The 121,896-nt window shown below is 43.1% G+C and overlaps 5 protein-coding genes across 9 annotated transcripts; 4 read left to right on the top strand and 1 right to left on the bottom strand.

The window, feature by feature from the left end:
* Positions 1–281: 281 nt before the first annotated feature.
* On the bottom strand, positions 282–11,295 carry CWC15 (CWC15 spliceosome associated protein homolog). Of its 5 annotated transcripts, none has more exons than XM_030332618.1 (7): positions 11,232–11,295; positions 9,817–9,955; positions 9,223–9,335; positions 8,269–8,357; positions 6,787–6,900; positions 2,360–2,478; positions 282–1,161 (listed from the first exon to the last, which is right to left on the bottom strand). In XM_030332618.1, the coding sequence occupies exons 2-7, from the start codon at positions 9,945–9,947 to the stop codon at positions 1,032–1,034; spliced, it is 696 nt and encodes a 231-aa protein (XP_030188478.1). In that variant the 5' UTR covers positions 9,948–9,955; positions 11,232–11,295; the 3' UTR covers positions 282–1,031. The 5 variants fall into 5 exon arrangements, with proteins under 5 accessions (XP_030188478.1, XP_030188476.1, XP_030188477.1 ...); XM_030332616.1 differs by having other exon boundaries at positions 11,171–11,249; XM_030332617.1 differs by having other exon boundaries at positions 11,156–11,236.
* Positions 11,296–11,379: 84 nt separating this feature from the next.
* Positions 11,380–45,913, top strand: KDM4D (lysine demethylase 4D). Its single transcript, XM_030333313.1, has 3 exons — positions 11,380–11,749; positions 13,370–13,463; positions 43,478–45,913. The coding sequence occupies exon 3, from the start codon at positions 43,822–43,824 to the stop codon at positions 45,397–45,399; it is 1,578 nt and encodes a 525-aa protein (XP_030189173.1). The 5' UTR covers positions 11,380–11,749; positions 13,370–13,463; positions 43,478–43,821; the 3' UTR covers positions 45,400–45,913.
* An 8,440-nt stretch (positions 45,914–54,353) lies between these two features.
* On the top strand, positions 54,354–61,507 carry LOC115526221 (lysine-specific demethylase 4D-like). Its single transcript, XM_030333696.1, is given in 5 exon segments — positions 54,354–54,507; positions 59,541–60,473; positions 60,476–60,934; positions 60,937–61,301; positions 61,397–61,507. Coding segments are annotated over 5 exon segments (2,022 nt in total).
* Positions 61,508–61,607: 100 nt separating this feature from the next.
* Positions 61,608–70,244, top strand: LOC115526220 (lysine-specific demethylase 4D-like). The gene is made up of 2 exons (XM_030333695.1): positions 61,608–61,670; positions 69,501–70,244. The coding sequence occupies exons 1-2, from the start codon at positions 61,608–61,610 to the stop codon at positions 70,242–70,244; spliced, it is 807 nt and encodes a 268-aa protein (XP_030189555.1).
* Positions 70,245–89,336: 19,092 nt separating this feature from the next.
* On the top strand, positions 89,337–116,830 carry ENDOD1 (endonuclease domain containing 1). Its single transcript, XM_030331457.1, is given in 3 exon segments — positions 89,337–89,628; positions 89,630–89,654; positions 112,511–116,830. Coding segments are annotated over 3 exon segments (1,524 nt in total). The 5' UTR covers positions 89,337–89,352; the 3' UTR covers positions 113,734–116,830.
* The last annotated feature ends 5,066 nt before the right edge of the window (positions 116,831–121,896 follow it).

The raw sequence follows: 121,896 nt of genomic DNA, 5'->3' as shown, positions 1-121,896 counted from the left end.
TCTCAAAGGGTTGGAATAAACAGTCAGTGATAAAAGCATGTTATTTTTGCTTTCTAAGTTTTATCTTTAACCTTATCAAGCTATCAGTTACAACTGAGGAATCTTAGGACGGAGTCTCTGTAAATGGCTCCATTTCTGATCCCAATTTTTCCACCAAAGTGACACCCTTAAATCAGAGCCCAGGCTTAGGGAAACTTAACTTCCCAGCTGTGTAGAGAGGTTCCCACTTCCCACGTGCATATCCTCAAAGGTAACAAACAAACAAAATCCTATTTCCAAAGGTTTTATTTCATGTACTGTTTGCTGTTTAGAACTTTCCTACGCTCTGCATCCTAAAGTCGATCAGTGTGCAAACTCTATCTCATTCAAAAGAGACATGGCCGTTGAGTATCCAGGAAAACACAGGTGAGTGCCACATGCTTACTGGGCATGCTTAAGGAGCTGTTTTGGGCCAAGAGAAAAAGAAAGGAGTGCTTGCAGAAGCGAAAGATACCCCATGCACCCTCAGACACACACTCAGGGAGCTTAGAGGTTGAGGACACTCTTCTATACCAACATGTGGGCCAAAACAGAATTCTTTTCATCTTCCATCACGCTTTTAAAAAAGCAGAGAAGACATTACACATTAACTGACCTTAAATCAATGTCAAAGAAATGAGGAGAAAAAATTAATGCACAAAGAAATACAATTCACAAAACAAAATATGCAATGTTTTAAAAGCTGCATACATTTCAACAAAAAAGTTGGGGACACAGATTTGGTTATATAGATTTTTCAAAATATTTATTATAAGAAGGCTCCCTTTCCCATATTAAAAGGAAAACATATGACTGGAAATATTCCAAGAATGGAAACTAGGTTAAACCAATTCCCAAGTCCTTATCAAATAATGGATCCATAAAGGAGAGTATATTTTGGAACTTAAAATTAGGGAAGCCTATGCATAATGTAGATGGGGAAAGAGAAAACAGAACAAAGTCAGAATGATCGTTTACATTTTACAGTCTTTAATTAAGCACATAAAACTGTACTATTTAATATATTTCTCCATGAACTTTTTGTGAAATTCAGATCGCAGTGTATCATTTACAAATCTTTTGTCTTTCTTCTGATCATCTACACCTTTTGCACAGTTCTTGAAAACAACATCATCATCCCACCTAAAGGAAAAAAGCAAACAGAACACTTACATGTCTGTATCAGGAGACATGAAAAAAGTGAGTTGCAAAGCTTAGTCATTACCCAGAAATATGCTCAACATATACATCATCTGATACAGCAATTACACCCAAAAGAATGAAGTAATTCTTAATAGGTTGTAATTTTGCTTTATTACAGCAGGAAAGGCAATTCCTATTTAGAACATATATTCTTATGACTTCTCCTGTATGAGGAACTCTGAGTTAAAAAGCAGAAATACACCGGCTTAATTGCATAAATATTTAATGTTTTCAGGTCTGAAACAAAGAGGCAGCCCTGGTATTACCCTGTTACTGTAGATGGTTCTAGATGATAATAACTGGTCAATTTACTATAGTTCGGATTACCAGATTTTATGCTCTTTGATCAGTTACCACTTAGTAATCATCCACTATAGTATATGGCAACAAAAGAAGAAACTACTGGGGTATAACCAGTAAGGCTCATGTGCTGGCCCATGTCCACCTGTCACTGCTAGAGTAAAGAATATTCTGGGTGACCCTCAGAAGAGGGACAGAGCATGAGGAAGTGTGCACATGGATTCCTCCTGTAGCTTTCCCCCTTATGACCTGGCTGTGGCTCTGTTAGTACGAGGACAACTATATGCCGAGTCCTCTGTGTCCTTCTGGCGAGCCTCTGAATGTGAAGGGTGAGCTTGGGACTCTTCCCACACAGATGTAAAATGTAGCCTCTGTAGGACCAACGGCTCAATGCACTGCTCCATCCCTAGCGCTTGGAACAGTATCTGGGGGCGCCCGGGTGGCTCAGTCGGTTAAGCAGCCGACTTCAGCTCAGGTCGTGATCTCACGGCTCGTGAGTTCAAGTCCTGCAGCGGGCTCGGTGCTGACACCTCAGAGCCTGGAGCCTGCTTCGAATTCTGTGTCTCCCTTTCTCTCTGCCCCTCCCCAGCTTGCACTCTGTCTCTCTCTCAAAAATAAACAAACACTAAAAAAATTAAAAAACAACAGTATTTGGTACACAGCTAGTTATCAGAAATATCTACTGAAAGTAAGTAAATGTTCATTCCTTCTTCTATCATTCTAATATCTGACGGAGAAGATGACCAGTGAAAAAGGGGTTTTTAGAGCCTTCACACAATAGAGCTTGGTATAAAACTCCCAATCTGCAATATATATCCAACTCATTAGTGTAAAGTACCTTCTTTTAACTTTGAAGTTGGCCTGAGGCTGGGATGGGCCAGTGAGATTAAGGAGAGGGTTTCCACTCAATATGTTTTCCATACGTATTCTTTCTTCTTCAGCTTTTTGTTCTTGTTCCTGTCAATGACAGAGGAGGGCTCATTTATTTACATTAATTCTGGGATCAATCTTCTTGCATAACTCCTATTTTAAAAGACTGTTAGGATTTTTATGAGGGAGCTGGAGTAAGAATCAAGGTAGCCTTTTTTTTCTTTTAAAAAAAAGATATAAGATATACCAGAAAAGTCTCACTTAATCCAAACAATTTGGCTTTTTTACTATAAATATTTCATGCTTGTCATCATACATTCATTAGTCCGACTCTGAAATTCTAGAATGCATATTTAAACCTATTTTCTTTCTTGAAGTACATACAAAATTCATCGCTCATTCTAAGATAATACATCAATAAATATATTCTAATAATTTCAGAATATATTAAACATCAAAAAGATACATTTAGCAAAACTATTACCTTTATTTTTAAAGATGGGCTATATATAACCACAATTAAAAAATAATTTTATTTTGAACTATTAACAATGTAAACTTGCAGCTCCAGGATTAGTGACAAGTTATTATTAACCAAGAAGTAGCTCCTAAAATAAAACAAACTATCATGTAAATTCTTATATTCAGTTAACATGCATTTCTACTAATTCACCACAGGTTTTTCCATTTTGTTCTTATCATTTATTGTTACTAATTCTCCATTTTTACACCTCTCATTCTTCATCAGCTACAAGCTTGTCCTTCTTCACTTTTAATTTAGCATTAACCTCTTTAAACCCAAATCACCCTGTTTCATTCTTAAAAATATAAAATGCCTAGAATTCTTAGCCATAGTAACTGCTGATCTATCTGTTCAGGCTATTTTAAACCAAAGATAAATCCTACTTTATTGGATTTTAGGGATGACAAAAATTGATCAAGGAAAAAGAGACTTTCAATTTAAAATGAACCTAATAGTGTTTTATATCACTTTAAAAAATAACCTAATTTTTCATACAGGCTAATGATTATTTCATTTTAATATCCAAGTGTGAACAACAGATTTCATTTTTAAGAGGCCAAATAACTGGGAAGTGACAAGATGCAACTTTCAGGGAAATAAACAGGGGAATTACTTTAGGTCACTTTCAGACCTTAAGCAAACAAAATTAAGAGCATCCATCATAGATTAAGAGCAGACAGCTTTCTAAAAACTATGTATTTTTAACAAATTATATTGATGCTGAAAGTGAAAAGATATTTCTCTGAGATGCTATAAAAAAAAGAGCTCAAATACACAATGTATCCAACTTATAATAATAATGTATGTGATATGATAAAGTTCTGGACATTTTATATCTGCATTATTTTTTCTTTCACAGTCCTGGCTGATTGCCAAACACAGCACTGGAACAAAGGTGCCCACCCTTTCCATACTCAAGTACCAGGCACATTATGGCTCCCAAACATAGGCTAATAATGGGTAACAGCCTGCATATCAAATCCAAACTGCTCCGTTTTTATAAATAAAATGTTACTGGAACATGGATAGTCAACCTCATTCATTTTGGTATTGTTTGCAGTGGCTTCTGTGCTACAGAGAGCACTAGAGACTGCATGGTCTGCAAGCCTGAAATGTCCTGAAATATTTACCATCGGGCCCTTTACAGAAAGCTTCCTAACCCCTGACATAGGGTGACTGGTTTGAAAATGTTATTTTGGGACACCTCAAAAACCAGCCACTAGAAAACCAGACAGGCAAACAGGAAAAAAAAGAAATAACTGTCATTCAATCCCAAGAAACATCAATACATTTTTGTACAAAGACAGTAGATGAGCCCCACAAAATTCCAAGATCTTTGTCTAAAATGTTTATTCTTGGTGTGCCTGGGTGGCTCAGTTGGTTAAGCGTCCGACTTCAGCTCAGGTCATGATCTCACAGCTCGTGAGTTCGAGCCCTGTGTGGGGCTCTGTGCTGACAGCTCGGAGCCTGGAGCCTGCTATGGATTCTGGGTCTCCCTCCCTCTCTGCCCCCCCACCCCAGCTCGCATTCTGTTTCTGTCTCTCTCTCAAAAATAAACAAACGTTAAAAAAATAAATGAAATGAAATACATTTATCTTTCCTAACGGTCAACCAAATGCATTTGAATTCTATGTCTCTTTACGTATCTAGAGCTGTTAGGCAAGCTGAAAGATTCTGGAATAGAACAACTGCCCTCTAGTGGTGTGCAAGTGATATCAGGAAAGTTCTTATAATTCTTTGATTTTTAAAAATTAGATACAATTATAGGCTATTATGGGAATTATGCCAAACTTTGATGAGAACTATCCTTAAAATATTCTTCTTCCGGGGCGCCTGGGTGGCTCAGTCAGTTAAGCATCCGACTTCGGCTCAGGTCATGATCTCACGGTCCGTGGGTTCGAGCCCTGCATCGGGCTCTGTGCTGACCACTCAGAGCCTGGAGCCTGTTTCAGATTCTGTGTCTCCCTCTTTCTCTGACCCTCCCCTATTCATGCTCTCTCTCTGTCTCAAAAATAAATAAATGTTAAAAAAAAAATTAAAAAAAAAATATTCTTCTTCCAATTTGAAATCCAGCAATGTTCTACTTCCCTAGACTCCTCACATGAACCCATGTTAGTCTTTTTCCCCCCTTTAAACAGAACAAATTCTTGGTTCAAGCTTGGTTCAAGCTTGCACAGAGAGAGGCTCATTAAAAAAAGCTGAGTTGTTTTGTTTGAAAGTGGAAGCAGATATCTTCATCTGAATGTCTCGTAATGAATCAAATTCAACCTGTTCCAGAGTTCGTCATCTCTTTTCTCTCCGTCTAAACACGCTCATCCTTCTGCCATCCCCTGTATTAGTGACTGGCAGCAACATCTCCCCAGAAACTGGGGGGTCATCGTGGCTGCCACATCTAATCAGCCACTTTATCTGGTCAATTTTTCTTCCTCGACAGCTCTATCAGCATCTACTTGCGTCTCTCAATTCCAATTCCTATTATGCAAAATTATCATAATTGCATGTGAGGATTACTGGAACAGCCTCCGCAATCAGTTCTCTCAATACAACCTCCATACCTCTGCCAACGTAATCTTTCCAAACTGCGTATCCAATAATTTTATTATTCATGTTTCCCGGTATTACTGAAATATTTCATAATAAAATAAACAAAAAAATAAAATGCATATCCAACCTTATCAATCTCCTGCTGAAATCAACTAGCTCCTCATGGCCTTCAAAACCCGAGTCCAAACTCCTTTAGCGCTGGCTTGTGAACCACTAAAGCTGTGACCTGTTCGAGCTCACCTGTTTCTTATTTTTACTACTATGGCCAATTCACCCAAAGTTTACAAGTATGTACTATGGGGGCGCCTGGGTGGCTCAGTCGGTTAAGCAACGGACTTCAGCTCAGGTCATGATCTCACGGTTCGTAGGTTCGAGCCCCACATCGGGCTCTGTGCTAACAGCTCGGAGCCTGGAGCCTGCTTTGGATTCTGTGTCTCCCTCTCTCTCTGCCCCTCCCCCACTTGTGCGCGTGCGCTCTCTCTCTCTCTCTCAAAAATAAATGTAAAAAAAAAATTAAAACAAAAAGTATGTACTATGGATCCTATGTAATCCTTGTGACTCTCACTGAGACAGACATTCTTTTCTTTCACTGTATAAATGGAGAGAATATGGGGACCCAGAAGTTAGGTAAACTGCCCTAAGTTATATAAAACCTATTGACAGACTATATCAACATAGGCCTGGAAAGAAGGCTGCAAAGAGGAGACAAAGATAGCCTCATTATATCCATGGGTTCTCGGTAGGCCATGATTATATATCGTATTCAACTTTGATTCCTCTGACACTTACCGGACAATGACTCAATGTCTGCTGAACATATGAACAAGTATGTGAACAAAGAGCAAACTGGTAGTATTATTAGGCATGTCTGAGCTATTTGGAAAGAATTTTTTTTTTTTAATTTTTTTTTTTTTTTTAATTTTTTTTTTCAACGTTTATTTATTTTTGGGACAGAGAGAGACAGAGCATGAATGGGGGAGGGGCAGAGAGAGAAGGAGACACAGAATCGGAAACAGGCTCCAGGCTCTGAGCCATCAGCCCAGAGCCCGACGCGGGGCTCGAACTCCCGGACCGCGAGATCGTGACCTGGCTGAAGTCGGATGCTTAACCGACTGCGCCACCCAGGCGCCCCGGAAAGAATTTTTAACACAACCAAGGAAGTTAGGATGGCACAAAAATAATAGGACTTACAGACCTACAAGCGCTGTAATACCTAGACATGGCATGGATGATTTCTAATACAAGATGATATTACTTACATCAAAAAATATTTCTAGTTTAGCACAGAAGATGGAGAAAGATGTAAATATTTAGTACTTCCATTTTACCTTCCTGGCCTGCTCTTCAGCTCTTTCTTTTTTAATTTTTTCTAGCTCTGCAAGAAGAGCTGCAGTATCATCATCATCACTCTCCTCTTCAAAATCTTCATCTTCATCTTCCTCCTGAAAAAGAATGACAACGGCCCAGGAGATTGGAAAGAAAATGCACATTATTCATTTATTTTTCCATAAAAATCACATTTATCAAATCTCTGGGGCAGTGGTCAGTTTCCCGTTGGGGAAGATAAATGTACTTAAATATAATTAAAATCAACAAGCAACCAAAAAATAAAATAAAACCCCACAAACAAGCTTACAGAATACTTACTAAAATGTCCCTCATATGTTTGAGATTATAACTTCAAATAGGGTAACAAAATATCTTCCAAATTTACAGGGTCAAATTTACACATGAAAAGTTCTAAAATCAGAGAAGAAATACTACACTGATACACGCAGTACATATGTACACAGTGTATCACCCTGAGAGTCAAATAATTTTACTAGCTCAAAACAACTTTTAAGCTAGGAAGTAAGGATAATCAAAAGTACAAAAAGGGGCGCTACATTCTCAGAATAATTTCAAACAAATAGTTATTAAATCCAATTTAAAATTGGGTTCCCTTTATTTAATTACTGAGTTCACTACTGAATTCAGTCTGTCAGGTCTGGAATTAATTGTTGACATATACATTTAGTTTGATGCTCCCCACGAAAGGCCACTCATGTTTTCCCACTGTATGCAGAAAATTGCGAGTTAATTACAGACTATAGGGCCCCACTGAATTTTAATGTTAACTAAAGCACTAATTCTAAAAACCTTCCACTTAGATCGCTTCCCTTCCTAAGCAGAGGAAGCCACTAAGTTGAAGTGCACATCTAGAGAGGGCACCTTTGGTATCTAATGTGGAAAGGCCCCTGGGTTCAACTCTTGGGGGTGCTGACAGACACCCTAGGATGAGGAATGCCCTCTGGGGGTACAGAAAACATGGTCAACCTCCAGGATTTAGTACAGAGAATTCTTTTTTAGGGAAGCTTATTCTTTAATAGATCACTTCCTTATGTGGTTCTCTGGAGATCAAACTTGCCCTTGAAGTTTGATTACTCTTGTGATTAATACTTTTTGTTTAAGAATCAACCATGGGGCGCCTGGGTGGATTAATCGGTTAAGTGTCCAACTCCTGATTTTGGCTCAGGTCATGATCTCACGGTTCGTGAGACCAAGCCCCGTGTCCAGCTCTGCGCGGAGCCTGCTTGGGATCCTCCCTCTCTCTTTCTGCCTCTCCCCTGCTCACGCTCTCACTCTCTCAAAATAAATAAATACACTTAAAAATCAACCATAAAGCTTAACACTGATGTCAGGGCTACATGTGAATAACAGGAAGTAAATAAATACAGGTCACTTCTCAAAGTCAAAGAACAAAAAAAGCATTTCAGAAAACACAATAAAAAAATGATCACGTGGAGATCAATGGAGGAAATAAAACATACATCTGTTAGAGGATCATCTGCATCAAGGTTGGCAGCAGGAATCTGGTCTAACCGAGGTTTCTTTGACACTGATGAGGAGGTTGTATGTTCTGGGGGAAAACAAACATCATTTAGCTTACTAAAATAAACACTGCATTTCTTGTAACATTTTAGGGACATGTGGGCACAAACAGCTTACAGGAACCACAGTGCCTGGAATGTGCCCTTGGTTAAGTATTTGTTGAATGAATTAATGAAAGTATTGATTTGAATAGGAGAACTATATAGCCTCTCTTGGGAAATTGAGGAAATAGTTTACATATACTGAAAATATAAAAAAGCTACTGTAACTGATGCCTGTAAATGCCTGCCAAAAACTAGCGTCAAAACTCAGAGACCCTCATAGACAGAAGCTTATGGGGCTCAAGGAGTGTGGCTATTCTCAACAGTAAAAACCTTTATGTGAGGGGCGCCTGGGTGGCTCAGTCGGTTAAGCGTCCGACTTCCGCTCAGGTCACGATCTCGCAATTTCTGAGTTCGAGCCCTGCATCGGGCTCTGTGCTGACAGCTCGTAGCCTGGAGCCTGCTTCGGATTCTGTGTCTCCCTCTCTCCCTGGCCCTTCCCCTCTCGAGCTCTGTCTCTCTCTCAAAAAATAAATAAACATTAAAAAAAAAAGATTAAAAAAAAAACCAAAACACCTTTATGTGAACTGAAACAACAGCTACTAGATATCCCCAGGTCATCCTGTTCCTTCTACCACAGAAGCACAGATGGAATTAGAACCCAACCTCATCAGCGCTAATCTAATCGCTTAAGAAAGTGTTACTGATGTCTTAAAGCAAACAATATTTTAAACTGTTCACACCAATATTTTAAAGGCAAACAAAATACTGATCAGTTCCAATTAGAATATGAAAGAAAAACCGTTATTGACCTAATTTCAGGAGACAAATGTCTGGGGGTAGTGTTAGTACCTCGTGTTGGACGATCTCTATTTTTTTCTCTGGCGGCAGCTCGCTCTCTCTCCTCTAGCTCTCTCCTGAAGTCACGGTTGCGAACCTCTTCAGGGGCATCCTGAGTGGTTTGTCTAAAGGAGAAACAAATGAGGGCAAAAATGTTACTTAGGCAACATGGATACAAGTTACATCCTTGTGATGTTTCCAATATTTCAAAAAGCACAAAGTGAGTCACACATATTTTCCCATAAGGCTGCAGATGAATTAAAATGTCTTTACTTTTTGTTAGCCATGTCATCTCAGGGCTCATTACCGTGACACTTTTAATCTCATAATGATTAGTGTAGACCGTGCACAGGCCCTCTGAGGTAACTATTACTGTGCCACCTACATATGGAAATTCCCAGTTAACAGCAATTTCTGCATCAGTAATATACAGTAGTGCATTATAATCAGAGCATAATGTTAATGTCAAATACTCCATTGCATTCTACGCCTATGAAAATAGATGACTTAAGCGATCAATCCTCAAACATGGTACAGTCTCATGACCATGCCATTTAACATTTTTAGTCTTGTTTTCTGAACAAGAAAATGAAAAGTCTTCGTTACCTATATTTTATCTTTGTATGAGAAGGTAGGTCTCTACTTGAATACTGCTTTGAGAGCTGGCTCAAATCACCTTCTCCTTTTCCTCTCCCCCCTCTCGCAGGTTCAAAAGTTGGCCTAGCTGCTGTTGTCATCTTTTATGCTTTAAAGAAAAATAGTATCCAGTTAATTTCAATATGATAAACTCTCATTGCGTAAAGTATTCATAAATATCCACCCTTGTGAAATAATTTCCAAAACTCATTCTCCAAAATTTACCTAAAGAATCTCAAACAAAAGTTTTGAAGAAAACAAATTAGCTCAGGGTGTATAAGGAATACGGCTTCTTAGGCAGCTCTTAGTGCAAAAAAAATCTCTCATGAAGATCTGAGTTTGTGTTCCTGTTCTCCTGTCTCTGTGACCTTGGGCAAGTCACCGGGCTTAAGTTTCTGTGAAATGGGCTAGATATCCCTCAAAGTATTATTATATGAGAATTGAAATGTCAAAGTCTTGTAAAATTTAGCACTGCCACGATTAAGTTTTAAAAATTCTCAACTCAACATTACTCCACCAGACACCCTAACTAAACCTCGTACAACAGAAAATAGACTAGTGACGACAAGAACAAAAATTACTTTAAAATCACTGACAAAGTTAGTGAGTGTTCTGGAGAAACGTGTGCTAAAATTTAATGACGGTTACGTGGGCAAAATTCTCTGACAACCTTTTGTTGATCCAATTTTCTCCTACAGCCACCGTTATAAGTCAGATCTTTTGTAGGTTACAAAGCTCAAGACAGGACACTCCCCCCCCGCCAAAGGATTCTGATAAGCAAAACTCCGGGACCCATTCCTTGCGTTACTTTTGGTTTTGAGCTGCCAAGAGTGGTGCCTGGCAGATGTGGCTCCTAAAGCCCCGTTAAGGGTCCGAAAAGCATGAGTGTGGGGACGCTGGGGGAACCGGTATACTGTTCCAGATTTTCAAAAAGGGAAAAGGGGTGTATGCAAAGGGAGAAACTGGGTTGTCTGCCACTGGGGGCGCCGCCGCCTCCCACACACCCCCGGATCATCGTCGCTCCCACCTCCCGGGGGCTCGCCTTCAGGCTGTTACCAGAAACTCGCTGACTCTTCACCCAAGGCCCGACTCGCAGGGGGTTGGGGGGTTGGAGGGGCGTGGACCCTATTTAATGCCGTCTGCAAAGCTGCCTTCACGCTGCGCGCTCCGCGGCCGGCCTGGGATTCCCCGGGCTCTACAACCGCCCGCTGCTCCGCGGCCTCCTCCGCCCGCGCCCGGTTCTCTACTGCCGACTCCGGCCGCAACCACCCTTTCCCGCCCCTCTCGGACAACAGAGACGACCTGCTACCCTCCTGCCGCTCACGTCGGCCGGGGTCTAATGCTGCAGCCTCCGGAAATCATACAGACACCATTTCGACTCGTACCTCCCAGGAGCCTCTGCGCCCAAAGCCAGGGCCCAAGACCCGGAAGCAAACCCTAAGCTCTTTAGTCGCAGTTTAGAGGCGGAGGCGGAGACCAATCCGCAGCAGGCAAGGTGGAAGTCGGCGTGACGACAGAAAGGGGCGGGGCCGAAACGGCCCAGGGGGCGGGCGTTTGAAATCAGTGCTTTAGGGTAGACCCTAAACATCATTTTATACCTTCGAGAACCAATTACTTAATGTCTCTTCCGTCTTTCCCTTCCCCGACCCCCTCCCAGACTCCTTCATTCCGGTGCTGCGTGGACGGAAAGCCCCGGGTAGCCGACACCACGTCCCCGGCTAGCGAGAGAGAGCGTAGAGAAGGATTACACCAAACTGTTTAAATCCAACGGCTCCAGCTTCCTCTCTCCTGAGCTAGCCCCAACAAGCCTAGAGAGTTGGGCTACGGAAAAACTAGTGTTTTCATTTAATTGGACATGAAGAAAGAACAAATATGTACGGGGGCAACCACGATCTTTATAAAGGTACCATTCCTGCAAAAATATTAGTCTTCAAAAGCAAAGGTTGTATTCGTATTGTTTGTTAAAATTTCTATTTTTTAGAAAAGTCTAAGTTCTAGTGGGAGGGGAGATGTCACTATTCGAGATTCATTTATGAACCCTATTACGAGCGTTTAGAACGGTGGGCCCAAACGCCAGAAGCACGAGATGCAGTTATAAGATGGCTACTCAAGCGTTAGGTGAACTTTTAATGAGACAACGAACGAGGCGGGGGGGTGGGGGGGGGGACCTCACCAGTCGTCTTTCCTCCCTTTCCCAAGAAGCACTCTGGGAGCAGGGCTCTCGTTTGCTTAGCCCATATTGGTATCTCCTCACATAGTTTTTGGCCACAGTAGATACTCAATATTTATTAAACAAATGAAAATTCAGCTCCTCCAACTTGGTTTCAAATGTAAAGAGCTCATTAAATTGAACATTAAAAAGCTTTATTTTCGGAACTCTTTCTTTGAAACTTGTAAATGAAAAAAAGTAAAAAAAAAAAAAAGCCCCTTATAAAGTTCGAGATGAAGATCTTAGTTCTTAATGGAGGTGTCTCTCCCCTAGTTTTGCACATCTCCGTAAAGGACGCTACCATGTATGAGTTATTAAACCCAAATCTTGAGGATCCTAATTGAATTCCTTTTTCTAAACCCTTCACATTTAGTTTATTTGCAAGACTTGCCAATTTTACTTCCAAAATGATACCCCACATTTCAGTCCACTGCCACTACCCTAAGTCTAAGACACTGTTTTTCACCGGCATTTGTAATTGCTCCCTAATGCGTCTTCTTGCTTCCACTTTTGTCCAACGTACAGTTAATTTTGCATATAGCGGTGAGAGTGACCTTTGAAAATTACAAAGCAGGTAGTGTTACTCTCCTGCAGAAAAAGCCACTGCACTTAGAGTAAAAGTCAAATTCCTTAATGTGACCTGAGACCTTGTGGAGTCTGGTTCCTGCCTAGCTCCTTGACTTCACTTATAATCAGACACTTCTTACATACTAAACGTTAGCCACAGCCAACAGGGCGTTTCTGTTTCACAAACGAGGATAAGGTTCCTTTGTACTAGGTTTTCTCTGTTGCCTGTGCCCCAAGACGACTGTTAACATCCTTCAAGTCTCTGCTCAGATGTTACTGTGTCAGTGAGGCTTTTCCCTGACATCTTCTTTGTCACCCCCAAGCCCCAAACATGCAAATACCGTCACACCGCCCTACTTTATTTTTTTTGTAGTACCAAATGCTGCCAAATTTATTCTGCCATTGTTTTTTCCGCCTTGTTTTTTGTCTGAGAGGCAGTATAGCAGAGTCGTTAAGAGATAAGGGATCTATAGCCTATCTTGGTGCTAAATTCCAAGCCTGCCTTTGACTAGCTGTTTAGCCTTGCCCTAAAAGGAAAGTTATTTTCCCTTTTTGTGCCCTCAGTTTCCATTATATAAAATGGGGATAATTCTAGTCTTGACCTCCTATTGTTATGATAAGGATTAAATGAAGTAATACTTGTAAAGTGCTTAAAACAGTCTCAGCAAACAGTACTTGCTAAATTAATGTTAGCTATTATTATTATTAATATTATTTTTATTATTATTGTCTATCTTCCTATATTAGAACGTAAGTTCCAGGAAAGCAGGAACCTTGTCTCTCTTGTTCACTGGTGTATCCTCTGCATGTAGAACAGTGCCTGGCACATAATAGGTGCTGAGTAAGTATTTGTTGAATGAATGAATGATTGATGCACTATGAAGTGGAGGAAAGAAGTAACAATGACAGGGTGGTGACACAATTATAGATAATACCCCTGGTTTCTATATCCCAGCTGCCCTTATCAGCCCTGAGTCAGTCACCCTGATTCATTTTGCTCTTAGCCCACCACCATGGGCTAATCTTTGGATCACCATGATTAGATAACCACCCCTGTAATTCCATTAACACCCACATACAATATCATCAGTCCCTGAAGTTAAAAGCTTTGACTTAAATGGTCTGAAAGTAGTAATTAGAAAACACTAAAAAAGTGTTTGCTTAAGTGATTTTAAAGTACTGATAAATGAAACCAAAAGCTTTTGACTTAAGTGGTTTGAAAGTATTAGGAAAAAAAAACCTAAAAGCAAGTTTACTAAAAACTTAAAATATACCTTATCAGTTACCTTTGCTGGCAAAAGTCATGTATAACCTCCCAGGAGTTCTCATTTTAAGCCCATTGCCACAGAAATCCAGTTGTGCCTCGAATTCTGCCTGCCAAACCTCTTATGCTCTTCTAATTGCTTATTTTTCCACTCTGCAATGATATGATTTCCCACAGTCCCCTCTTTCTTCAAATCTACACACCCTTTCCACCCTCTTTTCCCTTCTCATCCTCTTTCCCAGGAATGGATGATCTTCTGACTTCTTGCGAAAACAAAAGCTCTTAAACAAGGATTTCTCATGTGCCCTCCAGCAGATCTACCAAACTGCCCATGACTGTGCCCATTACCCTCAGCTCTCTATGGGTTAGTAGACATGAGATGACCTAAGCCCCCTTCCTTTGTGGTCTGCATCCTAATCCCTCCAACCTTCTTTGTAACTGACATCCTGCTGTATTTCTTATCTCTCATAATCTATGAATCAATCCATTCCTTGTAGATCATTCTTATCAGGTTTTGGATATATGTAGTAGATCTTAACCTTTAACAGTGCTCCTTCATTTTAATATGACAAAGGCAGTATTTTAATTCAATGTGTAAGGGATATTTTACATAATAACTATGACTGTAAAACCGACTCTTGTGGCAGGATGTAATGTGGAGTTCTAGCTTCAGAATTTACACAAATACTATGTCCTATTGAATTGAATAGCCAAAAGGAAAAAAGAAACCATAAATATCTAAGAAGAAACCTTAAGAGACTATTTGCACAACCTAGGGTTTGCAAAGACCTTTTGAGCAAGGCAGAACACCTAAGAGCTGTGCAAAGAGTAAATGTAAAACTTTATCTATATAAAAATTTTATTTTATTAAAGAAGGTGCTTAAAACAAAGTCAAAGATAAATGCTAGATTAACAGGTGAATTTTGTAATACCTATAACATAAAAGGTTACTACTACTATACATAACAAAATACAAACAACCCAATTAAAAAAATGGGCAAAGAATATAAACAGGCCATTCAGAGATAGCAATTCCAAAGAAACAATAAACATAAAAGACACACAACCTCCCTATTAGGAAGATGAAAGTAAACTAATAATTACCACATTATAGTATCAGATTGGCAATAATTTTGACAAATTAACGAGACAATTGGATGGGATTGGGAGAAAAGGGGATCCAGCTAGACAATAGGCATTGGCTCCTGATTTCTCTCACAGTAAAAATAAAAGGTGCTCACAGTGACCTACAAGACTCTCCCCTACATAATTGATTTCCTCTCTTGCTCATGTCTCTCTAGGCTACATCCCTTCCTGGTGTTATGTGATCACATCTCCTGCCTTAGGGCCCTTGCAGTAGCTGTTTCCTTGGCCAAGAACACTCTCACTTGTCTTATTCAGGTGTAGGTTTAAATGAGGTCACCCAAACATGACAGTCCTATTGAAAGTTGCAACCCTCCTCCCCGTTGGTCCCCCAGCATTCTGTTCTCCTTATCTCCCTTATCCTGCTGTCCTTTTCTTTTTTACATAGCATATGTCCTCTTACATGATCCTATATAATTTAGTTATGTTTATTATTTCTTTCTCTACTTATTCCATGCAGTATATAAATTCTACAAGGGCAGAATCTTTGTTCATCCCAATGATGTAAGCCAAGCACCTAGAACAGTGCCTGGCACCAAGAGATGCCCACAATTTTTTTACAAATGAATTAATGAATGAATGGATGGATGGATGAATGAATGAGTGATTGAGTGAGTGAGTTCACAGGGAAAGAAATCACATTTTGGTATAAAAAGCTATTGCCTTAATCTCTTTTATATTTTAAAGGAGAGAAAAGTAATTTTAACGTTCTGCTAGTCTGGAAATAGATTTGAAATGAAGATACACCAAGACCCAGAAAGATTTCTTTTCAGGAAAGAATCACTAAATGAAAAATCCTGTGACTCTCAGGCTCTATAGGCACCATCAAAATTCTAATTCAGTCAGCCCCACCCCCATCCAGTCACAGCTCTAATTTAATCCAACCTTCTTTCAATTCCTCCAATTCTAGTAAACCCTCTCATTTTTACAAAGTTACAAAATGTGAAAATTTTGCTTGAAAATGTTTCTTTGAAGCTTTGAATAAGAAAATGAAGAAAAACCCCCAGTGGTCGCAAGTCAGAAATCACGTTAAAACAAACAAACAAACATAAACAATGGCATCTGTTTAAACTGTTTAACTTGAAAATGCCCAATTTTCTAAGATAAAAAAAACAAACTGGTCCTTTGTTTTGACAAGACTAGATGCCCTGAAGCCCAGAGAGATGATTTTCTGGAGACAACTTCAGAATGAAATTTGTGATGGTTCAGGCTAGATTACTGGATAATAGTGTAATTTTAACACCTTTTACTTAATATGAGCACATGGCTACCTCATCAGCTGGCCAGCCCATAATTACCAAGACAATTAAAAACAAACATATTAAAAAAAAAACAGTTAAAACTAAACAACTGATGTGGGGAAAATAAAGAGACAGACATACTGGGCAAATTCTAAGCAATGCCAACAAAAGAACTGTAGCAACATTATCAAAAGTATTTTGGGGGCACTTGGGTGGCTCAGCTGGTTAGGCATCTGACTCTTGATTTTGGCTGAAATCATGATCTTGCAGTTCACGAGATCAAGCTGTGCATCAGGCTCAGTGCTGACAGCTGGAGACTACTTGGGATTCTCTCTCTCTCCCTCTCTCTCTACCCCTCCCTCACGTGTGTTCTCTCTCTCTCTCCTTCCCTCCCTCCTCAAAAAATAAATATTTAATAAAAAAAGTATTCTTTAAATAGAATAGCATTAAGAAGGACATGAATAGGGCCATCGTATCATATCATAAAGAAAAATACTCCAGGAAAATATTCCAATCATGAACATGCAACTAACTACGTAGTCGGGAAAAATATAAAGCAAAAATAAAGAATTAAAAGGAAAAACTGACATCCATAATTACAATGAGAATTTTTTTTAACGTAAGTTTTCGCAGATTAATAGATCAAGCAGACAAATTAACAACATTGAAGCATTGAGTACATAGATACATATGCTCATTGCATTTATATATGCATGTGTATTTATATATTATGTTTATATGTGTATAAAATCCTTGAAAACAAGAGAATACACATCATTTTTAATAAACACTGAACATTTACAAATTTTAATCAAATATAAAGCCCTCAAATTTCAATAAATGCTTATGTATTTCTAAATGATAATATTTTAGTCTTGCCAATTTTTGAGCTTTATATAATGTTAAAAATGTTATATAAATGAATCATGTGTTCATTGTGTTTTGCTTTTTTCCTTCGACTTAATGTATATTTTGTGTAGTTGTAGTATACTATGTGGAATTCCATCGTGTAAAAATACGCAATATGTGTTATTTATTCTAATAACTATGCTTTCTGATGTGGGTGTTACAAATAATGCCACTTATGAACACTCTTATAAATGTGCAAAGGTGTATGTGTGTACATTTTATTTATATATATCCTGTCAGCAGGGTGAGGGTTCTAGTTCCATACTTTCACCACACTTGATATTGTCCAACTTTTCAATTTTAACTCACCTGATAGATGATAGTAGCATCTTATTGAGGTCTGAATTTGCATTCTCTTGATTACTAAACAACATACGTATGTTTAATGTACATTTGGACTTCTTTTGTGAGGAATTGAGGTCTTTTTTTCTATTGATTCCTCTGAGTTTTTAGTACTTAGGTACCAGCTCTGTTGCTTATTTGTGCTACATGTGTATTTTCCATTTCTTGACTCCTCCTTTTGGTATATTTTGATATACAAAAAGTCTTAGTATTTGGGTAGTTCAGCTGATCAGTCTTTTCCTTTCTGCTTTGTGCATGGTATTTATTGATTGAGAAATTCTTCCCTACTTGAAGTTATAAGAAATTCCTGGATATTATCCAAAAGTTTTATAGTTACAGCTTTCACAGTTCCGCTAGGAATTCATTTTTGTGCATGCTGTGATAGAGAGGTCTTGAAATCTGGTAAAGCAAGCCATCTTATCTTGACCCTCTTTTATGAGTGCTGTACTATTCTTGGCCCTTTGTGCTTCAATATAAAATGTGAAATGTTATATTCTACAAAAATACTTTTGGGATTTTGATTAGAATAACATTGAATCTATAGATCAATATAAGAAGAATTGACAATTCTACACTATTGAATCTTTAAATCTATGAACAGTTATGTCTTTCCATTTATTTAGGTCTACTTCAATTGCCTCTAAGTAAATTTATATTATTTTCTTTTTAGAAAACTTGCAAGATTTTGTTATCTTTGGCCTTATGTGCTACTTAATTTTTAATACTATTGTAAATGGCATCTTTCTTAAATTTTGATTTCCTAATTGTTGCTGATATATATAAATTCTTTTATATATTGCTATTTTAAATTCAGAGACCTTGCTAAACCTTCTTATTAATTAAAGTAGCTTATTTATAAATCTTTTGGATTTTTCATATGTGCAGTGATATCTGTGAATAATGACGGCTTTGTTTCTTCCTTTCCAATCTTTCCCCTCTCCTCTCTCTTTTTCCTTGCTACCTTATGTTGGATAGGACACCCTGGGCAGTGTTTAATAAAGAAATCACAGGCATCCTTATCTTTTTCCTGATCAGGAATGGAAAGCATTCAACTTTTACTAGTAAAGTGAAGGTTTTAGGTAGATGCACTTTACTCAATAAAATTTCCTTAAAATTTTTAGTTTGCTAAATGGGTGGTGAATTTTATCAAACACTTCTACATCTAGTGGGGTTCTCTTTTAGTTTGTTAGTGCGTTCCTGTATGTATTTATTTAACTATCAACCTTTCATTCTTAGAATAAACCCACCTTGATCCTGATGAATATATTGCAGGAATCAATTTACTCAAATTCTATTTAGGACTTTTGCATCTATGTTCATAAGCGAGATTAGCTTGTTATGTTCCTTTCTCATAGTGTCCTCATTAGAGATTTGTGTAATAAAATGTGTTGGAAAATATTCTTTTTTCTGTTCTCTGAAAATTTGTCTAAGGTTGACAGTGTTTCTTCTTTGAATGTTTGGTAAAATTTGATGGTTAGACCATCTGGACTTAGAATTTTATTTGTGAAGAGAGTTTTGAACTACTGTTTCGGTTTTCTTGATGTTTATAGATATACTCAGTGCTCTATTTCTTCATGTGTCAATTTTGCTATTATGTTTTTCTAAGAATTTGTTTCATCTGAATTTTAAAATATATTGGCTCAAAGTTATTTATTCTGTCTTTCTTTACTTATTTTTTAAATGTCTGCAGCAGTTACAGTGATGATCTTTTAATCTTTCCTGATATTGGTCACTTGTGCCTTCTATTTTGGGTCTTTGCTGTTTTCATCAGAGGCTTTCGATTTTATTTGACTTTTCAAAAAAACAACCTTTGATTTTGTTCATCCTCTCTATTTTATATTGGTTTTCTATTTCATCCATTTCTGGTTGTATTTTTATTATTTTCTTTTTTCTACTTTCCTTGCTTTTTTCCTAAATTTCTGAAATGGATGCTTAGCTCGTTTAATTTTTCAGACTTCTTTCTTTTCCTTTCTTAGATATTTATTTAAATATATAAATCTTCTTTTTAATACCTTTTACTACATCCCACAAGATTTGAAATGTAGAATACCCCCTCTAATTTAAAGTATTTCCTAATTTCCATTTTTATTTCTTTCTGATTAAAAGTTTGTTTAGAAATTTATTTTTAATTTTATAAAATTTGGGATTTTCTAGGTGTCTTTTCAATATTGATTTCTAACTTTGTTGTTTATAATTATGGCCTGCCTGCTTTTAGCCCTTTAACATTTGTTAAAACTTGTTTTCTGGCCACAGGTTTATGGTCAATTTTGTAAGGTTTCCATAGGACTTGAAAAAAAATTCTATTCTGTATTTTTGGGAGTACAAAGTTCAGTATATGACCATTAGGTCAATTTTTAGATTTCATTGCTCAAGTATTCTATATTTCTTTACAAATACTTGATCAATTAGTAGAGTCCTGGTCCTGTTTTTCTTGATTCCCTGTCACTCTCAAAAGTGTGTCAGATTGGTGTTAAATGATATGATGTAACTTAAAGTTTAGAACCACTCTTACTAAATTCTGAAATGAATGTAGAATTTCTACTAATCAGTCAACATTCAGTGTTTTACTGGAGATCATATCTAATTATATAAGACTTCCATTCCTGCCCAGCTTCCAAAAAAAAAAAAAAAGAAAAGAAAAGAAAAGAAAAAAAAAAAGAAGCAATGACTACTGGAAAAGAAGAGATATGAGTTTTGTATTTTTTTCAGAAAATATCTATATGGAAAAGTCTAGAATCAATGGTCAGGCTGGTTTAACTAATAGGAAAAAGAGGTGTAAAGTTTGAAAAGAGATGTAGATCAATAAATAATGAAAATTAATAGAAAAATGTCTATCATAATACACTCAAAAAATTAAGAAGTTCCTAAGAATATATCTAAGGCAACAGATACATTATCTTTATGGATAAAATTTTGAAGCTTTATTGAAATACATATAAGATCTGAATAAATGGAGGAATACCAGTTAGTGAATGGGAATGCCCAGTATGGGAGGTATGTCCACCTCAAGTTTTTCTTTAACTCATGCAATTTCAGTTGAAATCAATAATATTTTTGTGGAACTTGAAAAATTTATCCTAAAATTAATACTGAAGTTTAACTCTACTAATCTACCCAAATTAATTCTGAAAAAGATGAATAAGCACATAGGGACTTGACTTACCAATTACCAATACTAAGCATAAAGCTATTATAATTAAATAGTATAGATTCAGCACAGAAATGGACAAATCAATGGACTTGAATGTAGAGTTTAGAAAGAGATCCATGTTTATATTGGAACTTGGCATGTGAGAGTGGAAGATTCCAACTCAGTGGTAAAATGGGGATAGACAGATTTCTACAAACAACAACATCAACAACAACCAAAACGACAATATAGATCCCTACTTCCCAACAGCATTCTAAATGGATGAAACAAAGAAAACAAAAGAAAATAAAATCTTTGTGACTGAAAGGAACAGTATGTTACTTAAACAGGACATAAGGGAACAGATCATAATGGAAAAGATAAGTTTGATTACATTTAATTTTCAAAATACCTAAAAAAGACACCATGAACAGATTTAAATGGAGGTGATGGGGTGAAGTGAGCTATTTACAACACTGTGACAGACATAGAATTAGCATCATAAACATTTAAAGAACTCTTACAAATCAGTAGAAAAAGAAAAACTAATTGAAAAAGCAAAGGACATAACTGGTAATTCATAAATTGAAACCCACATAAAGGCAATAATCAATGAAAAAACCTGCACCTCATCAGGAAACAAGCCACACAATCATATAAAAGGAAATAAATAATATTGCCAATCAAATAGTTAACTAAAAATTTGACATTCTCAAGTGCATCTAGAGGTATGGAGAAAGAAACTTCTATTCAGTGCATGTGTTAATTAGGAAAATCACTAGGTAAAGCAACTTGACCTTGCGTAATAAAATGCAAAATACAGTTTCTGTATCACCTAAAAATATCTACCCTAGGTAAATTCTCACATATAATTACCAGAACACACATAAAAGTTTTTAGTGTAGCATCGTTCATAAGAAACAAAACAAAACGAAAAACACTTAAGTAATCTAAATACCCACTAATAGAGAAATGCATTGAATAAAGTATATTCTTATGAGACTATATATGTATATTTTTGTGTATTATGGGTTGAGACAGTGTTGAATTCAAAAACTGAAAAAAATTAGCATATTATGAAATCATTCATATAAAATAAAAGTAGTAGATACACAAAACAATAGTCCATATTTTTAGTGGATACACAACACATAACACACATACAAATGAAAAGACATCCACCAATCAAAAAATGCACCAAATTCATAATAATTGTTTATGAGGCTGGGAAAGAAAAGGAGATTAGGATTTGCAGTTTACATCTAAAAGGGACTTCCACTTCATCTGAAATATTTATTTCTTCTATTTAAAAGTACCTGAAACAGGAACAAGATCCTTCAGGATGTCTGTTCTCACTACTTCTACTCAATATTACACCGAAGATTCTAATCAGGGTAGTTAGGCAAGGGAAAAAAAAAAAAAAAAGAACAGCATCCAAATTGGAAAGGAGGGACTAAAACTGTCTTTATTGACCGACAGAGGGCATGATTTTATGTAGAGAAAATCTTAAGGAACCACTAAAGGACTACTAGAACTAGGTAAGTTTGGCAAGATTTCAGAATATAAGACCAGTATACAAAAATCAGTTGATTTCTGTACATTAGCAATGAGCAATGTGAATTAAAAATGAAGTTAAGAAATCAATTCCATTCTCAATAGCATCAAAAAGAATAAACTGTTTAAGAATACACTTAACAAAAGAATTGGAAACTACAAAATGTTGTTAAAGAAGAGCTAAATAAATGCAAAAGCATTCCATATTCATGGATCAGAAGACTTAATTTTGTTAAGATGGCCATACACCCCAAATTGATCTATGGATTCAGTGCAATTCTATTTAATTACTTCTGGCTTACCCCTCCCCCCCCCCCCCCCCCCCCCCCAGAAAATAAAACTTTATGCTGAAGTTGATATATAAACACAAAGGACCTGGAATACCAAAACAATCTTAAAGAACAAAAAATTTGGAGGACTCACACTTCCTGATTTTAAAACTTACAGCAAAGCTGTAATAATTAAGACACTGGTATCAGGATAGCTATATAATTAACTGGAATATAATTGAGAGCCTGAAATAAACCCTTAGCCAGTTGATTTCAACAAAAGTTTCAAGAAAATTCAACAGTTAAAGAATAGTTTTTTTTTTTTTTTTTTTTTAACATATGTTGCTGGAACAGTGGATATCCACAAACAAAAGAATGAATTTGGATCCCTACCTCACACCATATACAAAAATTAAGTCAAAATTGACCATGGACCTAAATGTAAGCAAATACTGTAAATGTCTTAGAAGAAAACAGGAATATATCTGCATGACCTTGGACTAGGCAATAATTTCTTAACTACAACAGCAAAAGCACAAGCAATAAAAGAATTGATCAGTTGCACTTAATTAAAATTCAAAATTTGTACACTTCCAAAAACATAAGAAAGTGAAATGGTAATGCACAGACTGGCAGAAAATATTTGCAAATGATATACTCAACAAGGGACTTATCACCAGGACATATAAAGACCTCTTGCAACTCCATAATGAGAAGACAAAAGACTCAAAAAATGAGTAAAGAATTTGAATAGAAATTTCTTCAGAAAAGATATGGGCAATGAGATAGGAAAAAAAAATGCTCAACATCAAATTAGTCATTAAGGAAAGACAAACCAAAACTGCAAGATAATTCACACCAACTAGTAGAAATACTATTTTAAAAAAAGGCAATAATAAGTATTGGTGAGAATGTTGAAACATAAGGATGCTCCTATATTGCTGTTGGAAATTTAAAATTTTGCAGGCACTTCAGAAAATCAGTGTAGCAGTTTCTCTGAACATTAAACATAAGAGTTACCATATGATCCAGCAATTCCACTCCTAGGTATCTACACAAAAATAAAAACACGTCCCCACAGAGACTTGTACATGAATGTTCATAATAGCCAAAGGATGAAGACAACCTAAATGTTATCAATGGATGAATGGACAACTAAAATGTGGTATATTCATAACAATGGAATATTATTTGACCATAAAAGGAAGCAAAATATTGATACTACAACAGGGACGAACCCCAAAAACATGCTGAGTGAAACAAGCCAGACACACAAAAAACTCATTATATGATCCTATTTATATGAAATTTCCAGACTAGGCAATAGATTAGTGGTTTCTTGGAGCTGAGGGTGGAAATGGGTTGTGACTGAAAATGGGCATGAAGTTTCTTTTTGGAGTGATGGAAATGTTCTAAAACTAGATTATGGTGATGGTTGCACAGCTTTGTAAATATACCAAAAATTATTGAATTGTACATTTAAAATGGGTGAAATTTTTGTTATGTAAATTATATCTCAATAAAGCTGTTTTTTTAAAAAAAACACTTGAAGCAAATATGAAAAAATGCTAAGAATGTCAAGTCTGGCTGTTTGGAATGCAGGTTTTTGTTATATATGCAATTTTCTCTATTATTTAATGTTTCTAAAAAACAGAAAATTAAGACACCATAAATTCCTGAGCCCCAATTTCAAATGAAATAGATACACAAATCTAAAGCCTTTTCTTTTTTTTTTCAATGTTTACTTATTATTTTTGAGAGAGAGAAAGAGACAGAGCATGAGCGGGGGAGGGACAGAGAGAGAGGGAGACACACAGAATTGGAAGCAGGCTCCAGGCTCGGAGCTGTCAGCATACAGTCTGACATGGGGCTCGAACCCATGAACTGTGAGATCATGACCTGAGCCAAAGTCAGACACTTAACCAATTGAACCACCCAGGCACCCCTAAAGTCTTTTCATTATACTCTCACCCGCAGGTACTGACAGTTGCCCCCAACCCCAAAGGAAATGACTGGATACTTGTCAGAGCACTCTCAATGAAACTTACCAGTCATACATAGCAAACAAAACTCTTCAGTGCCTGGCTCTTAAACATAAGCCAAGAATAATAGATATATGAGGAAAGCACTTAACATGAAGGACAGAAACCAAAGCGTCCTGGAAGAGTGAATTCAGGGGAAACAGACACAATGTAGAAAGCAAATGGAACCTTTAAAAAATCCCCAGAATTAATACTTCTAGAGAGAGAAAAAAATCTGAAGCCATGGAAAATATCAGAAATCCATAATGAAAGGAATATTCAGAAAGCAAAAAAGAATTTATGGAAATTAAAAATAATTGCTAAAAGATTTGGAAAATAAAGTGTAACAAAAGAACAAAAAGATGGAAAATAGGAGAGCAAAGATAAGAAAATTAGAGGGTAAGTCCAAGAGGTTTCATAACCAACTAATTGTATTTCTAGAAAGAACTGAAAATATAGCGGGAAGGAATATATTAAAGAAATGATATCAGCCTCACAGCAACGAAGAACATGAGTTTCTATATCAGAAGGTCTAGCTCAATAGTTGACAAAAAAGACTTACGGATCATGTCCTAATGAAATCTGTGAAACTCAGGACCAAAGGAATATCCTAAAAGTGTCAAGAGAGTAAAAACAGGATGCACAAAAAGGATCACAAAACACATTGGTTTTGGATTTCTGGAAGCTAGAATTCAATGGAACAATGCCTTCACGGTCCTGAAAGAAAAACGTAAAGGTAGAACAAAGACATTTTCAAACATGCAAACTTTGGTAGTTAATATACTTATGACCAACTTTGAATTTCCTTTTTAATATTTAGGAAAATTCCCATATTAGGTCTCCTGCCTTGCCAAGGTTGAAGCCAGAATTCAATCATCCAGCATCTGTTTTAGCAAAGACATAGACATATGACTTAGGCTCTTCCCATCAGACACTTGATTGGAACACCTCAGTTTGAAGAAATGTGAGGAAGTTGGTTTTGTACAGGATTTGTTCCTGGAGGAGGTGGTGAAGGACAGTGAGCTTTCAGAGGCAGCAGTGGCATAGACACTAGGTGGTAATGTCTGTTGCCCATGGTCTTTAGTACCTTGGACAAAAGAAGGTATAGGAATACTTTAATATAGATTGTTCGATAATTTGGGTGTTGTTCCTAGATGCACAGTCTAAAAACCTATTCTCTGGTCCTTCCAAAGATTCTGTAAACTACTTAATAATCTATAATGTAACCTCCAAGTATGTGCCTGGTGGACATGCTCCATCAACACAAGGGAGTAAACCAGGAAAGAAGACTGAGGTGGGAGGAATCAGGGATCTAACATAATAGAGAAAGGGAATCTCTAGGATTATGATAAGTAGAAACTCTAGCCTGCAGGCTATGCAGCACCCTAAAGACTAACCAGTCCAGATTCAAGAAAGCATATGGAGGGCTCCAGGAAAGATATTTCTGAAGAGAGAAATCTGATTTGGTACCTGATGTGTTTTATGTATCTACAAGATATTTACACTACTGGAAATGAATTTGGGAATGAATTAGTATGTATAAAACCAAGCAAATGAAACAATGAGACAATTATTAACTACCTGATAAATAAAATTTTGTATGTGGAAATGCAGTCATAGTGTACTACGTGACTCAGCTGTAACGAGTTTTGCATGGTAAAAATATAGACTTGGTTTAACCAAAAAATTTGATACAGCTATAGGAGAGGATGGAGTAGGGGAAGTCTGTGTTGGGATGAAGCATAAGAGAACTAAATCTGTATCTTTTATAGTATGACTGTCCACAATATCTAAAACTGAAAAGTCTAGAAATGTTGGAAAAAGAGAACACAAGAAACAGCTAAAATACCTAAGAGTGATTACTTTTGAGGAGTGGAAATGAGGGACAGGAAGTGTATTAGTTATTGGCCAGGGTTTTTTAGCTGCATATTATAGAATTTACTCTAGAATTCACTGTACTCTAAGGCAAAGGAGTTTTGTGTTTTGTTTCTTTGTTTGTTTGTTTTTAGCATTAAGTAGTTTAGAATCTCTGGAAAAGTCCAAGAACCAGACTTACATGCTACTCAAGAACTGTATTGACAATTCAAAGAAGCACATGTTAGAAGTTGCCTCAATTCAATAGAGTGGCTGTGTCTTGGAGATAATGGAGTTCAAAAAAGACTTCTGGCTCTTGCCTCTCTCTGCTGCTAGATACCACCGTGACTGCCACAGTATCCATGTAACAGAGGAAAGTAAATAGAGAAAACTCTAATGAGGTTAATATTCCCGTGCTCAGTTTATTATATGTCACAACAAAATCATAATGTGACATTTGAATTCCTGATTTAAAGGCCAAGTCCTCCCTGCAAAACAAAGTAAAACCAAATAAAGGCCAAGTCCCAATCTTTGTTACGATTTAATCTATGCTGTTCATGCCCGACACTAACCACCAAACTCTTGGATGTTCCTAAAAAAGAAACTGACACCAAACATTGGCATTTGAGGCACAAAGTGTACAAGAAAAAAATCACTTTTTTATCTTCTCTTTTCCATGCAGCTAATAGAGTATGTTGAAATTTGTGGGGCAGAAACATGCAGATATCTTGGGGAGAGAAGCAAGCACATCTCATGGAAGGGATTTATAGCTTTAGACAAGTACCCATTAGAGGTGAAAGCTAACTGTCAAGTAAAACATTCTGGATAGCTCCCACTTCAACAGTTTCTGCTAAGTACCAAATACGTGGCCCAGACAAATAGTTGGCAGGGAGGCCTAGGGTTGGTGGGGAAGAGTCTCGAGGAGGTTTGTCTGGAAGGTAGGGGTTATAACCTAGAGAAGTGAGAGAGGAAGATTATAGAGTCAGGGACAATGACAAAGAATTTGGAGCCCAAGGTTTGGGTTAGGTACTATTGAGAGAGATATTTGAGGAAACAAGATATAAAGATGGTGGTTTAAGTACAATCGCTTACTTTGTTTCCTCCAAAACTCCACTCAAGTAACAATAATAGGATTTTTGGCTTACAAAAAAACAGGTAGACAAGTAGAAACTGATTTACCAAACCCTGTAAAGTTGAGTCCTAAATTGGCAATGAGGAAAGCCAAGAAGCAATGCAATTGTCTCTACAGAACCCAAAGACTTAGGCTTTCATGGCACTAGATACCTCTGAACGTGGCAGTTAAAAGGAGGCTAAGGAGGATTTCTTGAAAATCTAAGAAGCAGTCAGAGCCTAAGATCCCCTCCCTTCCTAAACTTCTCTGTTGCCCTGATGGAAGACTAAATCTAAGAATCAGTTAGAGCCTCAGATCCCCTCCCTTTCTAAACTCCTCTTTTGCCCTGATGGAAGACTAAGCTTCATTTTCTAGAGTAGGTGAAAAAGATGGCCTCTGGACTGGGAATTTCCAGCACCTCTTGAGAGAGTGGCTGTCATAGGGAAAACAAACTGGCTTAGTGAACTTTACAAGTTGGATATTAGAAATTTCAGGGCCCCTTTTCCATATATTAGGGAAGTCAGGCCTGTCCCCTCCAGGAGGAAGACTAGAAGATCCGTCACTATTGAATATGACCAGCCCCAGAGATACATCAGAGGCTCACCCAAGAAACAGCCCAGACAGATCATCATTTAGGGAAACATAATCACCATACACCCTGAGCTTCTAAACAGTTTTTTTATGTTATAGTCCTATATGAACCAACTACTAAGGATCACCAGACATTTGAGGAAAGCCTTAAAGCTGAAAGATAGAAACTGAAACAAAAAAATTAATAAAAGGAAATTTCAAAGAAACAGACCATACAGGTGGGAAAGAACCTTCAAAAGCCATTGACATGTTAATATTTTCAGAGAGATAGAAGAAATGTACCCATGAAACAAGAACAGGACAATAAGACACGGGGTGGGGGACAAGGAAGCTACATACACACAAAAAAGCTAAGGGATCAAAAATGCCTTGGAAATTAAAATTTTGAGAAAGATGGGAAAGACAACTGAAGGAGTTTGGGAAGGTAAAGATGAGGACGTTTTTCTAGAAGAGCATAGTGATAAAAGGATAGAAAACTGGGAGAAGAAAAGTTACAAAAGTTAAAGGTCCAATCCATGAGGCCTGATATCCAAATAACAGGAGTTAATAAACAGAGGAAAAAAGTAGAGGAAGTCATCAAAGAAGTAAAAAGTTTTTCCTTAAACTAAAGAACCTGAATTTTGAGACTGAAAAAAAAATTTAAGAACACTGGGATAAAGAAAATCTATAAACTTGAGAGGAAGAGAGAAAACACACAACAAACAGGACATATTTAAAGGACCAGGCATTAGATTTACATCTTCCTTATTCCTCACATCATCTCCACAAAACAATAAAACAAGTTAACTTAAAAAAAAAAATAGAATTAAAGGTACAATTAACATATAAAAGGGAAAAAAGTAAGATACTACTTAACCTGCCTCTGAAGGGGAAGTAAACTTTTTAAACAGATGTGAAAGACATTATAAGGCAAAAGACTCACCTTAAAACACTGAAATATATGTCAACATTTTAGATTAAATAAAATTAAGGAACTATAAAGAAGTGGGAAACTGGGAAAAACCTATGAACATATCTAATAAAGGGCTTAATATGTAAAATTTTCATATGGCAATATGTAAAATGTTCATATAAGTAGATGAGAAAAAGCACTAGGACCCTAAAATGGTCCTAGGAAAATGGGCAAAGGTTATGAACCAATACATATGATGAAATGCAAATAGCTCATATTCATGAAAGGAAAAAAAAAAAAAAGCCTTAGTGGTACTCCAAGAAATGTAAATTAAAACTTTTTGCTTACCAAACAAGTAGTTTGTTTTTCCTTTCCCCTCACCCCCCAAAGTAAAGTTACTTAATGGTGAGGATGTGAAACATTCTTTCTGAAGAGTTTTGGAAATAACAGGTTAAGGACCTTAAGATATTTAAATCCTACAGTGCAATCATTCCATTGCCACATATCTAAGGAACTTTGTTAATTTCACCAGTATTTTGCTGTGCATACTGTTCAAGGTACTGAAATTAGGATACATATTTATAAGTAATAACTGTCCAATAGTACAAAGTTCAGTCACTTGTATCATAAACAGAATTTATTCAACCATCAAATCCATGGTTATAAATTATTTTCAATGAGTGGTCAGTAGAATTTGTAATTCAGGAGGGAATCTTTTATTAAACACAGAATTTAGATACTTCCAGCAGAAACAGTGGCTAATGTCTGAGGCGGACAGTGACTAGGGTAACTGTATTATCATTTGTAGAAATAAAGACATCTAAAGGAGGAAATTAATTTTAGGAGAAAGATGATCAATTTGTACTAAAAAAGTTGATTTTCGGGGGCTCAGTGGGCTGTCCAAGATGAAGAAAAAGGTTAGGAGCAAGTCGGTATGATAGAAAATTATGACAATAAATAATATCTTTGAAGAGTGAGAGTGCAGTGCTAAAGAAAGCCATGAACATAAATGGGGAATTTAAAGAAAGAAAGAAATACACTTAAGAGAGTGGAGCTTTGAGGTTAGTTTGCTTGCGTGTGGTAGGAAGAGGAAGTGGAAACAGGGAGATAAAGAAGAAGAACCAGAGTTAAGAGGAATTAGCAGTGCCTAGAGGTCAGAGTTTTAGGACGAAGAAGGGGGTGCTCTGTGAATCAGTGATGTGGAGAGATAAAGTATAACCCCTGGAATAGCATTTGGGAGGAAGCAATTCGATGATTTACGGAGATCAATTCCAGTGGAGAAGTGGGGGCAGAACCAGAAGATGAGAGAGATGAGGAAGTGGGTTTGTGAACAAAGACTGTTTCTGTTTGTGCTTTTGACATGTTAGGTACTGAAAGGAAAGTGAGAGAAAGGACAATAACTTAAATTAAGAGACAGGTGACTGAGATTTAACAAAGGCAAAGGTGATAGTGATTATGTAATTGGCCATCCTGGAACAGTGGGAGGTATTGATTGAAGGGGTTTAAAGGGAGAGATTAGCCAGAGAGGAGTATGTCCTCTTGAGAAAGAAGAGCAGGAATAAAGCATGTGACCAAGAGGAGAGAGGCTGCAGGTTTATAACAAATAGCCTCACTTAATTATTTCTTGAATAAATTTTTGGAGTGCACAATATAGAAATTACAAGATCCCTTGGAAACTATAATAAAGAACAGGACACAGACCATGCTTTCAAAATACTTTTATATGGAAGACAAGTACAAAAATAGCTCTGGAGATTGAGACCACAAGTTCTTGGGTTAAATACGAATTTTTCTCCTCCATAAATTGGGGACAATGATGGCACCAACTTCATACATGGGCCAGTTGTGAGGTTTGAATGAGACTCTATTTAGGAAGTGTTTAATAAAAGGCCTGGCAAAATGAGATACTAAATAAAGGTAACTCTTGCTGTTCATAGTATATCAAGTATGAAGGATAAGTGCTAAGAGAGAACTATAGGAGATGAGAGAAGAGATGGTGTTTTTTTTGGGGGGTGGGCATAAAGGAAGAAAAGGGGCCAAGTTCATGTACTTGAGAAGGGGTGGAATTTAAGGACTGAGCAGGAAGGAAGGGAAATTTGGGTGAGATAATGTGGGTAGAGGCAGACAGTTTGAAATTTCATGGCATAAAGTAAAAAGGATTTCAAGACATCAATAAAATGGACACGGTTAAAAAATACCTAAGTTAAAAAAAAAGTCCATTTCAAGCATCCCCGTTCTCTTTCCAGCTTACATTTCCTAGTGTTCTAACAAGATTGTTTGGCCCACTGGAGAAACTGAGTCCACAAGTCAAATACTATTTCATTCTCCATCACCACCCTCATGTTCTCATTTATTTTTTTAGCCAGGATAGATTTAATGGCCCATGATTATCATCACTCCTTCTACCTAATCTAATCCATCAGTGCTCCTCTGCATGAGACATACTTGCCTGGAAAAACCTAACCCTGATGGAACCTTACTATTTGCTTTCTTCCCATCTTTTGAATGCCCCTTGTTCATGGGGAAATTTTTTGTCCCGCTGGCTAGTCCTTGGGGGGGGGGGGCTGCCACCAGTTTTTCAAGGCCTGGGGATAAATACTTCAAAGTTACACAGTATGAGTTAAGGAAACACATCAAGTCCAAGGTGCACACAGTCCCCCTTTTTCTTTAGCATTTCCACAGAGAGGCATCTCATGTTCAGGAGGCAGGCTGGATATGACTTTCGTTTTGTTCTTGTGGAGGGGCTCCTTCCCCTGTTCTTCCTTCTTATAGGGCTCCAATGGCAGCAACTTTATCAGGAACAGTACATACAGACTGCTGGGGGAATCCGTCTAGATGTCATACTAGCTATTTGGGGCCTGCCCTTTAGGAGGCAGCTGGGGACCTTGGGTCCATTTAGATGGTACAGTCCTCTAGCCACGGGAAGCAAGCCATTATTCCCGTGGGAAGCTGTACATAACCACTTCCCATCAGCTAGGGGAAGGAGTTTGGACTAGCCTATTGTTGAGGCATTCTAGGGTAAACATCTGGGGTCATTTTTGGACACTGCTTCATAACCATCTATCCCCAAGACTCTTGAGTGCTCTCAGTTATATCTGGAATAAGAAGAGAGAGATGTTATTTGACATCCACCCAGAATTTAGAGTCTAAATTAATTGTATTTGTCATGTTCCCTCAAGGACGAGCCAGATTATTATCTGGTCCCTTCATCCACATTTGTTAGCAATAAGTTCTGTAAAGACCGAGAGGTTATTTTACCAGCTATAACCTTCCTTTCGTCCTTGGACACTAAAGTTGGAAAAGGAGGAGTGTACTGATCCTCCATATCCCACCTCTGCAGATTCTTTAGTGCCTTAGGGTCCATCTAAAGCAGAGGTGCCAAGAACTACCACCGCTTACTCAAAGTGCCTCTGCCATTGGCATTTGAATCTGCAGCATATGTTTGTTTGGGTACTTTTACAGAAGCCACCAGGTCACAGAAAGCAAACCCTTCCTTGGCTATTTTTGCTTCAGATCCCAGACCCAAAGGAAAAAGAGTTTATGTTTAATAAAGAAGCCAAACTATGGTGACCTTGTTGGGGAATGGGATGGCATTGGATTGGGCATGCGTCCTAGCTTCCTCTTGTCTGGATGGACCTTGAATAAGGTGGAAGAACCGAGGGTGCCAAGACTCTTGGGAACCACAGGAGATGTGAGGAGTTTCTATTATTTTGAGGTGATCTTGTGTAGTCTTATTGGGGAGACTGTAGGGTGAGATAAAATGCCTCAATCTCTAACCATAATATGGTTGACTCTTCCCCAGGAGCTCCTCCTCACCACATTTCTTTGGCAAGGTTTTCTTTTCTTCCCTATAGTTTTTGGGCAGACCCAAATGCTAATATGTTTTGTTCCCTAACAACTGTGCTATCTTTCCTATACTGTTTTCTTCCCGTCCTGTCAGTATTCCCAGGGAAATCTTTCTGTTCCTAGGAGGGTTCTACAATTTATATAACCTCCAGACCCCACAAAATGTGCTTGTGCTCTTGGTTTCTGGCAAACTTCCAGGCAATTTGTCCAGAAAAAGTCAGAAATTTCCAATAATTTTCTAAGGTGACTCCAAGTGGAATCAGAATCTCCAGGAGGTCCGCTCTGATTTCAAACACGAACTTAAGATAGTAGTAAGCTAGGGGCACCTGGGTGGCTCAGTTGGTTAAGCGCCTGACTCGATTTCAGCTTAGGTCATGATCTGACACTCGTGAAGTTGAGCCCCGAATGGGGCTCCACACTAAGTGTGGATCTTGCCTGGGATTCTCTCTCTCCCTCTCTCTCTGCCCCTCCCCAACTCATGCGCCAATGCTTGTGCTCACATTTTCTCTCTCTCTCTCTCTCTCTCTCAATAGAAATAAATAAATAAACAGTAAAAAAAAAAAAAAAAAAGATAGGAGTAGGCTTACCTGTCCCCCCCCATAGGTACATCTAGGTAATTTATCTGGAAAGCCCAGCATTAACTGCTCTATATCATCTTCCAGCCATTCCTCCTTACTCAGTCCTTGGCAGTTTCTCCAGTCACAGTAGCTCTGGCTGTGGAGAAAGCTGTTTGAGCTTACAAATTGTTTTTATTTTTATTTTTAAACACAATTTCAGATTTGTTGAGGGTTGGCCATCATTTCCCGTCTTTATTTTCTTGTAAGAAGTCTCCAAGAAAAAAAATTCAGGCAAAACACGCATGCTTTACAGCTGGTAACATTGAAAATGAGGGTGTTTACTAAAACAAAGAACATTGTGAGTTCGGTTGGAAGAGGTGGTTGGATAGCTAATTGGATTCAGTGGTGATTGGACTAGGGATGATGGACTTGGGGTGGGGCCAATGTGATTAGAATTTTGAAAAGACATATAAGTTCATGTTTAGTTGGGAGTTGTTTTCTTGAGAGACTAAGTGTTTTCTTGAGAGAAAACCATCTGTAATTTTATCCAAAACAAGGCAATCGGAGAAGGTGATATTTGAACTGAAACTCAAGGGAGGTAAGAGAATTGCTTGTCTGCAAAGACCATCAGGTAGGCGTACTCCAGGCTTTTCTGAGACACAGCCCGGGATGTGGTTGGAAGTGAGAGAGCAAGAGGTAGGTAGAGTAGAAAGCAGTGATACTGAGCATCAAAAGGTAGTGGGGTACCAGATCATGTAGGGACTCTTAGGACATTTGAAGGATTCTAAGTGAATGGAGTAGGCATGCCCAAATTTGAAGACAGGGAAGATAAAATAGAATATTTGGAGAGCAGGTAAACAGAAATTAGGAGAGTATAAAAGGATTAGCAATCAGTATTAAGGGACCTCTTGAGATAATGTCGATGAAGTAGTTAGCATCTTTTTCTCCTTAAGAATGTTTCTTTTATTTCACTGCTAAGAATGATACTTGCTGTTCATTTTTTACATTGAAACCCTTCATCTTACTATAGAAATATTTTTTAATGGTTTACAAGTAAAGAATTTAAAAATCATGAATAAGTGTTGAATTTCATCAAATAGTTTTTCGGTACCTACAAGATGATGATAGTTTTCATTTTCTTTGTTAGTATTCTGAATTACTTCATTAGATTTTCAGATACTGAATCATTCTTATATCCCTGGAATACATTCTATTTGGTCATGAGATATTATTCTTTTAATATGTTTCTTTATTTGGTTGGATAACATTCTGTTTAAGCTTTCATCTATGTTTATAACTTAAAGATGGCCTATAGCATAATTTTCTGTTTTAATTTTCTGTTGTTTTCTTATTTTGCTATCAGACATTGTAGCCTCATCTGAGTGGCTTTCTAACTTTTTCTCTGAAAGAATTTGCATTAATAAGAGCTTTTTTTTTTTTAATTTTTTTTTTCAACGTTTTTATTTATTTTTGGGACAGAGAGAGACAGAGCATGAACGGGGGAGGGGCAGAGAGAGAGGGAGACACAGAATCGGAAACAGGCTCCAGGCTCCGAGCCATCAGCCCAGAGCCTGACGCTGGGCTCGAACTCACGGACCGCGAGATCGTGACCTGGCTGAAGTCGGACGCTTTAACCGACTGCGCCACCCAGGCGCCCCAAGAGCTAACTTTCTTAAAAATTTGCTAGATTCACCTATAATATGATGTATCTCTTGGGCTTTTAGGGGTCATACTTGGAACCAGATTCTTATGCTTCTGTGTTCATGCTTCCTAGTTTTTCTTGGGTCCATTTTGGATATTTTTTCTCTGTAGAAAGTTGATCTCTTTTGAAAATTTTGCTAGCAAGATGCTGATAACGATTCTCTTAAATTTTTTCTACTGTATTATTAGATTTGTGGTCTGTTAATTCCTATTACTGCTTGTTGTCTTCTCTCTTTTCTTATGATCAGTTATACTCACGGTTTGTTAATCTCTTCAAAGAACATTTTTGGTCTTCATACCGGTTGTGTATGTATTATCTTAAATTAATTTCATCTGTATTCCTTGTCATTTCTTTTTTTTTTTTTTTTTAATTTTTTTTCCAACGTTTATTTATTTTTTTTGGGACAGAGAGAGACAGAGCATGAACGGGGGAGGGGCAGAGAGAGAGGGAGACACAGAATCGGAAACAGGCTCCAGGCTCCGAGCCATCAGCCCAGAGCCTGACGCGGGGCTCGAACTCACAGACCGCAAGATCGTGACCTGGCTGAAGTCGGACGCTTAACCGACTGCTCCACCCAGGCGCCCCCCCCTTGTCATTTCTTTAATCCTCTTCCTTTTGTCTCTCTTTTCTAGCCCCTTTAATTAATTCAGTGTTTAGTTCATTTATTTCTGTTAATGTAATGAAATATGTCTCGTAGTCTTTAATGCTAGCATAATGTCTAAACTCTATCTTTATTTTACTTTTATTTTTTCATTGAGGTATAATTAACATACAATGTTATATTAGATTCAGGTATACAATATAATTTGGCAATTCTATATATTACCCAGTGCTCATCATGATAATGTGTAGAAATTGTTGAATCACTATATCGTACATGTGAAACTAATACAACACTGTATGTTAACTATACTGGAATTAAAATAAATTTTAAAAATTAAAAAAAAATTTAAAGAGTGCTTTGTTTCTTTTGTTTGTTCATTTGTTTTGTTTCTTAAATTTCACATTTGAGTGAAATCATATGACGTTTGTCTTTCTCTGTCTGACTCATTTCACTTTATATCCTCTAGGTCCATCCACATTGTTACAGATGGCAAGATCTCATTCTTTTTATGGCTAAGTAATATTCTATTTCTTCTTTATCCATTTCATTTATTGATGGACACTTGGGTTACTTCCATATCTTAGATATTATAAATAATACTTCAATAAACATTGGGGTGCATATGTCTTTGCAAGTAAGTTTTTTCATATTCTTTGGGTAAGTACCCAGCAGTGGAATGACTGGATAATATGGTAGTTCTATTTTTAATCTTAGAGGAATCTTCACACTGTTTCCTACAGTGGTTGCACCAATTTGCATGCTTACCAACAATGCGCAAAGGGTTCCTTTTTCTCCACATCCTTGCCCACGCTTTTTGATTGTAGCCATTCTGACATAAGTAAAGAGTTATCTCATTGTTGTTTTGATTTTCATTTCCCTGATGATTAGTGATATTGAGAATATTTTCATGTCTGTTGGACATCTGTATGTTGTCTTTGGAAAAATGTCTGTTCAGGTCTTTGTCCATTTTTTAATCAGATTGTTTTTTTTCAGTTTTTGTTTTTGTTTTAGGTGTTGGGTTCTATAAGTTCTCTATGTATTTTGGATATTAACCCCTTATTGCGTGTATCATTTACAAATATTTTCTCCCATTTATAGGTTGCCTTTTTATTTTGTCAGTGGTTTCCTTGACTGTGTAAAAGCTTTTTATTTTGATGTAGTCCCAATAGTTTATTTTTGCTTTTGTGTCCCTTGCCTGTGGAGACAGATATAGAAAAATGTTTATATGACTGATGTCAAAGAAACTACTGTCTATGCTTTCTTCTAAGAATTTATGGTTTCAGGTCTCCCTATTTAGGTCCTTAATTCATTCTGAGTTTATTTTGTGTATGGTATAAAAGAGTAGTTCAGTTTCATTCTTTTTTTTTTATAGCTATCCAGTTTTCCCAACACCTTTTGTTGAAGAGACTTTTTCCCATTGCATATTCTTGCCTATTTTGTTATAGATTAATTGACCATAGAAACATGGGTTTATTTATGGGATCTCTTTTCTGTTCCATTGATCTATGTGTCTACTTTTGTGCTCATAACATGCTATTTTGATTACTATAGCTTTGTAGTATATCTTGAAATCTGGGATTGTGATACCTCCAGCTTTGTTTTTCTTTCTCAAGATGGCTTTAGATATTCAGCCTCTTGTGGTTCCATACAAATTTGAGGATTATTTGTTTTAGTTCTGTGAAGAATGTTGTTGGTATTTTGATGGGGATTGTATTAAATCTGTAGATTGCTTTGGGTGATGTGCACATTTTAACAACATTGGTTCTTTCAATCCATGAGCATGGAATATCCTTTCATTTGTGACTTCAATTTGTTTTTTTATTTTAAATTTATTTATTTATTTTTGAGAGAGAAAGAGAGAGAGAGTGAGCATGATCAGGGGAGGGGCAGAGAGAGGGGGAGAGAGAGAATCCCAAGCGGGTATCGTGCTGCCAGCATGGATCCCAGTGTAAGACTCAGTCCCACAAACCGTTAGATCACAACTTGAGCCGAAATTGAGAGTTGCACGCTTAACTGACTGAGCTACCCAGATGCCCCAGCTCTTCTTTAAATGCTTGGTAGAAAATGAACAAATCAGGAGACTATAGATGCTGGAGAGGATGTGGAGAAACAGGAACCCTCTTGCACTGTTGGTGGGAATGCAAACTGGTGCAGCTACTCTGGAAAACAGTGGGGGTTCCTTAAAAAAATTAAAAATAGACTTACCCTATGATCCAGCAGTAGCACTGCTAGGAATTTACCCAAAGGATACAGGAGTACTGATGCATAGGGGCACTTGTACCCCAATGTTTATAGCAGCACTCTCAACAATAGCCAAATTTTGGAAAAAAAACCTAAATGTCCATCAACTGATGAATGGATAAAGAAATTGTGGCTTATATACACAATGGAGTACTACGTGACACTGAGAAAGAATGAAATAGGGCCCTTTGTAGCAACGTGGATGGAACTGGAGAGTGTGATGCTAAGTGAAATAAGCCATACAGAGAAAGACAGATACCATATGGTTTCACTCTTATGTGGATCCTGAGAAACTTAACAGAAACCCATGGGGGAGGGGAAGGAAAAAAAAATGAGGTTAGAGTGGGAGAAAGCAAAAGCATAAGAGACTGTTAAAAACTGAGAACAAAATGAGGGTTGATGGGGGGGGTGGGAGGGAGGGAAGAGTAGATGATGGGCATTGAAGAGGGCATCTTTTGGGATGAGCACTGGGTGTTGTATGGAAACCAATTTGACAATAAATTTCATATATTAAAAAAATAAAATAAATGCTTGGTAGAATCTACCTATAAAGCCATCTGGTTCTGGACTTGTGTCTTTTGGAAGTTTTTTGATTACTGATTTAATTTCATTGCTATTAATTGGTGTGTTCCAATTTTCTATTTCTTTCTGATTCAGTTTTGGAAGATTATATATTTCTAAGAATTTATCCATTTTCTTCTAGGTTGTCCAGTTTGTTGGCATATAGTTTTTCATACTATTGTCTTGTAATACTTTTCACTTCTGGGGTGTCAGTTGTTATTTCACCTCCTTTATTTCTGATTTTAATTATTGGAGTCCTCTCTCTTTTTTTCTTGATGAGTCTGGCTAAAGGTTTATCAATTTTGTTTATCTTATCCTGGTTTCATTGTGCTATTCAGTTTATTTTTTTAGTCTCTGTTTCATTTATTTCTGCTCTAATCTTTACTATTTCCTTTTTTCCATTGGCTTTGGGCTTTGTTTGTTTTTCTTTTTCTAGCTTTTTTAGGTCTAAGGTTAGGTTGTTTGTTTGAGATTTTTCTTGTTTCTTTAGGTAGGCCTGTATTGCTATAAACTTCCCTCTTAGGACAGCTTTTGCTGAATCCTAAAAATTTTGGGCCATTGTGTTTTCATTATTTGTCTCCATGTAGTTTTTCATTTTTTATTTTTTACTTTTTAATGTTTATTTTTGAGAGAAAGAGAGAGTGAGAGAGCAAGTGAGGGGCAGAGAGAGACAGAGACAGAATACAAAGCAGGCTCCAGGCTCTGAGCTGTCAGTACAGAGCCTGATGCGAGGCTTGAACTCACAAACTGTGAGATCATGACCTGAGCTGAACTCAGACACTTAACCAACTGAGCCACTCAGGATCCCCTGTCTCCATGTATTTTTTGATATCCTCTTTGATTTCTTGGTTGACCTATTTATTGTTTAATAGTATGTTATTTAACCTTCATGTATTTTAATTCTTTCCAGATTTTCTTGATTTCTAGTTTCATACTGTTGTGGTCAGAAAAGATGTATGATATGATTACAACTTTTTTAAATTTATCAAGACTTGTTTTGTGGCCTAATGTGATCTCTTCTGGAGAATTTCCATATGCACTTGAAAAGAATGTGTATTCCACTGTTTCAGGATAGAATGCTCTGAATATATCTGTTAGATGTATCTGGTCCAATGTGTCATTCAAAGCCACTCTTTCCTTGTTGATTTTCTGTCTGGATGATCCATCCATTGATATAAGTGGGCATTAAAGTCCCCTATTATTATTGTATTAGTGTCAATTTCTTCCTTCATGTCAATCAATAGTTGTTTTATGTACTTAGTTGCTCCCATATTGGGTGTATATTACAGTCGTTATAGCTTCTTGTTGGATTGTTCCTTTTGTCATTATGTAGTATCCTTCTTTGTCTCTTATTATAGACTTTGTTGTTTTTTTTTTTTAATTTTTTTTTCAACGTTTATTTATTTTTGGGACAGAGAGAGACAGAGCATGAACGGGGGAGGGGCAGAGAGAGAGGGAGACACAGAATCGGAAACAGGCTCCAGGCTCTGAGCCATCAGCCCAGAGCCTGACGCGGGGCTCGAACTCACAGACCGCGAGATCGTGACGGGGCTGAAGTCGGACGCTTAACTGACTGCGCCACCCGGGCGCCCCTAGACTTTGTTTTAAAGTATATTTTGTCCAATGTAAATATTGCTACCACAGCTTTCTTTCCACTTCCATTTGCATGGTAAATGTTTTTCCATCCCTTCAGTTTCAATCTGCATGTGTCTAGATCTGAAGTGAGTCTCTTGTAACAGCATATAGATGGGTCTTGCTTTTTTATCCATTTAGTCACCCTATGTTTTTTAATTAGAGCATTCAGTTCATTTACATTTAAAGTAATTATGATAGTTATGTACTTATTGCCATTTTGCTACTTATTTTACGTTTGTTTTTGTAGTTCTTCTCTGTTCCTTCTTTCCTTGTTCTGTTCCCTTGTGGTTTGATGGCTTGATGTGATTGGTTTCCTTTCTCTTTATTTTTTATGTATCTATTACAGGTTTTGATTTTTGGTTACCATTAGGTTCAGATGTAACATCTTATGCATATAGCAGTCTATATCAGGTCATTTATGTTTGAACTCATTATAAAATTTTTGTTCCCCCACCCCGTGTTTTATGTATAAGATGTCATACTTTATATCCTTTTATTTTGTGAATCCCTTGACTGATTTGTATAGATTTTGTTGATTTTACTGCTTTTGTGGTTTAGCCTCCACTATGGTTTTATAAATGATTAATCTACTACTTTATTATATGTTTGCATTTGCCTATGAAAATTTTTCCTTTCATAATTTTCTTATTCCTGATTATGGCATTTTCTTTCCACTCAAAGAATTCCCTTTAATGTTTCTCATAAGGCTGCTTTAGTGGTGATGAGCCCTCTAACTTTTGTTTGTCTGGGAAACTCTTTGTCTCTCCTTTTATTCTGAATGATAATAAAGCTGAGTAGAGTATTCTTAGTTGCAGGTTTCTTTCTTTCAGTACTTTGAATATATCTTGCCACTGTCTTCTGGCCTGCAAAGTTTCTGCTGAAAAATTAGCTGATAGCCTTATGGGGTTTTCCTTGTAGGTAACTCTTTACTCTGGCTGCTTTTAAAATTCTCTCTTTATGACTACATTTTGCCATTTTAATTATTATGTGTCTTGGTGTGGACCTCTTTGGGTTAATTTTGTTGGGGACTCTCCGTGCTTCCTGGATCTACGTGTCTGTTCCCTTCCCCAGATTAGGGATGTTTTCACTTATTCAAATTAATTTTCTGCCCCATTCTCTCTCTCTCTTTTTATGAGATCCCCATAATGCAAATGTTATTACCTTTGAGGATGTCACCAAGTTTCCTTAACTGATTCTCATGTTTTATTATGCTTGTTTTCTTTTTTCTATTCAACTTGATTGCTTACCATTACCCTGTCTTCCAAGTGCTAGTCTGTTCTTCTACCTCCTCTAATCTGCTATCGATTTCTTCCAGTGTATTTTTTATTTCAGTTATTGAGTTCTTTATCTCAGATTGGTTCTTTTTTATATTTTCTCTCTTTGTTTAAGGTTTTACTGAGTCCATAAGTATGTTTATGACCATTACTTTGAATTTTTATCAGGCATATTGCTTATCTCAGTTTTATTTAGTTCTCTTGCTATGGTTTTGTCCTGTTCTTTTTTTGAACATATTCCTCTGTCTTCTTATTTTGTCAAGCTCTCAGTGTCTGTTTCTATGTATTAGGAAAGTCAGCTATGTCTCCTGATCTTGGAAAGTTGAGGCTCTATGAAGAAGAGGTCCTTAGGTGCCTTACAGCACAATGCTCCCTGTTCACCAGAACCAAGCACTTCAGAGATGTATACTATGTGGGCTGCATGCACCCCCCATTATGGCTGAGCTGCACTTAAAGTCTATTTTTTGATAAACATGGAAATTTGTGAAAATCATCATAGCTTGATGAATTATCACAATTAGCTCTTCTGATGGCTGTGTAACCAGCCCTAGGTTAAGAATATTTCTTCAGAGGTTTCCTTATGCCCCACTCACAATCTCTCTCTTTCTCAAAGGTAACTACTACTCTGACATCTAATATAGCCAACTTTGCCTCATTTTTATCTTTTCTTTAAGTTTTTTTATTTGTTTTGAGAAAGAAAGAGAGAGAGCAATTGGGGGAGGGCCAGAGAGAGAGGGAGAAAGAGAATCGCAAGCAGGCTCCACACTGACAGCACAGAGTCTGATTGGGGCTCAAACTCATGAACTGTGAGATCATGACCTGAGCTGAAACCAAGAGTTGGATGGTTAACCGACTGAGCCACCCAGGTGCCCCTCATTTTTATCTTTATAAAAATGGAATCATGGATTATGTTGCTCAGTATGATGTTTATAAAATTATTTTTTATGTTTCTATGTGGTTTTGTTTATCATCATTCTATATTATATTCGACTGTATGAATATACCATAATGTTCATCCATTCACAGTTGATGGGTATTTAGGTTGTTTCCAGTATTTGGCTACTAGAAGTAATTTTGTTATGAACATTCTCAGAGGTACCTTTTAGTGCAGAGTCATGCATGTTACCTAGGCATGTTTCCACATGTATGCACATGTATGTGTTCAATTTTACACATGCATATGCTCAGTTTTATTAGTACATACTATCCAAATAGTTTTCCAAGGTGAGTGTAATGATTTCCATTATCTTTATTAGAGTATGACAATTCCCATTGTTCCACATCCACACCACCTCTTGTTTTATCATCTTATAAAATTTTAGCCTTTTATGTGGTATATATATATAATGGAATACTACTCAGCAACGAAAAAGAATGAAATCTTGCCATTTGCAACAACATGAAAGGAACTGGATTGTATTCTGCTAAGTGAAATAAGTCAGTCAGAGAAAGACAGATACCATATGTTTTCACTCCTATGTGGAAGTTGAGAAACTTAACAGAAGACTGGGGGAAGGGAAAGAAAAAAGATATATAGTTATAAAGAGGGAAGAAAACCGTAAGAGACTTTTAAATACAGAAAACAAACAGGGTGAAAAGGGTGGGGGTGGGGGTATGGGAAAAATGGGTGATGGGCATTGAGGAGAGCACTCATTGGGATGAGTACTGGGTGTTTTATGTAAGTGATAAATCGTGGGAATCTACTCCCAAGAGCACACCGTATGCACTGTATGTCAGCTAACTTGACAATAAGTTATATAAAAAAATAAAAATAAATAAATAAAAATAAAATAAAATTTTAGCCCTTTGGGTGCCTGGGTGGCTCAGTTGGTTAAGCATCTGACTCTTGATTTCAGCTCAGGTCATGATCTCACAGTTCGTGGGATCAAGCCCTGTGTCTGGCTCTGCTCAGACAGAGTGGAGCCTGCTTGGGATTCTGTCTCTCCCTCTCTCTTTGCCCCTCCCACTCCCCCCATCAAAATAAATAAATAAACTTAAAAAAAATTTTAGCCATTCTTTGAGCGTTCAATAATGTTCCATGGTGGTATTTTATCTGTAACTCTCTAATACTTTTCCTACATTAACTTTCAAAATTTTTGTATTTTTTCTTTTAGGCTTTGTCTAAACACTGCCCTGAAGACACTACCTTTAGGATACCCACCCAAGACTGAGTGATTCAACAAACCTCAAGAGGACAGAACCAGGTGCCAACAGAGGAGCATCACAGAATTGCAGGCACAGCCACCCTCATTTCTGGGCAAATATTCTACCACGAGTGCTGTTCGCTGATGAATCAGCAAGCCTAACAAACATTATCCTTTAATTTGCATAGTAATAATAGTCCACTGGTGTTTCCAGCTGACACAGACACTCAAATTCATTTTTGAAAAAGTAGCATTTTCCAGCATCCTCGAATATCCAGAAGATATCTAAAAAGTTTGGGCTTTGGTGCTTATTAATGAAAACCATGAAGTCTAAGGCCACCTTTGCTCAGAACCCAAATTGTACCATAATGATATTTCATCCAACCAAAGAAGAATTTAATGACTTTGATAAATACATTGCATACATGGAATCCGAAGGCGCACACCGCGCAGGCCTGGCCAAGGTGATTCCCCCCAAGGAATGGAAAGCCAGGCAGACCTATGATGATATCAGTGACATCTTAATAGCAACTCCCCTCCAGCAGGTGGTCTCTGGGCGGGCAGGTGTGTTTACTCAATACCATAAAAAGAAGAAAGCCATGACAGTGGCGGAGTATCGCCAACTGGCAAACAGCAGAAAGTATCGGACTCCGCCACACTCGGATTTTGAGGATTTGGAGCGAAAGTATTGGAAAACCCGCCTGTACGATTCTCCGATTTATGGCGCTGACATCAGCGGCTCCTTGTTTGCGGAAAACACTCAACAGTGGAACCTTGGCCACCTGGGAACCATCCAGGACCTGCTGGAGCAGGAGTGCGGCGTGGTCATCGAGGGCGTCAACACGCCCTACCTGTACTTTGGCATGTGGAAGACCACCTTCGCCTGGCACACGGAGGACATGGACCTTTACAGCATCAACTACCTGCACTTCGGGGAGCCCAAAACCTGGTACGCGGTGCCCCCGGAGCACGGCCGGCGCCTGGAGCGCCTGGCCACCGAGCTGTTCCCGGGCAGTGCCCGCGCCTGTGACGCCTTCCTGCGGCACAAGGTGGCTCTCATCTCGCCCACGGTCCTCAAGGACAACGGGATCCCCTTCAATCGGATCACTCAGGAGGCTGGCGAGTTCATGGTGACGTTTCCCTATGGCTACCACTCTGGCTTCAACCACGGCTTCAACTGCGCAGAAGCCATCAACTTCGCCACCCCGCGATGGATCGATTATGGCAAAGTGGCGTCTCAGTGCAGCTGCGGGGAGGCCAGGGTCACCTTCTCCATGGACGCCTTCGTGCGCATCCTGCAGCCTGAGCGCTATGAGCTGTGGAAGCGCGGGCAGGACCGGGCTGTTGTGGACCACACGGAGCCCACCTCGCCAGACAAGGGGGAGCTCAGCGCCTGGAGGGAGGCCCAAGCTTCCCGGAGAGCCCAGCTGGGCCTGAGGCACCTCCCACCACGCCGGGCCACGCGCACCCCTCGGCCTGTGGCCGCTAGTGGTGGGACTGGCCGTCGCACCCCAATGCGCCTGGCCTCCCCACGCTCCTTGCCGGCCCAGAGTTCTTCCTCTGATGCCCAGTCTGGGCTTGTCCCCGCCTGCACTTCCCAGGAGCCTGGCCCCACCCGACCACCGACCCCGATTCCCTCTGCCCGAGATGTTCATCCCTCAATGGGCAGATGTGGTCCTGGTCGTCGTCCTCGGGAACAAGGGGCCCGGGGGCCCAGCATCCAGGCCCGGGCCAAGAGGCGTCTCTCGGTGGGAACAACGCACTCAGCCCAGTACCCTGAGGCTCTGCCCGGTCCTGTGGATGAACCCTCAGTGGACAACCCTGTACCACTGAGCCCTGGGCTCCAGCAACCTGCGGAGGCTTCTGGGTACAGTTGTGCCCTTTTCCCCTAAGCCCAGGGGATAATGTTGTAACCTACTGCTCTTGTGTGTGGAGGCTCCTTGAGACCCACCACATTTACATCAGAGCTTTGGGCCAGCCTGCAAGTTACTGGTCTTCAGAGGCCAGTGATGTTGCCACTGATGCGTTGAGTCCATGTTCTTTATCATGTTCGCCATAGTTTGTTCTTCCTGCCAGACTCTGGAGTGTCTTTGGACACTGCTAATTCCTGTGTTGCCAACTGAGGTTTCATCCACTAGACACTCTTGTGTCTCTGTAAGCTAGGTCCTGCTGAGGTCATGAGAGCATAATCTTCCCCAGACTCCTCTGGGCCGATGCTTCTGGGTTTTGATTCTCCTCCAATCTCCCTGCCTTTTCTCCAACCCTACCCCTTCCCCCCCTTTCTTGCAAAACAAGGCCGTTTTGACCAAATGGGTCAGTAGAGACTCAGAACATAACTTATGATCTTTCTGAGTCTTGGATGTATTCAAAATGTGTTATGGCCAGTATTTGTTCACAAATGTATTAAAGGTAACCACAATGTTAAAATCTAAAATTTGTTTCTAATAAATATTGTGCATTCAAATAATTGAGGGGTTGAGGTTATTCTTTTCTGCACTTTTCTTGATAATTATATCACAACATTTCAAGCAAGGCTGATTTTTGTTGGCTGGCTGCATTGTGTGATGTTGATGAGGAAGCAATTTGGCAGATGGTTATTGGGTATGAGCTGACCGGGTGGGTGAGGGGATTCGGCTTGCAGCCCTATCTTAAGGGTGACTTGGTGGAAGTCACCTGGTACTTTTCTGGGCAGTAGGACCACAGCTGCTGGGAGGTGAGCATGCAGGGGACCAAAGTGCCCCATCCCAAGACCTTCTCCCCAAGTCTGCACTGCGTTTTCAATACTTTGCATGGCCCATTCATTGACTCATCCCAGGAGACATATGCACAAAGAAATGGACAAGAGAATTCTACTTGTTAACATGTGCTGTGAAGACAGGAAAGGGGTGGGATGCTGGAACACACTGGGCAGGGCTGGCCTAGGTTGGAGGAATCACGGAGAGTTTCATTGAGCAGAAGACCTCTGCCAAGACCCAACTAACAAAAAGGAAGCTGCATCCAGAGCTGATTTCCACTTAGAGGAAACAGTAAGTGGAATAGACCCGACATGGAACTTCTGTTTTCTCAGGAATGGAGAGGAAGCTCATTTGTGTCTGGGCATACAGAGGAAGAAAGAGAGAGGCAAGGTGTAGGATATGAGGCCCTTGTAGCTCATGTAAAGTATCAGGGTTTTTTCACCTTGACAGGAGAAGGCATTGGAAGTTTGACACAGCCCTTGACATGCTGGGATTTATGGATTTAAGCAGCGAACTGAGTTGTGGTGTGACAATGTGGGGGCAGGAGTAGTTAGAAAGTCCAAACAATAGTGGTGAGCGTCAATGGTTATTTCGATGTCAGAATTGAAAATACACACAAGTGGAAAAACTCAGAATCAGTCTTGGAAATTGCAAGTGAGGGTTGGGTACAGAAGGAAATATTTCAGAGAAGCAAAGCGCCTCTCCCTTCCCTCCAGCTCTCCCCTAAGAACATCACGAAAGCTCTGGCATTGGAAGCCCCACATACCCCCAAAGGCAAGAGTAATGAAGACATAGTGTTGGGTGGGAATTCTGATGCAGGAACGTGTGTCTCATTCTACACCGTGCAGCTGGGCACCTTGGTCTTTCCTAACGTGACAGGAAATGGAAGTAGACTCTGGAATGCTGGGCTTGGGAAGCTGAGCTCAGGGACACCTGGTACAGCGGGTGACGGGGGGGGGGGGGGGGGGGGGGGTGGAAGCCCCAGATGGAAGCGGACTGGAAGCATCTGGAAGAGAGCAGCCCTAGAGAGCAACTGGACCCACAGCGTATCTTACATAAGCAACGAAGACACTTCGGTGTAACGCGTTACTGAGAGCTTGAGGGGTTTTTTTTTGGTCCTTCAATTGAGATCAGTTGTGGATACAGCAGTGTAGGGGAATGCAAGAATTCTGAAAATTTCAAGGGCAATCCCTGGCTCATGTTTCTATTTTAAATGTTAGGAATTGAGATTCTCATTATGTTTCAGGAATCTTACAAACTCTTCTCTGGCAGAGAGATGTCCCGGGCAGCTTAGCATAAGCTCAAAAAAGGGTTGGGTCTTAAAGGGGAAGAAACAAAGCTGATTTCCAGAAAATATCGTTCCCATTGGCATTCCTCTGTTTTCAGCCAGTTATTTTCACATATTTGTTTTAATTTTCCTTGCTCAATAAGGACAAGAAATATTAAGAATGTTGTTCAGCGTACTCAATAAACTTTTCTAAGCTTTTTAATGTTTGTTTGAGAGAGAGAGCAAGAGAAGAGAAGGGGCAGAGAGTGAGAGAGAGAATCTCAAGCAGGGTCAAAGCTGTCGGTGCAGAGTGGACACGGGACTCGATCTTATGAACCATGAGATCATGACCTGAGCCAAAATAAACAGACTGATGCTCAACTGACCGAACCACCCAAGTGCCCCTAAACTAGTCTTCTTGAAAGGACTGGGAGCCGAGGGTGGTATTGAAGGGGCTTCTGCAAGCAGTTTTATTCACAATCCTATTTCATTTCATGGCGACACCCTCAGTGTAGACACTCAGTGTTGACTACTCTTCTCAGTAAAAGACACCCATCTCCAGCTGTCTCTCATGTCCACTAAGGTTTTCCTATGCTCAATCTTGGTAAAGCAAGGGGCATTTATCATAATTATATAAATTGCCACTTTTGTTCTCACTGCCATGATCTCTTCTAGACATTTCTTAACCTCTGAGAGAGAACAATGGTGAATTCAGTGTATATTCAAGTTTATAGACAAAAGTATATGCAGCCACGGGTAATATGGTGTGCGTGGTCTTATCAACTTATCCCATTACGTTTTTATTTTTTATTTTTTTTAACGTTTATTCATTTTTGAGAGACAGAGGCAGAGCACGAGCGGGTGAGGGGCAGAGAGAGAGGGAGACATGGAATCCTAAGCAGGCTCCAGGCTCTGAGCTGTCAGCACAGAGCCTGATGTGGGACTCGAACCCACAGACTGCGAGATCATGACCTGAGCTGAAGTCAGATGTTTAACCCACTGAGCCACCCAGGCACCCCCCGTTAGGTTTTAAAAATTCAATATTACATTTACAAGCTCTGAAGACATTGCTTTATATAGGTCTTAGTCCAACAAATTAAATGAGATCTGTTGTCAATTTTTATCTTATTCACTCCCCTTCTGATGGACAACAGGATTATTTCCAAATCTTTGTGAATTCAAACAACGCTTTCCTGAACAGCTTTGTATAAAGAAATAGAAATACTATGTTGTATTTAATGATCATTTTCAACTTTCCTAGAACAGTCAGATTGGCTTCCAATTTATATCTCCACTAGCAGTGAGGGAGTTCTAGCTTCTCTATATCTTGGCCCATTCTTAAAAATCACATGCATTTATGCCTCCTAATATAAATGAGCAAAAACTAGAATCTCATTGTGTTTGCCTGATTGCTAGGAACTCTGCACATGTTTTCATACTAGCCATTTGGATATAATTTGTTAATATTGCCTAATCTGAGGTTTTGCCCTCTTTTGGGGGCTAGGGGATTGTTTTGTTTTGTTTTTTTGTAGTTTTTTGTTTGTTTGTTTTTTGCCTTTGTGGAGGTTTTGTGATATTCAGGATACTAATTCATTGTGGGGTTGGTGGTTTGTTTGTTTTTTTGTTTTTGTTTTTGTTTTTTTGTTTGGCATGATGACAATCTCCTAGAATGTAATTTTTAATTGTTTTTATATCATTGAATAAGGGTTCTAAAGGTAAACTGAACCAATAGAATATATAGAGATATATATAAGAGGAGCTCTTATTATAGGAATTGGTTCACATGGTTGCAGAGGCCAAGAAATCCAGTGATTTTCTAGATTAATGTTCTGCAAGCCTGACCACCAGAAATATGGTGATGTAACTCAGCATGAGTCCAATGGCCTGAGAATCTGGGAGCCAATGGTAGAAGTCTGAGTCTGGGTCCCATCACACTTAAAAGTAAAAAAAAAAAAACAGTAAGGGCCCCTGGGTGGCTCATTTGGTTAAGCATCTAACTGTTGACTTCTGCTCAGGTCGTTATCTCGCTGTGCTGAGAAGGAGCCCCGTGTCTGGCTCTTCGCCGACAGCACGGAGCCTGCTGGGAATTCTCTCTTTCTCTCTCTCTCTCTCTCTGTTCCCTTCTGTTCATGCTCCACTCTTATCTCAAAACAAATTAAAAATGTTAAAAAATTAAAAAAAAAATTTACCAGCAAAAGATGGGTTTATTCTGGAAAAGGAGAATCACAGGGTGAGACAAAAAAGCTGGGGCAAAACTGTACGCGAGTCCGGGGAACAAAGGACAGATATGCTTGTTTAAGGAGACCAGGGGTAAGTTGGGAAGGCTCTTTTAAATTAAATGTCCACTGCAGTGAAGTGGGAGTTTCAAATGTGCTGGTTTTTTCATTGGCTGAGCTGTTGCCCGAGATGAGGAAAGCACCTCTTCCTCCAGCTATTATCCAGTAGTAGCCACCTGCAAGATCAAGTCCACGTAAGGTTGAGTCTGTCTCTTCCTGTTGGGTCCGAAATTGACATGAGAGCCACCCCGCCAAAAGCTCCCGGCTCCACTTTGGTGAGGTTCTCCACCCCCAATTTTCACAGGCCAAACACCTGGGAACCAGAGGCCCTACGTCTGATGCCCCAGGGCAGGCAAAGACGCTGTGTCAGCTCAAACCGAGAGCTGCATTGGCCTTTCTTCTTCTTTCATTCTGTTCCAGCACTTGATGACTTTGATCAGCTCCCTGTATGGCTGAAAGTGATCTTTACGCGTTTACTGATGCAAATGCTAATCTCCGTCCCGAGACGCCCACGCAGACAAACCCAGGAATAATTTCTTTAGCAGCTACTGTGGGCAGCTCTGAGCCCAATCAAGTCCATGCATAAACTACCATCAGAGTCATTACTTGGAATGAGTTAGTATATCAGACATTGCCACCGTGGTGCTTTTGGTTCTTTAAGGGCCTTTTTTTCCACCCTGAGGTTCAAAAAGACAAATTCTTCAGTATGTTTTCTGTTAGTCGTCAAGCTCTGTTTTGAAGTCTTCAGCCTGCAATCCCCTCAAATTTATGTAAGGGGTGTGAGGTAGAGCTCACTATTTTTTTTTTTCTCTCAAAATAGTCCATTCTCCCCCACCCCCAGTTTGGTGTTCCGTCCCCATTATATAGAGATTCCCAGTTACACAGTATGCGTGTCTGGCCTCATCTATCTCGTCTACAGATGTGTTTGTTCATTGCAACTCAACTATCACAGCCTCATAGTGGAGAAGTCAGCCTTCTTTGTCCTCCTTTCAAGGAATAATCTCGGAGATTCTTTGAATATCTGACTCCACCATTTGCTAGATCTGTAACCTTAAGAAGTTTGCCTAATGTCTCCTTGACTCAGTTTCCTCACCCGGCCAACATGAGGATAAGGAGGAGGACTTCCCTGGAAGGGTCGTTATGAAAATTAAACCAATAATTCTAGTAGCGCCTGGGTGGCTCAGTCAGTTAAGCTTCTGACTGACTTATGTCATGATCTCATGGTTTGTGGGTTTGAGCCCCGTGTCAGGCTCTGTGCTGACAGCTCAGAGCCTGGAACCTGCTTCAGATTCTGTGTCTCCTCCTCCCCTACTCGTGCTCTGTCTCTCTCTGTATTTCAAAATAAATAAATGTTAAAAAAATGAATTATTCTATGCAGACTATTTGAACATGTCTGGCATTGGTAATCTCCCTATGCGTTAGCTAGCTACTTTTTAATAATATATGCCCTATTAGTTGTAAAGAGGGACTGCTATTCATCAAAAGGTATGAAAGAGAGAGTGAAAAGGCAAATCAGGGAGAAGAAACAGATATCGTATTACTCATATCCAATGCAGAGAGAATACCCAGAATATATAAAGAACTACTTCAAAGAAAGACTGACAACCAGCAGAAAATGGAGAAAATGCTTGATTAGGCACTTAGCCAAAGAGCATATCCAATTGGACAATATACTAAAGAAAAAATTTCTCACCCTCTTTAGTGATCCCCTGGGAAACACAAATCATAATGGGATACTCCTGCACGGCCATCTGATTAGCTAAAATAAGAAGGCTGATAAATCATCGAAGGTTTGCAAAGTGAGGAACCACAAGCATCCTCATATGCAGCTAGTGAGTGTGTAAATTGGTAAAACTCTCCAAAAACAGTTTGGCAGGACAAGGTTTGAATTCACGTTCTGTGACCAAGAAAGTGATTTTTAGGTATGAATGCACGTGTGTGCTCCAATGAACGTGTGTGAGAATTTTCGGAGCAACACTGTAAGAGGCCAAGGGTGGAGGCGACCCAGAGGCCCCTTGACAGTGTAAACATTTATATGGCTGAATCCATGACTGCCCTGAAACAGAACAGAGTCCAGCGATGGGCGACAACGTCAAAATGATCAAAAAAATACACAGAAGGGTACATTAAGGCACACAAAGTAGGATTGTATTGATATGAATAAGGTTAAATAAAGTTTTCAAAAATGGGCACAATTTTAATTTTATGTTGTTTACCAAAATTACTACGCCCAGTGTCAGGATAGGATTAGTGTCAAAGGCAGTTGGGGCAGTAATACCAGAGGGGACGGACAAGTCACGTTCCTGGGTGTCTGGTGAGGTTTTATTTTCTTGACCTGGGTGGTGCTTGCTCTATAATTATTTGTTAACAGAACATATAAGCTTTATACATTTCTGTAAGCACATAGTTCATGGTTTTAAAACATTAAAAGGAAACCCCCCCTGCTTTCTGTTCTAAAACTATTAAGACCTATAGTGATTCATGAAATCATTTGATTTGTGTTGTGTTTTGTAGACTGTTTGAAAAATCTAGATTATATTTCTAATATTTTTCATTTGAATATCACTTATTGGTGTCTTCTCTTGTTTATGTTATTTTATTATATTTAGTAATACTTTACTTTTTTAGAACAGTTTTAGATTTCTGAAAAATCGAGCAGGTAGTTCAAAGAGTTCCCATTCCTCCCCAACCCCTCCCACTCCCATTTCCCCCTAGTATTAATGGCTTCATTTCAATGATACATAGTTCAATGAATGAATGAATCCAATGTTATTTACTAGAACTTCCTTGTTTTTCACAAAAATGCTTATATAGAAACTTGACAATTTTGGGGTAGGTAGCAGTCAGGTTGCCCTTCTGTTTGGAATTCGTCTTTATTTATGATTACCCTTGGAGGAAGATTACAGAGTTACAGTGCCATTTTTGTCACACCATATCAAGGGCAGATACTATCAACATAAGTTATGACTCACGGTGTTGACTTGGCTGAAACCATGTTCATTTCACGATCTCCATTGTAAAATGACTACCCCCACCCACTTGCCACTCTGTACTCCTGAAGGCAGTCAGTATTCACAGCCTGCATTCAGGCAGCAGACTGTTATCCTCACCTCCTTTAGAGTGGAGTATATGCAATGTATCTGGAATCTTCTGCAGGACAGATTTATTGGTCCTTCTCAATTTGTTAATCATTTATACCAGTGTGGACTCATAGATATTCATCTTATACTTTGAGTTGTCATTCAATAGCACTTTCATTATTTTGTTGGCCAGATTGTTTGAGTTCTGGCCATTAGGAGCTCTTTCCTGTCGTTCCTGTGCCCCTTTGCGGTGACTCTCAATGTCTTTATTGGTTTAATGGGTCCTTAATTTCAAGATTTGAAGAAGCCCAGGCTCAGGTCATCCGTTTCCTGTCCCAGTCCTAGTAACTTCTTTCCTTCATCAGATTTGCCACTTTTTTTTTTTTTAATTTTTCCCTAAAAGTATCTGTTTTCTGGGACACCTGGGTGGCTCAGTGAGCTGTGTCCTACCCTTGATTTTGGCTCAGGTCGTGATCTCATTGTTCCCGAAATCCAGCCCCTTTTGAGGCTCTGTGCTGACAACATGAGCCTGCTTGGAATTCTCTCTCTGCCCCTCTCCACTCACACTTCCTTTCTCTTCTCTTTCTCAAAATAAATAAATAAACATCTTAAAAGTATCAATTTCTGTTTTATTAATCATCTCTGTTTTTGCAGGTGTTCGTTTTCCTCTTCGTTTATTTATCATGGTATCATTATTCTGATTTTTTTTCCTTTCTCTTGCATATACCGTTTTGTTTTTCACTGAGTTCAACATACAAATCAATAGCATTTTATATGGATATTATTGTAGGCGTTATGTGGCTTCTAATTTTCAAATAATATAGTTGTGTTCAGTTTTTTATTGCTGACTTTCAATTTCTTTCACTGTGGTCAAGATTATGCTCAATATGTTGGTTCCATGGAAATGTTATTGCTATTTATTTTGTGGTCTTATATCAGTAATATTTTAAAGTTTCACTATTTTTGAGGCAAAGAGAGAGAGGCAGAGAGGAGAGAGGGAGAGCGGAGAGAATCCCAAACAGGCTCCTTCCTGTCAGCACAAAGCCCACCAGTGGGGCTCACATTCACAAAACCGTCAGATCATGACCTGAGCCAAAATCAAGAGTGGGTGCTTAACTGACTAAGCCGTCCAGGTACCCCTTATATCAGTAAATTTTTATAAGTATTTTATATGTATTCAAAAGCATTTTCCATTGTTATTCTTTGTGTGTGTGCTTTACTTCCCAGTGCTGTGTGGTTAGGCACATAAAGTACATCACTGTTACATTTTCTAGTGAGTGTTTCTCTTTGATACTCTAAACTTTCTTGTATCCTATAAATATATTTGATGTTATTACAGGTATCTTTTGTTTAATGTTTGCATTTTTGACTTTCTCCATTTTCAGCCTCTTAGTTTGCTTGTTTAAAGATTGGTTTAAAAAAAAAACAAACAAGAGATTACACAAAGTGGGATGATTACTTAAGACCCCAGCCCCAGGATTCCGTTAGATGGGCACTGATACAATTAAAAATCAGCTACTGGCCGGGTATAAAGCCAGAGCATCAGGACGTGAGCTGCATTTGGACGTGAGCTGCGAAGAGTACGAGGTCTCTCCAGGCCCTGGAGTACCTTCAGCTGGAATCAGGATTTTGTTGGTGGAAGGTAGGTCGCTTTATTTGTGCTATTTGCTCTTGTGAGCAAGAGTTATTTTCCTGTCACAAGTTTAAGTTGCTGACTGTAGTTTTATATATATTACATTTGAGAAATACACATTGGGACCTCATTTCCTTGGGTTAAAAGAAGGCAGTAAAAACAGTTTTATTTTAGGGGTTCTTGGGTAGCTTAGTGGGTTAAGCGTCTGACTCTTGGTTTCAGCTCAAGTCACAACCTCAAGGTTCATGAGATTCAGACCTGCGTCGGGCTCTGCACTGATGGCTTGGGATTCTCTTTCTTTCTCTTTCTCTCAAAATGAATAAATAAACTTAAAAAAAAACAGTTTTACTTTTAAACTGTGTTTTCAGACTTGTGGAGTTAATATTCTTCTTAATAACTTCTTGGTAAAAATCATAGATTTTCAGGAAAAAAGCCCTGCATTCAGCAGGCTGTATCCGGTAGAATTAAGACGGCTTCTAGAACTGGCTACTGGTTTCTAGAATTGGGACTATTACCCTTGCATTAACCAGTTGCAGAATGCTATAGATATTTCTCTATGCTAACCTGTGTCTGGAAACTTTGTTGAACCCATCAGTTTTAATAATTCGTCTTTTTTTTTTTTTTTTAATTTTTTTTTCAATGTTTATTCATTTTTTTTGGGACAGAGAGAGACAGAGCATGAACGGGGGAGGGGCAGAGAGAGAGGGAGACACAGAATCGGAAACAGGCTCCAGGCTGCGAGCCCATCAGCCCAGAGCCTGACGCGGGGCTCGAACTCACGGACCGCGAGATGACCTGGCTGAAGTCGGATGCTTAACCGACTGCGCCACCCAGGCGCCCCAATAATTCGTCTTTTAATGCAAACATGATTAGGTTTAATTAGATTGCTTCAAGTGTTTAACCATTAAGTTGAAACATCCGGTGTAAAATTAACATGAGCATTTATGTTCTGTATTTGTGTGTTACATAAATCTTTGCTTCTATCATGGCACTTCTTTCCCTTTTTAAAAAAATATGCATTGGGCGCCTGTGTGGCTCAGTCCGGTTGGGCGGCCGACTTCGGCTCATGGTCATGATCTCGCGGTCCGTGAGTTGGAGTCCCGCATCGGCTCTGCGCTGACCCCTCAGAGCCTGGAGCCTGTTTTCAGATTCTGTGTCTCCCTCTCTCTCTGCCCCCTCCCCGTTCATGCTCTGTCTCTCTCTGTCTCAAAATAAATAAACGTTTAAAAAAAAAATAAAAAATATGCATTAAAATAATAAAATAGGTGTTGAGTTATTCAATATTTTCTGCATGCCATCAGATGATAATGTTCCATTTGATTTGTGAAGGTTTCAGTAATACTGGTAGAGTTTTAAACCATCCTTGCACACTTTATCATGATGTGGGTGTTTTTTTTTTTTTTTTAATGCCGTTTCTGGTAAAAATGGGATAAATTTTATTGGAGACTTTTGCAACTTTTACCCTCAATAATGTTGGCCCTAAAGAGCGCTTATCCGTTGTCAGTCCCTCTAGGTTTGGCTCCCAGGTTATGCTGGTAGCCTCACAAACAAACTGAAATATCATAGTCTAGAAAATTTGTATGAGCAAGAGTTAGAATCCACTTGTAAAATGGTGTATGTATAGGTTTTTATGGGTCATACTTAAACACCTTGTTTTATTTTTATTAAGTTATTAGTATATATAAGTATTCTAGTTTTTTCTTTGCACCCATCTAGGATATTTGCACTTTTGAGAAAATTGTCCATTTTTAGTTTTCAAAGTTAGTAGCGCCAAGTTATTTATAAAATTCAATTATAATTTAAAAAATTCTCTACTAGATGTTCTGCTGTACGTCCTCTTATCAAAATGTGGGCTATTTGTATTTTTCATGCTTATGTCTTTTCACTTCTAATTGTCTTTATTAGAATCAGGTTTTGGTTTTGGTGATCATTTCTACTTAAGTTTATTTGTTTATTTTGAGAGACAGAGAGACAGAGAGAATCCCAGGTAGGCTCCAAGCTGTCGGTGTGGAGCCCGATGCGGAGCTTGGTCTCATGAATCACGGAATCATAACCTGAACAGTAACAGCGTAGGATACCTACCCCACCAAGCCCTTGGTGATCATTTCTATTGGGTAAAATGTTTCATTCGAAATTGTTTGAGCTCATATCTTTGTTTTCCTTTCCTTAGTTTACCTTTGAGGTTAATTCACCCAGGGCTTCACTCATTTATTTACAAACTTGCTCCATTATTCTTGGTTCAGTTAGATGTTTCTCTTTTTTCTGTCTCATGCTTTGCCCTCAATTCCTTTTTTTTTTTTTTAATCTTAACTTTACTGAGGTATAATTGACATTAAGAGTTGTGAAATACTGGGGCGCCTGGGTGGCGCAGTCGGTTAAGCGTCTGACTTCAGCCAGGTCACGATCTCGCGGTCCGGGAGTTCAAGCCCCACGTCAGGCTCTGGGCTGATGGCTCAGAGCCTGGAGCCTGTTTCCCATTCTGTGTCTCCCTCTCTCTCTGCCCCTCCCCCGTTCATGCTCTGTTTCTCTCTGTCCCAAAAATAAATAAACGTTGAAAAAAAAAAAAAAAAGAGTTGTGAAATACTGAAAGTGAACATTGTGGTGATTTGATGTATGTACACACATTGTAAGAGGATTCGCCCGTCGAGATGATTAATACAACAATCAGCTCACATATTTACTTTTTTTAAATGTATTTTTTGGTGAGAACGTTTAAGTTCTATTCTCATAAAATTTCAATTCTACAGCACAGTTTTATGAACTAGAGTCACCATGGTTTACATTGGATCCTCAGAACTTAGTCGTCTTATACCTGAAATTTTGTAGCTTTTACCAGCCTCCCCCTATTTTCTCACCCCCAGCCCCCAGGAACTGCTATTACATTCTGTTTCTGTAAGTTTCACTCTTTTTTTTTTTTATTTTTAATTTGTTGATTCCACACATAAGTGATACCATGCAGTATTTGTCTTTCTCTATCTGGTTTATTTCACTTAGCATAATGCCTTGAGGTCTACGTTGTCCCCTAAGCCAGATTTGCATCTTTCTCAGGACTGAATGGTATACCCTTGTGTGTGTGTGTGTGTGTGTGGTGTGTGTGTGTATCACATCACATCTTCTTTTTTTTAATAGGGAGGTTGAGAGTTATTTTTTATTAAAGATTAATGAACATATAGTATTATATTATACTGGTTTCAGATATACATTACAATGACTCAACAATCCTTTTTCAAAATAAGTTTATTGTCAAATCGGCTTACATACAACACTCAGTCCTCATCCCAACAAGTGCCCTCCTCAATGCCAATCACCACTTGCCCCTCTCCCCCACACCCCATCAACCCTCAGTTTGTTCTCTGTATTTAAGAGTCTCTGATGGTTTGCCTCCTTCCCTCTCTGTAACTTCTTTTCCCCCTACCCTTCCCCCATACGTTATGTTTCTCAAGATCCACATATGAGTGAAAACATATAATATCTGTGTTTCTCTGACTGACTTATTTCATTTAGCATAATACCCTCCAGTTCCATTCACATTGCTGCAAATGGCATGATTTTATTCTTTCTCATTGCCAAGTAGTATTCCATTGTGTATATAAACCACAATTTATTTATCCATTCATCAGTTGATGGACATTTAGGCTCCTTCCATATTTTGCATATCATTGAAAGTGCTGCTATAACGTTGGGGTACAAGTGCCCCTCTGCATCAGCACTCCTGTATCCCTTGGGTAAATTCCTAGCAGTGCTATTCCTGGGTCATAGGATAGTTCTATTTTTAATTTTTTGAGGAACCTCCACACTGTTTTCCAGAGTAGCTGCACCAGTTCGCTTTCCCACCAAGAGTGCAAGAGGGTTCCTGTTTCTCCACATCCTCGTCAGCATCTAGAGTCTCCTGATTTGCTTGTTTTAGCCAATGACTCAACAATTCTATGCATTACTTAGTGCTCATCATGGTAAGTGTGCTCTTTAATCCCCATCACCTATTTCACCCTTCTCTCTACTCACCTCCCTTCTGGAGACCACCAGTTTGTTCTCTGTATTTAGGAGTCTGGTTTTTTGTATATCTCTTTTTCCTTTGCTTGTTTATGTGTTTTGGTTCTTAAATTCCACATGTGAGTGACATCATATGGTATCTGTCTTTGACTTATTTCATTTTACCACAGTTCACTCACTAGGTCCATACACATGGTTGGAAATGGCAGGATCTCATTCTTTCTTACGGCTGAGTAATATTCCATTGTATATATACCACTTCTTCCTTATCCATTCATTAATGGATATGCACTGGGGTGCGTCCATATCTTGCTATTGTGAATAACGCTGCAGGAAGCATGGGGTACAGGCATATCTTTGATACTGTTTTCAGTTTCCTTCAGGTATATACCAAGAAGTGGATTGCTAGATATCATATGGTAGCTCTATTGAATTTTTTGAGGATCCTCCATACTATTTTCCATAGTGGCTACATCCGTTTACATTCCTACCAACAGTGCAGTTTTTGCACTGAAATTCCAATTTGAAGTTAACGTCGCTAGACCGATTTTGTTTATTTTGATGCTACGTTAGTGTTTCTTTTGTCATTCCTTTATTTTCATATATTTTGTGCTCTTTCCTTTAGATTTAGCCTTCAAACTTTCTCGAAGAGGCTCTCTGCTCCAGTGAGGTGAGGCGCCACGCATGCACTGAGGCAGGCGCATCAGGAGAAGCCTCAGAGACGCGCGGCTCCAACTGAGGAAGCCTCAGAACCGCAGGCTGAGCCAGGACTTGGTGCAGAGGGCGTGCGCCACTGGGAAACACTCTATTTCCTTCCAGCGCGAGATGCTGCCCCGAGTGGCATCCCCCACCCCGTGAACAGGCAGCCTGGAAGAGATATCACTTCATTTGTTTAAAATTTCAAGTCCCAACTACTGCCTCACTCACATGACACAGCTTTTTTTTTTTTTTTTTTTTTTTTTTTTAATAAAGAAAGACTAGAGAAGGTATTATTACCCCCCCCCCCCCGCTTCCTCGGGTATCTAAAACATACCTGAGACCCCAGGAGTCAGTTACTTATTACATTGCAGCCATGAAGCAGCCTAAGAACCCAAGTTATACAATCATGACCTTTCACCCAACCACGGAAGAATTTAAAGATTTCCCCAGATATATTGCGTACATGGAATCCAAAGGGGCACACCGCGCAGGCCTGGCCAAGGTGATTCCCCCCAAGGAATGGAAAGCCAGGCAGACCTATGATATCAGTGACATCTTAATAGCAACTCCCCTCCAGCAGGTGGTCTCTGGGCGGGCAGGTGTGTTTACTCAATACCATAAAAAGAAGAAAGCCATGACAGTGGCGGAGTATCGCCAACTGGCAAACAGCGGAAAGTATCGGACTCCGCCACACTCGGATTTTGAGGATTTGGAGCGAAAGTATTGGAAAACCCGCCTGTACGATTCTCCGATTTATGGCGCTGACATCAGCAGCTCCTTGTTTGCGGAAAGCACTCAACAGTGGAACCTTGGCCACCTGGGAACCATCCAGGACCTGCTGGAGCAGGAGTGCGGCGTGGTCATCAAGGGCGTCAACACGCCCTACCTGTACTTTGGCATGTGGAAGACCACCTTCGCCTGGCACACGGAGGACATGGACCTTTACAGCATCAACTACCTGCACTTCGGGGAGCCCAAAACCTGGTACGCGGTGCCCCCGGAGCACGGCCGGCGCCTGGAGCGCCTGGCCACCGAGCTGTTCCCGGGCAGTGCCCGTGCCTGTGACGCCTTCCTGCGGCACAAGGTGGCTCTCATCTCGCCCACGGTCCTCAAGGACAACGGGATCCCCTTCAATCGGATCACTCAGGAGGCTGGCGAGTTCATGGTGACGTTTCCCTATGGCTACCACTCTGGCTTCAACCACGGCTTCAACTGCGCAGAAGCCATCAACTTCGCCACCCCGCGATGGATCGATTATGGCAAAGTGGCGTCTCAGTGCAGCTGCGGGAGGCCAGGGTCACCTTCTCCATGGACGCCTTCGTGCGCATCCTGCAGCCTGAGCGCTATGAGCTGTGGAAGCGCGGGCAGGACTGGGCTGTTGTGGACCACACGGAGCCCACCTCGCCAGACAAGGGGGAGCTCAGCGCCTGGAGGGAGGCCCAAGCTCCCCAGAGACCCCAGCTGGGCCTGAGGCACCTCCCACCCCGCCGGGCCACGCGCACCCCTCGGCCTGTGGCCGCTAGTGGTGGGACTGGCCGTCGCACCCCAATGCGCCTGGCCTCCCCACGCTCCTTGCCGGCCCAGAGTTCTTCCTCTGATGCCCAGTCTGGGCTTGTCCCCGCCTGCACTTCCCAGGAGCCTGGCCCCACCCGACCACCGACCCCGATTCCCTCTGCCCGAGATGTTCATCCCTCAATGGGCAGATGTGGTCCTGGTCGTCGTCCTCGGGAACAAGGGGCCCGGGGCCCAGCATCCAGGCCCGGGCCAAGAGGCGTCTCTCGGTGGGAACAATGCACACAGCCCAGTACCCTGAGGCTCTGCCCCTCCCTATGAATGGACTCTTCATGGTCAATCCTGAACCACTGAGCCCCAGACACCAGTTTTATGCTGAAGCTTCTGGGTGCTGTTGTGCCCCTGATCTTCAACCCTTAGGGCCTCCATTGGATCCTGAGAATGCGATGCACCCTGGCCCTTGCCTGCTATCCCTGGACAACATCACAATCAACTTCTCTGACAATTTCCCACTGACTTGCCCCAATGTCACTGGGACTCAGAGAAGATTCCCCAAGAACTCTGATGGGGATTGCAAGGCCCCTGTGGACCTCCCTGAGGTTGTAATGATGGACCACACTTATGCCTCTATGAATCTGACCCCAGCTCCAGTTGCCAGACCTTCCTGCACCCCTGACTGTGATCCTCTGGGTTCAAGTCTGAGGCAGTTGCCCTCTTTGAGCCCTGGGATGTGTTCACCACCCATGGAAGATCTCCAGCCTTTGAGCTCATGACTATTGAAGATTTTGCCCAGTATGGCTGTATCTGACCCTCAACCCCAGGAACCACAGAAGCTCTCAGGCCCACAACAATTCTGTGCTGGGCCTGTCCCAGAGGTGCTTTATTTTCTAGAAAATGTATCCCCAAAGATGCCAGATACTGTCTCCTGCTATGACAACCAGGACGCCCAGGGGCTCCCAACAGCTGTTGTAGTACGTTGTAGTACTTCTCAGGGAATCTCAGCTCACTGAGCATGGAAGGTCTTTGGTCTGTGCGTTGGCCGAGATGTCATGGTGCTGCTTGTTTGTGATATCGCCCTAAGGATATTTCGCCCACAGTAATTTGGGGCAACATTGGGTGATGCTGAGAATCGGACCCCTTTCATCCCCATATTGTATCTGGGCCTCTGAATCATGATGCTGGCTTCCACTGGACATGCTTCATGCCACTGCTCATGTTGAAACTAGACCTAATTGAGTCTGTCAGCCAATTCTGCCTCAGGGATCTTTGTAACTTTATTTTCTTAAAGTTGCATCTGCAAAGCAAGGAAAGTCTAAAATCCTTAACATATATTTTCAGTATCAAGATTATTATGAGATACCTTCTTAAAAACAAGACAACAGGTCCTAAATGGAGTGTCTTATGCTAAACGCCATGTCACTAACAGAGACTTCATTTGTGTTTAAATGGAGAAATGGAGGCTTAATCCAGTTAATCGGGAATCGTCTGATCAGTATCAGTTAGGTTCTGCTGATAGACTCCTTCCATCCTCTAAAGGAATGTAATCCCCATAATCAACTCAATTTTTTTTGCCTAGTATAATTTCCTTCTTCCTCTTCCTTTCTGCCTATAAAAGTCTTTCATTTTGTTTTTTTAATTTTTTTTTCTACGTTTATTTATTTTTGGGACAGAGAGAGACAGAGCATGAACGGGGGAGGGGCGAGAGAGAGGGAGACACAGAATCAGAAACAGGCTCCAGGCTCCGAGCCATCAGCCCAGAGCCTGACGCGGGGCTCGAACTCACGGACCTCGAGATCGTGACCTGGCTGAAGTCGGACGCCTAACCGACTGCGCCACCCAGGCGCCCCAAAAGTCTTTCATTTTGGAGCTCCTTTCTATTGGCTAGATCGGATGCTGCCTGATTCGAATTGATTTTTTGCTCAAATAAACTTTTACAATTTTTACTCTGCCTCCAGTTTTCTTTGAACAGTCTGAAACAAGAGTGTCTAGAAGAGTTAATAGTGAAGAACAAGCAAAACAATACCAAGTAAAATACAAACAGAAAGTAGGGGTCATGGATCTTTGCATCAGACAGATTAGTGTCAAGGGCAAAAGGTACACAGAAAGGCTTTTTGATGCCTATGTCTAAATTTCACCCAGAAAATACAGCAGTCATGAATAACCATGCAACTTTGACAAAGTATAAATTACTTTCTAGATGAAAGGTAAATTTCAAAACATAGCTTAAAAAAAGTTGAGAGAATCGCATTAAAATAGGAGAATTAAGTTACCATAGTTATAATTTATAATAATAATAATAATAATAATTTATTAATAGACATTTGTCGTCATCCTGCCTCTGGTATGAGAGCTCCTAAAACCCTTGGAATTAGGTCCTAAATACGAGTGATAAGGTGTCTTTTGTTGTGTTTGATGAATTTTTGGAAAGTCCCAAGTCACCTTAATGTGAGGACCAGAGGAAATCAACCTTGTGAATGGATGGTTGGAACTTTCACTCGCCAGCCTTGACCTCCAAGGGAGGGGAAGATAGATGGAGGTTGAGTCAATCGCCAATGGGCAATGATTTAACCATTCACTATGTAATGAAGCTTCCCTAAAGCCTGACAGTGGGTTTTGGAGAGCTCCTAAGTCCGTGAACACCTTGGGTGCTGGGAGAGCCGTGCACCTGGAGAGGCCAGGAAACTCTGCACACGTTCCCTCTACCTTGCCCTGTTCGTCTTTTCCATCCGGGTTCTTTCGGAGTCCTATCCTTTCATAAAAATGAAGATCTAGTAAGTAAAATGTTTTCTGAGTTCTGTTAGCCATTCTAGTGAATTAGTCAAACTGAAAAAGGGGTTGAGGCAGCTCTGATTTATCCAGTTGTCAGAAGTATAGGCAAGTACGGGGTGGGGTGCAGGGTTGGGGTAGGGGAGCGTGGCAGTCTGACCCTTTAACCTGTAGGGTCTGACACTATCTCCAGGTAGATAGTTTCAGAAATGACTGAATTCTCAGACATGGTAGTGTTCTGAGCATTGGTGGTGGTGCTGGTGTGGGAAACTGGAACACATATTGTAATTGGATGTTCAGGACCCTTACTTAGTGCAAGACAGAAAAAATGGACAAACTTAATGATGTTGAAACTAACATTAACATAAAGGCAGATTGAACCTGGTAATAGACAATACTTGCTTTTGTGACGTCCTGGATCAATCGCAAAACTGACATATATAGTGTGAAAAAAATCAATAAATTCCCTAACAAGAAAAAAAATCAACAGTAATTATCATGCAATAAACTAGAAATTAATTTAAAAAATTTTTTTTATGTTTATTATTTTTGAAAGAGAGAGAGACAGAGCCGAGTGGGGTAGTCGATATAATATATAATTATATATAATATATATTATATCAAAAATTATAATTATATATAATATATTTATATACAAAATATATATAATATATATAAATATATAATTATATGTTATTATCATATAATCTTAATATATCTAATATATATGTTTATTAATATTATATATATTATATATATAAATATATAATTATAAACATATATAATATTATGTTATATCCTAAATATTATATAATTATCTTTCTATATATAATAGAATAATACATATAATTATATAATAGTCAGATGTTATTTATGAACACTTACACAAAAGTTTTGAATTAAAAATTAGCTAAGACAGTGTAACTATATTATAAATACCCAATGACTAAATGGGATTTATTGCAGGAGGGTAACGACAGTTTAAACTAAGAAAATCTGGTAATATAACTTACCTAATTAATAGATCCAAGAAGAAAAGTTGAATGACAATTTTCATAAATGTTGATATGCATTTGACAAAATTCAACACTCAGTCTTGTTTTATTTATTTATTTATTTATTTATTTATTTAATTTTTTTATTTGAGAGACAGTACTCATGTGTGAGCAGGGAAATGGGACAAAGGGAGAGAGAGAGAATCTTAAGCAGGCTCCATGCTCAGCATGGGTCTTGATCCCACAACCCTGGGATCATGACCTGAGCTGAAATCAAGAATCAGATGTTCACCCGACTGAGCCACCCAGGTGCCCCTCAGTCTTGTTCTAAGCACACCCCCATGTAAGAATCAGTGAATAACAATTCCTTAAAATGAAAACATTGTCTCTAGCTAGTTAGCTATTTTAGCCCCAAAGCCAACATTTTACTTAAGGTAGAAATATTTGAGACATTTCCACCAGTAATTAAAATAGAGTTAGAGGTATTAACCAATGCAAAATATAGAACTGTAAGTGGTGGAAGATAAGTGATAAATTACTTTTTTTTTTTTTAAGTAGGTATGATTAATACCTGGAAAACCCAAGGAGGAAGCTAGTTAAAGTTTACTTTTTTTTCCTCTTACTCTACCCTAGCAGGGCTCTGTGCAGCCCAGATTTTAATTCTTGCAAGAAGAAGTCAATCAAAATTTTGTTGTTCATCTACAATGAGTAGCAAAAGGAGAGAACTTAGAGAGCCCAACATTTGGGGATTTTCCATTAGGTAAAAAAAAATTATTGGGTATATATTATGCAAACTGAAAGGATAGTCAGCATTGGTTAAGAATTCTTAAAGTCAAGATTTTAGAAAAGGTGAGATCTCAGGGTGACTAACTTGGGGAGGATAAAGATCATTTAATAAAAGGGAGGAGGTGAAGGAACTGAGTGATCAGTTTGCTGAAGGATGTTAAGGAAACTCTTGTGACCAGGGCACCTGGGTGGCTCAGTGTGTTAAGCTTCTGACCCTTTTTTATGTTTATTTTTATTTTTTTACTGTTTTATTTATTTTTGAGAGACAGAGAGAGACTGAACTGAGCAGAGAGGAGCATAGAGAGAGGGAGACACAGAATCTGAAGCAGGCTCCAGGCTCTGAGCTGTCAGCACAGAGCCAGACACGGGACTTGAACTCATGAACTGCGAGATCATTGCCTGAGCCAAGGGCAGACACTAAACCAACTGAGCCCCCAGGCGCCCCAAACGTCTAACTCTTGATTTCGGCTCCTGTCATGCATGATCTCACAGTTCTGTGAGACCGAGCCTCGAGTCAGGCTCTGCGCTGTCAGCTTGGGATTTTCTCTCTCTCTCTTTCAAAATAAATAAATAACTTAAGAAGAAAATAAAAGAAAACTCTGCGACCTTTTATGCTTTTCTTGTTTACTTCAGTGGTCGCCCACACGCAGCCAGTACGATTGCTCCTGAACAACATGGGTTTGAACTTGGAGAGTCCACTAGTACGTGGATTCGTTCCGAAAAATACAGTACAGTACTGGAAATGAGTTTGCTCTTCCTTTTAACTCTCTTAATAATATTTTCTTTACCCTAGTTTACTTTATTGTAAGAATTCGGTACATAAACAAACAACACAAAATACGGGCTAATTGGCTGTTTATGTTATCAGTAAGGCTTCTGGTCAACAGTAGGCTATTAGTAGTTGAGTTCTGAGGGAGTCAAAAGTATACACAGATTTCAGCTGTGTGGGGGCATTATCACCTCTAACACCCAAATTGTTCAAAGGTTGACTGTATTTTAAACTTGCAACTGTTCCCAGAACTTCCATTTTATCATTCCTCTCATTTTTGGCAGATGACCTTAATCCCTACTTGCTGATGAAGGTTCCGAAATGATCCCAGACCTCTCTCCTCTGAACTCCTGTAACACTCGGTAACGCTTTACTGAGCACAGACAATATGCCAGGAGCCGTAGGCACCAAGCATCAAGGTGAGCGGTTCATTTAATGTTCAAAATCACCGTATTGTCTTACCTTCCCCATGGGAATAAACGTCTTTTCAGGAAGGTCTAAGACTTGACTCATTTTTGTGTTCTCCATTAATCCTATCTCGATAACTTCAGCATTGTAGTCACTCAATTCATGTTGATTTGGGTCAATGATTTGGTGAAATCATCTAGCTAGTTTTCCCTCTTTCCTGACTAAACGTTTCTCTACATCCTTGTTTCTACCTTTTTTGTGGCTTTCGATTTTAATTCTATCTTGAATTACAGTGAGGAGCCATGGGATTGGATTAGCATATAGCTGATTTAATTAAAATGCTATTATTGGAGGGCACCTGGCTGGCTGAGTCAGCAGAGCATGTGACTCTTGATCTCAGGGTCTTGAGTTCAAGCCCCTCTTTGGGTGTAGAGCTTACTTAAAAAATAAAAATAAAGTAAGTAAAATGTTATTGGCTTATCAGCCCATTCCTTTTCATTTTGAGGATGGCTCCATTAAGAAAGCACTTTATGCGGCTGGGGTTGTCTCATTTGAAATCAGGATTTCGGATCAGTGTAAGATAGGTTATATATTATTCTGTTCTTTTTTTCTCGTTAAATGTGTGAAATTGGTAGAAAGGAAGAACTTTCTCTGTTACAAGTTTAAAGCTTCTGTTTTTCAGTTGTGGGACCAGTTTTATTTTTACATTGGAAATCTGATAGGTAGAGTTTCCATTTCTCCTTGATTAAAAATGAATATATAGGGGCGCCTGGGTGGCTCAGTCAGTTAAGCATCTGACTCTTGATATCAGCTGAGGTCATGATCTCGCGGTCATGGGATCAAGCCCAACTATGGGCTCAGTGCAGAACGTGCAGGCTGCTTGGGATTCTCTCTCTCCTCCTCTCTCTGCTCCTACCCCATGCATGCTCTTTCTCAAAAAAAAAAAAGAAAATATATACACACACACACACACACACACATATTTAGTTATTGTCTCATGGGTGGTAACTAGTTTTGCTATGTTGTCATGTTCAAAGTTTTAAAGACAGATTTTTATCAGGTAAAGTCTTCATTTTATGGGAAACTAAAGGAATAGACCAGAGTTGGACATGAATGATTTTGGAGGATACTGAGGAGTAGATAAGAACAGTGCTGAGAAGATTCAATTTTTGATGGCACACGTAGAGCCATCAATCCATGCTGCTTCATTGTGAGGTTGTATTCAAGGGGGAAAAATATTTCTGGATCTTAGAAAATGCTCATGTGAAATCAGGATCGCATATTATTGGACAGTTGCCTGTTTACTTCCCCACCCTTGTTCTTAGAAACAAACAAATAAAGGTAAAAGAGATTAAGGCAAGAACTATTTACATTTGAAATAGTTTCAAATTTTTAAATCTTTACTTTTTATTTTAGCAATTAAAAACATTTTGGGGGCGTCTGGGTGGCTCAGTCGGTTAAGAGTCGACTTCAGCTCAGGTCACAATCTCACCTTTCATGAGTTCGAGCCTTGGGTCGGGCTCTATGCTGAGAGCTGGGAGCCTGGAGCCTGCTTCGGATTCTGTGTCTCTCTTTCTCTGCCCTTCCTCTGTTTGTGCTCTGTCTCTCCCGCCATCTCAGAATAAATAAACATTAAAAAACAATTTAAAAAACATTTTAAAAATTTTTATCAAATCTTCAGACTATTGAAGCATGTGGGTTTTTGCATCTTTCCACATTCAGGTTTCAAACACATATTTTGACCCCAAATAGGTTTTATTTAGGGGGATGATAACAAACTGAGGTTGCTAGCGGTGGAAAAGAACATTTTAGAGTCTGATTGATCTGCTGACAATGGAATTATATTGGAGCAGATTGGATAAAAATGATCTTCTCAATTGCGTCTACCTTCAACAATTGGTTTTGATTGAAATGCTGGTCAAAAAATACCCCATTTCCTTTGTGCAAGAACCTACTGAAAGTAGGGTTTCCATTCCTGAATGAATTGGCAAGCTGGGAGGTATTCTTACAATTTTAGTTGCTTAAAGAGTTCAAGTTAGAACTGGTGATGATGTGTTACATATATGAGAGGTTTTATCATTGTAGTAATTAACCTATGTTTATATGATTGTGGTTTCGTGTGGACCCTTCAGCTGTATATATCCAGACAGACCTTGGGATTTGGGACTTCGATGCTTATTATTAAAACCATAGTGTCTCAGGACATGGCATATAGAATCTAAGTTTTTTTTTTAATTTTTTTTTAATGTTTTTATTTATCTTTGAGACAGAGAGAGACAGAGCATGAGGAGGGGAGGGGCAGAGAGAGGGGAGACACAGAATCCGAAGCAGGCTTCAGGCTCCGAGCTGGCAGCACAGAGCCCACGCGGGGCTCGAACACACGGACCGTGAGATCATGACCCGAGCTGAAGTCGGACGATTAACCAACTGAGCCACCCAGGCGCCCCTCTAAGTTTTTTACAATAATGACATTTCATCCTGTGGTGAAAAAAAGAATTAACATTACGGAAATAATGTTGCCTCCATGGAATCCAAAGACAGGCACAGAACAGGCCTGGCTAAAGAAATGGAAAACCAGGGTGTCTGATACAGCTGCAATAGCCACTCCTTTCCAGCAGGGGGCGAGGGGGAGGGGAGCGTGTCTACTAAATTTGCCAAATGAACAGGCCCGGCTGCGGGGGAGTACCGCCAGCTGGCGGGAAAAGTTCAAGTGTCAGATCCAAGCATAAAATTCGGAGCGAAAATATTGAAGACACCCTTATACATATGACCAATTGTGGCATTAGAAATCAATGCTTCTTTTTTTTTTTTTTAATTTTTTTTCAACGTTTATTTATTTTTGGGACAGAGAGAGACAGAGCATGAACGGGGGAGGGGCAGAGAGAGAGGGAGACACAGAATCGGAAACAGGCTCCAGGCTCTGAGCCGTCAGCCCAGAGCCCGACGCGGGGCTCGAACTCACGGACCGAGAGATCGTGACCTGGCTGAAGTCGGACGCTTAACCGACTGCGCCACCCAGGCGCCCCTATCAATGCTTCTTTACATGATCAAAACGCTGACACCTGGGGACCATCCAGGGCCTGCTGGAGCAGGAGTGCGGCGTGGTCATCGAGGGCGTCAACACGCCCTACCTGTACTTTGGCATGTGGAAGACCACCTTCGCCTGGCACACGGAGGACATGGACCTTTACAGCATCAACTACCTGCACTTCGGGGAGCCCAAAACCTGGTACGCGGTGCCCCCGGAGCACGGCCGGCGCCTGGAGCGCCTGGCCACCGAGCTGTTCCCGGGCAGTGCCCGTGCCTGTGACGCCTTCCTGCGGCACAAGGTGGCTCTCATCTCGCCCACGGTCCTCAAGGACAACGGGATCCCCTTCAATCGGATCACTCAGGAGGCTGGCGAGTTCATGGTGACGTTTCCCTATGGCTACCACTCTGGCTTCAACCACGGCTTCAACTGCGCAGAAGCCATCAACTTCGCCACCCCGCGATGGATCGATTATGGCAAAGTGGCGTCTCAGTGCAGCTGCGGGGAGGCCAGGGTCACCTTCTCCATGGACGCCTTCGTGCGCATCCTGCAGCCTGAGTGCTATGAGCTGTGGAAGCGCGGGCAGGACCGGGCTGTTGTGGACCACACGGAGAGCCCACCTCGCCAGACAAGGGGGAGCTCAGCGCCTGGGGGGGGGGGGGGAGGTCTGCCCAGGATCTCCACCCAGTTGGCAGACATGAGTTGTCATCATCGTCGTCAGGAACAGGAGGCTCAGGAGTCAACTGCCCATGCCTGGGCCAAGACGCGCTGCATACTCCGGACCCGAGGCTAGTCCTGCCCCAGGACAATGCTGGGTATCAGACCCCTGCAACCTGCCATCGTGCTACGGCTTCCGCAGCTCAGAGTCCTTGAACGGACCTTGCTTCCTCCGGTCCCTCCCAGTCCTTCCTGGTTGCCTCAGATATGCCACCACTTGACACTGTTAACAATCGTTGGAGCTCTGGGCCAAGGTGGAGTTTGCAAAACGCTGTTATGTTTCTGGTAGAGCCCTCCCCAAATGCTGCTGAACTCTGGATCTCCGGCAGTAAATAGCATCAGTTCCTTGGTTTCATTACGTCTCTGAGCTTGTTATGGTTAAGAAGATTAGGTTTGGCATCAACCAGATTCAAATCCTAGCTCTGTCACTCACTAGAGGTTACGGGAACCTGAGCAGGTCAATGCACCCTTCAGAGCTTCAGAGCCCTCCTCTGGAAAATGGGACACTGCACACTAGGCAGATGTTGTGAGGACCTTATTAGCTAAGGTGTGAAACCATCTTTTTTTTTTTTTCTTTTATGTAGGCTCTACGCCCAAGTTGGGGCTTGAACTCATCACCCTGACATCAAGAGTCAAATGCTCGACTGACTGAGCCAGCCAGGCACCCTGCATTAAACCATCTCCCTCTCTCTCTCTTTTTTTTTAAGTGTATTTATTTATTTTGAGAGACAGAGTGTGAGTGGGGGAGGGTAGAGAAAGAGGGAGGATCTCAAGCCAGCTTTGCCCAGACAGGGCTTGAACTCAAGAAACCATGAGATCATGACCTGAGCAGAAATCAGGAGGCAGTCGCTTAACCAATTGAGTCACCCAAGTGCCCCGCATTAAACCATCTTTTAACAGTGCCTACCATGAACTGCCCTATACTCAACCAACAGTAATTAACATTTTTATCTTGATTGCCTCTTTAGGGGCCACCTGGGAATGTGGGCTCTGCCTAATCTTTGGAAAAGTCTGGGTCAGAAGAGGAAAGATTTTACATGAGCACTCGCAGAATGAAAATAGAAGAGAAAGTCCAAAGGAGACTTATAATTACTTTTTGGGAAGGGAGCTGAAACTCAGACTAAAGACATTAAGAGGGGAGTCTGTAAGGTGCTAAGAGTGTGTGAGTGTGTGTGTGTGGGGGGGGGGTGTGTGCGTGTTGTTTCCTTCTGTTCTCCTGCAGCTGTAAGGAGTGAAGCCTTTGTTTTCCTGGAGCAGCAAGGAAATAGGGAGGTAGATTTTCTCTTTCTCCAGCGAGGCTTGGGGATAGAAGAAGGAGACAGGTGTGGCCATAAAGAGGCCGGGAAGATGGGCCCTAGTCCCCAGGATCCACGGTAGACAAGAAAGGAGACTTGGGCAAGCCTGCCTGGGCCTAGAGAGGTCTGGGGAACTCAGCTACAGCGAAGGCTCGTTGCTACTGCTCATCAAATGCTGGCTAGGACATTCCGAGAGGGACTTGTTTCTCTATCCGGGACAACCGGAACTCTGGAGGGAGGTTCTGGTGCCTGGAAATGCCCATTGTAGGGAGCTATGTGGGCTCTGCCTGCCTCCTCGCAGACCTTCTGATGGAAGATGTGCCTCAGGACAGTGGGTCATGTGACATCATGAGATTTGCTGCTGGCCAAGGAAGAACAGTCCGTCCTGTGGGTGGAGAAACCTGTAGTCCTTGGGAGTTGTGTGGGACCTCTTGCAACACGTGAGACACAACTTGAAAAGATGAAAGTCCCTGCAGCGAGGGCGCCAAGAAGTTAGAGCTGCTGGACGGGGGTCCTCAGCGGGGCCGCTGTCAAATAGAGGCGCTGCGGTTAAGCCCTAGTTCTGGGGAGCGCCGAGCTTTCTCTCTGGCTTCTCCCCGCTGCTGGCCTCTCCTGCCCCTGTGCATCTCTGCACCTCGTGGCCTCTCAGCCCTCCCGTCAGTAAACCCAGCTGATGGGGCCTGCTGCACAGTAGCGGCTGTAACCATCGAGCCAGATTTCCCGGGGCCCGGGCCACTCCCCACAGTGTCGCTCGGCTGTGAGGCAATCTCCCGTGGCCTGACTCCAGAACGTTGGAGGCTTTCCTTTCTCACCTTCACAGAGCCAGTGACTGACTCCCCAGGGTGACTCCCGGGAGAGTCGGACTCGCTTGTCCGCTACAAATGGCCTTCTGTCCTCAGTATGGGAAATTCTAGAAGGCCGTCAGTCTGGATGGTGATCGTGATTCCCTGTTGATTCTTATTCCCCCCCTCCTCCCCTCTAGCTTCTTACTTTGAATGGTCAGGCAAAGAAACAATCATGCTGTTGACGTGGTTTTATGTTTTCCCCTCTACCCACAGACTCGGTTCCTCGATACGTCCGCCCTGCACGCTGATGCGCAAAGTTGATTCCGGGGCATGATATAGTAGCAAAGCAAACCTTTCTGTGATCACTGTTTTTGCCTTTCCGGGCGCTGTTTTCACCCTTACTCAGAGACGAGAAGTGGACTTATGGGAGAATAGCATTTGAACCTGCGCTTTGCCACTTTTCTAGTCGCAGCAAAAAATCGTTGATTTTCTCTGAGCCAAAATTACGGTGCAAGAGTTCTGGGCAGTGCTGTGGGGTGTCATTGTGACAGGCACGTAGGAGGTGCTCAGTTCATCTGGATGTGCCTCTCTACACCTTAGCTGCCTTGAGGGCAAGCACGAGGCCAGGGACATGCTCTTGGATTCTCTCTTTCTACGCTGCTCAGTTCTACGACAGCCCTCATCACCACCCTCACGGGCTTCCCCGTGCCTTTTTCTTTGTAATTAATGGACTTTATTTGTTGGAGTAGTTCACGGCAAAATTAAGCAGAAAGTACATGGACTCCCACATCCCCCTCCCCAGCCTCCTCCACCAGCATCCACACCTATGTGGTACAGTTGGTAGAGTTGATGACTCCACACTGACCCATCATTATCACCCAACGTCCCTAGTGACACGAGGGTTCATTCTTGCAGGTGTTCCTTCTGCGGGCCTGCCAAATGTATAAGGACACGTACCTACCCCTATAGTTCTGCGCAGAACGGGTTCGCCCTGACCTCTCCCAAACCCTGGGCAACCTCTGATCTTTGCACTGCCCTCATAGTTTCGCCATTTCCAGAATATCGTATAGTTGGCCTCATACAGCAGGTTGTCTTTTCAGATGGGCTGCTTTCACTTAGTGATATGCATTGAAGTTTCCTCCATGCCTCGTGGCTTTAGAGCTCATTTCTTTTTATTGCTGAATAATATCCCATTGGATGAATATACCGTTGCCTATTTATCCTCTCTCCTACGGAAGGACATCTTGGGTGCTTCTGAGTTTCGGCAGTTATGAATACAACTACTATAAACCTTCAGGGGCAGGTTTGTGCTAGATGGAAATTTTCAGCGCATTGGGGTAAATACCAAGGAGTGTGGTTTTGCTGTATCACATGGCAAAAGTATATTTAGTTTTGTAAGAAATGCCCAACGTGTCTCACCCATTATTTTTACTGGTAGAAAACTTATTTTTTTTCCTCCTGATCTATCACATATTTGTACAAAGGTCACATAGGCTTGTTTGCAAATTCCACTCCTGGTCGTGTTTGGCCTTGTTGTAATGTTACCAAGGCAAGGTCAAGATTTCATACAGAGTCAGGAACCAGAAGACCCAACCTTTATGCAGCCTCCTACACTGATTTGTTGAGTAATCGTTCAATAAATCCGCTCTTCCCTCTGGCCCTCCACTTCCCTGTTTGGGCAAACAGAGCCCTTAGCGCATCGCACCTGTTAGAGTTTGCACACAACGAGTTCAGACCAGGGCAAACATAACTTGTGCCAAATAAATATTAGCTATTATCATTATGACTTAAAAGCCAGAACTTGTGAGACGGTCATAAGAAACCGTACTTGACTGCTACTTGTAGAGGTTGGCGTTTGGGTCTCGGGACTCCTGTAAGAGTTATAATAAAATGTTTCAGTTAGGGATTCGGCTATCTGGCCACTCTGAATTATTCAGAACCATGACACCATTTCAGTTTCTGTGTGTGTGAGGAGTCCTTTCCAGATATTTAGAAAGAACTTCAGCATGATAGTTATATCACTGGACTGTGGCTATCTATGGACTTGAAGTTGCTTCCCCCCCCCCCATAAGTTTGTGTTACCTTTCGTCATTTTAAGTAGGAAACCACAAACAGTTGGAAGGAATTGGTGACAGAGATAAGCCGAAAGGAAACCGATCTGAGTCGAGCAGAACCCTGGTGAGGCTCAGCCCTTCAGTCCGCTGCCTTTCCCATCCCACACTGCACACCAGCCTGTCCCCCTGAAATTCCTCACACGCTCTTGTCCCTCAGTGCCCTGACACGGGGTAATAGTGATGCCCTTCTCACGTTAGTGGTGGTATTGCAGGGATAAAGCAATTTCAGGGGGACAGGGGGAGGCAGAACTGAGCACTGAGGGGGGAAGTAATCAGTCGAAGCACCAGTCTACAAAACTTAACATTTTCGTGGTGGTCGAGCTTTCTGCGTTTTCTTCTTCTTCTTTTTTTTAGTGTTTAAGGTGGGGGGTGGGGCAGAGAGAGAGGGAGATACAGAATCTGAAGCAGGCTTCAGGCTCTGAGCTCTCAGCACAGAGCCTAATGCAGGGCTTGAACTCACAAACCACGAGTTCGTGACCTGAGCCGAAGTCGGAGGCTTAACCGGCTGAGCCACCCAGGCGCCCTGGGTTTCTGGATTTTCATACCTCACCTGTGGTATCCTGGCATCCTGTGTCCTAATTGTTCAGCCCTCAACCCCCACCCTAACAAGCCCTATATCCAGGCCTGTAGACCTCAGACAACATCTTTCTCTGTCCCATCTCTCAGAGCCTCTTCTCAAAAGATTCCATCCTGTCTGTGCATTTCGGGGGCTCATTCATTCATTCATTCAGCATGTTTACTGGGCACTTACTATGTACCAGGCACCGCTCTTGGAATCAGGGAAACAACAGTGAAAGGGAAACTTTCAACTCTCCTGGAGCTCAGATTCTCATCATCAAGAGTGACATATAGTAACATGTCAAGTAGTCACAGGGCTATGAGGAAAAATAAGCAGAGTAAAGGGTTACAGGGTGACAAGGCTGCTATATTTGATAGGGTGGCCTTTTTAGGGATGTGGGAAGAGACTTTGAGAAGACTGCTTGGGGATGTGCTGTGAGGACATGGGAAAGGGGGTATTGTTATGGGCAGAGGGACAACAGGTGCAAATGTCCTGAGGTGGGAGCATCCTTAATGCACTTGCAGATTAGCGAAGTGGGTGGAAGGCAGAAGTGTGAGAGGGGGTGCCTAGTCAGGGATCTGGACTGGGGGAGAGGCACAAAATACAGTAACTCAGTTAATGAACGCTGCTCTGTACAGCCACTGAGTGGTTGTGGTGGTTGGTGTTTTAGGTAAGCTGAGGAAAGAGGAATTTGGGGACCAGAGAGCCTTTGAAATCACACTAGTTCACAGCCAACCCTGGAAGCGGCTCTGTCCTTCCTACCAAATGCAAATGCCGAGAGCAGGAGTTCTATGTATTTTCGTTCCCTGCTGCATCCACTAACATGGCGTGTGTTGGACACACAGTAGGTACTTTAGACTTGTACTGAATCAGCTGAGACTCCAGCAGACCACAGCAGGTCCCTGGCATTCACCAAGTTACAGCCATTTCAGCTATTTATGAGCAACTCAGATTAACTGTGTGCAGTCGATATTTTATGAGCCAATAATGCAGAGGGCTATGAACCTAGTGTGAAGGAAGGAGACCTCTTGCTCCTGGGAAGTCTGCAGTAGGAATTCTCTAGCAAACAGCTACCAGGCGATGATCAGGTGTGAGTTGAACAGGCAGTAGATTTAGAGTGAGACTGTGCAGGGGCACCTGGGTGGCTCAGTCGGTTACGCATCTGGACTTCGGCTCACATCACGATCTCACGGTTCGTGAGTTCAAGCCCCACGTCGGGCTCTGTGCTGACAGCTCGGAGCCTCGAGCCTGCTCAGATTCTGTGTCTCCCTCTCACTCTCTGCCCCTACCCCACTCATACTCTGTCTCAAAAGTAATTAAATATTAAAAAAAATTAGAATGACACTATGCACAGGTAAATCCCAGGTCCAGATAATAATATTCAGGAAAGTGTCATTAGGAATTGACAAAGATTGTCAGGATCCCTGTGAATGTCAAAGGTCTAATGAGTTTCTCCTTGCTGAGAAAACTCCTGGGAACCAACTGGCCTAACCTTACTCTTCTTGTGATTATATCACCTGGACTGTCCTTCCCCATGACCCTCTAGGACCCTAAGTACTTTATCTTACCTCTGGTTTAGCTTATGGATTACACCAGATTAATACGATTGATTATTATCTCTCTTGGTTTTCTGTGTGTGGTGACAACTCAATGCATATTGTTGGTTGAATGAATAATGACTTGCAACCATCAACAGAGTTGAAAAAAGGGTTAGCATCATAAGAAACAGCTAAATAGGTCAACAGTCCTCTATTATAGCATTATTGCTTTTGCATTAATTGTTTTAAAATAAGATATCCAGGGGCGCCTGTGTGGCTCAGTCAGTTAAGCATCTGACTTCCCCTCAGGTCATGATCTCACGGTTTGTGGGTTTGAACCCTGTGTCTGGCTCTGTGCTGACCGCTCAGAGCCTGGAGCCTGTTTCAGATTCTGTGTCTCCCTCTCTCTCTGTCCCTCCCCGCTCGTGCTCTGTTTCTCTCTCTCTCTCTCAAAAATAAACAATAAAAAATTTTTTAAATAAGTAAATAAATAAATAAAATAAGATATCCAGCTCTAAGCTGGGGGGGTTGAAATAACTTGCAGGGGGTGCCTCCGTGGCCCAGTCAGTTAAACATCTGACTTCGGCTCAGGTCATGATCTCACGGTTCGTGAGTTCAAGCCCCACGTCAGGCTCTTCGCTGACAGCTTGGAGCCTGGAGCCTGCTGTAGATTCTGTGTCTCCCTCTCTCTCTGCCCTTCCCCACTCACTCTCTCTCTCTCTCTCTCTCTCCTCTCTCTCTCTCTCTCAAAAATAAATAAACATTAATTTTTAAAAAAAATAAGGAAATGACTTGTAGAACCAGAGAAACACTCTGTTTCTCACATTCCAAATGCAATTCATTCATTCACTCAACGAACATCATTAGGCACCCTCACAGCCCAGCACTGTACTAGGTGCTTGGAATATGACATAATATGGAGTTTATGATCTGCTTGGAGACACAGATAAGCTGTTAGGCAATTTCACCATGCTACAGCTTTTCAGCAACCATAACAATACCCAGGCTCTCCCCAAGCCACTGGTTTTAGAGCCCCTAGAGAAATGTATCGTTTTGGGGGAGCACTCAGCCTTAAGTTCAAGGCCCAAGCCCATGGGGCTCTCAGAGCTGTTACTGGCTATAACTGGGCTCATGGCAGCCTTCTTGCTTGCTTTTTTCTCTATGGTGGCTGAGAAATGGATACGTGCCACCTTTTTCGGGGAGAATGATGACTGGTCCAGACATCTCTATTCCTTCCTCACCAGTTCCGCAGGGGGGAAGGGGCTGGCTTTGAGTTCCCCCATTGGCTGTTTCACTCTGGAAAGTGAGTGTACCGTACTGTTAGATCCCTCCCTTGACCTCTGCCCATGGCATTGACGTTCCATGGCTCCTTTAGGGAGCATTTGAATTCCATTTCCTGTGTTCCATTCTGTCTTCCCACTATCTGTACCCCCCCCCCCCAGCTATGGACTGAATGTGTTCCCTCAAAATTCATACACTGAAACCCTAATCCTCAATATGATGATGTTTGCAGGTGGGGCCTTGGGAATTGGATTGGTCATGAGGATTAATGCCCTTCTAAGAAGAGATCTGAGACCAACGATTTCTCTCTCCACCATCGGAGGTTACAGCAGGGTCTGTAAACCAGGCAGTGGCCCTCACTAAGAACATGACCGTGTTCGTGCCCTGATCTCAGACTTCCAGCCTCTAGAACCATGAGAAATAAACGTTCAGACAGCCAGTGTATAGTATTTTGTTAGAGCAGCCTTAATGGACATAGACACCCTCCACCCTGCTTGTCTAGAGTTCCCACCGGTTACTCCAGGAGAAAGGTGAAAGAAAGAGCTAAAGAGACAGGGAAACACAGCTGCCGTATTGAGTGTGTGCGGCATGCCAAGAACGCTGACTTGCAATTTATACACAGCATTCATTTTGCCTTCCCAGAGGTTGGTCTGGAGAGTCAAGCAGATGGAGATTTGAAGCCCAGCTCTGCCATTTGTTAGCGTGGCCGTGGGCAGGTGACTCCCATCGCAGAGGCCCAGCTCCCTGGAAAGATGGTGTAGCAGAGTGGTTACCCCACACACATTCTGTGTTCAAACCCCAGCACCCCGCTCACAAAACCGTGACCTTGGTGAGCTGCCTCATCTCAGCCTCAGCTTCCTCTTCCCTACAAGGGAAATGATAATAACAGTACCCACAACAACAAGGTGGTTGTAAAGCTCAAGTAAGTTAATATAAGTGAAACACCAAGTAGTAACCAGCTCAAAGTGAAGAACAGGCCATTCGTTCGCAGCTGCTTGCTGACTATTTTTTTTAAAAGTGTAATTTCAGCACAGTGTTTGGCAAAAAGCACACAACAGAGTCTCGCCGTGACCGATGTTTTTATTATTATTATTTTGCGTTGCTTTAATAACATTGTTACCTGTGTTTGGTTTTTGGTTATTAACTATTATTTCAGACGTCAAGGTGACAGACCTCCAGTCTTCCTTGCTAAAATGCTTGAAAAAAAAGAATGACAAAGGGAAAGGACTGTAGCTGTCTGTCACTCAAAGCGTGGTCTGGATCGGCAGTATGGACATGGCCTTCGAGCTTGCTAGAAATGCAAAAGCTCAGCCGCCAGCCCAGACCTATGGCTCAGGAAGCCCTGCTCCAGGACACCGGCCCTCAACGCATTGGAAGCACATTTGTAACATACTGATGTCTGGATGCCCTGCCCCCACGCTCCCCACCTCATTTTAATGGCAGGAGTACAAAATCCGGAAAGTTCCCTGGGTGACGCCCACGTGCAGCCAAGTTGAGGACCACCCATCTAGCATGTGGCCCATGGGGAGTTAGGCCGCAGGGGTGGATGGGAGCTTAGTTTTTTCAACGAGTGCCAGTGAGAGTTCTGGTTTGTTTTTCTTGCTCTTCGGGCCCAGTGGAAATAGGAAGGGACACAGAGAGGACACATTCCTCTCTCCCCGCCCCCGCCCCCGCCCCGGCCATTCCCGCCTTCATTCCAGGGAACAGGACACGTGACAAGGCTCTGTGCAGGCTTCTTGGCCAACATTTCTGCTTCTCTTTATTGTGGATCACGGTGTCCAGGCTGTGTTGGCTCCCACTGTCTCTTTCACTCAGGTCACTGTGCACACGGGGCTTGGCTTTCCAGCTGTGGGAGTTTGTATTTCTTTGAAGTGGGGTCCTTCTCTTTCCATCCATTCCTGTCCACTGCTCATGTCACTCAGAGGCTGCTTGGTTGGAGAAAACCTGGCCAGAGACTTCCTGACCTTTCCTGTGAGACCTTTGACCCCTGGTGGAAAATTCACATTCCCACCGGGCTCAGGCGAGTTATCTAAGTGAGTGTTACCGTCGAGATGTTGGTTTATGCCCCACAGTAAGACCAAGGACTCTCCCTGGGGCCAGCCTGCTGTCTCGTTTTGTGGGAATGCGGGTCACAAGGAGGCTGTCGTTTTCTGCATTTTCCAGAGAAGCTGGCAACTTACAATTTAGGAAGAAACCTCCAGATTTTGAAATGTTGGCAGCTAACTGAAAAACTTAAAAACCCTATCAAACACTTCTGGAGACCAAATTAAACATTTCTGGAGGCCAGAGTTGGCCCATTGTTCTCTGAGACATGCCCCCTGTTGTAAACAGCCAGTTTGGGTTGCCAAGATGCCACAGTCATGGAGACCAACTTACATGATCTCATTCTACCTTTGGAGCCAGTAAAAAAGGGAAGATACTCGGAGTCCTCTAAGTCATGTGACCAAAGGTTTATAGTCCAGGCGGCTTGTTAGTTCAGTAGACCCCCTACAAGCCTTCCATAAGCAGGCTAAGTGTGGCTATTTCTGACTCACACCCTCACATGTCCTCCTATGGTTGCAGGGCACCTCCCTGCCTGACCTGGGGCCAGATGGCATAGGAGTTGTGCCAAGACAAAGGCCTCAAATGTCCAGGGACTATAATAGCAGAACTTGCTGGAAGAGCAGGGGGCACACACAGTGTTGGGCAAGGTGAAGGGGACAGGCCTGGGGGAGACCCAGGAACCGAGTCCATAGTCTAAATGTCATTGGAAATGTAGTCAGAGCTCTTGGGGGGGAGGAGGCAGGGGCATAAAGCATCAAGAGGGGGCATCTTCGTGAGAAGACAAGCATAATATTGTCTGGTAAAAATGACGTCATCTAATCACCACTGGTGGCCAAAATCAGGAACTAGCTAACAAGTCAAGGGAGAAAGTTCAATGAATATGGCCAATGTCATGGTTTCTTCTGATCCTTTCCATTTTCTTCAGTAAAGCCTTTTTAGACAAATCAGAGGGTGGTTTCATACCATGAACTCTTGGGTTTTAGCTGAATATGCAATGGCTTAATTGCCTTCGTGGCATGTAAATAGTGGTTCATCTTACAATCAGTGGTATCTTAGGGGCACCTGGGTGCTCAGCAGGTTAAGTGTCCCGACTTTAGCTCAGGTCTGATCAGGTTCACGAGTTCCAGGCCTGCATCGGGCTCTCAGCTCTCAGGGCGAGCCCCACTTTAAATCCTCTCTGCACCTCCTGCCCCTCTCTCACTCTCAAGCACGGGCACTCTCTCTCTTTCTTGAAAACAACATGACATGAGAAAAAATCAATGGTGTCTTAGAGGTGATGAACTCATCCACCGAACCTCTGGCACCTTGATCTTGGACTTCCGAGCCTGCAGAACTGTGAAAAGTAAATGTTTGGTGTTTCTACCACCTTTTGGTGGTATTTGTTATAGCGCCGCCGGACAGATTACTGCAAATACTAAATAGTATTAATAGGGGTTAGGCAACACAACCAACCCAAGCAGTTTATCCGTATCTATAGAAAGCGGATTTAGGTCTTCTGTCTCCATCAAAGCCTCCCCATCATGTTTGTATTATAAGGAAGAATGACTAAGTGCCTGGTGTTTCTATGAACAAACTAATGGAAAGGAAATCCTTTTGAGAGTTTTTCTAAAATTTATACTTACTAAATTTAGTGGTTTCTAACTTCAACTCAATTTAATATTATGTGCTTTGAAAAAGGTGTGCCCCTGGGGCGCCTGGGTGGCTCAGTCGGTTAAGCGTCCGACTTCAGCTCAGGTCAGGATCTCGCGGTCCGTGAGTTCGAGCCCCGCGTCGGGCTCTGGGCTGATGGCTCAGAGCCTGGAGCATGCTTCGATTCTGTGTCTTCCTCTCTCTCTGCCCCCCCCCGTTCATGCTCTGTCTCTCTCTGTCTCAAAAATAAATAACGTAAAAAAAAATTTAAAAAAAATAAAATAAAACAGACAAGCATAGAATGAAAAAATGTTACTTATCCTGTCACGCAGAGATAATTACTGAACTCTCCTCAGTCTTTTATGGTTGCATATGTTCACACAGTGTGGTCATGCCAGGTGTACGATTGTTTATTCTAGGTTTCTAATTTTTTTCTTGCCCTAATACACATGTTAATAGCACTGCAGTTTCTTTTTTTCCTGCAAAAGTTTTTTGTTTTTTTTTTTTAACTCTAGTGTCGTTACCTACAGTTAGTTTCAGGTAGACAATCTAGTGATTTAACACTTCTATACAACACCCGATGCTCATCAGAAGTGCCCTCCTATCCCCATCACTTATTTCACCCATCGCCCGCCCACCTCCCCTTCGGTAACCATCACTTGTGTCCTCTATACTTAAGTCTGTTTCCTGCTTGTCCCCCTCTCTCTTTTTTCCTTCCCTGTCTTCATTTGTTTTGTTTCTTAAAGTACACATATGAGTGAAATCATATAGTATTTGTCTTTCTCTGACTGATGAATTTCACTAGCATATTAATACTCTCTAGCTCCATCCATGTCACCTGCAATGGCAAGATTTCACTCTTTTTTGTAGTGACTTTTTTGTATTGACTGAATAATATTCCATTATAAGTATCTATCTATCTATTTATCTGCCTACCACATCTTCTTTATCCGCTCAGTTGATAGGCTGCTTCCATAACTTGCTCTTGTAAATAATGCTGCAATAAACATAGGGGTGCATGTATCCCTTCAAATTGTGTTTTTGTATTTTTTTGGGTAAATACCCAGTAGTGTGATTACTGGATTATACGTTGGTTCTATTTTTATTTTTTCTTTTAATTTTTTGAGGAGCCTTCGTACTGTTTTCCACGGGGGTTGCACCAGTTTGCATTCCCATCAACAGTGCATACACAAGGGTTCCTTTTTCTTTGCATCTTTGCCAACGTTGTTGTTCTTGTGTTTTGATTTTAGCCATTGACAGGTAGGAGGTAACATCTCCTTGTGGTTTTGATTTGCATTCCCCTGACAAGAATGATGTTGAGAATCTTGTTCATGTATCTATTGATCATCTGGATGTCTTCTTTGGGAGAAATGTCTTTTTCATGTCTTCTGCCCATTTAAAAAACTTTGTTTTTAATGTTTATTTATTTTTTGAGAGACAGACAGACAGACAGACAGACAGACGCTGAGAGGGGGAAGGGCAGAGAGAGAGGGAGACACAGAATCTGAAGCAGGCTCCAGGCTCTGAGCTGTCAGCACAGAGCCGAGGTGTTTGGGCTTGAACCACAAATCGCGAGGCATCGTGACCTGAGCCGAAGTCAGATTTGCTTAACCTGATAACCTGATCCACCCAGGTGCCCCTTTGCCCAATTTTTAATTGGATATTTGTTTCTTTTGGTGTTGAGTTGTAGAAGTTCTTTGATATTTTGGATACTAACCCTTTATTGGTTATGTCATTGTCATCAGTAGGTTTGTTAGTGTTTTCTTTTGCTATGCAGAAGCTTTTTATTTTGATGTAGTCCCAATAGTTGATTTTTGCTTTTGTTTCTCAGGGGACATGTCTAGAAAGATGGCATTATGGCCAGTGTCAGAGAAGTTACTGCCTGTGCTCCCTTCTAGGATTTTTATAGTTTCCTGTCTCACATGTAGGTCCTCAATCCATTTTAAGTTTATTTTTGTCTATGGTGAAAGAAAGTGGTGCAGTTTCAGTCTTTTCTATGTTGCTGTCCAGTTTTCCCAACACCCATTTGTTGAAGAGATGTTTTCCAATTGCCTATTCTGCCTCCTGTTGAAGATTAGTCAACCATGTAATTGTGGCCTTATCTGAGCTTTTTTCTCTGGTCCATTGATCTATGTGTCTATTTTTTTTTAATTTTTTAATGTTTATTTATTTTTGAGACAGAGAGAGACAGAGCATGAACGGGGAAGGGTCAGAGAGAGGGAGACACAGAATCCGAAACAGGCTCCAGGCTCTGAGCTGTCAGCACAGAGCCCGACACGGGGCTCGAACTCACTTACTGCGAGATCGTGACCTGAGCCGAAGTCGGCTGCTTAACCGACTGAGCCACCCAGGCGCCCCTATGCGTCTATTTTTGTGCCAGTATCATACTTGTTTGATAACCGGAGCTTTGTAATATAACTTCACATCTGGAATCGTGCTATCTCTCAGGTTTGTTTTTCATTCTCAAGATTGCTTTGGCTCTTCAGTGCCTTCTGTGGTTCCATACAAATTTTAGGATTGTTTGTTCTAATTCTGTGAAAATTGCCATTGGTATTTTGCTAGGTATTGCATCAAATCTGTGATTGCTTTGGGGAGTATGGATATTTGAACGATATTGGTTCTTCCAATCCATGAGCATGGAATGTTTTTTTTCCATTTCTTTGTGTCATCTTCAATTTCTTCCATCAATGTTTCATAGTTTTCAGAATATAGGTCTTTCACCTCCTTCGTTAATTTTATTTCTAGATACTCTATTCTTTTTGATGCAACTGTAAATGGGATTATTTTCTTAATTTCTCTTCGTGCTGCTTCATTATTAGCGAGTAGAAACACAATAAATTTTTTACATTGATTTTGTATCCTGTGACCTTATTGAATTCATTTATCAATTCTAGTAGTCTTTGGGTGGAGTCTTTAGGGTTTGCTATATAAAGTATCACGTCATCTGCAAATAGTCTGAGTTTTACTTCTTCCTTACCCATTTGGATGCCTTTTATTTCTTCTTCTTGACTGATTCCTGTTGGAAAGTTTTTTGTTTGTTTGTTTTACTTTCTTAATACAAAGGCAATATACATTTTTTTCTAGATAAGTCGAACTATATAAATTATTCAACCTGAAGAAAATTTAAAATATCAAAGTTTAATACAGAATGTTCCGCATTCTCACATTGACAATGGAATCAATATTAAAAGGGAACACGTAATCGGCAAGAAACAAAAGCCAGAGAAACTGCTTCTGGTCCCCTCTCTAAATATACAACACCCACTTCTGTCTGCATGCCTGTCTGGGCCTTTTGGGGCCCAGAAGTTGAGCTAAATTACAGCTGGTACAAAGAGGTCTGGGAGTCACTCATGAGATGAGCCTCCAAGGTTCACTAAAGCATTACCAGAAATGTGATGATACTTTAAAAATTTCATTTATTGAATCTTCTCTTGGGGAGAGTGCTGTAGATGATTGGAAGACAATACTTTGATTAGCTACTTGGGGAGGGGTTGTAAAGTCTCCAAGGGCCCTCTTGAGTAGCCAGATGGTCACTATCCTTCTAAAAGTGGTAGGTTAGCTGCACAGTTTTGGTTTGCTCCCTGGCGGATGGAGGTTTGGGGCAAGAGCAAGATTGCTGAGCCCCACTGTCAGAGATCCTACTTCTCTGCTGTGTCTCAGAGCACCCAGACTTTCTGATAAATAATCAGATAAAGAATATTGATCCAGAGGGACACCATATTATTAGCCCATCCAAGGTACCTGTCTCAGCAGCTCTCAGTTATATATTTTTCTGAGATCTTGCTGAGATACAGGGGTGGATACCAGATGTCTCCTCCAACCTCAAGCCAGGTGTTGAGAGCGGCTTCTTTCTATCTTGGCAAACGGGTCAGTCTTGTCATTAGCTGCCATTGTCAACATAGAAACATAGACAGTTATTTAAAACTGAGCAATATTGGGATGCCTGGGTGGCTCAGTCGGTTAAGCGGCCGACTTCGGCTCAGGTCATGATCTCGTGGTCCGTGAGTTGGAGCCCCGCGTCGGGCTCTGTGCTGACGGCTCAGAGCCTGGAGCCTGTTTCGGATTCTGTGTCTCCCTCTCTCTGACCCTCCCCTGTTCATGCTCTGTCTCTCCCTGTCTCAAAAATAAATAAAACGTTAAAAAAATTAAAAAAAAAAACTGAGCGATACTGATTGGCTCTGATGAAGTTAGAGGAGTTATATTTATATTTTATGTCTATATAATCTATTAAATACCTATGTAGTACTTTTTATGTGCCAAGGATATTTCCAAGCTCTTTTTTTTTTGTATCCTGAATTTCACCACATCTAAGACAATGCTGATTATAAGATGCACCATTATTTTACATACCACTGAGACAATTAAACTATCCCACACTATGAATTGTAAAATGCATCTCAACTCTGGAGATGTTAAATGTGAAAAGTGTGTGTCTTAGACTCAATGAAACACGGCGTATTAACGCATTTAGCACTTAACACTAGGAGGTTGGGGCTATCATCATCCTCATTTATACACGAGAAAATTGAGGCACAGAGAGGTTCAACAATTTGCCCAAGATCACAAAGCCCGTAAGAGGATCCAGCATTTGAACTCAGACGGTCTAACTCCAGAGTGCAAGCTCATAACCACAACACTCTTCTCCCTATAGATAGGGAGAGCCAAAAAAAGTTTCAGAAACATTTATCTTCATTTTTGTTTCTTTATTTTTTATGGAGGTTTATCAGAAAAATTATTTGAAATATTTCTCCACACGAGGGATTCCAAGTTATTCCTGCCTGAAGTAATCCTCTAACATCTGGACAAATATCCAGAGGTAGCTGAACGGTCCAGAAGCGCCCAGCGGCTCCGTGGGCCAGGTGCATTTTTTTAGTGCAGGCTAATGGGCAGGGCGTGTGTGCACACACGGATGCTGCTTCTATGAGAACAGAAGTTGTCTAGTTATTACTTTTAGACATCGTCCAAAGTTTAGCTTTGCTAGAAACAAGACAGCTCTGCCCCAAGTTTAGGTGAACATGACTCAGCCTCCCGTTGGCATGGGTGTCCACAGCCCGGTTGACTCAGATGCCTTCTGCCACTCACCGGAGTAGAGAGCCAGGCATGCTTTCTTAGAGTTAGTCATATTAGGAAATAAACCGGGCATTCTAACCCTCATGATTTGTCAATTTTGTACAAGCGCTAGATGATCCACAGACAGGAGTGCCAAAAAGTTGGCTGGAAATGAATTATTCTGGTGTGCGAGCCATTGTTTCAACGTGCCTCATCATCGAGTATGGTTTTCCACTGTACTCATCGTCTTTCCAGAGCTTCTCCTCCCGATTAGCCTCTCTGCCCTTAGAGCATGTAATGCTTCCCCTAAAGAACACGTCTCCCACTGTATTATAATTACTTGTCTGTCTTCCCTGCCTATTTTAAGTTCTGTGGTGCAAAGGTCTGCATCAGTCTTGCATTGGGATGAAGTCCATGTTACAGAAAGTTCCCAGCATTGCCTTCCCTGGTCTGAGGCAGAGCAGGTGTCTGGGATCCATTACCTTCTGCTTTCCATCCTGACTACCCGTGTAGCACTTCAAGGTGGTAGATGTTTTAAAAACATTTGAAAATGTATGAATGAACTAGAGCAATGAGAATCCAAATAAAGTTTCATGAAAGAAGGGTTTTTTTTTTTTCCTTTCATTCATTCATTCACTGATTGTATTAAATCATCACCCTACAACAGGCACTAGGTGTGTTTCTTTTCTAGTATTTATTTTACTTTTGAGAGAGAGTACGTGCATGTGTGCACACACAAGCAGGAGAGGGGCAGAGAGAGAGGGAGACAGAGGATCCAAAGCAGGCCCTGTGCTGCCGGCAGAGAGCCCAACAACGCCAGGCTTGAACTCGCCAACCATGAAGTCATGACCTGAGCCAAAGTCAGACGCTTAACTGAGCCACCCAGGGGCCCCGCACTATGTGTGTTTCTAAGGGGGGGAGATAGCAATTACATACAGGGGAAATACTGGGCTTACCAGGTACAATCAGATGGGGCCCTTAACCTCATGTAGGGCAGCAGCAGGGTGAGTGGGGAGAGCAAGCTTGTTCATATTTGTGGAATGTTTAGCCAGATCACAGTGGATGGGGTGGGCAGCGTTGGTAAATGAAAGGCGTGAAGGAACTGGAATGCGTGAGGTGTGAGTGGTGAGAATTCCAGGCCAACAGTAGTTTATGATGCAAAGGCTCAGGGACAAAAGGCTCCTCATTGTCATTCGAGGAACTGCAAAGAACACCGCATAGCGCTTAGGGGTCACTGGGAGATAGAGCTGAGGGAGCACAGGGCCAGATCTCAGTGGTCATCGGGTCCAGCAGGGAAAGGAGTCAGGCTGCATCCTCAGGCAAGTGGAGAGCAACTAAACAGCTGTCTGAGTTGAGTGACATCATCAGATTTATTTTAGGAAGTCACTCCAGATGGAGAATGGATCAGAGGGGATGAAGGGATCAAAGTTGGGTGTGCAACTAGGCTAACTTGGTCTAAGGTGGTGATGTGGGGGTGAATTGTCATCAGAGCATGGAGATGGGGGCAGGGGTGTGGAGAAGTGTCTAGTCTGGCTCCTATTTTCAAATTGGGAAAAAAACAACCAGATGGCAGAAGTGTAGGTAGCATGCCATTTTATTCCACATCAGCCATCAATTTTCCTCTTCAAGTTTTTGCTGAAGGCTATCAACTGAAGCCCCACTGATGTGGGGATGGGTGCAGAAGTCTAAGAAGATCTGATGTGAAGTCTCCTACCCTGGGAGAAGAGAGTCAGTGGAAAGAAGGACCAGAGGCGATCCAAACGGGGAGCCAGCAGTGACCAGCGGATGCACCGTGCGTCACACGTAGAGCTGCTCCTGACAATGGCCATGCCCTGGAATGAGCAGTCAGCAAAAACCTCAGTTAGATCAAGCCACTTCCACCCTGTAGTATGTTCCAGAATCTTGGGGTCAGGATACGTGTCATTTACAAAAGTAAGCACAATATTATAATTTTATCTTTGGAGGGCAAGCAAGCAAATTGGGAGCAGCCAGTTTCTCAAAGTTCCATATTCCGTTTTTAATTATTCCTTTACTAACACGCTTCTTTGATTAATGAGTAGGCTCCCTGCCGCAGGGACCCCGTTCTTGCTTACCCTTGGGCCCAACCTAGGTTGGCGTGTACGCACTCAGTGCGATGAATGAAGCAATGAATCAAAGAAACCCATCAACCAACGATGTCGGTTGGTGTCCTTCCTAGGCTTTGGTTTTGTTTCTAAGCCTTGCATCAAGTAAACCACAGCAGGGCTGCACTGTCTGCCTAGGTTAGGAACTTGCTATTAACAGGATTTCTCAGTTTGAGTCTCGGGGCTTCTGATCCGCTAAAATGACATCAAAGTTTTACAGGTGCGCGGGCGGTTGGGCCTTCCGCTTTGCCTTGGATTTCAGAGGGGAGTCTGCCCGTTCGCCCCCAAGGAGCCACCGTTCCGCGCGCATCTCACGCCGCGTCTCTGCATCGCCGGAGGCTCCCGGAGCGCGCCGGCTCCGGAGGCTTCTCGGCGCCCCGCCCAGGGGACCGTCCCTTCCCAGCCCCTCGGATCGGGCCGACCCGACGCTGCTCTCCCACCCGTGGGGCGCGTCCCCGCGGCCCGCAGAGGCGAGGCGGTGCGGCGGCAGGCCGGGGAGCGAGCCGGGGACGCCGCCGCACCCCGGAGCCCCGGCACCCCGGGCCTACGCGGCCATCTTCCGCGCGGGCGGGAGGGCGGGCGAGTGGAGGGAGGGAGGAGCGGCCTCGGGACTCGGGCCCGCACCCGCCGCCCCGCCGCACAGCCAGGCCCCGCCGAGCGCTTGCCCCGCCGCGCCGGGTCCCGACTTCCCCTCCGGCCCGGCCCGCAGAGCCCGCGCGCCCCACAGGCCGGCAGCCGCTCGGCTCCGCCGCGCTCGCAGAGGCCGCCATGCGGCCCGCGCGCTGGCTCGCGCTGGGCAGCCTCCTCGCCCTGGCCGCGCTGCTGGAAGGACGGCTGGTGGGCGAGGAGGAAGCCGGCTTCGGCGAATGTGACCGCTTCTTCTACGCCGGGACCCCGCCAGCGGGGCTGGCGGCCGAGGCCCACGTGAAGATCTGTCAGCGCTCCGCCGGCGCGGAGCGCTTCGCCACCCTGTACAGCAGCCGGGACCGCATCCCCGTGTACTCGGCGTTCCGCGCGGCGCGCCCCGCGGCTGGCGGCGCGGAAGCCTCGCTGGCTGGTGGAGCCGCCAGGTGAGCGAGCTGTGCCCGAGCCCGGACGCGGGGCCCCCGAGGGCGCTTTGCAGCCGCGGCGAGGGCGAGCGCGCGGGCGGGGGCGCGGGCGGGGATGGGCGGCCCCGCGTCTTCGCGGCTAGGTCAGGAACCCCGGGTTTCCGAGCCTCCTCGCCGCACCCCACCCCCACCCCCAAGCCACAGCAAGAGCCTGGCGATCCGCGAGCCTCCGGAGAAGCCGCGCCGCCGCCCTCGTCCACCCCGAGGCCCCCAGTGGGAAGTGGTTCTCCCCTACAGTTCGGGGTAGACATCTGCAGTGTCTCATTCATTTCCTGACCAGTGAGGAGCGTGAGACTGACCATTTCGGATCAGCCGAAAGCCTCGGCTGGGAGCTCCCAGGCCTTGGCGCAGGTCGTTGCCACAGTTCTTTGGGCCTGGGTAGGTGGGTGGGCATTTTCATGCCCATTTTGCAGAAGAGGAGATCAAGGCCCAGGGAGTGAAGAGACTTGTGGAAGTCTGCCCAGCCGGGAAGATGGGGCAGGTGTTCACTGCCCTTTCTACTATGGAAAAGCTTCTCTTTTGCAGAGGCCACCTGGGCCTAAAAACCCCTTGTGCACACGACATCGAGTACATTCGGTCTGAAGTTGCGTTGAGTTAGGACCATAAAGGCACATATTTGTAGAAATGCAATGGGAGAGTTACAAATCGTAGGGAAACTGTCCAACTGTTGGGAAGGGCAGACAAGTTTTACCTGACTCTTCCTAGCTACGTTATCAGACCACTTGGAAATCATGTCATGAGTGTTCTGTACTGTCGGGTGAGGGTGACCGAACACTGTAAAAGGTTCCCAGAGGCCCTGCTGAACTGCCTTAATACATCCTGCCCCACGTCTGCCTAGCCACCCCCCTCCCTGCACACCCAGCCAGGCTCCCCTTTGGTCAGTTCTCACCGTCCTCCCACCTTGTCTCCTGCACCTGCCCCAGCTACCAAGACCACCCCCCCCCACCCCAGCTGGGAGCAGAGCTACCCACTCAGCCCACTCATTCCTGATAGTCACAGCTGGCCAAAACCACATGGGCGAACAGATTGGCTTTCAGGTGCTTCATTCAGAGCCCTGGGTTGTAATCCCTGCAATGTCATTCAGATATTTCTAGCTCTGAGAGCTTGGCCGGGTCTCATGCACTCTTGCACCTCAGTCTTCTTACCTTCCTCTCCGTGTCCATTCCATAGCCTATGATGTCAGGGCCTATGAGATCAGGCATTGGAAAAAACCTTTCTCAGTTGTACACACCTAAGATATATATTGATCTAAACTTAGTTTGCCCTCAGCTGCACCCCCTCGAGCTCTCTGCATATCCCCCAGATCATTATGCGTCACGATTGTGCCCCTGTCAAGAAACAGATGATCTAGTCCTTTCTCCTTGAGGGTCTCGTGGACAGCTTAAGGAGACCATACACATGGCGAGGAGGACACAGGGAGGCACGCTAAACAAATTTCAGTTCAATTCAGAGCACGTTTAGTCATCAGTCACCTGCTGGGTGCCAGGCTCTCAGGGTACCAGGAGAACAGAGGATGCCCCTTGAGCTGTAAGGTTTCCTAGTGTGCAGGTGAAGAATCAGCTGATGAGAGCTGGGCTGCGTGGGTTCGAGAATCAGCTCCTCTCAGCTAGCTGTAAACTTGGCCAGGTTATTTTAGAGCTAATGACGGGGTGGTGTTGAGGATTAAATGAGTTACTATATAAAGTTCCCTAAGAGATGCCTGGCATATAAGTACCAGCTGTTTTTAGGACATAAGCGAAACCCATAAAGGTAAACAAAATCCTACTAGATTTCACTTGTCTCCAGGGTGATAGGGGAAAGCCTTAGGGTCAGCGTGACATTGGTGCTGTGCCTGGAAGGATGAGGCAGAGTTCAGAAGAGAGACAGAAAGGAGGAGGAACATCAAGAGTGAGAGTGGCGGCTCCAGGGGTTAGTGCGTGGGGAGGGGTTGGGATTACTAAACTAGTAGAAGAACGCAGGTGCCAGTCTGCTCAAGTGTTCAGAATAAAGGGGAATAATGGAAGGGAGAGGTCGGGTGTGAAGGAGTGATTAAGGAAGGTGTAGTGAGGCAGAGCCATTTATGCAGTTACAGAAGGAGTCACAAAGGAGCAGGTTTCGTGGGCAGCACTGAGTCATCCAGGCGGTGGAGCCCCCGGGGCAGGAAATGAGGAAGGGGATGGGAGAGGAGGGGGGAAATTGTTCCAAATGGCATCTCGAAGCCTTGAGATGAACAGTGGTTTGGAAACAGTACAGGAGGCCGGAGGTCCCAGCCGGGGAGCTCAGAAAGGTGGCAGTGGCTGATGTTTTCCCCTGCAAGATGGGCTTGGGTCCCCTTCCCACCCGGCCTCCGGTGAAGTGGGCCAGGAGCCAGAGGGTATGAGGAAGCAGGGAAGGAAGGAGGGAGGGAGGAGGAGCTGCAGGCGGCTCGGGACACACTGCGGCAGACCTGACTGCTGCCTGCTCCCGGAGGCCTGCCTCCCCGCCCGGGTCCCGGCTGCAGAACCATGCTCAGGGCTCGCCGTGGGCCTCTGGCTGCTTCAGAGCACTTGGTAATGCTGAGTTGCCCTGTGCCCACATCACCTTTTTATGAGGTCAGCTTTACCAAGAGCAGACTGGCGAGGGAGAGGCAGGAGGCCAAAGGAGCGCGGTGCTTGCCTTGGGTAATGAGTCAGTCAGGGCGGCCCTGGCCCCGAGGCTCCCAAAGCCCAATTCAGCACCTTTCCTAGCTGTCCTGCAGTTTCCCTTGGGAAAAACAAGCTCCTAACTTGAAGATCGTAGAAACTTGGGCACTCTTGTGCTTAAAACCTTCAAGGTGTTGGCTGCCCTGCACCTACAGGACAAAGTTCATTTTGCAGGATGCAGTTTTACAAGGCCGTCCGTGCCCTGGCTCCTATCTCCGGCTCCAGCCTTGTTCTCACTCCTCCCCACCCTCACATTCTATGTTCTAGTATTATCCGGCCGCCTGGCCTGCCTCTCATAAAACTGTACTGTCTGTACTTCTGCTTCTGTACTGTTTGTCACTTCTGCTCATTCCTTTTTTTTTTAATTTTTAAATTTATTCATTTTTGAGGAGAGAGAGAGCGTACATGAGCATGAGCAGGGGAGGGGCAGAGAGAGAGAGAGAGGAGAGAGAGAGAATCCCAAGCAGGCTCTGCCCTGAGCCTGACATGAGGCTCCAACTCATGAACCATGAGATCATGACCTGAGCTGAAATCGAGACTCAGACGCTTAAGGGGAGCCGGGTGGCTCAGTTGGTTAAGCACCGACTACAGCTCAGTTTGTGCGTTCACAGCTCACAGTTTGTGTGTTCGAGCCCCGCAATGGGCTCTGTGCTGACAGTTCAGAGCCTGGAACCTGCTTCGGATTCTGTGTCTCCCTCTCTCTCAGCCCCGACCCCACTCACGCTCTGTCTCTCTCTCTCAAAAATAAATAAACGTTAAAAAAAAAAAAAAAAAAAAGAGAGACGCTTAAATGACTGAGGCACCCAGGGACCCTATGCTCCTTTCCTGTGCCCAGAATCCTTTCTTTACTACCCCCATCTTGCCCCTCACTTCTTCCTCTCCTCCGTCCTTTAAGACTTCTCAGGTGTCATCTCTTCCAGAAAGAATTGTCCACCTGATTTTGGTCCATTGCTCGGTGCTCCAATAATTTCTGTCTTTTTTGTACTTCTCACATTGTTTTAGAATTGCCTACTTATGTGTCTGTCTCAGTGGCCCTGAGAAGTGAATGCTGCACCCTTATTCATCATGCTTATGTTCCTAAGTGCGTGGGACACGGACAGTCTTAATAAGTGTTGAATAAAATAATTCACTGTTAGGCTCAATCAGGCAGCAGTCAGGGAGACGCTCTGCTTGAGCCTTCTTGGGGGGACATGTACGGCTTCAGAGGCTTGCCCCATAGCTGGCCAGCAGCCGCTAATACAAACATGTCCATAAGGAGAGCTGGAACCCTCTTCTAAGTCCACCCCATTAGTCCTTGCTCTGGCCTTTGGAACGCAAATGACTTGGATCTCTTGTCTAGACAGCAGCTCCTTGGTGTCGGATATAGGATCCCCATATCCGCCCACACTGGAAGAATTTAAATGGGATCTTCTGAGGCACAGAAGGAGAACTTTAAAAGGAAGCCGAGAAAACAGAGTTGTTGTAGGTTTTATGCGGAATGTGGTTTAAATTGAGAATGGGGGAAAAGGCAAAAAAGAGATGAGAAAATCCCATTAGCGTGATGGAGATGGTTTGGAAGGCTTCCAGTCAAGACCCCAGAGACTTGAGAACTGGTTTCTTGTATGGCACCAGGAGCCTCACACCTTTTAGTCTCTCAATTCCTTGCCATTTAATGGAAGACATTTTGGATAAGGTATCGGTGATGCCTTTCAAGCACATTGTCAATTCATGCTGGAGACCGACATTTAAGATCCTATCAGTTTTTAAACATGAATACTGAATGGATCTGGCTTTATATTCAGCTTACACTTTTTTAATCGTACAAAAATACTCTGATGTCATTGTCTTAGTTGGAGAGATGAAGAGAGGTTAATTGATGTGCCCAATGTCACATAGTTTGGATTTGAACTCATGACCCTTTGCTCTTAGTTCAATGCTCTTTCGGTACATCATGGAGATCCTTTGACCTCACAGTGAATCCACTGCGTTAATGGTCATGGGGCTTTCCTCCTCCTCTTTTATATGGGGATCTTCATTTCTACTCTATTTCTCTTTCCCAATGGTCGTAGGACCAGTGGGAGCACATATTTGGCCACATAAATGTTGCTTAGATGTCGGTGGCTCTGGAGTGAAGGGTATGTTCTGGTGAACTACCAGCGTAGTTTCCTAAAGGGTCCGATAAGGTCATATTTCAAATCTTAGTAAATGTGAACAGTCATCACAACTTAGAATCTTGATTAAGTTCTGGATCTTTCATTTCTAACAGCAAACAGGACAATTCCGATACCTACTTTCTAGTTAAGAGACTTGAATTCAGACCCCTGCTCTGCCACTTATAAGCTATGGGACCTTAAATTCTTCCAGTCCTGTTTTTCTGATCTGTACGTTAAAGGCAATGATAGTGTTTTTCATAGAGTGGTTGTGACAAATGCACAAGGTAACACACACAGACATGTAGCACGGTACCCAGAGAACGGTAAGGTCTTAGTAAATATTAGTGTGTATACTTTATTAAGTTCTTACTCTAATGGGTGTTATTAATTGAAAAACTTCATTTGTGTAAGCTCTGTGCCCAACCTGAGGCTTGAACTCACAACCCTGAGATCGAATCACATGCTCTGCCAACTGAGCCCGCCCCCTTTTTTTATTACTGTTTTTGAAAGAGGGAGAGTGCAAGCAGGGGAGGGGCAAAAGGAGGGGGGAGAGAGAGAGAAAGAGAAAGAAAGAGAGAGGAAGGAAGGGTGGAAGGATGGCTATCCCAAGCAGGCTCCGTGCCCAGGGCGGAGCCCGTCGTGGGGCTCAATCTCACGACTGTGAGATCATGACCTGAGCTGAAATTAAGTGTCAGATGCTTCACCGACAGCCACCCAGGTGCCCCTATTACATTTTTAAGATTATTTTCTTAAGGAAGCTCTACACCCAGTGTGGGGCTTGAACCCACGCCTCTGAGATCCTCCCTGTCCTGAGTAACCAAGAGGTGTGTTGTCACAAAACAAACAGTGAGCAATCGCATTGCAATCTATTGTGCTGAGCCCGGGTGAGAAGTCTGGGAAGCGCCTACTCAGAGGGATGCTTCCCAAGTCAGTCACTCGCGATGTCTTCCTTACCGGGGCGCAGATAGCAAAAGCCAGAGTCACACAGGCTACCTTGCCTTGCATTTTTTTCCTTTTCTGGGTTTTTCCTCGTCTTTGAATTCAGCGTTCCCGTCTGATTTGTGGTCATCCTCAGGGGCAAGTTAAGGTACTTGCCCTACATTGGCGGAACATTTCAGGGATATCTTGTCCTCAAACAGCCCAGTGGACACCGTTCGTCAGGTGTTCACACTTAAATCTGGATAGGTCAGAAAGGAGCTATCGTTTACTGATCCCTTACCGTGTACAAGCCGCTAGATGCAGAGCCTGGATTAGAGTTTATGGCTGTCGGATTCCCAAGCTCTTACTACCCTTTCCACTCTATTGTACCGTCTCCCAAATCCAGTGTTTGTATTTTCTCTCCAGATTCCGAATGGACTGACTGGGGCTGTTCCTTTACTGAATTCATCTAGGTCTCCGGATGCTTTGTGGCTTTGCTTCTAATGGACCATTCTGAAAATCCCTGTGTCAGCCTGTCAGTAGCTCAATTGTTAGCTCCTGGTGATTCAATGGATCGTTCCTTGACTAAGGATTGTATTCTTTGGGTTTCGAACGTCTCTTCCTTTTAACTGTCAGTGAAACTTTTAAAGTACAAGTGAGAATATGAGAAAAGAGATCCTCCCATTTGCCAGTGGTTTTGCTTCCCGTGATCTGGCCGTGCTCTTGGAATCACTGTTAGTTCAAGAATGGTTTCCCCTTCAAGGTGTAGATCGTGTCTCCTGGGTGGCCACGTACCCTTTTGATTCTGTAGAACTTGACATCTGATGGCAGCAATGATCTGTTGCCTGCTGATATATCTGGCCACTGAAAGGAAGGAAAAGTAAAAAAGAAACGACTCATGGGGCGAACCAAAAATAGAAGCACCATTAGTATTCCAGCCATGCTTCTATTGACCCAGTGCCGGACAGAAGTGTGGCTCAATCAAAAGGGGTCAGGCTGAGGACATTCTATACTTTCAGTCAAAAGGAAAAATATGGTACATTTCATTTTGGAGAGTAAACAGATGGCTGACATAGTATTTGAAAATATAAGTTAAATTACATGTTCCAGTTGACTTGTACCTTAATTTTAGGGATGATTGGTCTTGAGTTTTGATTGATTTTCAGTTGGCAGGAACACCTAGTGCTTTAACAAAGCCCTGGGCCCTTTGTCACTTAATTCACTAAATCGACAAATATTTATTCGAGCATCTGCTATGTGTGAGGCACTATTCTAGGCCCTGGGCATAGAGCAGTGAATCAAACAGACAAAAATACCTTCTCTTGTGGAGCTTAATATCTACTGGAGAGCACAGGTGATTATAAAATAAATAAATAAAAGACAGGGCATGTTAAATAGTGAAAGGGCGAAGAAAAATAAAGCAAGGCGGGAGGATTTGACCTATCCGGGAAAAGGTGAGGTTTTTAAAGGGCATTCAGGGGAGACATCACTGTGGAGGTGACTTTGTATACACACCTGAAGGAAGTGACAAAGCCCGTCATGCGGGTATCTGGGGAAAGGATGTTCCAGGCAGAGAACAGTAAGTACAAAGGCCCTGAGGCAAGAGTGTTCCTCACGTTTGAGAAAGAGGCCAATGTGTCGAGAGAAGGAGAAATGAGGAGAGTAGCAGGAGATGAGGTCAGAGAGATGGTGTGGGAGATAGCAGATCACTTCGGGCCTTGTGGGCTATTTGTAAGAAACGTGCCTTTGGTTTCTTAGTGAGATGGGATGAGATGGGATACCATGGTGCCCACTTTGAGCGGAGCTTTTATTTATTTATTTTTTAATTTTTTTTTCAACGTTTTTTATTTATTTTTGGGGACAGAGAGAGACAGAGCATGAACGGGGGAGGGGCAGAGAGAGAGGGAGACACAGAATCGGAAACAGGCTCCAGGCTCCGAGCCATCAGCCCAGAGCCTGATGCGGGGCTCGAACTCACGGACCTCGAGATCGTGACCTGGCTGAAGTCGGACGCTTAACCGACTGCTCCACCCAGGCGCCCCTGAGCGGAGGTTTCTGACTTACATTTGAATAGGGTCATTTTGGCTGCTGCATTGAGAACAGACCGTAAGGGTTCAAAGGCAGAGCAGAGAGACTAGCTAGGTGGTTTCAATAATCTGGCAAGAGATGGTGGTGGCTTGGACCACTTGGGCTGGCATTCTTTCTAGCTCAGAGTATATTTTAAAGGAAAAGCCGAGAGCAAGAGAAAGGGAGGAGTCACAGAGAACCCCAGGACTTTGGCCAGAACAAGTGGAAGAATGGAGGTGCCTGTGAATAAGGTGAGGATACTAAGGGAGGAGCTGGTGTGTTAGATGTGCTAAGGGTGAGATGCCTTTGGGTGTTGAGGAGAGCTAGAACTCTGAGTACTTTATCACACAGGGCACTTTTCTAGGTGTGTTTTCACACGTAATCTCACTTAATCTGAGGATCCAAAGCAGGTGCTGCGCTAACAGCACAGAGCCCGATGCGGGGCTCAAACTCACGAACCGCGAGCTCACGACCTGAGCTTAACTGAGCTTAACGCTTAACTGACTGAGCCACCCAGGCGCCCCCCCCCCCCGCCCCGCTCCCATCAGGATTTTTTACAACAGAGCATGTTCCCAGCCCCACTGCCACATGCCAATGAACATCAGTGCCCGCAGCCTCCAGGAGCACCCTCGTGCCTGTAGCCACGGCAGGTCCCAGGATCTGTAAGTGCCTCATTGGGCTGAGGGCGCTGTTGCCTCCTTTTGCAGTCTTGCTCCGTTCTAATCCATCCTGGGCATTCCTATGGCCGTTATGCAAGCAGACATTCTCTATAAGGTGATTCCCCAGTGGATCACCTAAAAAATCCTTCAAGCCACAAGGATCGTCCCGAGTCTCGGTGAGCGTGGCCAGGATAAGGGCGGGGTCTTGGGTCTTGTCAGGGCGTGGAGCTGTTGGCTGCTGGAGGTGGGCTGGGTGCCACGCATGAGCCTGACAGCCCAGCTCCTGACCAGGTGCCAGTTGCCTGAGGGAAAAGGTGCCAGCAAACTACACCCTCCAGAGCCCCACCTCTGGAACAGAGAGAGAGAACCCACTCATCCATCCGTCGGTCCTAGCGAGTGCGAGAATCCCTCCGGTGCACCCAACCTGGCTCCCCAGAGAAGGAAAGCCAGGCTGAGCCCAGCACATTCTGAAACTGCATAGCCCAGTAATGTATTACACCCTGCTTTGGGACCAGGAGAGGGACTTTGCTCCAACTCAGCACACCCCACCTCTTTAAAAGTACAGAAATTCCTTTTTTGCCTTTAGGACTGTTAGTAAACTGGAGTCCTTCCCCTGTGCAAGTTCTCACCTTTGCCCTTACGTCCTAGGTAACCTGGTTTTAACGCAGCTTGGCCAACGAGCCTTCCCGCTGTGTCTGGGCAATGGCAGCATTGGTTTCTGGAAGCCCCCTTGTCATAACATTCATAACTGAGGGAAGAAGCCAACCCATATCACATCAGCTTTTTGAGTGGATTGGCCAGGATGCGTGATAGAACTGGGCCATGTAAGGAAATGGCCACTGTTGATGTTTCTGAAAGACTGGGCATCCACTGTAGTCTCCAGATGCACGGAAGCCGGGGACGGGAAAGCCGGGTTTGTGAACCTTGGTACACCTTTACTTGTTCTGGAGCGTCTCCGCTGTATCTGGAGCCGTGGCACCCGTGACGACAGAGGCCTCCTTCATGGCCAAGCGCACCGTTTGGTGTGGTTGGTGACCTTGCTCTTGCACCTCAGCCGGACAGACCTCGCTCCTGTGACCCCTGCCTTCTGCACTTTGGAGGCCCAAGTCTGCTCACCTTCCTCTAGGGCTCTGCAAAGCAGCTTCCCTATTGGTTAACCCTTTCTACCCACATCTCTGAATTTACTGCCCTCAGAAGCCAGAGAAGTACTCTCAGATCATTAATCCCATCGTGCCTCCAACAGCCTCAGCGGAAACTCTCCAAGGCTCCGCATTTCTCCTCAGATAAAGATAAGGCCTTATCGTGGTCTCCGGAGTCCGGCACGCGTGTCTCCCGTTCCCTGCCCGGCCTTATCTGGTGTCACACACATTGCCAGGCCTTTACTTCTAGCCACTTTGGCTTACTTCTGTGGGGTGTGGTGCTGCTGTTTTTTCACACCCATCATAGGGCCTCCGTACCCGCTGTTTTGGTTTTGTTTTTCGTCTTCCGGGATATTCCCAAACAGGTCAGCTGCCCAGAATACTCTCTAGTAGTACCAAACATACCTTTCTTTGCTAGCGTGTCACAGTTGCACAGTTATTTGTGGAACTAACTGAGCGCCACCCAGCTAGACTCTAAGGTCTGTGAGGGCAGGGTACAGGGCTATTGTTGCTGTCAAATCCTCGCCCTCTAACGCAGAGACCGGCAAACTGTTGCTATAAATGGCCAAATAGTAAATACGTCAGGCTTTGTTCGCCGTGTAGTCTCTGATGCACCGATTACAGCACAAAGACAGCCACAGACAATACATACATGAACGAGCACGGCTGTGTTCCAAGGGAACTTTATTTACGAAAACTGGTGGTGGGCTGGATTTGGCTCACAGGCTGTAGTTTGCCAGCCCCATGGTCTAGCCCAATGCCAGCACTTGGGCGGTAATTAAGGAGTGTCGCTGAATGCTGAGCGCTTTGCGAATATGGATTGAACAGCAACAGTGAAATTCGAACGCTGGGCGGGCCGTCCTATTCCTATTATAGCCCGGCAGCCCGAGATACATCTCAGCTGTGTGTGGTGATGGCCCCTATTTGTCATGTTAAGGGTTTTTAGGATTATAAACATAACATACGCTTATGGTAAAAATATTTTTCGAACATTCTAGAAGTATATAAGGAAAAGGGTCTCATTTCACGCAGATAACGAACTAATCTTTACAATTTGCGTGTGTGTGTGCTAACATTCCAGAGATTTCTGTTACACATAGAGACGCGTGGAGGCACTCCTACTCTTTATTCTAGTCAACAAGGTTCAGGGCCCTTTGGGACTCTAGCACGCCCCTCAAACAACCATCATACCCATGGAGTGGGAGAGTGGAGGGGCTCTTGATGAGTGAATTTGCACATACACAAAAATAATTTATTGCATTTAGAAATAGAAGGCCTGGGGCCTCCACATGCAAAGTCTGTTTCTTTCAAGTCGGCGTCCAGGTAACTCACGGACAGCCTGAAATAATCTTACCTTCTTCTCCCTTCCTGTGCTCCTGAGCAGCGGTGATCCTCCTCTTAGAGGAGACTGGCTGGCCTGCCCAAAGTCACAAGGCAAGGAAGTGACAGAGCTGACAGCTCTCCTCATGTCTAACCTGGTGTTCTGTCGCTCAGCCATGCTGCCGTGTAGTCTCACATCGAGAGGAACTCGAAGAAGAGCGATGTTCATAAAACCCAGGAGGAAAGGTCCAACACATGGAAATGATCTTGCCCGAGAGCAGATTTACTAGCCTTAAATCATATTTATTACACAGCGTTGAGAAGCACATGCTGTCTCTTTTGTGCTTAAAACACAAGGATAAGATTTAATAGTTTGAGGAGGGTTTAGGTTGGATGCAAATAAGCCATTTCCTGACAGCGAGAGTTATGACACCGTGGGGAAGGGTCTGAGGGCTGTGAAGTCCTCTTCTCTAGTGACCTTTAAAGTGAAGGGTGGATTTTGCCAGCTGGCTTTGGAGAAAGGCTATTTTTTATAGCTGTAATCTCTTTTTTTTTTTTTTCTAAAATTTATTTTTTGGGGGACGGGGGTGAAGGGCAGAGAGAGAGGGAGACAGAGGATCTGAAGCAGGTTCTGTGCTGACAGCAGAGTCCAATGTGGGGCTCGAACTCATGAACCTCAAGCCCATGACCTGGGCTGAAGATGGACGCCCAACTGAGCCCCTCTTATAGCCGTAATCTTGCTTGGAGACAGGCTTTGAGTCTTTCCCGGTTTTCTGAGGAGGGTGACTCTGAAATTGGTTGACAGTGGTGATATCTCAGCCTCAGTTCCATGCCTGAGTGGCTCACTGACCAGGCCCATTACTGTTGCTTTTGCTGCTCTCAGTATTAGGTACCATTCTGCTCCCCTGTTCTTGCCACAGGCCAGTGCTTGAGTTTTTCCTCTCTTCTTGTACATAATAAATGTGGTCACATCCAGTCAGACAGAGACAAGAGTTTATCACACATTTGTTCTCTGGCAGCGTATTGGGGTTTAAGAGGTAGGCATGGAATTACAGGGGTTTTCGGTGATTGAAACAAGCCCACGCCGTTTCTTATCTGCTCATTCACTTACTCATTCCTGATCAGCAGGTCTAGAATTTTAGCAGTGCAGAGTATGAGTAGTCAGGTACCCAGCTCCTGGTTGACTCTTTGATTAGTGTTGTCATTCTCTTTTTTTTTTTTTTTTAATTTTTTTAACGTTTATTTATTTTTGAGACAGAGAGAGACAGAGCATGAACGGGGGAGGGGCAGAGAGAGAGGGAGACACAGAATCGGAAGCAGGCTCCAGGCTCTGAGCCATCAGCCCAGAGCCTGACGCGGGGCTCGAACCCATGGACCGCGAGATCGTGACCTGAGCTGAAGTCGGACACTTAACCGACTGAGCCACCCAGGCGTCCCAGTGTTGTCATTCTCTTCCACGCCAAAACCATTTATTCAATTACCAGTACTAAGCCATGAACTAGGAATCTAAGACGTGGTCATGGAACAAGCCCCAGCCCCTTTCCGCAGGTAACTTGTTACTTAAGGTAGGAAGGCAGATCGTGACCCCAGCTTAATTCTCTCCTAGTAGACTGTTAGCCCTGAAGGGCAAAGACTGAGCGAGCATACAGAGTGGTTCAGAAAATGGGTCTTAGTGGGAGACAAAATTGGGCTGTGTCCCAGCTCTGTCATTTATCAGCTGTGTGACCTTGGAAATGTTACTGAATCTCAGGGAGTTCAAGTTCAGTCCCTATCTGTGGCACGGGGCTAATTGTCCCAATTCCATGGGGGAGTGACGAAGATTCGGTGTGACAGTGTGTACAAAGGCCACTCTGCATTGTGTCCAAGCCCTCACTACATATACGTTAAGCATGTTGAATGAACAAGTCACCTTTGCTTCCGAGACCATGCCTGCCTTGGAGACAACCGGGATGAGGCTGACCATACTCCTAGGTTTGACCCAGTATTATTTCTGAAATGGTTTCCTGGCCTGTGATGGGAAAGTGAGAGGTCAGATTCCTAAGGTGGCCAAATGGAAGAGGAAGATAGGTCGGGCCAAGCAGCAGATGCAATAAAACCAACAAAACTGGGGCTTTGTCAGTGTTGTACCCACCTTCGGTAAAAAGAAGGGTCCAAAGGTCAACTCTAAAGTCCTTTGTAATCCTGGATTTCTCTAATAAAATACGAGCTGGCGAAAAACAAAAACCAAAAATCCATACTCCTGCTCCAATGCTACCTTTCTTGTGACTGGTCTCAGCCTTTTCTGTGGCTCCTATGCTGTCCTCCATGTTACTTAGCCCATTGATGCATTCTTTCTTGAAGAATTTAGTAGAAGTTCCTTCTCTCTGGTCTGTGGGGTGCCCCCTCTGGTCTGTTCCGAGACTTCTGGAACCAGGACAGCCTTGTCTCTTTCCTTTGTTCCTGAGATTTAATCCAGGTGTCTGGGAAGTTCCATGTCTGTAAGGTTCTTGCCCCAATTCCCACAGGGGGCTTGCTGGGTTCTCCTGATGCTTCGGGCTAGTTGGTGCATGAATCATAAACTTACCCAAGCTTATTCAGGTGAAGGGTAGGGCTGTTGTAACAGACGACTGGTAGATTCACAGACATAGCAACGGAGGTACACACAGGCCTCAAAGGAACCAGAGCTCAGAAACTTCTAGAAACCAAATGGTCCCACAGACTTTAGGGTCTTTATCCTACTCTCCTCTTTTAACTAGTTTTCCTGCTTTCCCATGGGTCAGCCTGACTACCAACTCTAAACTGCATGTAGCAACCTTCATACTCTACTTGTTGTCTGTCTCTGAGTTTCTTGGATTATGTTGGATTAAAAACCTAAGAGAGCCATCTGATTGGTTGCTGGCCAGATTGGCCATCCCTTGGTTGTGACTGGCAAGGGGGTGAGGAGGAGGAGGTCATGTGGTAAGAAATGCTGTCTTTAGAGATAGTATCTGAAATACTCAGTTAATTTAGAAACAGAAGTTGACTGGCATGTTGACGAGGGCTGATATACCTGGTGGTTGCGGGAGCCTGGTTTGGGCGGCCATATTAGATTACTCGAGGGACCTTCACTACTCAACAGAACTGGTTCTGTGTACCAACTGTGTGTGTAATTCATGCCACAGAGGCCCTGAGGTGGAATTGATCCTCCCAGGACTGGGTGAGCTGTGATCTTGGGAAAGCACTCACAGAGGCTGTCTCAATCCAGGGTCCTGGCAGGAAACAGATGGAACTCTCAAAGTAGTTTAACCGACAGAATTGAATGAAGAAACGATTTACAGAGAACTAAGGGAGTCAACAAGACGGGGTAAAGCGCCTGGGGCCTAGCCGTTGCAGGGACCTGTTACCATCCCAAGCCCATGGGGTCAGGCGGGAGCCTGGTGAGAGCCATGACTGCCCAGAAACTTAGCCAGAGCCACAGCTGCAGCAGCCAGATGCAGGGGGAGCCAAGGAATAAATACTCTGGTCTCTCTCTTCCCACCCTTCCGTTGGCTGCTCCAGGCAGAAGCCAGAGGGCATGAGAGCTCAGATGATGTGAGCCAGCCTCCTGGGGCACAGAGCAGGGCAGAGAGGAGTGGAGAAAGGATCAGGGAGGCCAAAAGACACCCCCGGCATGGGGGCTGTGAGGCTGGGGCTGGGCCTGAGCGCCCAGGAGGAGTTCAAGCAGCAGAGAGGAGTGGTGAGGCACCCCCACCACTGAAGTCATGGGTGCCCATACAGGGGGAAGCAGGGAAACACTCATGTTACATCCATATAACTGACGTTGTTGGGAACGGATTGGCCTGTTTTGGCTGAATGAAAGGGAAGATTTGAGAGAAGAGACTGGAGGGGGTGGGGAGGCCTTCTGAATATACCTGTTTGCCATTTAACCAGGCAATATAGGATACTGTTGAAGATGTTAGAATAGTGAGATCTGCTCAAAAGAGTATAAGTAGCAAAAAAGGACTTCTTATTCTGTGGATGGATAAGGTAGGAAATCCATGTTTACACATTTTGATGATCAGAATATTCACTGCTCCAACAGGTGGAGGATTTAAATGGCCCTATAATACTTTATTCTCTCCCTTGGTATTGTCATCATAGTTCTTGCAATTTGTGAATAATACTCTCACAAATCGCAAGGATCATGTGGATCTTTTTTTATTTTAATTTTTTTTAATGTTTTATTTACTTTGAGAACAAGAGAGACAGAGCACGAGCGGGGGAGGGGCAGAGAGCGAGGGAGACACAGAAACCCAAGCAGGCTCCAGGCCCTGAGCTGTCAGCACAGAGCCTGACACGGGGCTCGAACTCACAGACCGAGAGATCATGACCTGAGCCGAAGTCAGACACTTAACCGATTGAGCCATCCAGGCGCCCCTCATGTGAATCTTTAAGCCCAGCTAGGCACTACCCAAGGGTGACTTAAACATTTGTTTTTTGGTGTGGGGTTCATGGACCCCTGCATCAGCATCACCTGGGGTGGTGGTTAAAAACGCACTTCTGAACCCCACTCCAGTCCTGCTGAATATACCTCTGGTGTGAAACACAAGAATCTGCATTTTTAACAGGGACCAAGGTGCTTCTAACACAAACTAAATTCTGAAAACTACTGATTTAAGGAGACAGCACTCATTTCTTGTAGTGGCTATCTGGGCAGGAGTGAATGCCACCAGGGACCCATATGATGAATGAGAATCTGATAAAGATCTAGCCCAGCGGGTTCTCAATTTAGAATCATCTGGAGAACTTTAAAAACATCCTAGATGCCCAGCCCTCTCGCTACTCCAGAATTCTCATTTAATTGGTCTGGGGCGAGGCCTGGACATATTTTATGTAAAACTTCCAGGTGATTCTGACAGGCAGCCAGACCCAAGAACCTCTAATCTTGTCTGAACTTGGAAGGTGGAAAAAGTTAGAAACGGAAGAAATGTCTCAACTTAACAGACTTTTTGGAATTCCGTACCCCACGGTCAAGTGCTAAGAATAATTGCTCTGGAAAAGAAAGCAGAGAACAGAGTGGAAAACAGGCTGCAGTGAGTAATGAGGAAGGAAACCAAAGAAGACCAGGGATGATGTAACCTGAGAAGGTACTGCAGTTCTGGAAAGGTCTTAAAGGACTCGGGCACTTTTGTAGACTCCCAGCAGGAGTTTGAAAGTTGGAGTTAGGCATGAGAAGGAGGAGCCAGAGGAGTCCCACGGGAGCTTGTCTGTCCCTGAGGCCACCCATGGGCCTCCCCTCAGGCGTCCTTTGCTGGCCCAGCTGTGTATTGCCAGGTTAGGGTTGGTGCATTTTTTAATCCCCCCCCTTTTTTTTTTCATTTTTTTAAATTTTCAAGAAAAGGTTGAAATAGAAGTGGAACAATCCTTTGATTCTTTCTTTTCCATCATCTTCTGACTCGGGGGGAGAGAACCCTTCACGCAGCTTATCTTTGTACCTCCACACCCTGGACACGGGCTGAACACCTACTGTGTGCACAGCACCAGGAGAGCTGGAAGGCCTGCTCCTCCCCAGGCAGGAAGGTGTGTGAGCGGCCCTGGGGGCCCAGAGGAAGGGTGATTCACAGGCAGGAAGGCGGAGGGCACCCCAAGGCCTGCCTGAGTGCAAAAGGGCTGGTCAGGAAATGAAAAGCCCTGTGTTTCTCTTTCAAAAGAAAAAAAAAAAGAAAAAAGAAAAAAATCCTAGTAGGTCTTCTAAAGCTGTTTCTGTTCCCAAGGGGATAGAGAATATTTTGGATGCCAAATAGGGAGGATTTTTTTTTTCTTCTTAAATGGGTGGGCCGGAACTGTTTATTCCCTTCCTGAGAGCTGAAAGGTCTTACGGTTTGTCCTTCCTCAAACGCCCCTCATTTGCTATGGAGGCTTCACCAGCCTCCTGCTACTTTTCTGAAAGGCAGCTCTTTCCTCGAGCTGCATATTTTCCATGGCAAGTACATTGTCTCAGACTTCACCCAGGGCCTCAGATCTAGTTCATTCTGATGCACGTGACTGTGCAGAGGCCCTGTTTGCGCATCCAGCTCCAGGTCTGATAAGATCATCCGATGTCACCGCTGTCAGCTGCACTCATGTTCCTTGTAAGGAGGGGCCCTCTTACCCACTTCGTGATGGGCAGTGGGATGATAGCATCTTTTTAATGTCCCTGTGTGTGTGTGTGTGTGTGTATGTGTGTGTGTATCATAGTTCAGCGCAGAAGCAAAATCGGAATACCAGCTGTTCTGCTCATTCAATTACTTAACTCTTGTTGAAAATAAAACAACTCCCAAAAGAACAGCCTGTTTGTCCCCACAGAGAAGGTAGGCGCTCACGGGGGGTCTCTCCTGATCACAGGATCTTATCTGAATCAGCCCAGCCGAGAGCTTATCTAGCCTCAGGCTAAGATTCTCCAGGGGGAGGAAACACCACCCCTTTCCGAATCATCACAAAGTTCCAGAACCGTTTTGATGATCCTTCTAGATGACCACCTTTTCCATGCGGCGGATCGTGGAGCAGAACCAGAGGACGAGCTGACCTCTCTGGAGCCTCTCTTTCTCATCTGCAAATTGCAAGAGATGATGTGCATCAGAAGATTGTTGTAGAGGTCAAATGAGGTCACTCTTGCAACAACTGCCAGTCACTCCCCGATGGCAAAGGGCCGCTGTGCTGGCTGCAGGAGCACAGAGGTGATCGGGCACTGTCTCGTACCCTTCAGTATAGTGGGATGGACAGACGGAGAAACATAGTTTCAGTGCCTGCCAGCTGTCCCCCCACTTTGTCTCTGCTTGCCTAAATCGACCATCCACTTGTGTCCCGTCCCCCTCAGCCACACCTGGCTGCCACTCCCCAGCCTCCCCGGTCCACGTCCCCTGAGCCCGTCTTGCTCGTCACCTGCGCTCGCACCCACTCAAGTCTCTCCATCAGCAGTGCCAGTGGCTGCCACTTGCCGCCCTCCGTCCCTGCCCACCTGGACTCTGAGGTGCTTCAATTCTGTTTGCAGTGCCAAGGCCGCCCCACTTCAATCCCACCAGTTCTTTCTCTGCACCTGTCCCTGACCTGTGGGTCATGGCTGTGCACAAAAGCAGTACAAAAACTGTAACTCTGGCCTAAGCACAGCTGGTCTGTCCCCATCCTGGTTGGCTTCCATGGAGCCTTCCCTTCTTTCCAGCGTCTTTCCTGCCCTCTCTCATGAATTCCCTGGCACGGTGACCACCACAGGCTGGCAGACCTTCCCTGCCCTCCTGACGCTCTGCCTCCATGTCCCCACTTACGGCAGAGAACCGACCCATACCAATTCCCCATGTCCCCTCCCCTTCCCGCCGTGTTCTCAGGAGAGGTCCCTTCACCCCCGGCTGACTCTTCTCCATGTGCTCCCAGTATCATTCCCTTTGCTGTCCCATTCCCCTGTGGCATTGGTGTCCTCACCACCGGAATACTAATAAGCAACACCCACCAAGAACCTAAAATACGCAGAGTCTCCATTATGCTTTATGCAGACGAAGTACAAGAGATGGTCCTGGGGGCACCTGGGCTACTCAGTTGATTGAGCATCCGACTCAGGTCATGATATAACGGTTCATGGGATCGAGCCCTGCATCAGGCTCTGTGCTGATGGCGTGGAGTCTGCTTGGGATTCTCTCTCTCCCTCTCCCTCGGTCCCTCCCCTGGTTTCTCTCTCCCTCTCTCTCAAAATAAATAAACTTGAAGAGAGATGATGCCAGTGTTCGTGCTCCTTACAGTCTGTAAAAATATATGAAACAAATGCCCAAGAGCCTGTTCTCCTGCATATGCAGACACCGCCCCCTCTCCAATCCCAGTATCTTCTTCTGTTGGATCCATTGTGTGTGTGCTCTTTAAAAGTAATCTTGGTGACTAGTGATGAGCTTCTCCCACATTCCCATCCTCCCCACCTGGGCATCCCAGCCCTCTTGCAAAGCCTCCATGCCACTGTGCTTCTGGGACATTCCGGGACCCCGTGCACACTCTCAGGGCTGCAGCCACTCTCTTGCCCCATGGCACAGCCCCCTGACTGGTCTTGGAGGTCTTGACCGGGACCCTCACTGACCTCCTGGTCTTCTGGCCCTGTGGGACCCTGTGTCTCGTCAAAACCCTTGTGCAGGCTTGCTGCTGGGAAGGGGGTTAAGGGAACTCCCCTGTACCTGCCAGGCCTCCGAACTGTTGCAGAGAAGGTGCTTGTGAACTTGGTATGATTGCAACCTTGGAGGAGTTGAGAAGAGAGAGCAAGAGGAAGGGGGAAGGAGGGGGGCAGAGTATGGCTGCCGAGCCTCCATGTTTGTTGTTCTCCTCCTGCGGATCATTGTCACTGTCGACAAATAGCTCTTCCCCACTCAGTGACAGACTCCCCTGTGGCAAATCTGTACCAGGTGACTCATGTCCCTGATGTTTGCATGGACCTCGCAGCCCAGAAACCCTCAGGGACCGGGCTCTGCTCAGTGACACTGTGCCCCTGAGATAGATGCCTTTGAGCCCCCAAGTGCTCCCTTGCACAGAGACCTGAGCAGCCCCACCCTCCCAATGCCCCTTTCCCTCGGTGGTGTGTGGGGGCCGGAAGACCATCTTTGCTTATCTCCGTGACCTGCTCCTCAGCAAAGCTCCTGCTCGTCCCCTGCCTTTTCCTGAAGCTTCTCAAACAAGTGGTCTGTAGCCCGCTCTCGCTCTGTCCAGTCACCTCCACCACCTGTCTTCCTTCCCCAGTCCTCTGTGGACATCGCCCTTTGAAGTCTCACTAAGGATTCTGGAATCATCGAAGGCCTTGATTTTCGTCCCCATCCTTCCATTTCCCCTCTGGCAGGTGCCACACTGTTGATCTTCTGTAGCCAAAGCTTTCTCCTTCCTTGACTCTTGATGTGACACTAGATGACTGATTCTCCTGCGGCTCCATCCGTGTTTCCCAGTTGTCTCTTGTCCTCTGCCTGTCCTCCAGCATGGCCGCCCTGCGGCTCTCCTGTTCCCTTCCTTACCCAGAGGCATGGACTGCTGCTGGCGCGGAGCTGGGGTTTTGGAGTCTGAGAAGCTGGGTGTAAGCCTTGGCCCTGCCACTTACATATTGGATGACCTTGTACCTGCTGCTTAACTTTTCGTGTTCCTGCCAGTAAAACGAAGATGATGATAACACCTCGCTGGGAGGGTTATGTGAGGAGTCAACGCAGCAGCTCAGTGCTTTCCAAAGGGTGGTCATTGGCAAACCTGCTTTACAATTTTGGCCACATCCGAGGTAATGGGGATCCTATCAGGATTAAAAAAGATGCTTCGTACTGGGCCCCTGGGTGGCTCAGTGGGTTGAGCGTCCCACTTCGGCTCAGGTCATGATCTCACAGTTCGTGAGTTCGAGTCCCACGTCAGGCTCTGTGCTGACAGCTCGGAGCCTGGAGCCTGCTTTGCATTCTGTCTCTCTCTCTCTCTCTCTGCTCTTTCCCTGCTCACACACTGTCTCTCTCTCAAAAATAAATAAGGACTTTAAAAAAAATTTAAAAGATGCTTTGTATGGAGCTTTCCATGGTGCCTGGTATGCAGTGAGCATTCACTAGGTGGTAGTGATAATTATCCTGTGATGAGTTATCTGTATATCAGACCATTTATAATCTGCTTCCTGCCACCGGTTCCAATCCATCCTTTCACTTTTCCTTAGTCAGAATCCGATTTTCGCCAGCTGCTGCTCTCTGCCCCGACGCCTTGGTGTAGAAGTCTTGTTAAGCCTTGCTGACCTTTCTGTGTCTCTGAATTTATCCAAGTCTTGCACATCCTCCTAATACCACCTCAGCTTCTGCCTTCTTCAGGAAGAAGTCATCGTTGACTGCATTCATTGTGCCCTTCCTTCCTTTCAAATTGGTCTGCTCTTTTTCTTCATAGCATGTATTTGGCATTTAACATAAACCACACTGCACTGTTGTTTTTCTCTTGGTTTCCTATTTCACTTTGCACCTATGTCTTGTTTTCCTAAGTAGATGGTGAATTTTTTTTTTTTTAATTTTTTTTTTCAACGTTTATTTATTTTTTGGGACAGAGAGAGACAGAGCATGAATGGGGGAGGGGCAGAGAGAGAGAGAGACACAGAATCGGAAACAGGCTCCAGGCTCTGAGCCATCAGCCCAGAGCCTGACGCGGGGCTCGAACTCACGGACCGGACCGCAAGATCGTGACCTGGCTGAAGTCGGACGCTTAACCGACTGCGCCACCCAGGCGCCCCGGTGGTGAATTTCTTAATGTGAAGGCCTGTTTCCAGGCAAAAAGGGCAGTGATTAAGGACACCAGCCATGAGGCTGGACTTTTCTGCATTCACATGGTAATGCCACCACTCACGGTGTGGCCTTGAACAAGCTTCTTAATCTTGATGTGCCTCAGTTTCTTCATCCGTCAAAAGGTGATCATGGTACCTAGTTTTTTTGTAAGTTTAAATGAGTGAGTACTTAGCATAGCCACTCACTGATGTAATACATGTAAAGTTCTTTGAATTGTGCCATGTAGGGCTCATTAAGTGTTGATGGCCGTGGTGGTGGTTTTTGTTACCAGTCCTAACGCTTCCTTCTATAGTACTGGTCCCACATAATATACGCTTAATAAATATTACTGAATGGGTGAATATTTCCCCTCCGGTGCTCCTCTGCAATTTTCTATCAGTCTATTTTTCTTACATGCATGTTGGCAACAAAATTGAAACTCTCCTGTCATTTAATTCCAACACACACACACAAAAAAAATCCCATGGGCTTTAAGAGCTTTTACTGTCTGGCATAAAGGCCAACTCATTGAGAGAAACAATTTTTTTTTTCGTTGTACTAAATTTGAAAAAGGAATTTATTATAAGATTATTTATGGGGCAGGATGCTGGTGGAGGGGGAGAGTTCATTTTTCTAAAACCTCTTAACATGTGATTAGGAAAAAAATTTTCCACTAAACACAGGAACTATATCAAATGACGTGGGTGGCCCAGGGGGACCAGGTCAGCCGGGAGGTGGATTACAGAGAGAGCTTTGTACCTGCTCCTCCATCCACAGGTTCCACTGGGAAACCAAAGAGTAAGATGAAGTGGTGCGTGCAAAAGGACAAGTGTCACCCAGAAATGTAATCTGAAATCACCTCTTACATCATAGGCATATTTTTGTCTTCAGCGAGCAGTGTTGTCAGTAATTTATAATCATGGCAATAACCAGATCATTAAACTATGCAGAGAGTGTGGAAAAATACATCTGCCCTTTGCATGACAGCGCGTCAAAGAATATATTAGACTTTCTCAATCAAATACTCTTACTATTTCTAGTACGGTTTTCCATACCTGAGTTAGGTATTTTAATTCCATATACACTGACATTCCTTCACAAAGTGGAGCCTCCCAAGACATACTTGATTGTTCTGCAGAGTTAAGCAAGCATGGAGATGCTGGGAAGCTGTTTTGCTGCCTTTACTCGATAGAGTTTCAGATGATGCTGTAACAGATGACATTAAAATACTCGTCACCTTGGGATCAGAAGAGTTTTGTCATAGGTTAAAAAAATGGTTTTAAGACAAGACATAGGAATCATAATGGGGATTTCTGTCAGTGGAGGTCAGCTAGCAGACTATCATAAGACCCTGGGATTTAATGTTTTATAAATGGTATGGTTAAGTGACTTCATAATGTAATACCCAATGTGGGGGGGGGGGGGCGCATGCGCAAGCACAGGCATGTGCGGGTACGTGGGTGTGCTTGTGAGAAGGTGTTATCACAGAGCAGTTCTACCCAGGTGGAGTGTACGCAGGACAGAAAACAGGAAACAGTCTAGTTAGAAGCCACTTTCAAACACCAGTGTCAAGGGATATTAGGATGAAGCGTGTGTGCACCAGAGGACCAAGCGCTCCCGAACCCCAGCGCGAGGAGGGTTCGTGCCGTAGGGACTCTAGAGCCTTGGCGGAAGGGTTCGAGCGCACCATCGCCGCTGTGAACAGCACGCATCTCAGTCCTTGCTCTCTTCTTTCAGATTGACGATCCCGCCAGCAACCTGGAGGAGGGGACTGATGAGACTGATGCCATCGCCTCCGTGAACAACCTGGGGAGCAAGCAGGCCCTGTGTGCAGATTACGTGGATTCTGATTACCAAAGAGGGCAGCTGTTCCCGTTCTCCCTTGGCAGTGATTTCCACGTGGCCACGTTCGCTCTCACAAATGCAGCTCCGATGACCCCGTCCTTCCGGGAGCGGTGGTACATGAATCTCAACAGCCTAATGGACCGCGCCCTGGGCCCTCAGTGTGGCGGTGGGGAAGACCTGTATATCCTCACCGGCGCTGTGCCCTCAGACCGCAGAGTTCATGGCAAAGTGGCCGTCCCTGCGTTTGTTTGGCTGGCAGCCTGTTGTGCCGTCCCTGGCAGCGGCTGGGCCATGGGCTTTGTCAAGCACACCCGGGACGGTGACGTCATAGAGGACGTGATGGTGAAAGAATTGGAGAAACTGCTTCCGTTTAACCCTCAGCTGTTCCGGGACAACTGCGGGGAAACCGAGCAAGACACGGAGAGAATGAAAAAAATCCTGGAAGTGGTTAACCAGGTCCAGGACGAAGAGCGAGCGGTGCAATCGGAAGAGGGCGCTAGTGCCCGCTCTAGCTCAAAGAGCGAGAGATCTGCTCTGCTGCCCCCAGAGGCCTCTGAGGAGAGGAGTAGCTTTGGGGGCAAGTTGATGGGCCTGCTCGTGACCCCCGTCATCAAGCTTTTCCAGTTACTTTATTATCTTGCAGTGGGGATCCTGAAGAACATTATGTACCTCCTGTGGTTTGTTACCAAGCAAGTGATTAATGGCATAGAAAGTTGCCTTTACCGCCTGGGTTCGGCCACCATCTCCTACTTCTTGGCCATTGGGGAAGAGCTGGCCAGCATTCCCTGGAAGGTACTCAAAGTCATGGTCAAAATCATCAGGGCCGTTCTGCGGATCCTTTGTTGCCTGCTCAAGGCCGTTTGCCGCGTTCTGGGCATTCCCGTCCGAGTCCTTGTGGATGTGGCCACTTTCCCTGTGTACACCATAGGCGCGGTTCCGATTGTGTGCAGGGACATTGCAGTGGGCCTCGGTGGCACTATCTCTTTGCTCTTTGACGCCGCTTTTGGTACTATGGGTGGCCTGTTCCAGGTTTTTTTTAGTATCTGCAAGAGGATTGGCTATAAGGTTACTTTTGACAATTCTGGGGAGTTCTAGAACTCAAAAAAAAACCAGTCATGTCCAGTTACGGTGAATTTGAGTTTTTTTTTTTTTTTTAAAGTAGAGAAAGCTGGAATATTTTGTCTTTGCAATGGGTTTCTGTTCACTGTCAATTACCACTCTATTTTGAGCGTTGGTAGGGGTATTTGCATGTTTTTGCAAAGGAAGATGGTATAATTTACACTTGACCTAAGGGAAAGGTTGAGGCTGGGATTATGTGTAGGACATCTGTGTGGTGTGGGCAGACTTCCAAAGCATTAGAATCTTTACTCACTCTGCTATGGGTGGACCACCTGAGATTCTCTGGTGTTCATTTGTGATAACTAAGAATTACAGAGGAGGGAAGAATTAGAAGGCAACTTGAATCCAAAGAGTTTTGAAGCAAAGGAGAAAGGAATCTTGTTTCCGTTCTTCTCTGAGACTTGAGGGCAAACCGCTAGAGATGCTGTGGATTGATTTCGTTTTCATTTGCTTCTCTTTCTCTCCAACTCGGCTGACCTCGGGAATGTGCAGACATGGTCCCCTGCTGAAATCACTTTCTTAGGGATAAAGAATTTGCTCTATCCCTTAGCTTTCCATGGCTTCCAAGGACCCGTAAGGTTGTTTGTGTGTTTTTTTTTTTTCTTCCAAAGATGAATTTTGCTGCATTTTTCTTTTAGGTAACGATAAGCATGTTATGTTAAATGTGGCATAACAGAGTTTGAATGTAAGGGCGAAATTTTTTCGCCCTTTGAACAGTGTAGTACAGTCCTCTCAGGTGTGAAGAAGAGAATGCAAGGGTCGGAGCCCTGCTCTGAGTAGGTGCCGCAGGTCTGAGAACATCCTTAGCCAAGCTTGGATTAACTCGATGTAGATTAAATTTCTGGCTGACAAGAATGGGCCCAAGACTGACATGTTAAGCTAATATGAAAATCTGTATTCCTTAATATTCTAGATCAGGCTTTGTTATATATCAGGCAAGTACCCCATTACCATAAAGCACTCAGACCTCTGTCCTTAAATGATTGTTTTGGTTGAAGTGTATATAAAAGAGCCACAAAAGAAAAACTATTCTAGCTATAATTCCATATCCGTATATATCTAAGTTTATATACATATCAACTTGAATAAGAATCACTATGTCTTAGGAAATAATTTTTTAGTGTGTTTGAGGCTAGAAAAGTCTCCCATTAATGCAAGTTTGGTTTGAGAGCTAATCCCTATTTTTTTTTTTTTTTTTTTATCAAGCACTTGTCATTTTAAATCATGCCCTGAAAGAGAAAGCAGTATCTTCCAAACTTTGCTCTGCCTTCCACAGCTGAGCTGGAATCATCTGGATTTTTCTGAACGTTCTAAAGAGTTGCCGTGAGGTAGACAGGGGCCAAGTGTAAAATGCTGATCTTGGGAGTGCAGGGTACCATTCATCTGAAAGTTAGTTGCAAACACCTGGGATCCAGAAAGGCAACAAGGAGAGAATAATGGGCTAGCTATCTGCAGCTGGTCAGTAGACAAGAAATGTGAGTGTAGTGACTTACATTTTGCCGAAAAATAATTGAATTGCACCCAGTAGAAGCGTAGCTCTCCTGACCAGTTGGCGGTACAATGTTGGGGATTACGAACACCGGACTAGTCCATGATAGGGGGATATGCGCTAGATTTATCCAAGAATCTTGAGCAGTAGTTTACCAACACTTCTGTTCGTGAATCTGAACATCTGTAGTTGGGCTCCCCTTCATTTCAGCGGCGTGGAGGTGCACGCCTTGGTAGTAAGGGGTGAGGGTTTGCCTTGGTACTACGGGGTCAAGAATCCTGCTGGCAGAAGGGAAGGGAATCTACGAAGTAACAAGAGAGATGGTCTGGCCAAACCCCGAACTGATGAAGAAACCCAGGCACGGGGAGGGGCCAGGTTTGCCTTTAGTTTCTTCGCTAGCTGATGAGAGACCAGGAGCCAAGGTCTTTTGTACCTGTCCTGCCACACCTGAGATGTCAGATAATGTGTGCGTGTGTGTTACTACTCAGCTGCCTCCTTGGACCATTGGCAGGGCTTTCTCCGTCATCCATCAAACAGAGTCTAGGCCCTGACTCATCAACGGGATTCAGCCTAGGTGATGAAATGATTAGCCGTCCATGCACAGCCTCATGCTTACTGCCTCCCGCAGAATCTGTATTCCCTCACGGTGTATATTTGCATACCGACAAGGCCCAAAGGGGGCATCCGTGGCAGCTTGAGCCTCTTGGCACCATGCAAGGAACAGGGCATCCAAACTGCTTCTTAAGAGCCATTTGGAAATGGCTTCTTTCTCATCTGTAGTTGTTTAGTGTCTTATTTATTTATTCTTGTGTGGCCTTTTGTGAAATCTGGGAATGAATAATAAAGCAAAATATATCCTTAAGGTTAGGTGGCCGAGACCCTCCACTCTGGACCGCGAGGGTTGGCTGTGCCTCTCGTTTACCGGAGCTGGCTCTAGCAGGTGGTTGGACTGCTGACCTTGCCAACCGAGCTACTTTGGGCTTTGAGATGAGAATTTGAGGTGTGAATCCGGATCGATGGACCCTGTCTCTGGCTTGAAGACTTTTCTGTGGTTCTGTTATGTTCTCAGGCCCACGAGAGGTCAGCCAACTCTTCCTCATTATGGAGCTAATTTTCTAGTCTGTGGATCAGCCACGCCTTTGGACACTCCTGTTTTCCACTGTGCCTTTTGAATGTTGGCTTCTCACTCACCATCAGCACTTCCACCTCAATGCAGACTAGCGAGTTGGGAGAAGGAACTAGAATGAAGCGCTCGTCATTCAGTCAGCCGTTCATCTGTCAAACATGCATTTTTGAACATCGAGGTTGCAGAGTTGCAGAGATCAGCGATACACGGATCCCATCTTGGAGGAGTTCAGGAATCTAGTGGAGGAGAATACACGGTACAATGGATAACCTGTAACATATCATGGCTGGTGCTGCAGTGAACGTGCCCCCTGGAGCACAGGAAGAAAGCCCACAAAACCATGGAAATTAGGGAAGCCTTTCTGGAGGGTGTGACAAAAGCCAATTGGACATTTTCAAGCTATGTACAATGCTGTGCACCTTGCAATGCTCAATAAAGTAATTACTGACAACTCATTAGCTGTTCTGTCGATCTGTGTCATTCTATCTATCTTATTAACCATAAAATAACTAAAGGAGGAGAATCGTAATGGTTGAGATGAGCTTTGGGGATTATCTGTGATTTTTATTTTTTCCCGTTTTCTTCTTTATCCACACCAACCCAAGCAGTTTCTGCTCTCATCTAGCTTTGTTAAAAAATTTTTTTCAATCATACAAGAGGGCTAGATCAGTGAAAGAGGGCTTACAACTACTGTTCAGTGTTCTTTTCTCCGAAAAGCTGTCTGGGATACCAGGTATTTGCGATCTGTGCTTCAGAAATAAGCACCAAGGGCTTACACCTTCACTGATTCTGGATCACATAGAAAATTACAAAAACACTTGTTTATTCATTAGGAATCCCCACAGCATGAAAAATAACAAGCAGTCTCTGAGCAGAACCAGTCTTCTCTGTTGCCTTAGGTGGGGCATCCCATCTGGGATGGAGGTGATTCTTGGCTGTCTTCCCATTTGGGCAGGATCTGATACGTGAGTCTGTGTCTCATTCAGCATGTCACCCAAGCTCACCACGTAATACATGTGTTTTCAAAATGTTACACCAGGAACAAAACAGTGTGGACTGCTTGACTTGCATGGGTTCTCAGAATTTCTCCTCATCTCTTTCTGTAGGTATTTTCCCCAGATCGTGGCTTGATTTCTAATAATTATGCTCCAAGCCAATTGTTGTTAAGCTTGAATTTCAACAAAAAAAGCCCTCATGACCACTTGTCTTTGTTGGCTGTGCTCAGTGTACAGGAGTCTACTGTGAGACACTCTTGGGAGGTAGTGGGTCAAGGTCACTCCTAGGGACAGCATGGCCTGACGGTGGCACCCAGGCTCTGGAGTCAAAATGACTTCAGCTTGAATCCTGGCTTCAACATTTAACAACTATGTGATATTGGACAAGTTACCGCCTAAATCCACGGCTTCCTCATCTGTGAGATGGGGCTAATTAGTAGTTCTAAACTCAGAGGGTTGTTAGGAGAATTCATTGAGTTAATGAAGATACAGCCTTCATTACATGGCTGCCATGTGGTAAGTGCTCAGGAAATGTTAATTCTTGTTGATACAGCTACTGTTGATAATATCCTTGCATCTTGGATGAAATTGCCTGGAAGTTGCCTTAGAGCCCAGGATAGTTCTAGATCAGAGCTGGAAAGGCTGGGGTTAAAGTGCAGTCTGGGAGTTGAGGCCACGAACGAAGGTGAAGGAATCCAAAGCCTCATCAGTGGTGTCAACGTGTCTGAGGAAATAGGTGAGGGTTGGACCTAAAGTTTAGACGAAGGAGGCTCTGAGACGGGGAACTGGCATGTTTCCAGCACTATTCAGGAAGGGAGGTATGGAGCGTTTCTGATCTGTGGAATAGAGGAGTTTTCCCTCCAGGCCCCTTCCTTGCTGAGTCCGCAGGCTGATAACAGATTCAACTTCCCAGGAACCCTGAAATTGGAAGAGCGGTAACTAGACAGAATGTGTATATTTTAGCAACCAGGAGGAATGATGGCTCTTACTATAAATAGTCATTCTGCTTTATTCCTCAGCCTCTTGTGAGCTAAAAAAAAAGTCATGAATTAGTGCCCAAAGGCTAATCTTTTTTTTTAATGTTTATTTATTTTTGAGAGAGAGAAGGAGAGTGAGTGCGCACACACACACAAGCGGGGGAGGGGCAGAGAGAGGGGGACAGAGGATCTCAAGTGGGCTCAGAGCTCAATGCTGGGCTCAGACTCACAAACCCTGAGATCATGACCTGACCAGATGCTCAACTGACTGAGCCACCCGGAGGCCCCACTAATTGATCTTTAATACCTATACCCAGAGAAGATGCTGACAATGTGTTTGGACTTGGGAGGCTTGAGTCTGATAGAAAACTGCATGCTATCTCTGAAGATTGCACACTAACTTTCAAAATAAGAGATTATTTTTATAAAGAAGAATCCATACTACGGAGATGAACCGAAAGATAATTTTGATGATTAATTGGGAAATTATAAGAGGTCTACTTATTCTGTGTGTTCTGAGTTGGCCCACTTAATGGATCACTCTTGGTTCAAATGTTAAAAAAGTGTCACGTTGGGGGCACCTGGGTGGCTCAGTTTGTTAAGCGTCTGACTTCTGCTCAGGTCACGATCTCACAGTTTGTGAGTTCGAGTCCCACATCGGGTTCTGTACTGACAGCTCAGAGCCTGGAGCCTGCTTTGGATTCTGTGTCTCCCTCTCTCTCTGCCCTCCCCCACCCCCCACCTCGTGCGCTCTCTCTCTCAAAAATAAAACATTAAAAAAAAAAATGTCATGTTGGCAGATGTTCAGAGCTTGTGGACTTGGCTCCTGAACTACCCTTTTCATTGGTGATTCCCATTCCTCCTCTTGACCACCTAACTGGACATCTTTCCATCCCTCTCTGCCTCCTGCTGTAAATGATGCATGTATTAAGTGCTTTCTAGGTTTCTGAGATTTGACTCTTCAGGATCACTCTTGCTTCTTTTTATCTTGATATAGTTATACCTCCTGAAAGATGACTTTTCCAACCCAGAGCCCCTTCCCTATGGAGACCTGCTCAGACAGCCCCAGCCAGGACGAGTCCTGTTTTGTGAGCACCTTAAAAACACCAGAAGGCTCCTGGGTCGTGGGGGGAAGTTTACAAGAGTACAAAGGGGACTTTGGCTCACGCATCCATCCAGACTTAAACTTACATGACTTTAAAAGTATAGAAAAAGTGTAATTCATGCTTAATGAAAAGAGCTTTGAGAATAAATACAGTAACTTGGTGGTGGGACAAGGTGATGCCTTGAATCAGCACTCATAAGGACTCTCATACATGTCTTTAAGCCCTTCCTAAATACATGCATAATTTTGTACATTTTTTGCCCATCTGGAAAAGTTTATTGGCTTTGTTTTCATCTGAAAATGGTAGATTCACCTATTAGAACCCTAGAGTTTACAGAAGTGCTTTCACCTACAGGAATTCATCCGATCTTCCCCAACACCATGTATTGGCAGGTACACTCACGGTTATCTAGACTTTGATGGTAGGAGTCTAGGGCTGCTGTCCTTTTAGGGAGTATTTGATTCTTTTTTGGGTAGGGAAAGGGCACACTCGCTAAGATGGACCAACACACCATAAAAAAACGATTTATTTATTTATTTTACTTTATGGGTATACAGAGAAGTCCCATGCAGTACTGTATTGAACAATGCTGCTTTTATCTGGAATAGCACTATCTAGAACCATCCTAAAGACTCAGTGTTATAGGAAAGGCCACGTCCTAACAGGAGCTCTCAGGATCTCTAGCATCTTTAGAAGGCAGAAAGGAGCTCGAGATCAAATCTGCCATGAGTTGTGTGCTAACACGCTTCTCTAAAGAGCTATGGCGTTGGTTCTTTGGTGTTGTTTTGTTTTGTTTGTTTGTTTGTTAGCCTGCGCCCTGGATTCCACAGGCCTGGGTTCAAGTCTTTGTTCTCCTATGACATTTTTGGCAAAGTCCCCAAATAAAAGTATCAACCTCATAGGGTTTCTGTAAAGATCAGATGAGATAATAAGCTTTGTAAACTATAAAGTATCGTATAAATATGAAGATTTATAGGAGGCTCCAAAGTTGGTCCTATTTCGTCAAAAATTGGTGCATGGTTCATTTTTTATTTATTTGTTTTTTAAGATTTTTCAAATTTGTGCAAGTATGTTATGTATGTATTTAGTGAGAGGGCACATGAGTGAGCAAGGGGCAGAGAGAGAGGGAGAGAGAATCCCACGCAGGCTGCGCACGGTCAGGGATCGAGCTCACCCAGTGTGGGCCTTGAACTCAGGAACCATGAGGTCATGGCCTGAGCCAAAGTCGGGTACCTAACCAGCTGAGCCACCCAGGTAACCCTGGTTCAGTTTTTTTTTTTTTTTTAAATGTGAGTAGATACAAATGAAAATTAAAGCAGTTCTCCAGAAAGTATAAATGGTTTAGCCAAAGACTGGGTTTGGCTCTGGATTTAAGGTCCTCAGAATTCTGCCTCTCATCTACCCTTAAGTCTATTTTCTCAAAACTCGATAAATCCCGTCTTCAATAGACTGGTCTGCACACTCCTCAGGCACATCCCTCATGTACAAGTCGGCTGAGTCCCTGGGATATTAGGTGTCGAAAAGAAGACACCGTATGAGTCATATAACAATAGAGCTGAGCAAGAAACACATCAGAATGAAAAGCCACGGGGGATCCTCTGAGAACCGACGGTAGCCGCCCAGACAAGCCTGCAAACCGAAGGCCAGCCCTGGCCTGCTGCGGAGTCCTCTGTTTCAAAGAACACCAGACAGCCAACTTCCAGGACTATGTGTCTCGAGGATCTCTTAAGTGTGTATTTCCCTAAGATGTTTGTTGACTGGACCCATCCAGGTGTATCCTGTTCACTGTGTCTGGAAGTAAACGCTCAGGGAAATGGAAGTTCCAGAAGTGAGGAATGAGCAGGCTGGTCAAAGGGGAGGGTGCTCGTTGGGACACAGGAGACCTGAACTTACTTCCTTTGAGTTACTGTTCTTTTTCTGGATGTCCTCGTGGGTGCATTTGCAAAACAAGAAGGGCTGGATGGGAAGGACCCTCCTTAGGGCCTTGCCAAATTGCATGCAATACATCTCTGCTTTGCAACAGGTAATTTTCTATCACCGAATCACAGATGTTTCTGATCAAGTTTTATGAACTTCTCTCTTCTATTTGAGGGTCACCAAAAGTCAGGGAAATTCTCTGAGGTATTACCGGGAGGGATGGTGAAACTGTCTCACTATCGTTGTCGTCTCATTATCGTTGTCCGTGTTTCTTCTTCCCAGACTCGCGAAATTAATTAGCGGGGTTACTCTTAGGTGGTAGCCAACCTGAGAGCGTTTCAGAAACGTCGCGAAGCTCCGGGATGGCAACGAACTCCCCAGCAGCCCGCAAACTTACCCCTTGGCTCTTTTCCCTTGGGCTGTCTCTGTCGCCTGTGAAAATACAAAGAGTCTGAGAACAGCTAGCACGCTGCGTCCCTGCTAGCGAGTTAGAATAAATGATCTCCTGCCATCCTTCCCCCCAGCTGGA

This window comes from Lynx canadensis, chromosome D1 (assembly GCF_007474595.2).
Source record: "Lynx canadensis isolate LIC74 chromosome D1, mLynCan4.pri.v2, whole genome shotgun sequence".
Classification (NCBI taxonomy): Eukaryota; Metazoa; Chordata; class Mammalia; order Carnivora; family Felidae; genus Lynx; species Lynx canadensis.
Note: the sequence above shows the minus strand (reverse complement) of the source record. Positions and strands in the feature narration are given on the sequence as shown.

Bases quoted from the DNA above. Each gene is read 5' to 3' on its own strand.
- KDM4D (XM_030333313.1), top strand. From the start codon at position 43,822: ATGAAAACCATGAAGTCTAAGGCCACCTTTGCTCAGAACCCAAATTGT.
- CWC15 (XM_030332618.1), bottom strand. From the start codon at position 9,947: ATGACAACAGCAGCTAGGCCAACTTTTGAACCTGCGAGAGGGGGGAGA. The intron at 8,358-9,222 runs GTACTAACACTA...GTTTTCCCCCAG, and splicing joins TAGAGATCGTCCAACACGAG to AACATACAACCTCCTCATCA. The intron at 2,479-6,786 runs GTAAAATGGAAG...TGTCATTGACAG, and splicing joins CTGAAGAGCAGGCCAGGAAG to GAACAAGAACAAAAAGCTGA.
- LOC115526220 (XM_030333695.1), top strand. From the start codon at position 61,608: ATGCCAGATACTGTCTCCTGCTATGACAACCAGGACGCCCAGGGGCTC. The intron at 61,671-69,500 runs GTACGTTGTAGT...GGGACCATCCAG, and splicing joins GGCTCCCAACAGCTGTTGTA to GGCCTGCTGGAGCAGGAGTG.